Source organism: Neopelma chrysocephalum, unplaced genomic scaffold, assembly GCF_003984885.1.
Source record: "Neopelma chrysocephalum unplaced genomic scaffold, ASM398488v2 Primary Assembly neopelma1_196, whole genome shotgun sequence".
In the NCBI taxonomy this organism is placed as follows: Eukaryota; Metazoa; Chordata; class Aves; order Passeriformes; family Pipridae; genus Neopelma; species Neopelma chrysocephalum.
In genome coordinates this window covers 695,913-821,116 of record NW_020897858.1, presented here as the reverse complement: position 1 = coordinate 821,116, position 125,204 = coordinate 695,913, and the positions used below count along the sequence as shown (strand labels likewise).

Sequence of the window (125,204 nt, the reverse complement as noted above, 5' to 3'; positions counted from 1 at the left end):
TCATATCCAACTAGTTCAATAATACTGTCCCACCAGACAGCAGCAATTTTTCCTTGGAGAAAAGGACCCTGGAATGTAACTGTTCTTAATGGACTGCAATTATTTAACACTGTGCCATGAATGCAGCCCAACTCAGATGGGCTTTTCAAGGCAGCTCCTAATGACTGTAATTGCCAAAGGATGCCTTGCTGGAGCAGGAGCTGCCAGATGCAATGGCACTCTGCTCTAAAAAGGTCACAGTAAAAGGGACATTTAAATTAAGTTATAAATTACAATTGAAGAACAATATTTTGATGAGCAAGCCCAGAGATGTCAGAGCTGCAAGATGTAATTCATGGGTTCATTACAGCCCAGAGGTGCCTGACAGCTGAGCCGTGCCAGAGGAGAATTTATTTGCAGCATCACAGACAGGAATGGCAGCTCTGCTCAGGAGCAGGGACTGCAAACCTTGTGGGAATGTGCAGCCTGGATGGTAATAGGCCTTTCCTGGGATCTGCTGTTGTTTAATGACTGCTGTAATATAAATGAGGGGTTTGAACAACGTTCAGAATTGTTCTTTAATCCTGGGATGCAGGAGTTGCTGTATTTTCTGGTTTAAAACACCTCTGTGTCTGTTCCTGTTGTTGCAGTTTTGGGCTGACACAAAGTCTCAGTGGTGCAAAACAGAGTTAATGCTAAAAGTGGTGATTCTGCACTGACAGGACAATAACCCAGTGTTTAGAGAAATACCTTGAGAAGTTCAAGCAGAAGTTAATGAACCCAGAGGCAGTCATCATTAGCTGTTATTTATGTGTTTGAATCTTGCCAATAAAGTGCTTAGATACATTAAATGACTGCAAGTAATAAGCAGAGAATGAGCCAGATTGAAACACGTAAATTTAACTGCAGCACTTAGAGAAAATATTTTTCCTTTCTGCTGCATTATCCTACTCCTGGCATTTAAAAACCTGGTTTTTTACTTGCTAAAAGTAACATTTTTCAGGAGACTCTAAACCTTTATCAGGTCTGTTTTCACATGGGTGTCTTCTCTGTTAGGTGACTCTTCTTTTGTGCCTGTGCTGATGGGTTTGGTGATTATTATATTATTAATATAATTACTTGGTCAAAAGTCAATGCTTGTATTTTCTGTCGCTGATTTGGGACAGTCTTGGTGGCCTGTAAACTTTGACTTTTCTGTCAGGCCAGGCCATTCTTTCTGGGCTTGTCTGGTTTATTTTGTTTGCAGAGATGGAGCTGCTTGGGCAATGAGGGCTGCCAGGGGAAAAAAAAACACGTGTTGTCCTTGAGGCAAAATAAAGATGCCCTCCAAGTTCCAAAGAGGCTTTGGCATTCCTCGTGCCTGGGGAGGGAGCAGAGAGGGAAGGGAAACAGAAGCACCATTCTCTGCAACACTGTCACATTGCCTAAGTGAAAAATCTTCTGGGTAGTGCAATGCACAGGGGAAAAAAAACCAAAAACCATTTGCAAGGTGAGCTGGCAAAACAAACAGTGCTTTTTTGCTTTAAGATGGATTTGTTCCCAGTGCCCGAGTGCAAACAAGGAGGAAAATTAATGTGCACCCAGTAGAAAAGGCAACATCTTATTTCCATGCCTGTAAGTGGGTATTGCAGATACCACAGGGGGCTTGAAACTTGGTTTTTTACTTGGTTTTTATTTTTTTAAGTCAGTGGTGGAAGCTGAGCACTGCAGGCTCAGCTCTCTGCTCTTACCAGGGCTTAGCTAAGCTGGGCTCAGATCCCTTTTGGAAGTTGAAGCCTTGTTTGCTGTGCTCACTCTGCCTGTAATTCCTGCCCCAAGTCCCTGCAGCTCCCCTGGAGGTGCCACCTAAAAGCTGAACATGAATAGAAATCCACTCTGGATTACTTCTCTTTCTTGTCCCCATTATATTATTCAAGCACTGCAGAAACACCCTGTTTGCTGGTATGATTTTAGTTGTTGGTAAGGGGAAAAAAAAGTGTGTTCAGGCCTCCAGTTAAGGAAGGTGAAAACACACTGTGTGTAAGGGCAGAGGTCTGTGCCCTGGAGTGACCTTTTATTTTTAGAAGTACTTCACTTCCTTCAAAATTCCCTTAAGTGTTCAAAACTAAGGAATGCCCCAGTAACTTGGTGGAGGTGGAAGAGCACCTTCAGCAGCTCGAGATTTGTTCCTGGTGAGGGAAGATCTGGGCCAGTTGGTGTGAATTTAACCCATCCTGTATTCATTTCTTCTGGAACTCAGCTGGCATCATGTTCAGCCACTTCATCTCACTTATACATCAACAGGAAAAACAATTAGGCAGAGAACATCTCATGTGGGCTCCCTATGGTGGTTTTCCTCCCAAATATCAGATCCCAGCTAATTCCATGGAATGATCTCTCACTGTGGCTTTTGAGTGGCTTCATTTTTGAGAGGTCTGTGCAAAGGTTCTGCTTTTAGAGCTCCCCTGGTCCTCTTTGTTTTGGACCCCAGTGTTCAGTAATAATTGTTGATCCAGTTGTGTTCTGAAGGAGGCCCAAAACTGTACTGAACTGAGAGTTCAGCAGCAAATGGAATAAATTAGCTGTTAATTTTATTACCTCGAAGTTCCTGTGCAAGGGTTTGTTTATTGAAGAAAACAATGTGATTTCTAATGTGTTTTGTCCTCCAATTGGCTCTAGAGACTGTCAAAAGCTGGTTTTGCTGAAGAGTTAAGACAAGAGAAGCAATATAAGGGCCCTGGTTGGGTGTTCCCTGCTGTAAAGAAACCTTTGAGGGTCTTCTGTAAAATCCTGTGATGCTCATGAACAGCTCTGAGGGTTTGTTCTGCTCTGTCTGTGTTTAAAAAAACAACCTCCTGTCTGTGCAGGGAAGTTGGGATGCAAATGGTGTAGGAAGATAATTCAGTTTTTGTCATCCCAACAATATTTCTTTTCAGAAGACACAGTGCAAGCTCCTTCCTAGTCCTTCAGTGCTTAAAATTCCACTTGGAAGGCAGGACAGGCCCTAAATCTGCAGTTTCCTATCGAGTGAAGAGACAGAGATTCTCCTGGGCTCCATTAATGCTTTTTTCCATGCAGTTGTTTTCCTACCCCACCCTGATTTTTCATGTCTCCTGTCTGCTTTTGATCCTACAGATACTGAATTTGGGGTAGAAAATCAGGTGCACTGTAGGCTCTGACTCTGAGAGGGTGAGGTGAGCTTGGACATCCCTCCTTGCTCTCTGGAGGTGTTTGTTCCCTTCCACACTTGTTTTCCAACACCATGGTGATCTTTGCAGTGCAGTAAAAATAAAGGGAATTTTCTGGATGGCTAAACTCGACATCCCATGACTTGCAGTCCCTCCTGTGTGTTACTTTTTCCAGTTGATTTTACTAATCTGAGCAAAACTCGCTGCGTAAAACACAACTCCTTTTGAAAAACACTTTGCTGGAGCTCCTTGTAATTTTTCTTGGAATTGCTAATGTAAAAATAATATTTTTTTGTGAAAGTTTTCAGTGCTTTATGGGCTCCAACATTATCTGGGAGAGGTTTAGGAAGGAAGGGGAAAACATACTTGATTTAATGGCGTTTCTTTTATAATAAAATTACCCCAATTACCCTTCAGCTGTTGAAATCTCACTTCAGACACCAACAGGAAAAACAATTAGGCAGAGAACATCTCACATGGGCTCCCTGTGGTGGTTTTTCTCCCAAATATCAGCTCCCTGCTAAATTCCAGGGAATGATCTGTTTGTCTCCCTTCTTTTTTAGCTCCATGAAAGCAACTACGACGCTGGGAAGGCCCTGCAGCGCCTGGTGAAGAAACCTGTGCCAAAGCTGATTGAGAAGTGTTGGACTGAGGATGAAGTGGTAGGAAATGATTTATTCCCTCCAGCCTTTAATGTTTATGTTGCTTCTCTTGCTTTTTTCCTTTTCTTGTTTTTATTTTTTTTTTATTTTTTTTAAAATTTTTGTTGTTGTTGTTGTTTTGGTTTTTTGTTTGTTTTGGTTTTGGTTTTTTTGTGTTTGTTTTTTGTTTGTTTTTTTGTTTTGGTTTTTGTTGTTGTTATTGTTGTTTTGTTTTTGTTTTTTGGGGGGGTTTTGTGTCTGTTTTTTTTTGTTTTTTTCTCCCCTAAAAAGGTTATCTTTATGAGCAGGAAAAGGGCAAAAATATTATGTGCTGCACGGGGTAAGTTTGGCACAGGTCTGAGTTAGTAGTGGGGCCTTGTTCAATGCACAGAACTTTATTAGAAAATACATAAAGATGGGTATATAAATGAAAATATAGACATGGGGATATAAATTAAAATAGACACAGGGATATAAATGAAAATAGATGTGGGGATATAAATGAAAATGGACATGGGGATATACATGAAAAATATATACATGGATATAGAAATGAAAAATATGGGGATATAAGTGAAAATATAGAGACATGGGGATATAAATGAAAATAGAGAGACATGGGGATATAAGTGAAAAAATAGAGACTTGGGGATATAAATGAAAATAGAGAGACATGGGGATATAAGTGAAAAAATATAGAGAATGAATATAAGTGAAATATGTAAGTGAAAAAATAAGGTACAGTGCAAGATAGAATTACTCGTGGAAAAGTGATAGGAGGAAAGTTTGGTTGATTTTTTTTTTTCCTCTCTCTCCTTGAATGGATGAATTTTTAAGGTGGTTAATTCATAAAGTATTTGAAGGCATGAACAAAAATAAAAGGGTTGTTTTCTTGTTCAGCTTCTGCTAAAGCTGACATTGGTGTTCTAAAACAGAGCTGGTTAACAGGGGGAACTTTGGTGGGCTCTTGGTGTTTTTAATAATCCAGGCAGTGGCTGGGGAGAGTTTTTGAAGCTCTTGTTTCTCTGTGAGTCTCTCAGGGAGTTGCTGCAGTGAATTCGGGTGCTTTGCTCTCTCCTTGTGCAAACCTTCCTGCAGGAGCTCTGTCAGGGCTCAGCCAGGCCCCACAAACCCGTGTTTGCAGCTGATTCCACCCTCCAACAAAGAACCTTTGTGGTCAGGAGGCTGCCTGGAGTCAGGGAGGGAAGGAGGATCATGTGCTGACACTGGCAGGGAAAAGCCCGAGTCGCTCTTTCCTGATAAGTTTTATGGTTATCTCATCATAAAAGTGAGTTTTGTTTAGGGAACTGACTGTTGGAACAAATATTGGAGTGCTCTGCCCTGTGTTTAGGAAGTTTGTGTTCATATTCCAACCTGTTTTCTCCGCATACATTCATGGTTAAATTGTACAGGGCCAACACCTCCTTTTTTTTTTTTTACTTTCCTGTGTAGATTTCTTTTTCCCCCTTCTCCTTGTTTTTTTCCATCAGCTGCACTGGGAATGCTGGAGCTGCTGCAGCTCAGGGGTTCTCCATGATCAATCCCTGTTAGAGGAGGGGAGAACAAGAGCCTTAGGAATGGAAAAAACAAAGTTTATTGCAAAGTGAAACATTACTCCAGGAGTGCAGACTGTGAGCGCAGAGCAGCGATCACTGACTCTATAAATCATTGTCAGGCCCAGCTCATTTTATCATATTTGTTCTTGTTCTGTTCCATCCAAGTTTCCAGAAACACTTGGCAGCCCTCCAGCCTCGGCAGAGCCAAAGATCAAACTGTGCTCTTATTTATAGCCAGCTAAGCTCCACCTGCACGGCTCCACAGCCTGTTTGTCCCTGCAGCTTGGAGAAAACTCCAGATTAAAGCAGCAGCTCTGCACTTGGGAGCATTTCTGGGACTTGCAAGGGAAGTTTCCTCATTGTTGGCTCTTTGAAACGGAGGAAAAACTCTTTCTGTGTGATCCACAGGCTGCTAAAGCTGCTTAGGAATTCCATATTGAAGTGTTCTTCAGAAAATACTGATCTATCAAACCCAAAATCTGGCCAAAACAGTTAAATGTGGGTTTATGTGTTAAATTTGAGAACCTTTTACTATGTGTGTCCCCTCCAGCTCCTGATGGCAAGTGATGAGCAGGAGGAGGCCTCTAATCCTGTGGTGGGCTGATAATCCAAGAGACACAATTCTGAGGGAAGTAGAAGATCCAGGTCCAATCCATGTCCCTGTTTGTGCTGGACTTAGAATTAATCTTTTCTTGTAGCCCAACAAATGTCTACTTAAGTTTTACAACTTGGATAAATAAGCAGATCCCACACCTGATACAGAGCTTTGGTCAGATAACCTGAACTGAGAAAGGCTTTGTGGCATGTGACCAACTCAAATCATCATCATCATAATACAGATGTAGGTTATAATAATGAAGATAATAGTGTAGCTCATGGCTTTTGTTGTCTCAGTTTTTCCATTCCTGCCTTTCTAATCCCATCCTATTCTCCCCCTGCCTTGCCTCTGGGCCCCCAAAAAAGGTCACACTTCCCTTTTTGTTATTCTTAGTTTAATTTTTCTGCCAGATTTTTCAGATGGGTGTCAGAGCTGTTGCAGGGAAGCTGTAAAGGTTGTGTGGCTGGGAAAGAAAGGAGTGTTGGGGCAACATCCAGGAATTGGGCAGGTGGTAAAAGCCACTGCAATGGAGTGTAGTCACATTGATTCAGGAAAAGAACTGGCTTAGTACAAAACCAATTCTTAAAACTCCACCCTTCCCAGAGTCAGAAGTGCCCTGTGAGTTGGTTGCTCTGTGACTTGCACAAGGATTTTGACTCAGTCACTTCTGCTGTGCTGGGGATTCCTGCTGTTGATTTTGCTGTGCACATGGTAACACTTTGTCCAGCACAGCCTCTGTGTATTCTGTAGCATTTCTGCTATAACACTATGCATCACTCAAATTTATTGAAAATGTGGTTCTTTGTCAAGTTTTTTTAACTTCTTCTGTGGCCTCTGCTGCCCAAAGACAAAGCCTTTCTCGTTAGTTAGAACAGCTCTGCTGCCCTGGGACCAAGCTGTGATCTAAGAGCTGCTTGGCAATATCAGACCTGATTAAAATAAAGGATGGGGCAGTCCTGTTATTTTTACTGCTGCTGATGTGGTTGCAGAAGTTTAGATCAAATTAAACAGAGGATAAAATTGGCCAGTGATCGAATTACATGGAAGGCTTTGTAAATATGAAGACGGAGGTTTGTTGTCTCCCTGTTTTTTTAAAACCTATGGCTATTTTTAAACCTTTTTTTTTTTAAATCCCAGGATGTAAATTCAGAGGCACAGTGTGAAACCCAGTCTTGCACACTTGCCTGCAAAAGTGGCCAAAGCAACTTCTCTCCTGATGGGTCTAAATGCAGCTCTGAGAGCAGCTGTTTCCTGTTTGTCAGGGCTCCTTCTCCACCTGACAACATCAATTCCCAGCAGTGATTTGATGGGGAGGGGTTGGTTTCTCTTGTCATGCTCATGGATTTACTCCTGTGGACAAGTTGGAGCAATTGTCATGTATAAAACCTTCTTTAGGCACGTTCTGAGCACTCACCAGCACCGAGCAGCATCACCTGGTGGGATCCCCTCAGTATAAGGCTGCAGTGTGAGGCAGGAAGCAGAGCAGCTTGGAGGAGGTGGGTTATTTGGGGAGAAGCCTCGGAGCAAGTTGTGTGGTTTTGATCCAGCTGGCACCTTTTCCAAGTTCCCTACCACTGAATTCCATGTCTGGCACGTGGCACTGCTGGAGCCAGGTCAGGGTACCTGGGAAAAGGGGCACTGGTGTCACTGGGATTTGTTTTATTTTCAACCCACCAAGAGATCAAAATGCTCCACTCAAAGCAAGGGATGGCAGAGTCAGAGCATTGAGCTGGTGGCCACCTCAAAACATGTCTCTTTTAATCTTGTGGCATTTTGGGTGCCAGCAATCAGAAATCTTTTAATTTTTGGTGCAGGCAATCAGAAATCCCTTATAAGAACAGAATGGTGCTGGTCCCTTCTTCTTCTCCAGTTGGAAATACTTCAAAACTGAGCTGGAAATTGTGTTTTGAAACATGCAGACCTGGTGTTTATGGAGAATAAATACAGCAAACCTAACAGTGCCTGTGTTTACTCTGCTGCTTGCCCTGATTGCAGCATTTCTGGACCTTCTACAGCTTCCAGATCTGGGACCATGATCATTAACTTGTTTCAGTTCAGGTTAAACTCAACCTCCATATTTCCTGGCGTGGTTTCAGTGGAAATATCTCCCAAGACAAATTGTCCTTATGAAATTTCCACACATCTTTGGGACAAAAATCTTCTCTGCAAAATTGCTTTTACACTTCCAGGGATGTTCAGTACAATTCTGACCCCTGCTCTTGCTCCAGGTCCAAAAACGAGCTTCCATTTCAGATCAATAACCTATCAAATGGCTATAATTTGTAAAGGATACCATGGTCACCTTAAGTTTTGTTAATTTAAATGGTTTTCTCCTCTGGCATTCCTGATGCACTGGAAATGTGGAAGGAAACCAGCTGGTTCTGACTGTTCCTCACCCACCAGCCCTGATTCCATCTCCCCTCGTCGGCTCTTTGTCCAGAATGTGCTTTTTTTTTTCCCTCTCTCTTTCTATCAAAAGCACTAAAGAAATCAATAGGGCTTCCAGAAAAGAGAGAGAGAGACACGAATCAGAACCAAAAGAAGCTCTAGTTTATTAGGTTTTTAATTAAACATGATGAACACATTTTAAATAACACAAAGGCCTCGGGCTGAGCTGCATCTAATCGAAACAGATTAAGTCACCCGTCCACACTTGGGTAGTTATTAATTCTGTTTATTTATGCATGCTTGCTGCAGGCAGAGCTTGTGCTGCTCTGCTGCAGCTTATTGCACAGGGATGCTTTTCCTGCATGGAATTGTGCTCCTGATTACCAGGCAGATGTTGATGATGAAGAACTGATGGAACAGCCTCTGAAACTCCTCCCAAAGTTCAGGAAATCTGGGTAAAACAGCCCTTCATTTCTTGGGCAGTTCTTCCTTTTCCCTCTGCACTTTGTTCCATCTCTTCAGAGCTGTTAAATTCTCCGAGGGGAAATTGCCAAGTTTTCCTCAGGAGGGTTTTTTTTTAACTTGTGCATCTCGGTGCAGAGCTGTCACTGGCACCCTGTGACATCCCTGAGCACTGGCTTTTATCATGAAATATTCTGCCTTTTAAATATTTTACATTGCTCTTGATGTTGAGTAGTTGAGGTAAACAACCCTGATTCAAACAACCTCTTAAATTTATGTGCAGGGGTAGTTAATCCTTGCTGGTGCTAAACCTTAATTGGCCGTGTACATCAATTTACAAGTTCATAAATTTTAAAATATCCACACCTGGCTTCGGCTTTAAACTCATTTAGCATAAAATACAAATGGAGATCTTTCTTCCAAAAGGGACAAGATAGGGGAAAACTCTTTTCCTGATCTGTTTGCAAGGGTTTGTAATCCAGCATAGCAGGTCAAGAAATTACTTATGCAAAGCCCACGTATTTATTTGCTTGGAATCATCTTCCAATGTCTCTCACCTGCCCTTTTTGGAGCATCTGCTCATGAAAACATTGTTTTCATGGCTTCCTCCTTTGAAGCCAAGCTCTTCAGATGTGCTGGAAGACAGAGCTGCTTACTGGGGCAAAAATGCCATGAATTTTATTGACTGTTCCTGTGGCAGCTCCAGGAAATGGAATTCATGGCCAGGTTGAAACAGAACCTCTGGAATAGTCGAGTGGGGGGATAAAAAAATCATCAAGGGAGATTGGAAAAGCTGAGTGGCATTGCAGGGCTGCATCTGACTCAGGCAGTGGGCTTAGAAGGTTAAGGTATCACTTACTGCTCAGTTTTAATGTTTTATGCACAGAAAATAAAACATTACAGCTTTGCAGTGGAGGGACAGTTCCGCTAAATTAACATTTTCTGGAATTTAGAAATCCAGCCATTTGCAACTGTTAATCAGTAACAGTTGGAATTTACTGAGCACTGAGATAAAAGAAACCACCAAATTTTAACTGCCATGGCCCAATTGGACCTGTACTTTAAGGAGAATAAATAAGATTTTAGTTCAGGCAAGTGTGGGAAGGTCTTGTCTGTAGCTTATTCTAAGAAGTGGAAAAGAACCATCAGCCCTCCCAGTGAAAAGTAACCGATGAGGGATGAAATTATTCTGCTGGGGGGGGAAAAAAAAAAGTTGTTGTTTAAAGGTTGCATAAAATTACAGTTACTTAGCAGTTGGCAGGGTTACAAAATGATAAACTGGAAAACACAAGGTGTATTATAGCCTGAAAAGGTGAACTCGGTTTCAACACAGGTTTCTAGATGAAAGATAACCATCTTTTTGCCTGTGATTAACTTGCATCAGTGTTTGATCCGAGCCCTTGTTTGGAGGGATCAATATTGCACATGCAGCACCGAGTTTATTGTCGAGTCCTCTCGGAAATAAGGCAGTGAATTAAAAATCAATTATACGTGCAGAAAAGTTTGTGTAGGGCAATCAATTCTGTCCTTTTAGTTTGCCAAAAGATTCCATTGTTTAACCAGCTGTGAAAAGGAATGAATTTTAAAAGCCTCCAGCAAATGAGGGAGCCCAAATGGGGGGGAGGGAGAGATTTAAAACAAAATTATTTCAGCATTTCATGTTCAGCAGAGGCTCTTCAGGGATAAACCTATAAATCCTGTCAGTGACCTTGGCTTCAAAATGGGTGATTTCACTGCTTTCCCTAATCTTGATCTTCCCCCAGCTGCCAGAGAAGTTGGTGTTTTCTTAACAATATCTTTTTTTTATCATTATTATTTTATTTGCTTTGTTCAGCTGCCGTATGCTTCTTGATTTGTGGTCTCTCTGCCTTCACGTGGAATATTTTTTATCTATTAAGCAACTTACCACGTTGCTGATCCCTCCCCAAAAAAACAACACAACAAATATTTACCCTGGCCAGTTGCCAGGGCTCAAAGGGCTGTTTCTGTGCGGGGACGGAAGCGAAACTCTCCACTCCAGCACAAACTGAATAATCCAGAGGTGCCTCCAGAAGCTGCTGGTTTGGTTTCTGGAGGAAAAAAAAAGCAGGTCTTGTAATCCAGCAGTTTCCCTGTTGCCAAGGGGAAGGAATCTGCTGCCTGGAAGATTAATCAACGCGGCGGCGCTTGATTGTCCAAAGCGGGTTTTTCATCTCCTTTTCAAGGGCATCTTAAAAACGCAGCTCCCGTCCCCTGCCCGGGCTCTCCATCATCTCTCCTGGAGGGAGAACGAGGCTCTGGGGGACCCCAGCGCTGGTGTTTGTCCTCCCCCAGGGCAGGGGGGTAGTTTTGTAAAGGAGGGGGGCCAAAAAAGCTGTGCCTGGCAGTTCCTTAGCAACGGGGCTGGAGTCGGGTCCAGGGGATGTCTCCTCACTCCTGGTAGAGGAGCAGGAGCTCAAACAAAGCCTGGGCCTTGGGAAGAAAACAGCCCAGCTGGTCCCTCTCCCTGCTCCCATCAGGTGATGTTCTGGTCACTGGCACAGCTCCTGCCTCCACCACTCTGACCTTTTATTCAGATTTTATCTGCCCGGAGATCCGGATTCTGGTTTAAATATAACATCCTGTTATATCCTGTTCCTCTCCGAAAGGAAACTGAGTCATGGCCTTAGAAAGAGCAGCTGGAGAGTGGAGGGATCCTCAAAATTCTGGATTTTCTGGGCTCAGTGCTTTTGCCACAGCAAGAAAACCAAGGGAGGGGTCGTAACTCCTCTCTGGTGGTTGTGGTCAATCTTTCCCACCCCGTGTTTTTATTTTGGGGGTGGGAGGTTGTTACATCTTGATAGAATTGTAAAACTGACCTGGTTACTCTCTGTTTCTTTGGATGTAACTTAATTTCCAGATTCTGAATTGAATATTTTGAGATAATCTATATTTATTCACAGCTTAAGTGACTTTTAAAAGGCTGATAGTGTTAATAAGATAACATTGCACAGTTTGCTTCCCGTTCTGAATGCAAATATAATAAATTACCTGGATAGATTTCTATCTCGTGCTCCTTGGTGTGCATCACCCCAGCCTGTAGGATTGCATGAGCTTCTCTGTGCTTTTGAAAGGGATTTTATAATTTGAATATGAGAAATGTTGGTCAGCTGTCTGTTTTCAGGTATTCTGTTGTTGTTGTTTTGGAAGTGCTATCAATAGAGTGATTTAAATTTAGGTTCACCTTTTCTACTAGTTAAGGAAGGGTGACTGGTTTCTTGGCTTTTACTGATGGCAACATCCAGAGTTCTTGGGTTGATTTAAAGTTATTTCAATCCTCCTGTCACTTCAGCACTTTGGTTGGGTTTATCTGCCTTGCAGGCAGTAAGAAATTCAAATTATCTCCAGGATCCTTACCTCCTCAATACCTAAAAGTGCAATTAGAATATAGTAGCAAAATAATGGTGAAGTGCTTTGATATTTTTTCCTGTTAAGTGTGTGATAGAAATCTCCAGCTTCTTTCCAGGTAATTTTGGCTTAGTCTAAGGTGATATAGGTAAAAGCATTTCCTTTTGTAATACTTCTGTTGGAATTACACTTTATTAAATACACAGAGCCCAGGATTAGATTCCTTGATATGGCAAGTGGTTGTTTTATTTCCAAGGAGTTGTTTGCTGTCTGGATGGCAATTTGCTGTTCCTAACGAGATCGCTTTGAAAACACAAAAAACCCCCTAAAACAAAGCAAGTGCAGACAGATGACAAGCATTGTCTGCAGCTTGACAAGATGATATTTCATATTTAAATTTTTTTTCCCTGATAGTTTGGGTCTCTTGTCTTAGCCTTGGCTTTGATTCTGTTTGCACACAGAGCCTGTCAGCCCAGAGAACCCGAACTTTGTCACGAGATTTCTCTGTGGTTCTGCCCCCACAGCTTATCTGAGAATTACCAACATGGCCCAGTGGCCACTGCAGCAGCAAATGACAAAATGCTCTTCAAATTGGTGTAGTGACATAATTCCTATTGAAGAAGTGTTGATGACTGTCACAGTGTGGCTGCTCTGTGTGCTTTAGTGCTCAGGGCTTATCTCTCTTGCACAACAGGAATGCCAAAACACCCCTCATTTGCAAGCGCTGTTTGCATGATAAATTTTGTTTTTCTAATCTTCCCTATCAACAGCACCGATTTATTATTATTTTTTTTAATCCTTCAGATGACATAAAAATGCATTTTAATGAAGCAAATTATCAGGCTTTGTCTCTTCTGTGTATAAGCGGGGCGGCCACATTCAATTAGGCTGAAAAATGATCATTTGTTCTATACCAGGCTGTAACAGGGTGAGTGGAAAACCATGATCCATCACCAGTTGCTCAGCTTCATGTTACTTAAATCACTTGCCATCCTGTCAGGGGCTCAGAATCCTCGATGGGAGCCATTATTTAATTTAAGTTTGTGGAGGTGTCACTTGTTTGATAATAGGCTGGTTCTGTAGTAGATGTACAGTGACTAAATATTCATCATTTCCTGCATCCATCCAAGAGCCCTAATTAGTTATGAGGGTGGCAGTGCCAGTGGAGATAATGATTATAGTGCCAGGGGAAGGGTTTGACAGCAAATAAGGATTTGATCCAAAGGGAGACTCTGTAACCTGGAGCAGGAGAAGGTTCTTCCCCCAGAGGGTGGTTGGGCACTGAACAGTGGGCACGGCCCCAAGGCTGCCAGAGCTCCAGGAGGGTTTGGACAACACTCCCAGGGACATGGTGGGGTTGCTGGGAGGAGCTGGACTTGATGGTCCTTGTGGGTCCCTTCCATGATTCCAGGAGTTCTGCTGGAGCTGCAAAGGCCTCGTTTCTGAGCCTGGCTCCATGTTGCTCCCAGAGCCAGCGTTAGGGGTTTGGTGTATCTGGAAGGAAACTTAGATTTGAGTGAGGAAATGCCACCTTTTCCCAGTCACTGACCATGGAACAGTCACTGAGTGGCTTCACTTTTAACCCTTTAAGAACAGGGTGTGCTTGGCAGAGCTGAACCCGGCACAGCAGCCCCTGCAAACCCCGTCAGTGCTTCCCTCTGAGCGGGGGAGGTTCTCTCTTCCCCTCCTTGGTTAAGTGAGGAGAACCTCTTCCCCTCCCCTCCTTGGTTAAGTGACGTGTCAGATGTGTTGATCAGCTCATGAGGGTGCACTTAAAAGCTGCTGCTCGGTGCTCCTTGCCCAGTGTTGTTTGTACTTTCATGTGCCTTGTGGTTTTGAATATATTGTGTTAAAGACTCAGTGCAGGAGCTTTCTGGCTTTGTGGTTTTGCTTCAGCTTTTACTGGCTGGCCTCTTGATATCTCACTTGTTCCCCTTGTGCTTGTTCCACACCGTGGGGTTTTTTTTCTATTCTTTTGTTCCTTTCCTCCTCCCCCCATCCCTTTCACAGCATCCCTCAGATTTATATGGCTTTTAGGCTACGTGGGGAGATGGATCATTCAGGCCTTATGCATTTAGAGGAGCTGATAAATAACGTGGCAGTGTCTTCCCCTCCACTGCACTGGAATAACTTCCAATGCTCAAATCAAACATCCCATTTGCTACAAACTGGGGAAGGCAACAAGGGCACCTCTGGTTTATTAAGGTGCATATTTCATTTCTCTCTTAGGGAAGGTATTCTTCTCTTCTGTGTGTCTGGGGAGGCAGTTCCATAGTCTCAGCACCACTTCCCCCTTGCCTCCCTCCCCCCAAATATCCACCTTCCCAGTTTCCCTTCCAGTGTTCACCTTTGTTGCAGCTGCATTTCTGGTCCTTCATTTTCAAATCTTTACTATTTCCTCTCTTATTTGTGGCCATTTTTTCACATTTGGCACCATTCCCCCCTCAGTGGGGATGTGTCCCCCAGCCTGGAGTTGGATTTTGTCATCACCAGTATTATTTCTCTCCAGATTTGCACACTCAGGGGTCTCTTCATTGCCACTGCAGCCAGTGGCAGACACATCCTGAGAGAAATTCAGGGAGGTTCCAGAGGTTGCCTTATGTCATTCTGGTGAGGGTCAAAAAACTGGAATTTGTATCCAAGTGCCTGAATTCCAGCCTGGGCATCACTGCTGTCACAGCCCTGCTGTTCAGGGATTTAGCTGGGAAGTCACCTGCAGAAATACCTGCCTCTCTACATGGATCATTTCCTTGGGGATTCTTGCCACCATTTTGTCTCATTATTCCTGGATTTGTTCATTGCTCTAAAGTCTGGGGGCTCTTGAAGTGCTTTTATTTGTTTCCCGCTGCTGTTTGCATAAAGTCCCTGTTTGAAGGCAGAAAATCATCTCCAGAATAATTGATAATAATGGTTGAAATCCCAAGGGAACAATATTCCTGCAATAGGGAAATTCCATGAGAAATACTCTGCTCGAGCCCTGAAAGGCTCACACAGGATATTTCAGGTAGTTTGAGTGGTGCTTTTCTGTGCTTGGTGCTTCAAATTGACTGAAAGGACCAAAAATGTCACAGCGAGAGAGAACAACTCCAGATTTGCAGAACAGTCCATGTGTATTCCCCTCACTCTGCATGACCTGTGTCACAAAAAGAGAATTTCCTGGTGAAAAAGGTGGAGAAAATGGAAATGTTCTGATGTTTTGTGTTAACTCTCCCATTAGTTATGAGGCTGCTGTGTGTCTGTGCTCACCCACCCGTGGCATTGCCTGCAATGGGCATTTTAGCATTGCTGATTGAATGGAGATCCTCTGGGTGTTACTGGGCAGGGTGGTGTTCCCTCCACTGCTCTACATGGAGGAAAAATGCTGCTTTTAACAACAACAGCACGAGGAGAATGAAGTTCAGAGCGAGGCTGATCAATCTGATATTTTCCTCTGGGCTTTTTTTCTGCCCAGTAAAGGTGAGGAAACATAAGGAACATTCCAGTGTTGGTGTGATTCAAGGAAATATTGATAACTTTAAGAATACACTGGCATTGCAGTTCTTGGTACAGGTATTTGAGATTCAGAGTATGTGAGGAAAAGAAAGGTTAATATTCCCAAGTGATGCCTGAGAGCCATTCCTCGGGAGGAGAGGGGGTCTGGTAGGACATTGTTTATATTCCACAAGTGATGTTTTCTCTTTTGGTTCATGTTACATACCCTGTTGTATGTATTTTTACCTCTGCTTTTAGATTCTACACTTCTACCAGTTCCATCATGTTCAAAAAAACCCAACAACAATTGAAACTACAAATTATTATTTTTTTTAGAAAATGCAGTTGTACCAAGTCTGAGTGAGCATAATCTTGAGAAATGAAAACAAACAGCTATTTTTCTTTTCTATTCAGATTGAAGTTTGCAGGTCAAGTGCTGAATTTCTTCCATTTACCTGTATTAAAGAGAGATATTTGGAGATGCCATATGGGAAAGGAAGCATGTCCTTGAAAAGGAACACGTTGTCCAGCTCTTTCTTTTTACTTGCTCTTTGGTTCTGATGTACTAGAAGGCTTTTTGTATATTAGCATTTTTAACAGCAGTTTAAAATAACAACCAGAAACGAATCTCTTTGTGTAGAGAAAAGGCAATCTGAGGTATAATCAAAAGCTTGCTGTTGTCTCTTGGCAGCAGCACATTGTTTCGCTTCTCTGGGTCGCAAAATGTGCCAGACCTTTGTTCTGTTTAACTCTTAAAAGGCACCTTTAAAAAATCATTGATGTAAAAACACACTCAAATCATTTTAGCTTCGTTTGCAGGACTGAGAAACGGTTGATTCCAGGAGACAACAAGCTAGAGAGAATGTTTTCTAAGCAGCTCTCTTTATTGTCAGTGAGGGCAGTCTCCAGGTTGGTGGGTTTAAGGTCTGTGCCCACAGAAGGGACGAGTCTCAGCCTCGCTGTTTGAAACCTGGTTGATGGCCCCGTGCCACGGGGCTGTTCTCTGCAGATCATGGAAAAGCAGATGTCTGGGGAGGCCGTGGGAGCAGCTGGAGTGTTGCACAGACCTGGATGTGCCTGTCCCACCTGCATAGGTGGATCCTACATCTGTCAGCAGAAGGTCTGTCACGGGCATTTAAATCTCAGCCTGGCTGAGTCGGCCGAGCTGGTTCCCTGCTGTGGAAACGATGACGTTGAGCAGAGTGAGGAACTGCTTTCTGTGCAGCTCCAGAGAGGAGAGGTGTGGAGAGTCCTGAGGGAATGTTTCCAGCCTGCTGGAGGCCCAGCACTTGTTGCTCCCTTTGGAAGATCCTCCTGCCACTTGCCCCTCTGTGCAGTGCCACCGACCTGGCTGGGACAAAGAAAAGCCTCCTCTTCCCACCCTGGTTTTATTAGAGGAAAGGAAATGGCAAACTGAGCACTCTCCAAACCCAAGGGCTCATCTCTCCCTGCCCCTCCATCCCTGCCTTGAAATGTGGGACCATCAGCAGTAGTGTTATCACGGCTGATAATGCCTGTAATAGTCCATGAATTGTTTCTTCCAAGGAGTCACGGTTGTTTATCAAACACCCCTTCTAGAGCTCGGGAAAAGGAAAGTCAGGTTTCCTTTTTTTCCTCCTGCTGCTGCTTTAATATCCAGCCTGGTTTTGATCGTGCATCAGCTGCTGCTGTGCCACTGTGGGCTGTGCTCAGATCAGGTTTCTCGGTGCGCTGTTGACTTTATCTCGTTTACAGGATCACATTTCTGTTGCCATACGCCGTGTGATCGCAGCCTCCCCGCAGCTCCGTAACAATTAGGAATTGAGCAGGAAGTGTGTGTTCCTCACAAAAGCCTTTGGAGTTGGGTTTTACAATCACGCCCGGAGCAGAGGCGGGGGAGGCACTTCTCCCAAACACGCTCCTGACACAGAGGAGTCTGTTGTTGCAGCCACTTGGCCGTTTGTCAGCAGTTCCCAGACATCCATCCATCCATCCCTGCATCCCTCCCGCACAGGTTGCTTGGCAACCCGGGCCGGAGCCGGCTCGGGGCCGGAGCATCAGGTCGGGGCTGATTTATCGGCGGGGCTGGGCGGTGAACCCGGGAGGCAGGACTGGACCTTTCCCGGGGAACGTGAAGGCGAGAGAGCCTGGCTGGGCTGGGAGCATTATCTGGGATGTGCTCTGAAAGCACCCAGAGCTGATAGTCAGGGCACAATTAGAGCAAAAAGAAAGGCTCCTCATTTAGACAGAATTAATTTTTTTTTTAATTTTATTTTTTATTTGCTGTTTTGTTTTCTCTTTCCCATCGAGGCTCCCACACACACAGGTACGGTGCAGAACCCAAATCAAGGCAGTGCCTGGTGCTTGGGGTGAACCTGAAATCTCTGCCTTTATAAAAATAGCTCTGGTAAAATCCTGATGGGAAAATCCAGCTGGGGTCAGCACAGGAGGTTAGCAGCACCCTGACAGCTCCAGGCCTGGGGTGAAGGAATAGCTGAATTCTCCTCCAGCTCTGGAAATGTCTGAGAGCTGTTGTGTCACCTTCAATACCATGTTGCCTTTCATACAGACTTTTGCATTGATCCCTGGCATTAAACAGAGAAAAGGGAAAGCAGAGCTTTGTAAACTGGCATTTAGGTAATGGTTCCTGCTGTGGTCACATGTAGAACTCTCACCCCCTTAAAACATCACCTTGGATAAACTAAATGGAAGGAAACTGGGGCAGCCTTTAGGTATAAACACCTCAGCTCAGCTCCTTCTGCTGGCTCCAGTCCTTTTCCCAGCACAGTCGTGAGGAGGGGTGGGCAATCCATGGAAAGCACGTCAACAAGAGCATTTGTGCACGTCTGAGAAGGCAGAGAGGAGAGAAAGGATGGTGAATCCACTCTGACCTCTCCAACGGCAATATAAATACTTTATTGAAAATTCTAAATAAATGTGCTTGTAACCAGTAATCCCGCTCTGCATGCAATCTCATTTAGCCAACTGGGTATGCAAATGTGCTATTAATGTGTTTGCATCCAGTATAAACACACAAATCTAATCTGTTTATATATGTCATTTACACACAGCTGTGCTCACGCTCACTTAATACCAACATTTTCAGCGGGGCGAGGGGTACCCTGGGAGATCCATTGTTCCAAACAAAAGCAGCACCAGGGAAGGGGGGTCATTATCATCGCGGGATCTTTTGGCATTCCCTCGAGGGAGTCTGCCTAATGGCTGGGTGGATGTGCTGGGGATACTCAGAGCACAGCCTGGGAGATGCCTTGGCTGCTGTTGAACCCCTCGGTTTGAGGGAGGGTCTGATTTTCCAGGATAATTTTTCAGGAAGACAAAGCGATCCGATTGGGAGGCAGAGCAAATTGTTTGGCTCCTCGAAGCCTTTCAGCTGATCTATTCCTTGTCAGTTTGTTTATAGAGGATACTTGATCTTGCAGGCAGATGGCCTAAAGGAGTGGAAGGTTTTTATCACATGGGGGTGACCAGCAATGCACTCTGAAGAGGGGCTTTGAATATCCAACAGGAACATTCACAGTACAGAGTGGTATCTAATGAATACCAGCAAAATATTTTGGGGTTTCCATGTCTTCGACTAAGAGAACTTGGTGAAAATATGATTTTATTTTCAAAAATACCACAAAGGTTAAAGGATAATTTTGTCTTGACGGAATAGAATTATTTCAGTTTAAAAAAAATGATAAGAAAAATAAACAGAGCAGTTTCTATGATCTAACTGATCTCCAGTGAGTGGCATCCCTGCCCATGGCAGGGGGTTGTTATTAGATGACCTGTAAGGACCCTTCCAACCCAAACCATTCTCTGATCCTATTAAAAGAAAGCTGAATTTGGGGTTAGGATGTATTTTGAACTAAGGCCACAATCTGCTGAATGAAGCAGTAAATGGAGTAAGTTATTTAATGGAGTGAGTATATTTTGTGTGTGTGGTTTGGTCAGCAAGGCACAGACACTCCCCTACAACAGAGGTGTCACCACAGAGGGTCACAAAGGGTTTTCCCCCAGGTTTAACCAAGAGCTCAGTGCCTGGCCTGGGCTGTTAGAAATCCTGCCAGCAGCGGGCATGGCAAGGGCACATCAATCCCTGGCACTTCCCAGCCTGGAGTCCTGGAGTCCTGCCCCTCCTGGCCACGGCCAGAGCTGCTGCAGGGCCTTGGGGCAGTTGGAGGTTTTTTTGGGTGAGAGTGTTCAGGCAACAAAGCAGTTTGTAGGAGGGGTTAAATAAGCATTAAATAGACTTGCTCTGTGTCTGCAGTGGTCAGGTGGATGTTGAGAACAGCTTGGATGTGTCTGACAGCTGCTTTTTGTTTCACTTAAAGTATCTCTTTGCCCTTCATGCAGTTACTGAGCAGTCCTGTCTGTTACTGTAGAATATAGAGATTGATACAATAAATATTGGCATCATTTTCTACTCCTGGCGGGTCTATTTTGGCGAAAAAAAAGTTGTGAATAACACAAGTTTTTTTTGTAAGAGAGACCTGACATCTTCAGGTTGAGTCTTCTTAATGAAACTATCAGGAATACTTCTGTTTCTAGAGGACAGTGTCTATCACTGACCTTATCAGCAAATGCCTTTATTTGCTCTGTACACACATGAGCGAAATATAATGTTAACTCAGCCAAGCTTTTAATAAAATGTGCTCTGCACTGAAATTCAGCTGACAGAATTGTTTGGAGCAGTCTCTAAATGTGCTGCACGTTGAGCAGAAGTTTTGCAGCTATAACCAAATCTCATTTGCTTTTTGGAACAACTGCCATAATTTGTCATCTTGTGAAACTTTAAGAAATAAAGATGCTTTCATGCATTTAATGTTTATTTGCTGTTAACTATTAAAACCCCATAAATTTTGCTACTGTACGTACTATAAAACTTAAAAAGGCATATTAAATATGGAAGGTGGTGACAACTTCCATTGGTATCTGCCTAAAAAACTTCAGGCCTTTCCCAAAATTCACTGAACCTATTGCTTTGATTATAGTAAAATATTCCATTTTATTTGCTTATAATTAAGGAAAAGGTTGAGAGAGAAGAACTTGCTGTTCTTGGACATAGCCTAAAGAGGGCTTTTTTTTTTTTTTTTTTTAGAAAGATTGAGAAATAAAGTCTTTATTTCCTGGATTGAGAAAGAACAGAAAAGGCTCTGTGTGTTTGTAAATATATTGCATTGCACAATGTTCTTCACTCATTAACCATGTGGAAATCATAGGAAGGGAATGAAATACCACGTGGAATTTCTTAGTGAAAATACATTTGTTCTAAACCTGATTGAAGCATCACCTCAGAAGAGACAGATTAGCAGCAGTGATGAATTTGCAGGTTTCTCAGAGTTGTGCTGCCTTCCTGAAGCCCGTGAGGTTTCCGTTTGAAATTCTAAAATTGATTTAACCAGGTTGTTTTTTGCAGTAGTTGTTATTCTTGCACGCTTTGGTTCAGATCTTTGCAGTAAAGAAGCGACCTGGGCCCCTCATTTCCCAGTGGGAAGCTGGGGTGCAGGATTTCAGTGAGTAGCAGCAGCAGCAGATTTCTCCTGCCAGGCTGTAATCTCTGGATAATAGAAACCCTGACGCACACCCTGAACTCCAGCTCTGCGCTGGCACTGCCATCCCGTTGATAAACATGCCAGCTGAGCTCTGTTAGGCACAACATAATGGCTTTGTGTATCTTGTCATGATATTTGTTCCCCGGGATAAAATATGGGCCCTGCAAGTAACACACACGCAAACATTAACATGCTTGTTCCTTGTTCTTCCTGGGTTATTTATAGCTCCCTGTTTACAGGCTGGAGCAGGGATACTGCAGGATCTAATGCATTGCATCAAATTATAAAATGGTATTAGGAGGCCTTGTGCTGTGGCTGGTCAATAGCCATGGAAACCACTTCATAAAATATAACTGTGTCTGTCAGCACCGGCTGCAAGCCATGGGATTTCCTAAAGCTGCTTCCCAGCCATCGTTATCCAGAGCGTTTTTTTTTAATTGTGCCACAGTTTGTCATCAGTGAACAGCACAAACAGCAGTGCTGACAGAACCCTGTCATAAGGAATGCTCGAAACTTAAACACAAGTGGCAAAATTGAAACGTTTGTCCTAAAAAAATCCCAATTCTCTACCTGTAAAAATTAAACCATTTGTGCTCTAGAGCCGCTTCCACGTCTCATCCAAACTTATCCATAGGTTTGAGCCTCGTTATTCCACCAGCCCTGTACTGTAAGACTATTTTAATTCAGCAGCTGTCGCTCCCAGATGCCTTCTGTGAGCAGCTCAACATCTCCCGCCCCATTAACAGGCAGACACGGAATTTGGTGCCTGTCATCTGTGCAGGGCAGAGCAAATTTAATCAGTGTTGTGCAGTCTGCTTTGCGAGGCGCTGCAGAGCAACAGGTCACTTCTCATTTGGTGTTGCAACTATTGGGTTCTTTCATATTTAAAACCATTTCGAGGCCTGTGTTGGGCTTGGCTTGGAGAAAAGGAGTAGCTGTTCTTGCAGCAGGCCAAGGGAGAGCAGAGCATGATGTCTGAATTAATGGAAGACTAGAACAGGGAGGAAATCTGAAAAATAAATCATTTTAAGCAACCCTTTATTGTTTTGTTAAGCTTTAGAACCTCTGAGTTTCTCAAATTGATTTTTGTGTGCTTTTTGTGTATTAAGAAGTTCATCTCTTTGCTTTCCAAGGGGCACACAACTATTTTGTAGTTGGGTATCTCCCACTGCCTCAATGGCCCAGGCACCAATAAAGGTGACACCATAATTGGCCAAAATTTCAGAATGTCAGAAGGACTGACTTCGTTCCTACTTGGAAATTTGGAACAGCATTTCAAGGTCCCTCTAATTCTGTTATTCCGATGGGCTCTATGCTGGGCTTGCATTCCCCCAGTAGGGATTTTTGATATCCCGTGGGTTCAAATGAAAACAGTTTGTCAAAGGCTTTTTTAATAGAGTTGAATCCCAACACAAAACAAATATAAAATAGTTCGATTAAAGAATCTTAAAAAAAATAAATGGTCTGTTGAGAATTCAGCTGCACCATAATAAGTCTTTGGCAAAATGAGGAATAGGGAATTTTGGGTGTTTTCATTTTAGATTGCACTCTCCTGTCTCCCTGTGCTGTTTCATCCTTGGATGGAGTGTTCCAGCTCTGGTTTCTTCTTATTCCCTACAGCTTTTCCTGTCACCTTTTCCTGTGTATGCTGTTAACTGATGCTGCAAAAGCACCGTCCCTCTGATACAGCCCAGGAGGCAGTGATGGCAGAGCCAGGAACTGAGCTGCATCCTCCAGTTCCCTGTGGATTGATTGCCTGCTTTTAAATGTTTCTTCATTTAGTTGCTTTTTCATTCTTTGTGATGAGCTGCAGACAGGAATTATATCTCTCTTTGGGATATTGGGAGTGGTGTGAGGGCACCAGCCAGAGGTTTGTGGTGCCAGGGGCGTGATCCACCTTCCCCTCGGCATAATGGGAATTCCTTGGTAAAATTCACATGGTAAAAATGAGGAGTATGTTTGTGCATTAGGGACCAGTTACACACTGTAGGCACTCGATATCTTGCTCTCTAGATATTTGTGTGACTTCTGCCTGTGTCTGGGGGGGCTGGTACTTTGCTCTTAGCAAAATTTTCCGTGTTCAGGAGCCCAGGTGCCCCCAGTGCTCAAATCCCAAGTGCTGTGTTGGCTGGTTTGAAAGGAGCAGGTGGGGATGAGTAAATCATGCACTGGAAGGGACTGTAATCTCCAAGCCTTTACAACTGGTGGTTAATTCTCGTCTCCGTGCCCCCAGGCACGTTCTTGGCGAACTCTGCAGTCCTGCTGGTTTTGAGGGTCAGGGTTGGGTGAGGATAGAACCCTGTGGGAGCAGATCTGCAAAATAATGTGCGTGAGGTTCCAAAGGGCCTGTTCCCTCCTCTCCAGGACTGTGGTGGGAGCTGCTGAGGTGCAGAGTCCTCTGTTTGAGCAGCGAATTACCCTTTCTGGGATTCCTTATGCCCTTCACAACATGGAAGCCTCTAATCGCTGCCCACCTCCTTCACACAGATGTTTGTTAAAAAGGTGTGATCCGAAATACATTGTCAACTTATTTCTTTTTAGGGAATTACTAATTCTCAACTCCCTCCCGTCTCTGGAATATTAGGGCCCACATACTCCACATCCCTTATCTTTTTTGCAGTCAGTATGTGGTATTTGCCTGTTTCTTTTTATTGGGGAATCACTAATTCTCAGCTCCTTCTCTTTTCTGGAATATAGGGCCCACATGCTGAACATCACTTATCTTTCTTGCAGGCAGAATTTGATGTTCGCTTGTTGTTTATACCTGTGTATAATGTGTATAGGAAAGGAAAAGCTTTTTTTTTTCTCGTTTCTTTTTAGGGAATTACTAATTCCCAAGTCCCTCCCTTCTCTGGAATATTAGGGCCCACATACTCAACATCCCTTGTCTTTTTTGCAGGCAGAATTTGGTGTTCGCTCATTGTTCATACCTGTGTATGCTGTTTATGGGAAAGGAGAAAGCCCCTCTTTTTATTTATTATTTTTTTGCTGTTTATAGAAAAGGAAGAAGTCCTCCTAGGGGAGGACTGGTCTTTTCCATAGAAGAGAGACTTTTAGTCTTAAATGTCTTGGTGCTGGTTCTTAAATCTCCTGGTGGTGGCTTTTGAGTGTCCTGGTGGTGGTTTTTGAGGGTCCCGGTGGAGGTTTTTGAGTGTCCTGGTGGAGGTTTTTGAGGGTCCTGGCGGTGGTTGGTGTTGGGGGTGCAGGTGAGAGGGTCGTCACCGGGTCCCAGCGCTGCGGGCAGGGGGTGGGTGACACCCGGCCATGGATTTACCACACGAAGGTGCTGGTAAAAAGGAGGAGGAAGAGGAGCAGGGCAGGGAGCGGTGCCGGAGGCCGAAGGGTTATTCGGGGTTGGGAGTGTTGCTGAGGGGAAACGCGAGGGGCTGAGGGGAGACGTGAGGGGAGGCGGCTGCGAGGCAGCGGCTGCTCGGAGCGAGGGAAGGGGGGGCCGGCGCCGCTACCGAGCCCGGGGCCGGGGCGGGCGGGACCCGGCGGCGGCTCCTCCGCGGCTCTTCCCCGGCTGTGCCCGGGCTCGGGGCCCCGCGGGCGGCGGAGGGGGGGGCCGGCGATCCAGGCCGCCTTTTGCGGCGCGCCCCGCGGGTGCCGCCCGCCCAGCCCCGCCGCCATCACACGCTGGGCGGCCGCCGCCTCGCGCCCGGCCCTCGGCTGCTCCGCTCGGCTCCGCTCCGCGCCCGGGCTCGGCTCTGGGCTCGGCTCCGCGCTCCCGGGCTCGGCCGCCGCTCCGAGCCCCCCGGAGGAGGAACGCGGGGGGCTTTGCGAGGATTTAACCCCTGCGGCACCTGCTCGGCAGCGGCTCCCGCGCCCCCCGAGCCCGGCGCTGCGCATTTCCCTCGGCCGCCGCTTCCCGCGGCCGGGGAGCTGACCCCGGGGAGGACGGGCTGTGCTGCGGTGTCCCCCAGCTCCGAACGCTGGAAGTTTGACGTGGAAGGGGATGCGGTCGGAATTTTTCGGTGTGTTTTCAAAGCCCTTTTTCCCCCCCCACCCCGTTCGCAGCCGCCGTGTAGGTGCGTTCGCTTCCACCGACAGACCTTCGGCTCCCGGCGCTGCTCGGCTCTTGTGCTGATTTAAACCAGCTTTTTTTGGGGTTTTTTACCTTTTTTTTTTAATTTTTTTTTTTTTTGCTTTTGCTGACACGCTGTTTTTTGTTATCTTTTACCACAGAAACGTTTTATTAAGGGGTTGAGGCAGTACGGCAAGAACTTCTTCAGAATCCGAAAGGAGTTGCTTCCCAATAAGGAGACCGTGAGTACATTTGGACTTTATGTAATTTGCTTTTTTCTCTCTCTCGCTGCTTCGCTGTTTGATCTTACGGAACTCTTTCCTTTTCACCCGGAATTCTCTTCGGATAAATGGAAGGCAGACCCACAGCCAGACAAGGTAGCCTTTAAATTTCAGCGCAGTTTTTTTAGGTCTTGGGGCACGAAAGATGTTACATAAAATAGTCGTCATGGCTGGACGGAGTCGCCGAGGTTGGGTTGAAGTGTATTTATGGGAGACCAGATCTAATTTTAAATTCTGACATTATGACGGGGATAATACATTTATGTCACCCGGCCGGGCTCAAATGGCATTGGGTAATTAAAGGAAGCCTAAAACAAAACAAGATCTAATTGAATCGGGAAGCCTGAGGTATGTGCCTGCTCCTGTGACCCGCAGGATTCGCTGGTTGGGTTTTAACCCTTCACCTTCCCGAACCGTGGAAGTTCTGCTGGGGAATCGATCCGTGGTTCATCTCTCTCCCGAACTTCATCAGGTTTACGTAACTGTCATTCCAGGGAAAATCCTGGCAAGGGCCTCCCGGGGAGATGGACCGGGAGGAGTGGTCGCCTCCTTCAAAGGAGAAGAGGCTTTGGGAAACCTTGGGGATCCAGTTACTGCTCCGTTAGTCCTAATCAAGCTTCCCTAAAAGCTTCGGTTTCTGTTCTGCAGGTGTCATTTAACAGCTGGGAGAGGTTTTCATTTCTGTTCTGAATTTAGAAAGGAGGTAACTCCCTGGAAATGGAGTTAGGTTATTTTCTAGCAGTGTGTTAGCGATCTGGAAAATATTTATTTGAAGCATAACTGGTTGTTTGGACTTCTGTAGGTGTGGAGTTTGGACGTGCAGTGGGGAAGAGCATTACTGTAAAAATATTTAACAATCTGTCACTTGCTGTGGGATGTTTCCATTCTCCTCTGAGATGTTCTTGTGAGACAGTGCTGTGATAACACAGTCTTTTGGTGGTAAATAGTAACACTGAATAAGGCAAATAGGAAGGGGAGGATGAAACAATTCCTGGACTTACATGTTCATGGATTCTGTTGAGAAAGAAAACTTAATTACTGACTGAGTGTTGGTAGACTTTGCTTTAGTATTCTGTCGGATTTTGAGGCATGAAGGCCTAGTGCTGGAAAGATGACAGCTTAGAAGGAATGCTGAAAAGCTGTGGATCTTACAACATCTAACAAATCCAGCACATGGCTGAATCAGTTCTTTCCTCTTTTCTTCAATCTCTCCTCGAATGGATTTAGAACAAATTTAGAAATTAATTCTGCTCATGGTAACGTTACTGAGAGGCAAAAGTACTCTTGTAAGTTTGAATTACAGCAATTGTGAAATATATCTTTTTTTAAAAAAAACTTACATTTTATGTTTAAAACATAAATTTATTTTTGTGAAGGAGAAAAACATTTTTTCAGGGGGGAAGGAAAAGAAAAACTGAAGAACAGAGTTGGGGGCAGGTGTCTGCCCGTGTTTGTGCTGCTTGATTTCTCCATTGGAGCTTGGATATCAGGCCTCAGGCTTTTTCTAAAAGTTTTGCAAGTGGTGTTAAACCTCATATAAGCTATCACTTTACAAGTGCTATGTTTTTGTTTAATTAGGTCTAATTTTTGAGTACAGAGAAGACTAAATATTAAGTCTGAGCCATGGGAAGCATCATGTTGATGGGTTTGGGCTCGTTTTTTTAGCCCCTTGTGGTAACTGATCTACAAATAACCTTTGACCTGCAGCGGGTTGTTTATAATCTCTGCTTCCTATTTTTGCCCACAGGCCTCACTTCTGCTTTCTTTTAATTCCCAGTTTTTTTCAGCCCCAATTTACAGCAGCTTTGCTGTAGGAAGACGTTGCAGAATAAAGGCTGCAGTAAATACTGGACTGTCCAGCTTTGCTTTTCTTCCTTTAAGTGGAATAATGAGTAATGTCAGTGACAAGGCCGTGGAATTTATTTGTCCATCTTTTTTCATCACCAGAATAATTTCAGATACCTTGCCTGCCATTTTTTTATTGCAGTGTGAAGCAATCCTGTGGTAATTCCAGAAATAACTAGAAAAAGGTCTTATTCTCCTGTTTGCCCTCCATATTAAGATGAGGTGAAACTCCCCCCAAAAATTATTATATGGATACAAAAGCAGTGAAGCACCTTCCAGATATTTAAAAATGTGTCAGGGGCATTCTTGGAGTGACTTACCCTAATATCTGAATACATCTAATTTATAAAGTTTACTTTCCTGGTCACTGAAGCCTGTGGGGAGGAGAGCCAGGATTTTTGCTTCTGCAAACCCCACTGAAAGTTAAACCTCCTTATTATCATGATTTTTGTACAATATGTGCCTTTTCTAAACTCTTAAATTTCTGCCCCTGTCACTGGGGGAGAGCTCTCCCCAATATCACCTTAAACCCCGTGGTTGGAACATGAAAAGAGGAGAAGATAAGGAATACAATAAAAATACAGAATCCTTGTAGAGACCAGGCCTATTTTATATGAAGTCAAGCTGAGGCTGCTGTGCAGAAAGTCTGAATATAGAGATGAACATGACATTGTATTTCTTTTGTGGTATTGGAAGGTGTAAAGTGGCCGTGGTGAGATGAGAATTAGGCCATCCTGTACTGAATTTCACAAGTGTGTTAAGGAATGTCCTATTTGAGTTGTGCCTTGGCTTTTTTTATTCCTCCACAGTTAACATGCAGTATCTTCTAAGAAAACCTTCTGTTTGTCCATGTGTGTTTTAATTAGTTTAACACGATTTTCAACATTTTTAATGGTTTATTCTAAAGGAATAATCACCAAGCCAAAAGCTTCGTGGAAGAAAACATTTATTCCATATCAAAGGTGTGTTTGTTTAGCACTTCACTCTTCCAGCCTATTTCAAATTTTCACTTTATTCCCATGTTTATGACCAAGAGAGATTCCCAGTGGACATGAGAGTAAAGAGCTGTAGCATTTCCTTCAGGCTTTTTTACATAAGAGGCACAGGAACTGAAATCATCTGTTACCTGGCCATGCCTTGGGCTGAAGTGGGAATGCTGACATGGATCAAGGCAGGCCAGTAGCTTTAAGGAATAAAGGAATATCAGTGAGTGTTAACCTTCTCATTCTCCAGAGAAAAAGTGCCTCCCTGTGAGATTTTAAACTAAAATCTCTGAAACTTCCTTGGGTTTTCATTGAACTGTCTTAAATAGACCTTCTCCTCCATTCCAGTGTTCCTTCCATCCTTTCCCCTTCCTCCTGAACAGTTTTCCCTTTGGTTGTAGCTGTGGTTGACTGACCCAGCTGATGAACTGTGCTGCTCTCCTTTGCTTCATGCTTGGCAGAACTTTGGATTCTTCTGCATGGTGAGCCAAGAAGTGAATTTTGGAGGTTAAATTCCCATGTTGTGAGAATGGAAGGTACACAGCTGGCAGCAGTTTTTCTGAGTATCTGATTTGGCTTTAAATGTGGTTTTCGTTCCCCCCCTCCCCCTCACGTTGGGATAATTTGCTAAAACTTTGTGATAATACAGGATTTTCCAAGTATTTAACATTCTGCTCTGAATTCTTTAGGTGATTACACTGAGCTACTTGAATTGGAGAGTTTTAGGAGCACCAGCAGTTGTGATAGGCCTGAGATAAAGGTACTTAAATGCCTCAGAGGCCGGGAATTGCCTCATTGTGTTCATGGAAATGGCTTAACTCTGTGTTGGCTACGAGCAGGAGGTAAATAGAAACACAGAATGAACTTGAGCTCGTGCAGAGCAGGAGAAGGAGGAGGCCAGGCCGTGGTGGCAGCTGTGTCCTGTTCCTCTCAGCCTGCCCTTGTGCTGGTCACTCACAAACACTTCTGGAAGCCTCATAGGTGCGGTTGCAGTTTGTTTGAACTATTTAAGGCCCCGGTCTCAGAAGAAACAGAATTGTTTCCCTCTGGCTGGAGTTCCTGCAGCCTGTGTTGTGTCAGAGGTGTTGTCTGAGCCGTGGAACTCCAGCCTCGTGCTGGGTAGTTTAGTTGGCCCCTAGAAACAGAGGGGGACGTGTGTGATTGTCCCTTTGGCAGCCTTGCACAGGTTCAGGAGTGATATAAAGTGACACCATTGGATGGTCATAGAATCACAGAATCACAGAATCAGCTGGGTTGGAAGGGACCTCCCAGATCATCAAGTCCAACCCTTGATCCAACCCCACTGTGGTTCCCAGCCCATGGCACTGATGCCACATCCAGTCTCTTCTTAAAAACCTCCAGGGATGGAGAATCCACCCCTTCCCTGGGCAGCCCATTCCAATGGCTGATCACCCTCTCTGCAAAGAAATTCTTCCTAATATCCAACCTAAACCTCCCCTGGCACAGCTGAAGACCCTGAGCCCTCTTGTCCTGCTGAGAGTTGCCTGGGAAAAGAGACCAACCCCCCCCGGCTCCCCCCTCCTGTCAGGGAGTTGCAGAGAGTGAGGAGGTCTCCCCTGAGCCTCCTCTTCTCCAGGCTGAACAGCCCCAGCTCCCTCAGCCTCTCCTCATAGGACTTGTGCTCCAGTCCCTTCCCCAGTGTTGTTGCTCTTCTCTGGACCTGCTCCAGCACCTCAGTGTCCTTCCTGAACTGAGGTCCTGGCATTTGCTGCAGTTGGAGTCGTGGTTTTGGAACCCCCATGTCTTCCATGGTGCTTCTGCATGTCCTGAAGACTGGGGGTGACACCCATCTGAACATTCTGAGGTTCTCCCATGGCTCCTGCCTTCTTCAAGGACAGTTTCTGGCACGGTGATTGTGACATGGTGTCTTTTCCTGGCAGGCTGAGGCTCCTCAGTGAGCCTTGCAGAGCTGCTGGCTTAGCAGGAAGCCTGGGTAGTTTAATTGGCCCCTAGAAACAGAGGGAGACATGTGTGATTGTCCCTTTGGCAGCCTTGCACAGGTTCAGGAATGATATAAAGTGACACCATTGGATGGTCCTGGCATTTGCTGCAGTTGGAGTCGTGGTTTTGGAACCCCCATGTCTTCCATGGTGCTTCTTCATGTCCTGAAAACTGGGGGTGACACCCATCTGAACATTCTGAGGTTCTCCCGTGGCTCCTGCCTTCTCCAAGGACAGTTTCTGGCACGGTGATTGTGACCATGGTGTCTGTTCCTGGCAGGCTGAGCCTTGCAGAGCTGCTGGCTTAGCAGGAAGCCTGAAGAGAGGACAGGGGATCTTTGTGGAGGCACACAGCCCCTGCTCTAATTGGGTTTGAATTTCCCTGTTGAGCACACAGGTATCTTTGGGGTGTGTGATTTTTGGTTTGGCTGCTGAGCAAGAGATGACAGAGTGCAATCCAGAGCTCTTGCCTCTGGGTGGGTGCTCCTTTATTTAGCTTTATAACACAGTGTAAACAGAAGTTATGAACATCAGCTGTTTCCTTCAGATCGAAATACCTGCAACGTGCTGTGTTTATGCACGGAACAACCTAAATATGCATCATTTCTTTAGGAAGAATAGTCTCTCTTCTCATAGTAAAATCTTCCTCTCCAAGTTGTATGCTGCTGGGTTTTACCTCAGAGACTAAATAAGCTGAGCTCTGTTAATGTTAGGAGACAAAATGAGTGCAGCGTGAGCTTTCAGCATAAACTTCTGTTTAATTTTAGATTGGGGTTTAGATAAACAATTTTATTCTTGCCTCATTAATGCTTAATCTTGTGTTACATAATACACAATATTGGCTTCCTGAGTAGCTCTTAAATATAGTGCAAATGTGTAGTAGCTGAAAGGTCAGTGCAGTTACCATATGTGCAGGCTGGCAAGGTGTCTGTCCTCTCTGAGGACAAACTGTGTGCTCCTCATGGCAGCTCACAGCCTCAGGAATATTTGTGCAAAACTCCCCGGAAAGGTAGAGCTGCTCCCTCGAGACAGTTGTTCAAATAGCAGTTTTCCTTTGATCAAAAGAGGGGGATAATTAGATGAATATCTCTTGGTCTGTTGGTATAAAGTGATTACTTAGCCCTACACTGGCTTTTTAATATTTGCATTTAGTGGTGGAGCTTGTTTGTAGCAGTAGCTGTGGTGTGGGCTCTGTCACTGCTCTCCTTTCCCAGAGGAAATCTATTTTATTTGATGCCATATTCCCCTAATGATGGGATATTAATACAGTGCACAGTCAAGGCATATTATTTCCTGACTTGTCTTTGCTGCAGGAGCGTTCAGAAAGGGACAAGCCATGGAAGCCTTTTCTGTTTGAAAGCTGAACCTTTTTCTTTAATAACTTGTTCTAGCCTGGGTGCAGCCAGAGCTGAAATTTTCCATTAGAGTTTGAAGCGACTGCCAACATAAACAGCCACTGCTTCTTTTCATTTCATCCCTGCTCGCTGCTGCTGGTGCTTCCAGAGCGTGGATACTGCAGGCAGAGGGGTTTGTTCTTGTTAAAACAGGGACTGGGGGCTTCACATTTTTCAAATGATAGCCTGAGACTTTTTTTTTTTTCCTTTAGTCATAGCAAATATCCTACTGGGCTTCAGTCCAGTTAGAAAAACGGGGCAGAGGCAGCAGTTGGTTGCTTTTCCTGTGTAAGTGAAACCATTGACTGATTTGCATAACAAACTCTTCTGGAGGGAACATGCTGCCTTTTTTTTTTTGGTTTGTTTTTTTTTTTTGGCTGTTTTTGTCGTGGCTGAGGGAGGAAGAAACACTGCATTAATGTTTGACTTCAAGGTAGAGCAGTGCTGAGGCAGCTCACAGCCATCCAGTTCGTGCTGCTCACCAGGAGCAGGAGCAGTGAAGCCAAGGAATGTAATGAAATGCTGAGCTCACAGGAGCCCAGCTCACATGGAGATATTCCTGAATTTAAGTGGCTCTGAGCTGAAAGCTGTTTACAAAGGGATGTTCAGGGTGTGTGCTCGCTGTGATTTGGTTTGTTCTCAGGAGTTTAACTGTGAAACCTATTGCAAATGTCATAATTTTATTGGATAATGAAGCAGAAGGTCTGGAAAGGTTTTTAAAGAGACACAAAGGTTTAACTCACCATATTGTCTTTCTTAACCTCTAAACCTGCTTTCAGGTGTTCCAGGTGAGCAGAGCTGCCAGCTGTGTCCTGCACTGGACAGACCTGGGCCACAGTTCCAGCCCTGTGGTTTACACACCATTTTTATACCATTTTTTTCCATTCCCTGAGTTTGTTCTTCTGACTGAACATGTCCTGAAGGTGGACACTGGCTCTGAAACCCTTTTCCATGGCCTGTTCCCTCTCAGGGCCCAGTGCCCCCAGTGTGTGGTCACCAATTCACGACTGGGTCCATCTTCCAAAGGCCAAAATACCCTTTCACCTGCCTGCCTGTCTCAATTTCAGCTGAACCAAGTAAAACCAAAGCAAGAAAGTACCTCATGTGCTCTGTTTTTCTTTTAAATCTCTTAAGCTTTTCTCTTAAGAGAATAAGAGGATTAATTTTCAGTTGTATTATTTTACTTCTGTATTCCAAAGGTAATTTATAGTGTCATCAGCTCAAAAACTGGGCTGGTTATTCGAGTTTCTTACTAAGAAACCTTCATAAATGAGGAGCATAAAAGCAGAAGGTGTATTCACTGTGCCAGCTGGACTCTAGAATTGAGTTTAGCACGGGCAATAAATCAGCTCTGCACTCTAGTGGCTTTTTTTTATTATTTTACATTACAAGATTGGAACTCATTGTTTATTTTTCTCTGAAGGTTTAGAGGTAGGTAGGAGTAAAATATTGTTGTGAGTAAAAGAGGGCCATTAGGCAATTGCACTGAGTTCTGTCAGAGAGCCAAAAAGGACAATTTCTGCTTTGTAGGGAAAGGTCTGTAGTCAAAGATACAAGCCAAGATTATTTGGGTAATGGATACAACATTGTCTGAGTCTTCCTCAACAACTGAGGGAACACAATGCTGCTCAGAGCTCTGTTACACTGCATTTTCCTTACCTTCTGTTTATAATTCACCATCCTAAGGAATTTTGGTTTGTTTATTTCCTTACTGTGAATTCTTTTTTTTTGCATCAGTGCTGAAGGGTAAGTGTGACTCTGGTTAAAATGCTCTTGTTCATCAACAGCTGTATATTTATTCTGTTTTTTTTTCCCCTGTAAGAATAAAGAAACCCAGCTTTTCTTCCTCTGTGGCAGTTGTCAGATTGTATCAAATACTCAGATGTCAGCCCTGTGAATCACAGGTACATAAAATAGGTACCTTTAAAGAATTTGTGCAGTTTATTTTCATGGCTGAGTGTCCCAGCCTGGCAGGATTCTTTACCAGGGCTGCCACGCATCAAACCCTTCATGCTGTTTGTTCCCCATCCAGTGAGTGATTGAAGATCTTCTTCAGAACATGAAAATGGCTTTCAGAAAGGCAGGAATAAACAAGGCATCTCAGCAGCAGTGATGTTTGTGGGACATCCTGTCCTAGAACAGTGCTAAAGCCATAACATTTGAGTAACTCCTTGAAGAAATGGATCTGTATAATCCTGCCTGGGGTCTGATTTTTGAAATGGCTTAATAGAGAAATACTCTCCAGGTAATCCTCTCTGTGGTACTCACTGGGTGTATTTACAGTGTGTGTGAGAGGGAGATTACAGTTTCAAAAGGGACTGCAGCAGTTGGCTTTGAATTTTCAAGTTCAAGAAGTAAATAAACACAAATAGCTTGGACTTGTTGAGAGTCAGAGTGATCTGCAGAGCTGCGAAGCTGTTTTTGGTTCCTCAGCACAGACACACATGAAATTCAGTTGTCAGGTTGTGTGGGGTTCAGTCAAGCAGCCATTTGGGGCAAAGGATTGTGCAGTAGGTAAAAAACCTGAGCTGCTGGCAGAGAGTAAACTCTGCTTTGAACGTGCCTTGCCTGCCACGCTGAGCATGAAATGAACTTTCTTCTTGCACAGCAGATCATTGGCCTTAATCGTTGCTCCTGCCCCAGATGGCACCGAAAGAACTGTATCTCCTGCCTTCTTCTGGCACAGAACCAGCCCCCAAATCCATTATTCACTCCTAAACATCCTGTAACGTGCTGCTCTGCTGTGCTGCCAGAGCAAGACAATAACAGCTCCAGCAGACAGATGCACTCATTTGGCCATTTTTGTTCTGAACCAGCTGTAAAAATGAAGCAGTGCTTGATTACTTGATGGGGGGGGGATGTTGTGTATTTTTTTTCATGCCAAGGAAGACTCCCAGGAACTACACAGCTTATGGAATAAACTGAGAATGGGGGGGTAAAAATAAAAGCTGTGCCACGGGGAAAGGCAGTTTGTGGGAAGCACTGACTGTGGGAGCCTAGAAAACGTTTCACATCACGCTCCCAAACCGCCTCCCTTTGCTTTTGTTTGGTTTCCCCTTTCTAGTTTGTTACCTGAAAGAAAGAATGTGTAGGAGTGTGACAGAATTCAAATTGTCAGGGCACAAAGGTGCTGGGGATTACTTCTGGGTATTCTTTTTTGAGTGAACTGCTTTTCTCCCAGAGGCAGGGGAGGACAGAGGCCCGTTCTGGAGGGAGCTCAGGTGGCAGGAGGATGGCTGGAAGTGCCAACCATAGCCCTGTGCACGTGCCCAGCAGTGGATTTATAGTCAGGGGCTTCTTTCCCTGCCAAGAGGTGCATTTTTTGAAGCACCTTAATGTCTCCTGGCATGTGGAAAACAAAACTCAAAGCTGTGAAATGCTCAGGCTTTGGGTTTCCCATTCCTGCTAGTGAGTAATAAGGATCTTGCAAGGATGTGTCCACCTTTCCTGCCTTTTCCTTGGAGTGAAAGGGCTCTTCCCTGTGCTGCCTGTGCCTCTGGCCTTGTCCCAGGTAGAGCCACGTTCTGCTGCAGCAGCATCACGTGTTCTGCAGTAAAGAAATTCAACCCACCTGCCCTTCTCTCTTTTAGGCTGGCTGGGAAGGTACAGGTAGTGCCTCATCAAATGTTGAGTAATCAAAGCAGATTCCACAGGAAACCTTTGGCTTCTTGCATGCCTTATTTTTTAAAAACCCTGGAATGTTGACAGGCATTTCCTTCTGATTTAGATCTTCCGAGATGGAATTTGTCCATCCCTCTTTTCCTTGCAAAGCTGAACTTGGAAGCTTTCTCTGCTGGGGAGATGAACGAGCTGCTTTCCTGAGTAATCCCCTCTTATTTAAGATCTTGGAGTCTTAAGAAACAGAAGTGTTACAAGATTGATGACAAAATCATGGATGCTGAGGGTACTTGATGGTTGGGAAATCCTCCCCAGCTCTGGTCATCTGGGAGAAGGAACATTGGCTGGGAATATTGTTTGTTTTATGCTACCAAACTACAGGAAGAAATCTGGCATTAAAAAGGTGCTGATAAGTGCTTTTATTGCCATGGTGAAATAGTTTGTTCTTGGGTGGAACAGTTGAGTTGATCCTCTCCTCCCCCAGACACACTTTTCTGGGCTGCCTTTCCCTCCCAGTGCCCCTGACACAAACAGAGTTATTTTGTCCGATGCCTCCAGACCCTGAGCTGTAAAGAGAGGGGAGCACATTCCAGGTTATAAACCTGCAATCTGAGAAGTCCTCCCTGTTGTTAAACTCCAAGCCTGCTTTGTGCCTGTTGTGTAAAGCACCAGGACATCCCACAGGAACTCTGGATTTATTTTGCTAACTCTGCCCTTCTCAGTGGTTCAGAAACCTCTAATGATCTGTGAAGCTCCAGGATTTTTTGAGTTGAACAGTAGTAGTTTGAAGAACCTTCTCTACTACATGAAAGACTTAACACTTTCCACATGCTGGGTTTTTGGCTTCATGGAAGGCTGACCTCCTACAAATGCAGTTTGTAAAGCTGAGGCATCCTGGGCCAGGGGTGGTTAATGCTGCTGTGAAATGGGGGAGGGAAGGAAAAAATGTAATGAAAACTCCGGGCTCGGGGCCAGCGAGGAAGATCTGATACATTGAACGTGTTTCTGTTGCCCTTTGTTACTGTGGAGTTTGATTAGCTTTGTTGCTGGTAAGTTTAATTACAGTTCTTTTTTTATTTTTATGGCCATGGAGGGGTTCTTTGCCAAAGCTCGAGTCTTTCATTACCCGAATTGCAGTCAGAGGGAACTGGAGAAATAAATCATGGCATCTCCCCAGCAAACAAACAAACCAAGCAAAGTAAAACCAAAAGAAACCTTATTAAACTATAAACCCAGCCCTTTTCTCTCCCCTTGCCCTGTTCCTGCAGCCTGTTACTTTCCATCCATTCCTTTCCCTTCCCTGAAGTTTCTTTTAGACTTTGAGGGTGAATAGTGAATTTAGTTTGTTCAGTGAGTTGGTTTTTGCCTGGGCAGTGTCTTCACCTTTGGTGGTTGTGCTTGACTAGAGCTTGGCTGGCTCCTCTGCAGTTTTGCTGTCACACAAACACTCTCTGCACAGGTTTCCTTCCTTGTACTGCAGTGGTACAGTTGGGATGTACAATGGCTCAGAAACTGGAAGAACAAAATTTATAGAAAGAGGAAGAGTTTGGGTTTGGACCCTGGTTTTGTTCTGCAAAACCTTGCAGGTTGAGATGTGATTAAAAACATGTGCCATAAACCTTGCACAGTCTGGGTGCTTAAAGAGCACATGAAAAACATGCATTTATCCTAATTCCCACTGTTAAATGAGCTCCAGAATGTAGAATAACACTGTGGGTTGTATAACTGGACCTTCACCTTGTTATGGAGAAGTGACACGGACAAAGGCCTCCCACCTTCAGTGCTGTGTTAAAGTTGTATTGATTTAACAATTCCAGCTCATGTTCTTATTCTGTGCCATTTGATGGGATAGGGTTTTTTTTTCCCTTGTTGTTGTTGCCTGGCTATAGAAGGACATTCTTTTTTTGTGAGCATAAGAGCTTCTATAAAGAATTTGTCTGCTCACTGTGAGCATAAAACTCTCCTCCCTATCTGCCTCTTATTTATTATCTCCTAAGGTTAGTAGTCTTTTTGTTTCCAAGCAATCTGTGTGTCCCAAACTTCAAAACTGATTTCAGATCATTTCAAAGGCTTTCAAAACTGATTCAAATGATTTTCAGCTAAAGAATGAAAAGGAGGAAGCTCAAATCTTGTTAGATTTGAGCAATCAGAGAGTTGTAACCCAAAGCTGGCCAGGAGATACTTGGAAATCATGCATGTACTTTGAGAAGGTTTTATTTAATAGATGTGTGGTTACTGTAGAGAAACATTAATATTGTGAGCTGCTGGTTGTGGTTATGAATGACCCACTTGCCCCACTCCTCTGAATACATTAATAGTGCTGCTGGAGACAAATCCATGGGATTGTTATGTGTGTAAGTGAAAACCACCCTCCCATTTCCCACCTCCATCCAGTCACTCTTTTCTGGTCCTTATCCCATGTTTACCCAATCCTGAGTCAGGAGTGCCATGCTGGCATTTACAGATTACCACTGGGGAAGTTTCATTGCTTCAGCAATTAACTAATATGTAACAAATCCCTCTGAATCACCACTGATTAACTGGTTTTATATTTATGGCAGTGCCAAACCAGCGTTAAGTTTTTTGGATGTCTTTGAGTTGCTGAACTTTTGCTTTGACCTTTTCAAGGGAGCTTACGTAGAAGAGAGAGGGGAAAGTTTTAAAACCGGGTTTCACATTATGTTTGACTGCTTTAGTTGTCATCTCAGGGCTGAAAATGGGGGTGGAATCCTGCAGGCTGTGGATAAACAGCTTTTGGTGCACTGTTCTTGGTTTGTCATTCCATAAAGGTCATGTCAAAACGAGGGGAAAAAAAACAAAACAGCCCAACCAAAAAATCCCAGACTAACAGGGGCTTCATAATTTAAGAACAAGAAATTCTTTGGGCTGCTGATCTTTCAGATTTTCTTGCTTCAGTCTCTCTCCAGGAATGTATCCTCTCTCCTTCAGTGCTGAGCAGAGCCCATTGAGGAACTTACTTCCCAAATACTCTGTTATTCAGCCTCCAGCTTTTGCACCTTCCCTGTGGTTGTGATGCTCTGTGTGGCAGAAGGACGGATCAGGAGGAGAGGTTTCTCTGTTATTGGTTTCTTTATTTGGGTTCATGTCTGTAGTTGAATTCTTTGCAGATTGAGCAGTGCAGGGGGATGGACATGGATGGATCTGCTTTGCTCTGATATTTAATGAGATCTCATATCTGGTTGTCCCCAGGTGGAAGGACAGGGCTGGGGGGACCTGGGCTCTTGGGGCCCTAAGATCATCCATCTGCTTTTATTCCTCTTCTCCCCCACTTCCCAAGGTCACCTTCATCTGCAGGACAGAGTGGGGATTTCCATTTTCTTTCTTCAGCAGAGTTTCTAAAGGGCAGCAGGAAGGTAAGTTCCCTGCTGCCCAGGCTTTGTTGCTCTGGATTATTTTGCCTTGTCTCCATAATAATTAATGTTGACGTGGCTCGCTCGGAGGCTGCTGGATTCCTGGCAGCTCTGCCTCCCTGCTCCCCAGGGATCTGTTAGCCAGGGGAATATCTGCTCTTGGAGAAGCAGACAGTGAAAAAATAAGTTGCAGGTACCTGCATCTGTGAACAGAAGTGATGTGCAGCCAGTGATTAATACCTTTAATAGGTTAAAAGCCCTTTTGTAGGAGGAATTGTGTGAGGCAGTGGAGCTGCAGCTCCACACCTGCTCTGGGCCCTCCTGCCTGTCCAGGGTCACGGTGGTGGAAATTTTTCCAAGCCTGGTGAGTAACCAAACCACAGTAAAAACTGGCCAGTGAACCACAGCAAGGGCTTTGTTGGTCTGTTTGACAATTAGGGTGGTTTCAATTATGGGACCACTTTGCAGTAGCATGTGTGTGATGGATTGGGGAAACATGAGTAACAAAACCTGTCCTGCTGCTTTGTGTCTCAGGGCTTTCCTGAGGGGAGGCAGGAGCCTGTGCTGAGTGAGGGAATGCAGGGGAAGAAGGCCTTCTAAATATGAAACAATACCAAAATATATACACACAGCCACTGTGGGAACTTACTGTTTGAATTCAGTTGTGTGATACTCACTTATACACCTTTCTCCACTTGCAAAAGTTTTTGAAAATCTGAATTTTCACTGGTGCTGGGAGAACTTCTGCCTAGCTGAGCTTTCATTACTGGATGTTCCTCTGCTCAAGGTAACTCTGCTGTGATTGACTAAGGAAACAATTCGTATTTGTTTGGGTTTGTTGGGGTTTTTTTGTTTGTTTTGAATTTGCAAAGGGTGTTTCTTTGCTTCTGCTCCCTCATCTGCTCTTTTTTTCATGTTGCAGTATTTCCTGAGCTTCAGCTTTAGATCAGTTGTACCCATTCCACAGAAGTTTGAGGCTTTGCAGTGTTGCTCTCCTCTGTGTCACTGAAGAGAGGCCAGACCAGGAGCCTGAGGCAGCTCAGCTTCCTGAGGCTTTACACAAACTCCAGATGAGCTGCTGGCTGGTTTTCTCAGCACTGGTGAGGCCACCCCTGGAGTGCTGTGTCCTGTTCTGGGCCCCTCAGTTCAGGAAGGACATGGAGGGGCTGGAGCAGGTCCAGAGAAGAGCAACGAGGCTGAGGAAGGGACTGGAGCACAAGTGCTGTGAGGAGAGGCTGAGGGAGCTGGGGCTGTTCAGCCTGGAGAAGAGGAGGCTCAGGGGAGACCTCCTCACTCTCTGCAACTCCCTGACAGGAGGGGGGAGCCAGGGGGGGGGGTGGTCTCTTTTCCCAGGCAACTCTCAGCAAGACAAGAGGGCTCAGGGTCTTCAGCTGTGCCAGGGGAGGTTTAGGTTGGATATTAGAAAGAATTTCTTTGCAGAGAGGGTGATCAGCCATTGGAATGGGCTGCCCAGGGAAGTGGTAGATTCTCTGTCCCTGGAGGTTTTTAAGAAGAGACTGGATGTGGCATCAGTGCCATGGGCTGGGAACCACGGCGGGGTTGGATCAAGGGTTGGACTTGATGATCTGGGAGGTCCCTTCCAACCCAGCTGATTCTATGATTCTATGATTCTATGTATCCCAAGAAAGCTGTCAGCAGGGCACTGCCCTGTTCCTCTGCCAGCCTGCCACTTCAGGAACATTTGCCCTACAACAGCCTGACAAGCTTGTTTAGAGCTGCCTTTCTGCCTCCCTGAAACACATCCCTCCATGTTCACTTTAGTGCCCAAGAAAAGCTCCATTCCCTTGTGCAAACAAAGTCAAGTTGACTTCCCTGTTCATAGGTCTGGCCTTGTGTTGTCTCTACCTGCCTTCCTGAGCTCCTCTACAGACTGAGACAGTTTTGATAAAGAGGAATAAAATGTCATTTTTACCCTGTCAGTGATCTCCTGAAGACTAAGATGCTTCCTTTACTGCTTTATTAGATATGCAGAACTATATAGTGTATATATATGTATATATAATTATTATAACTATATAAATATAAATGTTATAACCATAGCTATTAATAGTTATAAATCCAATATAAAGTTATATATAATGATAACATATATAAAATAGCAGTATGTAACATATATACATAATGATATACAACAATATCATACCTATAAAACATATATAATGATAGTTATGTATCAAACAATGTCTGACAGCTCCTGCTACACCAGATTCAGCAGGACACTTCCATCCCTAACAGCCACCAAAATTCCCCACTGCATTTGTTTTTCCTTAAACTTTCCTCTTCAGGAACAGATTTCTCCCCCTGGAAACCAACCAACCAACCTGTGGCTCTAGATAAAGCACAACAGCTTCCATCTATTAGAAAGCTGCACTTCACTTTGCATTTGCTTTACTACAGCAAAATATACCATGCCCTAACTGAATTCTTCAGAAAGATGGAGAGCCCCAGTGACAGGACTGGAAAAAACCCTGAGATGGATGTTCAGGGTGCTGATGTCTGAAAACCAGAATGCCACAAGTGTTATTAGGTGGGGGCACATTCTCATTTGTCCTTTTCACTGTGGAAGGTTTCTATTTGTGAACCAAGCCCAGTGTTTGACACGGGGCTCGGGCTCAGGGCCAGGCTCACCAAACAACCACGTGCAGGGCACGAGGAACGTTTCCTGCAGACATGAACACTTTTAATTTTTGTGAAGGGTTTCTCTGTGCACCATCACCTCAAACCTGCAGAACAAGGTCAGCCTAGAAAGGCCACATTGGCATCACATGACAAACCTTTCTGTGAATTCCCCAGCTCCTGTCTTCTTCCTTTCCCTGTCCAAGCCAGTCCTTACAAAGCTTCTCCTACAAGCTTTGGAGCAATGTCTCAATCTCAGCACCATTACAGAACAGGCATTATCCCATTTCACAGAGCAGCCAAGCCAGGAGAGAAGGCCAACAGAAGAACAAGGAGATTAAGCCAGTTCTCTCTATACAAGACTAACTTCACAGAGCTGGAGCCAGCTTTCTGTGGGATCACATCCCATTTCTCATCCACCAGCACCTTCTCCGCGGGGCTGCTCTGAATCCGTTCATCCCTTGGTCTGCACTGATTGTGGGGATCCCCCTGACCCAGGGCAGCACCTCGAGCTTGGCCTTGAGCCTCAGGAGCTTCCTCAGATGCCTCCTGAGAGCAGTGACTTGGTGCAGTCAGAGCCACGGGGCATCCCTTTGGTTTGCTCCAACAGACACGGAAGGGAAGCTCTTTCCAGAGCCAAGTGCTAGAAAAAGGTTCCTCGTGGTTGGTATCCTTGCAGGGTCTGGAAATGCAGAATCCCTGCATTTTCCATATGAAATATTCACCAACCTGAGGATGCTCTCAGCTCTGTGAGCACTTCTCCATCAATTAGGAGCCAGGCAGTGCTGTGACAGCCCCTCAGCTCCTCACAATTCATCACCCCCAGTTACTCAACAGCCACATCAGAGCATCACCACGGCCCTTCTCCTCTGCTTAACTCTTCCCTATCTGTTTGCCCAATTTTTGGGCTGCCAAGCACCCTGTTCTACCCACCCCAAACCCTGGGTGTTGCAGCCTCAGGAGAATCCCAAGGATCAAAAAGCCACAGACTCAAGTTGTGATTAGAAACACATCCCATGGCCCAACCAGCTGACACGGCCAAGGCACAGATCCTGCAGGAACAGGGATTTGAGACATTACACAACTCTGGAAAAGAAACCCTGTGGCACATGGAAGACAGACCACAAACACTATTTTCTCTGTTAAAAAACTCAATTTACTGTGCTAGATCTACCCACATAAAAGCACAGGGGATGCTCTGAGTGTCTCCTGTATCATTCTGTAAGTAATTCCTGCTCTCCATGTTTCCCCCCTCGTTAAACTAATCACAGTAACCCTGCTAAAACATAGCATTTACTTTTGGTCCATCCTTGCAGGTATCGTTTGTGTGAGGTAAATGAGTAATTTCTCTATTTATTTCTATGTCTATTGCTCAGGCCTCATGTGTGAAATCACAGCCTGGAATTCAGTCCATTCCCACAGGTATGTGAGGATAATCAGGATTCCCTGGGTCTATACAGTACTGTCAGTAGCTGCCATAAGCAAACAGGACAAAAAGTGGCATCTTTGGGTGGGAATAAAACAAAAGCAGCAAATTAAGAAAAACTAAAAGGAGAAACACAGAAAATGATGCACAAAAAAACCTGGAATCACTCAGTGGAATTTTTCTATAGTGATGCTTTTCACAGCAGCAGCACCATCTCCTTAAAATGTTCCATGAATCTTTCATGGACAAACACACTCAAAGAGGCTCAACAAACACCTGACAGTCAACTCAGGCATGTAAGAATTTTGACATTGCTTATTTTATACCATGTAAAAGTATCATCAGCAGCTCAGGGCCTGAGAACTGCAGGCTGCACACAGCAGGCAGCCGTGGCTGAGGCAGGAAAGGGGCTTTGCAGAGGTGAGATGTGGAGTTGTTCACTTCCAACTCAGTGGTTCCATTTGGTCTGAAGCAGCAGTGACAGGATTGCTGAGCAGCATCCCCAGGAGCAAAGAGGCATCTTGGGGGAGCAGAGTGTTTCAGGGAGTCTGAATCCACTCCTACTCATCTACATCCAAGACACACAACACCAGGAGAGAATCACAGAATCACAGAATCAGCTGGGTTGGAAGGGACCTCCGAGATCATCCAGTCCAACCCTTGATCCAACCCCGCTGTGGTTCCCAGCCCATGGCACTGATGCCACATCCAGTCTCTTCTTAAAAACCTCCAGGGACGGAGAATCCACCACTTCCCTGGGCAGCTCATTCCAATGGCTGATCACCCTCTCTGCAAAGAAATTCTTCCTAATATCCAACCTAAACCTCCCCTGGCACAGCTGAAGACCCTGAGCCCTCTTGTCTTGCTGAGAGTTGCCTGGGAAAAGAGACCAACCCCCCCCTGGCTCCCCCCTCCTGTCAGGGAGTTGCAGAGAGTGAGGAGGTCTCCCCTGAGCCTCCTCTTCTCCAGGCTGAACAGCCCCAGCTCCCTCAGCCTCTCCTCACAGCACTTGTGCTCCAGTCCCTTCCCCAGCCTTGTTGCTCTCCTCTGGACCTGCTCCAGCCCCTCCATGTCCTTCCTGAGCTGAGGGGCCCAGAACTGGACACAGCACTCCAGGGGTGGCCTCACCAGTGCTGAGTCCAGGGGAAGAATCACATCCTTGGACCTGCTTTCCCCTGGCACGGGAATGCAGGCCCAGAGCACGTGGAGATGTGTTGTCACAGGCAGCCATCGCTCACATCCTGTTCAGGGACGGATCAAACTTCATATTAAAGCTCATCAGGTCTGTAGCCATTTGTTCTTTTGCCAGTGCTGCCCTTCAGCTGTAATGGCTCCTCTGGATAACTGTGCACAGAGCTGCACTTTGGGATAACGGGAATTGTGCAGGGCCAGAGACACAGAGGTGTCTTTTTGGCATCCAGTGGGGCAGAAGCTGAAATGTGCCCAACTTGTGAGCAATAGCTGTGGGAGGGTTCAGTGGCCTGGGGGTGTGAATCACAGCTCTGGGGCGTCTGAGATCTCTGCTCCTGGTGGCAGCTGATTTTTGTGTTGGTGGAAAAATACCGTCGCTTTAATTTCCTGTTTCCTTCACGCTCCCTTTCTGCCCTGCTTACACAGCTCTTCTTCAGGTCATCCCTGGAGTGGACGTGACAGAAAGGTAACACTGAGCCTGCTGTTTACTGCAATTAACAGCATCAGCCGAGACAATGACACATTTGAATTCAGCTCACTCGGTGAGGGAGCTGTGACAGCCGTGTCACCTGTCCTGCTACACCCCTGGAGTGGACATGGCCACGGACAGGGGGACAGGATCCATGGCAGCAGCTCATTTCTGAACTCACCATGGTACAATTTGCAAATCCTCAGGAGTCAGAGCTCTTAAGTCATACCCCAAATTACTGGTGCCTTTTTTTTTGGTACTCCTAATTGTGAGGATCAAATTCACTTTCCAAGGGAGCAGCTTGGATTAATCCTTGCTAGAGACACCAGGGCAGAAGAGAACTGTGAAGAGTTAGTGATTCTTTCACTTTTGAGCTCACTGTGTAGGTATTATAGTGAGCTACAACGAATTGCTCTTTCTAATACTGCTTTACAACTCTTAGCATTGTCTTCTGGTTAAATTTTGCTTGCTAAGGATTTTTTCTTGACAGAAGGAATTTGAGACTGGAGGGAAGCAGCAATAACCCAGGGATAAGCAGCTTACGTGGCAGTTCTTTGTGGGTTGGGGGAGTGGGAGGTTGCTTGATGTCCTGCTTCAATATTCCTCTTTCCATATATTCCTCTGATAAACAGGAAAACACTTAAATACCCCTCAGCCCTCCATGCTTAATCTAGAAAATCTACTGGTTTAGAGAACTGTTCTCAGAGAGCAGTAAAAGGAAAACAGCTGTTCAGGGACCAGATCTGAGAGGAACCAAGTCTGTTTAAAATCAGGGCTTGATGGCAGGGACTGTGCATGAGGGGGTTTGTTTGCAAGTTGGTTGCTTTGTCCATAACTCAGCCTGAACTGTGGGACAGGCCCCCATCCTCCCTAACCCCCTGTCAGTGCAGTGTGTGAGTTTGCAGTGACAAGCTGGGGGTTGGGATGAGCTCAGTTGATACTTTCCAGGTGTAAAACGAGTGGGTTTCTTCCTCCATCTGGCTCGTTCAGATGTTGGACATCCTGTGCTAGTGATTCTTATTAAGAGGTCAAATTCTGTCTGTCTGCAGCGTGGAGTCAGGGGGGTGGATAGTTTTCATCCTGAAATAACCAGGTGTGAGGACTTTCTATATAAAAAAAGAGACTGAAAATGGTCGTTTCCAGGGGATCACAGCTTCCCACTCCTCATTAGCAGTGAGGGTGGTTTTACAAAGTTTATCTCCTGTACAATTGTCAGTATTTTCTGATGGCTGCTGTTTTTAACACAGCTTTGTAATGAACTATTAAAAGCCAGCAGCTCCCCCGTGGGTCAGGAGCTGCAGAGGGAGGAAGCTGTGTCAGGGGAGGGAGTGCCTACGTTTGACAAGCCAGGCTTTGTGTGATCCGGCCCAGATGTGTTTGGAAAACCTGAAACATCTGGCACATGGAAGTGTGGAATGCAGGTCAGTGGTCAGACACATCAGGAGTCCAGAACTGTGCTGCTTGTGGCAAAGTTGCCTTGCTGGTGGTTGTCTCAGGACTGGGTGGACCTGGAATTCTGATTTTGTATTTAAATAGAAGCAATTAGATCCAACATTTGAGAAACAAGTGGCTAATTCTTCCTCCCCTTTCAGCCCTATTTAAAAATGGAAAAATCTGATCAAACTTTGAGAATTTCCATGTATTTCTTTATTGGTTTTGCTTCCTTGGTTTTGTGGTACGTTGTCATCTCAGTGCCCACTGCCTGCCCAGGAAATTGGGACTGCAGAGAGCAGTGCATATCAGCTGTGTTCTTAATCCAGAGGCAAAATCCCACTCTTCAAAGGAATCAGGGGGAATAAAACCTGTCTGACATCATGGAGATGGACTCCTAGTGGGAATGATATCAGATTCCAGTAATGGAGCATGGCAAGAATCAGATTTGGGTTGAAAGGTGGTAATATAATATATAATACAATATATTCTGACTTGGGGAAAGCCATGCGACAGTTTCATACAAGGAAGCAAACAGAAGCACCAGCTCCAATTAACAGGAAAACAATCCTTTTGGCCCCTAAAACATTGTAGGATTTACACATTTGACTGTCACAGAGAGGCTGCAGCAACTTGGGGGTTGGAACTTTTTTCCCAGACGGTCCAAGGTGCCCCAGAGGTGTTGAGGGATGATGTGAGTTCATCCTGAAAGGCTTTGCCCACACATGGACCAGTGGGTTTAAACTGGGGCTTGAAAAGATAACCAGAAACTTCTCTGTTCAATGTTGGGGGCTGCAGTGGCTCTCAGGTGAGTAGGGCCAGGAAAGGTGCATTGCAAAGGGAAAGCACTTCACCATTTCAGCACCTCACCTTTCCAGAGCAGTGAGATGTCATCCCTCTGATCCCTGTGGGAATTTCCAGCTGGACTGGAGGAGAGTTCCCTGAGCTTTGGAATGCTTGTCTGGTTTAGCTGCTGAGGAGTGGGAATGTGGGGGGGTTAATTTATTGCCCCTCCCCAGTATTTTAGTGAGAGAAAACCCAGGAGCCTGAGCTCCAAGTCAGCATTTTCCATCCTCCCTTCAGTTGTGTGTGAGCCCGGGGCAGCCAGTGCAGGGCTGCAGGGATGCAGAGCATTGATTCCAAGTGACAATTCACTGGGAATGGTTTGTTTTTAACACCAGCTTGAGTTATTGCTGTGAACCATTTGACTAACAGAACAAAAAACCCAAACAGTTACAACATTAAGAAATGTTTTCTTAAGTATAGTTCGATTCCATTTGTAAAATAAATCAGGCAATAATAAAAATATTTTTAAAGTATAAAAACTTCCTTAATAATCCCAAGTTTGATTTCAGTTCTCAGAAAAACGAGTGAGCATCTGTACACCTTACTGAGATGCAGGGGGATTGAGTTCCCTGCTGAATAGCAGAATTAAATTTTTAATACTTTGTTTCAATTATGAAAGTAGAAAATTAAGAAAGTAGAAAATTATGGAAGTAAAAAAGGGTTGCTGCCCTCGTGGTTGGAGTGTCCCTTTCTTGTGCACATACACAGATTGGTCTTTCATTAATTAAAGCTGACATGCAAACCACAACAACCAGCAGATGAAATGACCAAAATCTGTCAATGTTTTTTGGATTGGCTTGAATATCTGATTGTACTTGATCTAATTCTCAGCCCCTGTATAGAATCCATGAGGCAGAGGAGCTGCTGTGGCTGAAGGTTTCCATTCTCTGGCAGCCATTACACGCTGCCAGCACAAAAAAACCTGATTTTCCCTTAACAGTCCTTTCCCAAGCTCAAAAATGGATTTTCCTCCCAGCCACTGTCATTCAATTATCACCTCAGGAAATGCACAGATATAACTGATGATCCCTTTAGAACATCCTGCAGTATTTCCACTCCTCCCATCCTTCATCTCAGGCTCTCTCCAGTCATTAGATGTAACGTTGCCGATGTATATTTTATAGGGTGACCCTGACGGCTGTCGCTTTGAGGATGTGCACAGATAATAAGATTGTGCTTGTAATGAAGGGCAGATAAATAGAAAAATGTTTACAGGATGGAGTGTGGTGGCTGGAACTGCTTTATGGCTTCATGGCTCGCTTCTCTCCAACACCCCCCCCCCGCGTGAACCACTGATGCCTCTGCTTTAAATAGTGAAAATGTGATGTATTTTAGGCTTTGAAAAAGGTAGCATTGGGATGTAGCAGTGAAATGGGTTTTTGTTCCACACCTGAACTCTGGCAAATCACAACCAAGAAACTTAATTATTGAGCTGCTGCAAAAAGAAAGTGCAGTTACAGGGATAATGTGTCTGTGTTGGCACCTTCATTGAGAAAATCCTGTTCTATCTATTGTGCTGCTAAATTCTTATTGTGACAGGAAAAGTGTACATGGAGTGGGAAAGACATGATCCAGTGCAGACAGTGCCCTGCCCTGAAAGCTTTCCTGAATAGCCTGCATTTAATTTATCTGGGTATTTATCTCACTCTGTCCTGGTGTGTGAGCTCCAGTACTGAGAACTTCTAGTTAACAAGAGACTGGCAGGGAAAGCTGCTGCAGGGAACAGCTGTGAACCCCAGGACTTTGATGTGGGTTGTAAAATGGAACAGAAGAACTGCTGGCTCAAGAAAACAGCAGCTTCTGCCATCTCTGCAAAGGCATCTCAGCTCCGTCCTTCAGAACCACGTCGTGCTTCGTTCACCTGGTGAATGTGGTCAGGGGTGAAAACATCACACCAGGGCTGCAGAATTGGGCTCTGCAGGAATGGAAGGGCCCCCCTGTGCTGCAGGTTGGGGGGCTGTGCCTGGACAGAGGTTGGAGAGAGGGCTGTGGAAGACAAAAGGTGGAGGGTAAATTTAAATTATTGGAGTTCAAAGCGGTCGAGACAAATCAAGATTTCTAACCTGCGAAATTTAGGTGATGTAAGTTGGAGAGGGGGAGCTGAGCAGAAAAGAAACCCTCCACAAATACGTGTAAGGCTCTGGGGTTCTTAACTCCCACTATTTTGATAACCTCGTGATTGATCAAGCCCCAGAGATCCCCGTGGGAGGTACCTGGTGACCCTGGCAGGGGTTACCCAGTCTTGGAGAACCACCACTGACACTATTAAAGAGTGGCTCTAATAATTAATAATGGATGCAGCCAACAGTCTGTGAGTTCCTGTGGGCATTGGGAACTCTGTTGATTAACAAAGAGGAGTCTCTGGAGGAAGGAGCCGTAATTACAAAAGCTTTCTTTTCATTCTGGCACGAGGTGCAGCTGCAGAGAGGGAGGGTCGGCAGCTTTTAACTCTGGCTGAGGCTTAAAACAATGCCCCAGTGTGTTGTGCATTTGTTTTGCAGAACTGTTAAAGCTGGTGCTTAAATCCCTAAAAATGGGAGGGGGAAAAGAATTGTTTGCATAGAGCAGATAGCGAGGGTAAGTTCCATAAAATGTTAATTATCTTATTTCCTACTGGTCTGTGCAGCCTTAATTACAAACACTGGAGAAGAGGAACAAATGTGCTACATGAAAATGGTAAGAGAGATGTGGCACAGAGACATGTTACTGGGGTTTTTTCCAGGCTTGGCCAATGGCATTTGGGTTTCTCTGTGGTTTGCTAAAACCATACAGTGGTAGGAGTGAAACAGGGATATCCAGCTGTAGGAAAAAGCAGCTTGTATTGAGGGCAAAAGGAAGAGTGAACTGTTGAACACTCAGCCAGTCCTGTGCTTAATAAGGATGGATAAGCCTGTCCAATAGGCCTGTGTTGGAATTCTGAAGGAATTTCAGAGCCTGTCACTGCTGGAGCTGCTCACAGAGGTTAATCAGCACAATTGTGACTTCCCACACAGGATTGATCTTGGCCAGTTTATAAATCTTCTGTCTCGTTGTTTCTCCACGCTGTAAAACTTCAAAAGGATGTGCTGAGACTTCATTTGTAAAACTTGATTGACTTTGTCATCAAATGGAAGATGCTGTGCAGTGCTTGAGTGTTGCTGTGCTACTGCAGATAATGCTTGTTTGGCAGGAGAGATTATTTACATCCAGCTTGTGTAGTTCTTTTCCTTTTTTTCTCCTGGCTTTGCAGTGACTCTTTGCTACTAATGATTGCATTACTGTGTCTCTCACCTCTTCCAGTTCCCATGCATAATTTTTATTGAAGAGTTGGGTTTAATTTGCACTCACCCATTACGTTGAAGAATTTGGAGTAGTAGTTAAGAAGGGCAAATATATTCTCTTGGGGGAATTACAGACGTGATCTCTCTGTTTAGGTAACATGCACAGTAAAATTATTTTAATCTCTTCACTGCTTGAGGAACTTTGGAGTGAAATCTTCAGGCTCCAAGCTTATTTTAGCACTCTCAAAAGTGCCACAGTTCTCTAAGGAGCTGTGGCATCCTAGGCCTGTGTCAGCTCTGCAGGTATCAGCTGTAGGAGATCAAAGCTTGATCTTCCTCTGGTCTGCAGAGGACTAAGCAGGGTACCAGTACTCATTTAGCAGAAACAATTAGAAAGCACAAAGCTGTGTCTGATTGTGGGTTTTTTCCACAACCAAATGAACTCCAGAAGATGCAGATGGAGCCTCGGCTGGGTTCCCAGGAAATTCTGTGCCTGTTCCTGGATTGGGAGTAAATTGAGAGCATAAAAACCCAAGGAAGTGAGCCTGGGTTTCTTACACACCTGTCTCCTCTTCTGATTCCCACTTGGCCAGCCTGTTTGCCAGGAGTTTCAAATAATAATTAAACCAGGGAGCTTAACCTTGCTGAGCCAGGGAACAGAGTATTAGGGCAGCCAGTCTTCTCCTAAAATTATAGATAGAGTTCTTAGCAGAGACCATGGAGAGAGGGCTGCACTGCCATCCAAAAGATAACAAATGCCCAGAGGAACTGTGAGGTAAAATGCCTGTACTTCTAAAACATGCCAGAGAACTGAGGCCTGCAGGGTATTCCTTAGAGAGCATCCCACGATTTTTAATGGGGTTTTTTTGTAGTGTTAAGTTAAATATTGCTTGGTTTTTAAAAGCCTCTCTTAAAATCTCGGTAATGTGTTAGATTATGCAGGATTCCTGTGCACCCAAGGTGGACATTAATCAGTGCTTCTGAACAAGCTGCTGAGACTTTACTGCTTAATTGGAGCATGTGCAAACCTATTTGTCATGGTTGGCAGAGGCACCAAGACAGAGCTTCACATGGTGGAGATGCCCAAGTTCAGCCCTTGGAGCTGCACACAGCTGCTCCTCTCTGCCCTGCTGCATTTTTTTTCAATCCTTTAAACTTGTTCAGACAAGTTCCACATTTTCTCTTGCCTGGGTAGGGGCTCATAGGGAAGAATAACCATGGAATCCTGAAGGTTGGAAAAGCCCTTTGAGATCGAGAGTCCAGCCATTAACCCAGCACAGTCCCCAGGTGCCACATCCATGTGTTCTTGGAACCCTTGAGGGATGATGATGTCACCACTCCCTTGGGCAGCCTCTTCCCTTGGCAGCTCTGGATGGAAGGGTCAGAACCTCCAGTTCTGTCTCCCAGTCCAGCAGTGCCTGGCAGTATTTGGGGTTACTCTGTAAAGTTTTGGGAAGCAGCCTGGAGGTGCCAGATGGATACACTGGTCTGTACTGATTCCATACACTTCCCATTATCCAAAACTCCAGGTTCTTGATCCACCCCGTGGCAAACAGGCACTGGAGCAGATGTTGGAGCAAGACTCTGTCAAAGCCAGGGATCCAGTGAAGGAGGGAAGCGCTGGAGACTGTTTTTACTGCAGGACTTTAAGGAGCATTAGCTAAATTGAGTTGACTTAATAAAATCTTGATGCATTCCAGAAAGATTGTGAATTCATTAAGGGCACAGCTGGACAATCTGTTCCCCTGTGCTCTGCCATGGCTGGTTTATAGCCATTGAGGAGCGCTGTCATTTACCTTTTCTGTTTAATTACTGTAAAGCTATTCCCCACCCCCAGGATTTTTTTTTTTCTCCCCCCTGGCAGAGCTCGGCTCTGGGGAAATTAAACAGCAATTATTATGTTTGCTCACTCTGTTATACCATAACAGATACTTGAAGGTAAGTTGATGTGTGTGATTGGCTTCCACAGGAGCAGCGCTGCTGCAGGGCTGTCAGAACCTCTCCAATCCAGAAATGCACACACAGCCTTAATCCTTTGTTTACCCAAGGCAAGACTAAACACAAACACGGGGCACAGCTCACGTGTTGTATTTTACATTTGAAAACCACCGATAAGAAGTGGGAAGGCAGGACTTGCAGGTTCGCTGGCGCCCATGGGAGTGTAAAGGTTGGTTGGTGAGGCTGCCCTGGTGCTGTGGGATGTGGGTTGGGGAGCTGGGTTGAACTGCACAAACACCGGGGTGAAAACAGTGGGAGAGGTCAGAGAAAGGTGCCACATGCCAAGGAATCCATCCCCTACTCGTGCAGGAGTGCTGGGTTAGGGGGATGAGGGCTGTGGGACACTCAAAGTCTTGTGTCAGCTCCGAATCGCAGAGAAAGTCTCACTGCTGTGTCCTCCTGCAAGAGGGATCTGAACCACGTCTTTCTCTGCAAAAATGATCCCTAGAACAGAGCTAAAAGGAGAATAAAGTGTGACTTTTCTATATGCACCAACAACGTGGGGTGAAATGGCCTTGGCAGGAGATTTTTGTCTTGAGCTCTGGATGTATTTCAGAATTGATGGAAGCTGAACTGTGGTTTTAGTGAAGAACACCCCCCCTCTGTCTTGTGAAACTTCAGTGGTGGGAAAGTAGGTGTTCTTGAGGAAACGTGGCATTAGAAGCCTGGATAATGCCTCTCATTTTATATGTTTCCTAAATTGCTTGGGACAGTTAATCAGACATTAACATGGAAAAATGCAGTTGTGTTTGCAGGAAAAAAGAGGTGGTGGTGCATCAAGTGGAGGTGAGGCTGTTCCTATGGACAGGAAAAGAGATGAATCTTCTGCCCACAAAGATGGAAAAGAAAAAGCTGGGCCATGATGGAGTTGATCTGGGAGGGCACTAATAGCATCTTTCTTGGATGTGGCACAGTACAGGACTTAGAGCTGCTTGTTTGAGGGGTGGTGTTGGAGTAGATGTGTGGGTCATTTTATTGGGATTTTCCTTCTAACATACTAGATTTATAGGTAAGTAAAGGTGCAAGTGGACAATTATAGTGTCAGCAACACAAGTTTCTCTTCCATCATCAGCCAGGTAGTGGTTGCCTCAGTGGTCTCACCCTTCCTTAATTTATCTCATTAGGGGGGGTCACTCCTGAGTTGGACGAATCTAATGCTGCAGTGAGGGATGGCTCAGTCTGCTTTAACCTGTGTGATTTTAGTGTGCATGGTTTAGCAATACCCAGTTCCTGGCACAGAACACTTCAGAGGAGACACACAGCGTGTTTCAGGCTCCTGGGGTTAGGACTGTTCCCCGGGATTTTTCTGCTACCCTGAAAATCCGAGGGAGAGCAGCTGCCCCCAGCCCTCCCCCAGCCCTCCCCCAGCCAACAGAGTGTCTCTGCTGGCAATTACAGCTCCGAGACGTGGGATGTGTTGACTGCGAGACCTTGTGGTGAGGTGAGGTGAGATCACCAGGAACAAAATGATCATTACAGGCCATTCATGTCAGAGCGTCCATGCTTTTCTGTTTGCTTGCAAGCAAAACCAGCAGCTAATTTGCAAGGCAGCCTTTTGTCACGGGGCCTTTGATCAATGCTGGCCTGTGTTAATGTTTCAGGAGGCTATTGATTTCTGCTGCGGCTTTTGTTCCCGAATTTATGTGCCGTGGCTTTCAGCAGCACGCACTCTGCATGTTTGATTAAAGTTCATTTGACTTCTTTGCTGGAAGCTGGTTTTACTCCCTGTTTGGAGAACCAAAGCTGCCCTGACTTACTCCTTTGTGCTCGAGTTTGTGCCACCCATGCAGCCACCAGCGAGCTTGGTCTAATCCTGCCAGGCTCACTCCACTCCAGCCTTTAATCCCTGAGGTAGACAATGCCCCGGTAGGTAGCCAGGTGGTTAATAAGAGCTGGCATGGAATTTGTTGTACCTGTGTGACCCGTGTGTGATGTTGCCATTCTCTGTGTGCTTCCTCTCTCTTACTTCAGAGTCATTTACTGAGTGTTGTAGCTGTGCAGCCCAACACTGAATTTGAAGTACAGAACATTCTTTGGTCGTTTGATCTCTCCAGATTTCATAGTTGGGTTAACTGGTTGTTGAATAAATAGACTTTTACTTCATCTTTATCTGCATGTGATTGTGGCTGCACTTTCGGGAGGGTCTCGGGGGGGGGGAAAAGCCTTGTGATCATGAAGTCAACGTTTTTAATAAATACACAGCATTTCTTTTTTAAAGTTTGGTTTATGATACGAGTTGTTAAACTTCCCTTGGGACCTGATGGCTTTGCAATGTGTAAATTGAGCTCAAATAGGTTCCCATTCCCTATTTTATGATGGGAGGAGAACAGATTGGTTTGCACTCTGCTGTTGCCAGGTGTCAGAGGACACATTAATTCACTGACATAAAGATGTGGGATTTACTGACTTGCTCCTTGGTGCTGACACCTCAGATTTGATATAAATGAATTTATAGGCTAAAAGTGGCTGGTTTCATTTGCAAGAGCATTGCATAAGCTGTTGTGCAGAGCTGTGCCTGCCTCTGGCACGGGGCAGATCCCTGTTGGACAAACAGTGGGGCCAGGTGGACTTTGAGCCCACTGAGTGCACTCAGGGAAATGGTATTTGTAAAGCAAACACGAGGAACAGGCAGTGGCAGAGCAGGGTGCTGGGGTCAGAACTCCTTGTTCTGTCCCAGTCTGACATAGTTGGGTACTCATTGCCAGCCAGTTTTGAATTCTCTTCAGGAAACACTTATTTTTTTAAATATTTTTTTTTAGTAGGGCGTTTGTGCTTCAGAATCAGCAGTTGTAGGTAATGTTTTGCCCACTTGCTCCTTTCTCCTCTTCCTCACCAGTTACCACTCTGAATTCTTGTTACTTTAATATATAATACATTAATATTGTTTAGGTTGCTGGTGAGGATCAGCACCATCATCCCAATCTGCAGCAGCTCAGATTAAAAATTATCTATTTCTGCCTGGTGCCAGAAATCACAGTTGTGGTTGTGTTCTTCTTTCTGGGGTTTCCATTTTTAAAGTAGGCATTGATAAAACTCTTAAGCATGTTAAATATCAGCAGTTAATGTTTAGAACAACATCCTCCTTTTGTCTTTAGGGCGTTTCAGGGGTCCAGGTATTAGTGTGGCTGTAATTGCTTGTTTGGGAAGGTTTGGATTCAGGTCCAAGTTAACTCCCTGCTCTGCCCTGAGCAGGGACTGCAGGATTTCCCCGCGGAGGGAGCAGGCTGAGGTTATTTGATCACATAAAAACATGGTTCAAAGGAGCCCTTTTTGTGGGCAATTCAGGTATGTTTGTTCTGATGTTGATTTTTTTCGAGAGGCTGGTTAGAACTTCTCCGTTCTCCTCTTGCAACTTGAAAGCAACAACACCTTTTACCTCAGAGGCAGACAAGTCGCCAGGAAATGATGGGGATTCAAAGTAAGAGAAAAGAGATTAAAACCACATGCTGTTCTTTGGTTCAGCATTACATCCTCCAGTTTGAATGGCAGCTGCTCCACTTTTTGAATGTAAGCCAGATTCATTATGCTGTGAAATTATCACTCATTTCTCTAGGTGTGCTCTTTTAACTGCTTAATTAATTTAGATGTGGGCATATATATTCAAATTAAAACACGATTTACTGTAGTAGGGTTGTGTTACGGTTACAGACTTGTTGTTGAACACGTTTTCCTTCTGACTTTCAGCTTCTTAAACAGGAATATTGGAAAAATAGCTGTATGTGGAGTGTAGGTTGACAAAATGGCAGTGTCTGTTTGGATTGAGCCCTACTCTTGCTGTGAACGTCAGAGGGTTTGTGTCAGAGGGTTTGTAGCAGTTTCGTGATGTCTGTTCTCAGAACTCAGTGGGAGGTTGTCCCTCTCCTGAGCAGAGCAGAGGTGTCACAGGATGCTGACAGTGAGACAAGGGCACCCTCTTCTGTATCCCAGGACCAGCAGTGCCTGCAGCATCCAGCTGGAGCCTGGATATGTGCTCCCCAACCTCTTTCCTTTTCTAGACAAGGAGTGAAAACCATTCATTCACTTCTTTTCCTCCCTTGCAAAAGCAGACAAAAAATAACGAGGATTTTTTATTTTCTGTCTTACTGAATAATTCTTTCATCTGGCTGAAGTACCTCGTGATTGTTCCTAGAAAAATACATGTGTGCACACAGAGAGGCACGAGGGAGGGAGAAAGCTGACAAGTCAGATTTGCATGTCCCTCTAACATACTCCTTCTGTGTTTGCAGGGAGAACTAATCACCTTCTATTACTATTGGAAGAAAACCCCTGAAGCAGCAAGTTCTCGAGCCCACCGTAGGCATCGGAGGCAGGCTGTGTTTCGGAGAATTAAAACTCGAACTGCTTCCACTCCAGTCAACACTCCCTCCAGGCCCCCCTCCAGTGAATTCTGTAAGTGGGAGCTAAAAGCAATGCATTTATCTTTGTCTAAATGCAGGCAGCAACAGCCACGTAATGGTGCTGTACCTTCAAGGGAACGGAGCAAGGAAATGGAGTTCAGGCAGTTGCCCTCTCCCGTTCCTGCGCCATTATGCTGGAATGTGGAAGGCGGCTTTGATCACCCAGTGCTTTGTGCAGTTCTTCAACATAAAAGCATCCTGGAAGGATGGAAATATTGCCCTGGTGTTGAATTTCCCTGCTCTTTTCTTGGTGTTGTGTCGTATTTTTATCCAGGCTTGTTACAGTATCGGGAATTGGGAATCACAGAAAGAAGGAAGTCCCTTCCATCCTTCCTGGGTGACCCTCACCTTCTGCAGGATCTCAGAGTGGGTGCTGTGTCCAGCACTGTGTCTCAGGGTATCCTGGGAGAACACTGGCCTTGCCTGGAGCAGAAGTGTCCAAACAAAGAGTAGTTCCCCAAATGAGCTGCATGTGCTGCCTTGCACAGGGTTATGATCAGCAACATCCATATGGAGATAGAAACTTTTATCCTTATATAAAAGGCTTTGTACTAATTACCCTGTGAGCTTTAGAGTCGTTCTGTGGACTAACCCAGCACATTTCTATGTGCCTTGTAAAGAAAGGGGACTGTGTGGAAGGCAGAATGTGGGGGAGGTGGAGGATGTGGTGATCAGGCAGGACAGAATTCTGGAGAGGGTGGTAGTGAGGTGGTAGGAAAGGGCTGTTAGTTTTTCCCTGCTGAATCGATAGGATTTATTACTGATTTCTGTGTGCACAAGAAGTGAGGATCTGTACTCTACAACTCAATCCAAGATAGTCAGCACATCACAGAGCTTGTGGTTGGAAGGACCTGTCCATATGGATCCGAGTGCAGGATGAGAATAAAAATCAATTCAGTCAAAGAAAGCAAGTCCTAGCCTGGGGTCAGTTTTGCAGTCAGGGTTTAAACACCTGCAGGAATTACTGTGGGGATTATGGTGGTGCTGCTATTAGATGGGGCCCTGTGTTAATTTGAAGGGTAACGAGTTGCTGACAAATGCTGATGGCAACTACTGCAGAATCCATAAGCCATAATCCATAAGCTGTAACCTGCATGTACAAAACACCCTCTTGGAACCTTTAGAAAACCAGTGTTCTTGCATCAAGGACTTCTCTTCTAATTAAGGATTAGAACAAAAGAAGCCAGAGGGCTTTCTGCTTGTGACAAATTACAGACCTGTTATGTTGTGAATTTATAGTGGTGGTGCTTGAAAAACGCAGCGCTCTCAGAAAGAAAGGATTTACTCCTGACTTGCTTAGAAGATAAGATACAGTTTTTGTGGTGTCTGCAGATTTTCAGTGGTTCAGATGCTGCTTTTCTGCTCACAGCCTTTTAATCTGCTAATTTGCTGTGTACTGCTTGCCACAAAGGAAAGGGGCCCTCTCCATCTCCTCCTCTTCTTTGAAACGTGGTTTTGAAATGTGAGTTTGCCACGGGTTGAAGCTCTCTGAGGCTTGAGTAAGGATTGGAAAGCTGGTGGTGTCCTTTAGTACCTCTCATCCAAAAGAATCACAGCATGTTTTCCAAACAGGTCCATTATATGTAAGCATTGATTCTTCCACCCACAAACACATCTGCTCCTGGTTAAATACAGCCAGTGTCTAACAGAGCGTGACATTGGTCCTCAGCTGGGCTGGAAGGCTGAAGTCTGGAAACAAAATAAAAAACACAAAAGCCACCACAGTGTCTGCTCATTAAATGTAGCAAAGTAGGTTTTAAGTATAGAATACTAGGTTTTAAATTTGAACACGTTCTAGAGAGAAACCTCTTTTCTCTTGAAAATTGTGTTTTTGGAACAGAGCCTCTCCAGCTCCCCACGAATGACAGCTGAATGACAATTTATCTGGAAATGTACCATGCACTGAATCAGGTTCTGTGAGTTGTGTCACTTGGCACGTTCCTGGAATCCTCCTTTAACCTGGAGGCTGATGAGGTCTGGCCTTGCCTAGTTTGAAAAATCAGAACTAATGGCCGTGCAAGGCAGGGTGGTTGTAGGAAGTCACCAGCTATTTTTATTAATGGTTATTTTAGCCAAGTAAGAGGAAATAGAAAATCCTGCTGAGTGTTTTATTTTCCATTTCCCTCTTTTTCCCCTTGTTCTTCACTTGTTCAGTGGACCTGAGCTCGGCCAGTGAAGATGACTTTGACAGCGAGGACAGCGAACAGGAGCTGAAGGGCTACGCCTGCCGCCACTGCTTCACCACCAGTATGTCCCAGTTCACTGCTGGCTTTCCCTTCTGCTGCCTGTTTTGTGTGGGTTCCTTCAAGCAGGAGCAGTTTGTGTGCTCGTACAGCTGTTCAGAAAAAAAATGTGGGGTTGAATCAGCTAAAATATGCAGCATTCCTTGCCGAGTTAATCAGGCTTTGCCATTGCAAATTAATATTGCAGTGACAAAGGAGAACCCTGGGGTAGACAGTTATACAGGAATAAATCTCCATAATCCACAATCTATGTAATCAATTTGTGATGTAATGAATCAATATTGGGCTGTGACTGTCACACACACGACTTCTTTATGCTGCACCAAATCTCTTCTGCATCAGCCCCGTTCCTGTGGGTGTTGTGAAGGTTGGTTGATATTTGGGCATTTGCACAGCATGGAAATGTGAGCCCCAAAATAGGGAAGGAAATGAGAGGTTCACAGCTCACTGCTCTTGCAGAAACCACAGCTTTGGAGAACAACAGCTGCCTGTTAGCTCCCAGGTAGAGCAGATAAGGCTTCTTTCTTTGCTTTCAAAGCTGTAGTTTCTCAAGCAAACAACTAGTTTGTAAACTGAACACTGAAGATGTGCACTGGAACGGGACAAAGTTCTCCAGAAACTTCTCCAACTTGGTTACCCCTTAGAAAAGCAGCTACTTTTCTAACTGCAGCTTTTTAAATAACCCAGTGTGCTTGTTTTGGGGTCCTGGTGCTTTTGTGTTGCTGAGCTGTTGCTCTCCTTGCCCCAAGCCTCCAAGGACTGGCACCACGGCGGGCGGGAGAACATCCTGCTGTGCACGGACTGTCGGATTCACTTCAAGAAGTACGGGGAGCTGCCACCCATCGAGAAGCCAGTTGACCCTCCACCCTTTATGTTCAAGCCTGTCAAAGAGGAAGATGATGGACTCAGTGGAAAGCATAGCATGAGGACACGGCGGAGTCGAGGCTCGGTAGGTTTAGCCCTCATCCTCAACTCCTTAACTGACCCTTTCTCCGTCGTGCTGGTCCCACAGAATCACACAAAATAATCTGAGTTGGAAGAGACCCACAAGGATCATCAGGTCCAACTCTTCAGAAGTGAATGGCCCATACAGGGGTTGAACCCATGGCCTTGGCATTTTTAGCACCAGCTGAGCTAATCTCCCTTGGACTGGGCCTGCTGCTGCATTTCTCTGTGAGCTTTGCTGAGGTTGAGGTTTTCTTTAGAAAAAGGAGCTGAAATGTCTCTGCAAGCTCAAATCAGTTATTCCCATGTTTGTAATGACTGGCAGTGGACTGGCATCGTAAGGGGGCACTTGACAGTGTGTTAGAGATTCTGTTCTAGTACGTGTCCTCCTTCCAGCTGGATCCTGTCAGAGTTAAGCCCTTGGGAAGAGTTTTAAAAAATTAGATGCTGTTCATGTGGTCTCCTCATATTACTGGAGTTCAGATGTCTTCCCTGCAGAGAGCTCTGTTTTGCCTCTGTGATTGGTGTGCCCTGTCCCTGAGTTGTTACTCAGGGTGGAACGCTGGGAGCCTTCCTGTGAGCACATCACTTGGGAGAGCTCTGACAGCAGCTCTGGCTAATTTGATCTTTGATTTGGATTTGACTGATTGAAAGCAGCAGATAGATTTCTTTTCCTTACCCTCCTCTCCCTGTCTTTGTGATCATGGTGATATGACCATTGATTCTGAATCTCTTGTGAGGCTCCACTCTCGGGGTAATGTTGGCTCATTGCTTTTATGGTAGCCAGTCATCCAGAAAAACTGCCAAACTGGGAGGGGAACAGCATTAATTATTGAAATATTCTTGACTGTGACTCCTTTTTGCATGGCAGAAGCACACAAACTGGGGGTTTAAACCAGGGCTTGACTGCTTGAATGCCAACAGATAAACTATTTTTGGTGGAACATGAGGGTCCTCTCCTGTCTCATTCACTCCTGTGTGTAGGCAGACTTGCAAATGTGCATTGAAACATCTTTCTAACCTTATTTCTGACAGACACTACTAAATTAAATAATCAGCACTTACTGGTTTTGAGTAGACAAATGAAGGATTTGCCTCCTTTGAAGTCCAGATGGGCTTTCAGGAGAAGTTGTAACAGCGCTCCTGGTTTTTGGTTCTCGAGTTCTTGGCACGAGCGCTTCCTGCACGCCCCTGCTGCCAGGCAGAGGAAATTCAAGTGGTTGGGCAGATTCTGACTTGGATACACTTGTCTGTGTTGAACCCCAGATGTCTACACTACGCAGTGGTCGGAAGAAGCAGCCAGCCAGCCCCGATGGTAGAGCCTCCCCCATCAACGAGGACATCAGGTCCAGCGGCCGCAACTCGCCCAGCGCCGCCAGCACCTCCAGCAACGACAGCAAGGCAGACTCGGTGAAAAAATCCACCAAGGTAACCTTTTCCCACGCCTTTTGTGTGTTAGGACAGCACACCTGAGGCCTCTCAGTCAGACACACGAGGTGGCAGGAGGCTGGAGAATCTCCCCGTGACCTAGAAATTCCTGCTTGTGTGGATAAGCAGAGAGTGTCCCGGTGCAGCTGAGCTGCTGCTGAGTTCCTGTGCAGAGAGGGTTGGGTGCTGATCAGACCATTCAGATATCCCCACATAACCTTTCTGCTCTCACGAGAAATTAATCCTCCCGTTTCAGATGCAAATGCAGGCATTAAGCTCAGGGAAGCAATACAGCTCAGAAATGCTGTATTTGAGACAAGTAGACAGTTTGGGTTTTTTAAGGATTTTTTTTTTAAGCAGTACTTAGTCTTTGTTTACAAAAGAATTTGAATGTGTGGTAATTGAGGCTACTTCTGTTACTGTTTTTCTGGAGGTGTATTTGTTTGATTTTTCAGAGCAAAGCTGACAGTTGAATCTATTTCAATGAATAAGTGTCTTTTCCAAGGAAGTTCTAAAGAAACAAAGCCACATGAAGCAGCAAGGCTTGCCATTAAGCAAAAAAGTAGCAAGTTTTAAAATAAATATTTAAAAAAAAAAAAAGTCAAAACTGGAGTATGGAGCAAGTTTTCACATTATAAAACTGGAAACCTGGCAGAATTTGAAGTTAGTTAGGTTGGGTAATTATGTGATGCATAAAGCTGTCCCAGGCCACTAAAGAAGGTAGTAGTCTTATAATAGCTATAGCCCTGTATTTGAGGGGATCTAAAAATATTCCTCTCAAAATATCAGGAGTAAAGCAGGACTTTAATGAGGCTTATCTTGTGCCTGTCTCCTGCAGAAATTCTTATTCCATCCTCTGTTAACAGCTGGTGTTGGTCTCTGTTAGAAGAGTAACCTGGGCCAGTTGATCTGCTATGAGTTCCTGGTGGACTTGCTCCTGCACAGCTCTGTTTAAAATACCCCTTGATAAGAGGAATGCTTTATTCACTCGTTTTTTCTGTTAACTTGGTGCCTGTTGGGTTGTTGTTGAATGCTGGCTGTCTCATTTTCTGAGTTCTCCTGCTCCATAGGAACCCTTCTCCTTTATTTGTGTTAAATATGGTATCACAGGCATACACTCAATTTACTTTTGCATTTACACCACTGGTAACTGCTGTGTTCTGCTTCCCTTGTGGCAGAAGATAAAAGAAGAGGTGTCTTCTCCTCTCAAGAACTCCAAGAGGCAGCGGGAAAAGGCAGCGTCAGACACAGAGGAACCTGACAGGTCCAATGCCAAAAAATCCAAAACTCAAGTGAGTCCCACAGAGGAATATTTCCTCTTAGGAGAATGGTTTGGGAGGGGTGGGGGTTGCAAACCTGGTAACAAACCAAAAACATGAAATCAATTTAAGCCACAGCAAATTGTAACTTAATCTGGGGCTGGAAAGGAACCAATGTTGTAATGTGTTCCTTCTGTTGAAAACAGTGGAATGATACGGGGTAAGTCCAGAAGTTGTTTTTTGCTTTAATATCAATATCAACCATACAGGAGTACACTTGGACTATTTTCCACCCTCTCTGCCCCTGTTTTTTTAATTTAAATTTGTTTTTTCCTGTTCTGTGGAAAGTTAGAAGACTACCACTGGAGTTCTCTTAATCCAGTGGTATCAAAGCTCAGTTGAAATACTTTCAGGATGTGTCTGTGTGTCTGCCCAGGTTCACTCTGTACATAGGATTTGGGGCTTTTGAACTTGAGCTTTCCATATTTCCATAGAGAATCCCAGAATGGCTGAGGTTTGAAGGGATCTGGAGGCCATCTGGGCCACCTCCTCTGTTCCAGCAGGGCCACCTAGAGCTGACTGCCCAGGATATATATCCAGCTGGCTTTTGAATGTCTCCAAAGATGGAGAATTCACAGCCTCACAGGACAAATCTTTTCCACTGCTGGTCACCCTCACAGTGAAAAAGTGTTTCACTGTGTTCAGGGAGAACCTGCTGCATTTCAGGGCACTACTAAAAGGAGCCTGGCTCCGTTGTCTTGGCACCCTCCCCTTGGATATTCACACTGCCTGTGCTGGGAGGTTCAAAGGGTTCCTGCACTTGTGTGACAGGTCCCATCCTGTGGCACGCTGGGGATGCCCTCGGTGCAGTGGTGACTGTTCCCCTCTCCCTGCAGGAGATCAGCAGGCCCAACTCCCCCTCGGAGGGTGAGGGCGAGGGCGAGAGCTCCGACAGCCGCAGCGTCAACGACGAGGGGAGCAGCGACCCCAAGGACATCGACCAGGACAACCGGAGCACCTCTCCCAGCATCCCCAGCCCTCAGGACAATGAGAGCGACTCGGATTCCTCCGCCCAGCAGCAAGTGCTGCAGGCACAGCCCCAGGTGCTGCAGGCACAGAGCAGCTCTGGCCAGGCTCCTCCACCCACACCTCCCGTACCGGCCCAGTTACCGGCGTCGCTGCCCGCAGTGTCCAGCGCTGCCTCGGCCCCACCGCAGGTGTCCCCGCCAGCATCTCAGCCCTCCAGCCAGCCCCAGGCCCCTGCCCCACCTCCTCCTCACTCCCACATCCAGCAGGCCCCTGCTCTGCACCCGCAGAGGCTCCCGTCCCCCCACCCTCCGCTGCAGCCCCTGAGCGTGTCGCAGAGCCAGCCCAGCCCTGCCTCCTCACAGCCCCACACGCAGCCCCCCCTCCACAGCCAGGCCCAGCCTGCCCCTCACAGCCTGCAGGCACAGCCCCTCCTGCCCCATCCCGTACCTTCCCAGCCGTTTTCCCTGCCTGCTCAGTCATCTCAGTCTCAGGTTCCCCTCCAGACACAAGCCCCCTCTCATTCCCACTCGGCTCTGCAGGTGGCACAGCCTGTCCTGCCCACGGCCACCTCGCTGCAGCAGGCGCAGCCCCCGCGGGAGCAGCCCCTGCCCCCCGCCCCCATGGCCATGCCTCACATCAAACCTCCCCCTACCACCCCCATCCCTCAGCTCCCCACTGCTCCATCCCACAAGCACCCTCCTCACCTCTCTGGCCCGTCTCCGTTCTCCATGAACTCCAACTTGCCTCCGCCACCCGCTTTAAAACCTCTGAGCTCCCTCTCGACTCACCACCCTCCGTCTGCACACCCTCCCCCTCTGCAGCTGATGCCTCAAAGCCAACCACTGCAGTCCTCGCAAGCCCAGCCTCCCGTTCTGACCCAGAGTCAGAGCCTTCCCCCTCCTGCTAGTCACCCCCCCTCTGGACTCCATCAGGTATCCTCCCAGCCCCCCTTTTCTCAGCATCCCTTTGTCCCAGGGGGCCCACCTTCCATCACCCCTCCTTCGTGCCCCTCCACCTCCACGCCACCCACCATGCCCGGCATCCCGCTCCAGACTTCCATCTCCACGTCAGCAGCCTCTAGTGGGACGGTGCCCGTGGTGACAGCCTGCACGCTGCCACCCATCCAGATCAAAGAGGAGGTCCCAGATGAAGCTGAGGAACCAGAAAGCCCTCCCCCTCCACCCAGGAGTCCATCACCAGAGCCCACTGTGGTGGATATCCCAAGTCACGCCAGTCAGTCAGCCAGGTATGGAAGTTTCACCAGTTAAGCACTGATTGTACTCTGGTTTTACACTCCATTGTCTGTGGAGTAACATGGTTCAATTAATTTTCTCCTGGCTCTCAAGGAAGCTGCTAGTGCTTTTTATAAGTGTAAAGTGACAGTTTTCTTTATTTTTGACGTACAGCTCTCAAATCCCAGACTCCTGCATCTTTCCCAGGGATAAGCTCTTCTCTCGTGCTTCTTTCAGGTTCTATAAGCACCTGGACCGTGGCTACAATTCATGCTCAAGAGCAGACCTGTACTTCATGCCTCTGGCAGGATCAAAACTGGCCAAGAAGAGAGAAGAGGCCATTGAAAAGGCCAAAAGGGAAGCGGAGCAGAAAGCCAGAGAGGAGAGGGAAAGAGAGAAAGAGAAGGAGAAGGAAAGAGAGAGGGAGCGGGAACGGGAAAGAGAGGCGGAAAGAGCTGCGGTAGGTTCAGGGTGGCTCAGAGCGGTGGGAGGGAGTTGGTGGTTGGGTCTGACCTGGGTGGTCACTGCAGAAAGCAGATCCCAGGAGCACTTTAATGCCTGTGCACTTGGGTGTTCCTGAATATGGAGCTGTGTGTATCCAGCCCACTCTGGGACTGTCTTCTCCTTAAAGGAACTGGAGAGCTTCTGCTCCTGCTCTGTGTCTGGTGTGAGGGAAGCCGGAGCAGCTGGGGAGAAGGAAGCCAAGTGTTGACATTTACTTGCAGTAGGAAAACACTGTGCAGATACAATAAATGTCTTTGTGTCCCTTGCACTAGTGTGCAGGCACATGAGAGTTGTCTGCTGGGAAAAAAGGCATCTGAAGGCTTCTTAAAGTTGAAGTGAACTTAATTAACTTTCTTTATGAGGAGATCCGAACTCCAGTGTTGGTATAGAGAGCCAAAGTCTGAACTTGGCTGCTTGAGGCAAAGATGGGAGGTGTGCACCTGCAGTGTTCTGAGCCGAGTGTGTTGGACTAAACTTCTCTCCCCCCGTTCTGTGCAGCAGAAGGTATCCAGCTCCTCCCACGAGGGCCGTCTTGGCGAGTCCCAGCTCAGCGGGCCAGCACACATGAGACCTTCATTTGAACCTCCCCCGACCACCATCGCTGCTGTTCCCCCCTACATCGGGCCGGACACGCCCGCGTTACGGACACTGAGCGAGTACGCGCGGCCTCACGTCATGTCACCCACAAACCGCAACCACCCCTTCTTCGTGCCCCTCAACCCCACGGATCCGCTCCTGGCCTACCACATGCCCGGCCTCTACAACGTGGATCCCACCATTCGGGAGCGGGAGCTGCGGGAGCGGGAGATCCGGGAGCGGGAAATCCGGGAGCGGGAGTTGAGAGAGAGGATGAAGCCCGGCTTCGAGGTGAAGCCCCCGGAGCTGGACGCGCTGCACCCGGCCACCAACCCCATGGAGCATTTCGCCAGGCACGGCGCACTGACTATTCCACCCACGGCAGGACCTCACCCCTTCGCTTCCTTCCACCCGGGTTTGAACCCCCTGGAAAGGGAGAGACTGGCGCTGGCAGGGCCCCAGCTGCGGCCGGAGATGAGCTACCCCGACAGGCTGGCGGCCGAGCGCATCCACGCCGAGCGCATGGCATCGCTCACCAACGACCCCCTGGCACGGCTCCAGATGTTCAACGTCACGCCCCACCACCACCAGCACTCACACATACACTCGCATCTACACCTACACCAGCAGGATCCCTTGCACCAAGGTGAGCCCAGGGAACTGGGCCCTTCCCCAGGGAACCCCTCCCGTGAGCTGTTAGCGTCAGTCTGCCCCAGGCTGGGACCCCGGGGTTCAAGTGGTAAAATCCCTGTTTTCACAGAACCACAGAATCTACGAGGTTGGAAAAGACCTCTGAGTTCATCCAGTCCAACCTCTGACCCAGCACCACCTTGCTCACTAGACCATGGCACTCAGTGCCACATCCAGTCTCTCCTTAAACACCTCCAGGGATGGTGACTCCACCACCTCCCTGGGCAGCCCATTCCAGTGTCTGATCACTCTCTCTGTAAAGAATTTCATCCTAATGTCTAACCTAAACCTCCCCTGGCGCAGCTTTAGACTGTCCATGGTGTGATTCTGTATAGTGTAAGGTGGTAATAACTGAAATGCAGGTAGTTTCTGTGAGAGTGAACCAGTAACAGTGAAACAGGATGGTAACACCACAGTGATGCTCACTTAGACTCCACACTGTCACTGGGAAAGGTTTGCTGGTTTGTGGTTTGGTTTTTTATTAAATACAGGCATCCTAGGGCAGCACCTTACAGTGGTGTCTGGTGTACAGGGGAAGGGAATTCCCTAGGAGAGGTGTCACAGAACTGGTGACAGTGCTGCTGCTCGTGGCTGTTACCTTAGGAGATATAACTGGACACGGTGTTTCCATATAGGAACTGAAAAAACAAATTGGAGAAAAACTTCATCTCTTTAGCCACTGAACATGCTAACCATCTGGCTTTAGTTGAACTGAAATCCTCTGTCACAATTCTCACGAGAATCATGTAAAATTGTGCACTGGCATCTTTTTATTTAGGGTGTATTCTTACATCTGGAAACTTTTTTCCAGAAATGTTTAATAGCCTCAAAAATAAATCGATGCCTTGCTCATTTCTAAAGCAGCTCCTCTAGAGGTCTGGAGTCCTGAAGATGAGGCACTAAGCAGAAGTTTCCAGATTTTTTAGGTGGCAGACTGGAGAGAACATGACAAGCCAGGCACCAGGTGCAGTCACTTCCAAGAAAGGGGAAAAAAAAAATCCAAGTACCTAAAGTGCAGGTTCTGGTGCATCTGGTCACCAGTGCAGTGTTTGTGCAAGCAAATGTAGCAGACTTTGCTTTGCAGCACCATGCATCAGATGTGCTGGGAGAGCTGCTTTGGGGGGTTTGGAGGGAATTTGAGTGCTGCTGCAGAATGCAGATGGTACAGCAAGGAGATCAGCAGGGTGTTGTGAGATTGTTAAGGGCTGGGGGGTTACAGGTAGGAAGTGATAGTGCTGAGTGTCAGCACTTCTGAAGCTGTTGTTTGAGGCCGTGGCCTGAGAGTGATGCAGAAATCACAGGCTGGCTCAGTTGGAGGCAGGTTTGCCTGCCCCAGATAGCAGAAGGAATTTGCCATAGGTCATGTGTGTACCTGTTGTCAGGTCAGTCAGTCACTCAGCACCTCTGTGCAGGTAAGTCTGATAGTCCCCAGCTGGAGAAAAATATGGTTTGTACGTTCTGCCTCTCAGTGCAGTGAGAGACTGGTACAGACAGAGCCAAGTCAGTCCATTGCCAGATCTCTCCTGAGTGTATTTGAAAAGTAATTTGGCTTTAATATTGGATGGCAGGTTCAATACAGTGAGGGGCTCCTAAAATACAGTTGTGTGTCTCTAAGTAGTTCTTTGCTCCAGGGTAGTGGTCAATGCCATTATAATCCACGTGTCTCCTTAGATTGGAGATGAATAGAGGGCAAAATGACCCCAAATTTCTGCTCTGGACCAGGTGCCAGCCGAGGGAGAATTGTGTTAGCTGTGTTATTCCTTTCCCTTGCAGTCCCTCTGCAATCCCAAGGCAGTTGACTGATGCTTTCTTTCCTTCTTTCCAAGGCTCAGCAGGACCTGTTCACCCGCTGGTGGATCCTTTAGCAGCTGGACCCCATTTGGCACGTTTTCCCTACCCACCTGGGACCATCCCCAACCCATTGCTAGGGCAACCACCTCACGAGCATGAAATGCTCCGACATCCAGTCTTTGGTGAGAGCATTTTATGGTCCTTTACAAAACTTGCCTTTGGTGTGAGATGTCGTGTTTTCCTGGCGGGGGGAGTTGAGCTGCAACAGGGTCAGTTGGTCGGTTCTGTTGGTTTTAGGGACAGCTCTGCACACCTTGTAGCAAACAAGTGTCTATAAAAGGGCCCTGTCTCTCTTAGGTACTCCTTACCCACGGGATCTGCCTGGTGCCATTCCACCTCCCATGTCAGCAGCCCACCAGCTGCAGGCCATGCACGCCCAGTCCGCAGAGCTGCAAAGACTGGCAATGGAGCAGCAGTGGTTGCACGGGCATCCTCACATGCATGGTGGGCATCTACCAAGTCAGGAAGATTATTACAGGTGAGAGACGATCCCACGTTGTGGAAACGTGGGAGATCCCTTTGTATTTCTTTACATTTCATCTTCTTTCCTTCTGAATTTCTGCCTTTCTGGCTGAGAGCTGAGTCACTGTCCTGGTGCAGTTACAGGTGAAGCTTTGCTAAGACCTGATTTGGGCAGATTGGAAGCAGGGTCCAAATTACTGGAACAGGATTAGACTAGCTGAGTCTTACATTGCAGGATTCCCTCTGATTGGGGTTTTTAGTGTGATGCTGTGATGGCTGTTTCCACATCTCTTTCTCTTCCTTGAGAGCAGTGGAGGGTGGGCAAAGCCTCGTGAAGAGGGGGGGGATTCAATCAATCCTGAGAAATGACTGAGGGCACTAAGAAGTTGAAGTGTGTGAATGATACAGGTCCTGCATTGCCTGGATCAGTCCTGGGAGTTGTTTCTCCCCTGAATGCTCTGCAATGTTGATGGTGGAGTGGTTCTGGGTGACACCACCTTAGTTCCTGTTTGGCAGTGACCACTGACAGCAGCAGCTGAGGAGAAAAAGCCACCAGCACCTCACAGGGATCATTCCATGTGTGTGTGGGTAGCCAGGATATCCGGGAAGCAGCACAGCATATTCAACTCCTGCCCTGCACTGCTTTACTCAGATGTTTCCCTCCTTGCTGCTGCTGTCCAGAACTGCCTGCTGGCCTGGTGCCACAGGGACAGCCAGTCTGCCACAGCTGGGACTGCAGATAAGGCTGGAGTTGATGAGCTGGCACTGGTGCTGGTGCTCACATGGCAGGGGCACTTTGGGGAGCAGAAGGTCATCACTCCCCCCTGCACACACAGAGTTATCAGTGCTGGGACAGCACACTCAGTTTTGGGCTCCGAGCTCAAAACCTGCAACCTCTGTTCCCTTCAGGTTGACAGGGAGGCAGAGCTGGCCCTCAAGTGTCTGACACCCCCTTCTCTGTGTTAAATCGAGTTTTTCTTTCTCTTGCAGTCGACTGAAGAAAGAAGGCGACAAACAGTTGTAATAAATTATTTATTTGTAACGCTGGCTGTGGAAACCCCAGTCCTTGGGAAGGAGTGGAACATTTTTACATACGAGAAGAGCTACAAAAGGAAAAGAATATCTTATAAAGATTTCTTTATATATTTAAAACAGAAGCAACCACCCAACAAGTAGAGACTTATCAGCATAGTGTTCATTTGTAGAGAAGATTTCTCAAGACTGGTGTGGGTCTCCCTGCATGACAACGTATTCAGAAGCCTATTGGAAATACAGGACTGTGTGGAATATTCAGAGAACTTCCTGCAATCTTGGTTTTTTTTTCTTTTTTTTCCCTTTTTTCTTTTCTTACTAGTTTGTTTTCAGTAGGTGCTAGAATCAGGTTCACAACACAAGTCACTGTGCGTGAAGGGACACTCAATGCATCTATAGCTATTTAAAAAAAAACAAGGATTGCAAGTAGGTGACATAACAAGCTCTGAATTCAAGTGCTATAATAATAAAAATCTACTTTTATTTTAATACATTGTAGGAAATCTTCATAATTTTAAAGAGAGCTCAGTTCTGCAGCATGGCTTTTTAAGTCTGTAAATATTAACTTTTTTTGGGTAGAGGGGAGAAACAAAACAAAACAAAACTCCAGAAACGTTTATCTTGATTTTCAGTAACATCACAAATTGTGAATTCCTACCTGGTATTGACAGAATACAGAGTTGATTTTTTAATAAAATATATATATATAATTATCCCTTTAATTAAAGGGAGTGATGGGTATCAATAATTTCAAATGGGTAAAAGCTTGAAATTTGGTTTGATATCAACAATAAGCATTAAAGGGATTTGCAGGGATAATGTTGCAAATGACTGTTTCTGTTCTTGGTTTTTTTCGGTTGGTTTGGTTGTTTGGGGGTTTTTTTGTTCGTGTTCCATCTCTCTGTTCTGCAGATGATTTCTGTTGAGTTGGGTTTCTCAGCAGCACAGATGTCCCTTGGAACCAGCCTGACCCTTTGGATCCCTCCTTCGGCGCTTTCATTTTCAGTGTGGCCACAAAGCACTTCTTCCCTGTGACCTTTTGAAACTTAAAACCTGAGGACATTGGGTTTAGACTTTAGGCAAAAAGTTCAAAGAAATAATCTGTTCTAAAGGTCTCTTTTTGAAAATGTTCCGTGGCTCAGAGCAGTAGAGCCAGAATTTTTTGTCTGCATGTGCATATTTTGGAGGATGTGCTCTTTCTGGCCTCCTGTTTGAGAAGTTCTCAAGAAAAGTGGACTAAGGCAACTCGGTGTCCTTAAAAGTTGTTTTGCAAACACCAGTCTGGTTTTTTCTCTTTGACTGTTTGAGTTTTGGTTTTATAAGCAAAAGCTCTTTAACTGCCACCAGTGTTCTGCATCTCAGGAACTTTTATTGCTTTGGGATTAACCTGATTATGGACAGTAACATTCACTGGCTCCCAGCTGATCCATGTAGGATAACTCCTGTTGGCTACTGAGGGTGGTGAGAGGAGAGGAACACACAGAAGGCCAGTGAGCATTATTCTGGAGACAGCTCTGCTTACTGGGCAGTTTTTAAACATTTTTTCCCTGTTTTGCCACTTTTTTCTTTGCCAGAGCAGAGGGTGACGTGACCAATGGACATCTGAACGTGCTGGTCATTTTTTTTTCTGCTGGTGCACAACTTCCCCCCATTCTCTCTCTCAGCTCATGAGTGCTCTCTCTCTGCTGTTGTAGCCTGTTCAGTGTGATGGTTGTGTCCTAGGACTGTTCTGAGCCACCTGTGATAAACTTGTAGTTAATCAGTTGTTCTGATGGAAGGTGTGGCAGGCACAGTGCTCACCCACCTCCTGCACCTCAAACCTGCCCGAAGGTTGGTGTTGGACAGTCAGTGACAGCAATTTAAATTAAATTTATGCGCCTCTTCCGGGCTCACTTAAGGCAAGAGTGAGGAGAGAGAGAGGAGGACTATTTCAGCTAATGCTGATCTCCTTTTTCTGCCCTCCATTCCAGATTTCTCAGTGCTAAAGAACTGCAGTAACACTTACCCAGTTGCAGCTGCTCTGTTTGAACTCTGTGTGGAGGTTTGAGGAGGAGCAGCTGGTGTTCCTGAGACTGGCAAACCCTGAGGTCAGTGTGGAATCAAGGAAAGTGAAGTGTTCAGTTGATGTGGGCAGTGATCAGGTGAAATGTTTTCCTTCTGAGCACAGTTTTTTACTTTTGCTCAGAGCTGAGTACCCAGGAAGAGGGGTCTGCTCAGCAGAGGGTGCCTCAGTTTGCTTTACAGGGCTGATGAGGCACATTTCAGTTCAATCTCTGCCCTCATTTTTTTTATACCATGTGGAATTTGGGGGAGTTCAGCCACTTCAGCCATTTCTTCTGACCCTTCTCTTTGCTGATTTTTAGCCATAGTTCTAAGAAAAACCTAATTGCCTCCAGTGGTCCTCTCTCTGTATTCCTTACTTTTTCAGCTGAAGTTGGCAGTCTGTTCAAATTTATTGGGTTTTTTTCCACAGAAAAGCATTCTAATAATTTAAGGGAGTTCTTTTATTCACATCATTCAGCAAATAAGCACTGAAATTCTTCCATTTCAGCCCAGTGATTAACTACAACTTCACATGCAGTGGCTTTTGAAGCCATCTCGGTGTTCGATGCCCTGTTAAAAAACAACCCAGACCTTTTTGGTTTTCTTTTAAGAAATCTCTCTCTTTCCTTTTTTTTTTTTAATTTTCCTCTGTTCTGAAAGTTTTATTTTTCAGACTTTGCTTTAGTGTTTTTGAAACGTCTCTCTCTTGTTCTATGTCGTCATGGTTGAGCTTGTTTCACTGCACCGTTAAAGCAGAGTGTACATTCTGACTGCTACATTTATATATATCTTGAAGCTTAATGTATATATGAGTAGTTTGCCATGGGATAACACAGTGTAAACAGAGTAGAAACCCAGAAATCGTGACTTCTGTGTTCTCTCCATTTGAGTATTTTGTAATTTTTTTGAAATATTTGTGGACATAAATAAAACCAAGCTACACTACAGCAGCCAGGTTTTGCCTGCAAGCGAAATGTGTCTGTTGATTGTTGTTAGTTGGGGGGGGAAAGAGTTGCTTTCATCTGGGATAATGTGGGATGCTGGCATGTGTGGTTCAAACCTGTCTCTTTTTTTTGGCTTTATTTTTTCCTTCTTTGAGATCATTTTGGTTTAAATGTACAGCACACAAACCCCACCATCGTGTCCAGTTCCAGCTCTGCATCCCCGAGGCACGTTGCTGCTCTAGGGTCACACTGCTCAATTTTGGCATGTTTTTTCCAGAAGTTAAGCAGTCAGATGGATAAGAATGGATGTGTAAGGATGTGATTTCATGGATTTTCAGTGTACAGTGGCTGAGCACAAACCAGTAGCTAAAATGAAGTATAAAGTGTGCAGAAGCTCTCACTGCGTCAGCCAGAGAACAGTGGGAAGATGAGAACTTCTAATCCAGAGAGGACAATTCCCTAATTTCAGTGGAGTAGGAAAGAGTGTCATCTCTTAAATCTGCCTGTGAAGTTAAGGTGTTCAGAAAACCTGCAAGGGAGAATGAGGCCTGATGACTTATGAAGTGTAAGCTTGAAATTCAATATAATACACTAAATACACCCCAGTAGAGGAGGGTTTGTGCACATTTTTTCCAAAGAGATGTTATTTTGTGCCATGCACACAACTGATGTAGAGCTGGCAAGAACCACATTCCATAGAGGTAATTGTAGGGAGGGAGATGCACAAGAACTCTCTTCGTTGTCTTCTGAAAAGCTAAAATTTGCCTTCCAATGGCTTCAAGTGACATGTTTCTGTCCGTTGTAGTGGCTCCCTGTCCTGCACCCAGCAGGGATTACACAGTGTGTGTGTGTGAGCTGGCTGGTGAGGGTTCCTTATTTAGTTTGTGATAACTGGCATCCCCAAAACTCAGGGAAGTGTTGGGATGCCATGGAGAGCCGTGGTGAGTATCTTTGCAGAATAATGGCTTGTTCAGAAGGGAATGGGAAAGCTGCATTCTTGACCCGGTTCTGCTTTGGTTTTGATCTGTGATTTTTTTTTTTTCAGAAGCAGTATTATAGACTAGAAGAGGTATTTTGACTCCAGGCTAATTAGTGCTGGGAGCATTGTGAGCACAGTGTCCTGTTTTCCAGGACTCGGAGCAGACAGAGGAGTCTCCGTGACAAATGGCATGAGAGGCTGCTCTATTTATACCCTGTGGCATTTTATGAGGGGAAGGTCAGTTCTTGTCTGCTGGAAATAGCTTCTGAAAGTGCCATTTTTTTTTTTTCCCCTGAGCCTGGCTTGAACATGTGCTATTTATTTTGACATTTCTTTTTTAATTCCTTGTACTTAACGTAGAACTCGAATGGGCTCAGGCTGCCCCTTTCTTGCCACAAGGTTCTGAGTTTCCGGCTTTAAAATGATGAATTCTGCAGGGGGAGAGGGGCTGGAGAGGATTTTTATTGCTGGGTAAATTGAAAATGATGTTAGTTCTTATATTGTGGTCTTGTGTTAATGGGATCTTGGGTAAAGGCTGGAAGCCCATCAGTTTTGTTACATGCACAGTGCCAGAGTTCACCTAGTGCTGTGTCAGCTGGAACACAGGGCACGGGCAGGTGGGTTGGGATCCTTCCTGGGCCGTGGGATCACTTCCAGAATGCCATGGAATCACTTCCAGAATGCCATGGAATGGTTTGGGTTGGAAGGGACCTTAAACACCGTCTGACTCAGCCCCCACCACGGGCGGGAACTTGCCTTTCACAGCTGGCATCGATTTGGAGGTTTAACGAGGAGAAAAGGTGAAGCAGGTGCTTTGAGGAGTTTAATTAATTGCCTGTTAACGAGGGAAGGTCGCTCAGGTGTTGCTGCTTGTGAGATTTCTGCACTTTGCAGGAGCTCCTGGTGCTGGGTTTGGGGCTGAAACCTTAAAACCTGTGTGTGAGGGGCTGGGCTGAGGCACCTGAGGGAAGGGCGGGGCCTCTCAACACCTGAGGGGAGGGTGTGGCCGAGGCACCTGAGGGGAGGGTGTGGCCCCTCAGCCCCTGAGGGAGCCCCTGGCCCAGAAGGTTCTGGAAGGAGCTGGTTGAAGCCCCTCAGGTAAGAGCCTTTCCCCTGCTGTGGTGGGAGGGAGTCCTGGGGCACAGCCTGTTCTCTGAGAGCAGCCACAGTGTTTTACCTGGGGAGGGAATCCCGCACCTTGGGGTTCATTGTCCCCCAGCCCCCGGCACTGCTCCTCAATCTTAGCTTCCCTTCTGCCCCTCCTGGTGCTGTCCCTTGGGCCCCAAAGCATCTGGGTCCCTCTGTTGCCCCTGGGGCAGCCCAGACCCCACAACCCAGGGGCTTGTTCTCCTTGCTCAGGTCTGTCCATGTTGCTGCTCATCCCTGTATCCCAGGCAGCTGCTCCTGCGTGGCAATCCCAGGTGTTTTCCCTCCTCTGGTTCCCGGGTGTGACAGGTAAGCCTGAGAAAGCCTTGCTGGGGGTTGTGTTGGGTCCTTTTTTAGGGTGGTTTTCACCCTTAGAGATCAGAAAGACTCGATGTCTGATGGAGGGAAGAGCCTTCAGAGCCTTCGGGGTCCCCTGCGTGTACAAATCACCCTTTGCAAACTGCTGTGCTGCTCGTTTCCTTCTTTAATTAAACCTGATTTTCCTCGTGGTGTTGACTTTGCAAAAAAAACCAAACTGGAGCAAAAGATAAAACCAACATATTGCAAACCACGAATCCCAAGTGGACAATTCAGCCAGGTTATTGGTTTTTTGTTCTTTATAAATGCTGATCTCTGTACAAGTGGTAGCTTTCCCCCCTTGCAAATTAAGCTGCTCTTTCCCACTTTCTGCCTAAAGAAAAATCCAGTGAAGGAATGTGGCAAAAAAACCCCATTTATCTGTGTAAACTCCCAGATGTTTTGACAAAACTGAATTCTAAAAGTCACCAGTGGCACCTGAATCTTGATGCAGCACGGGTTTGTGACACAACATAAGCTTGTCTTCCTTGGGGCTCACAATTATGAGAAATGAGTCTTCACAATAAATATTGATCACATCCATTTTCTGGTCAGATGAGTAATGGGAAAGGTTGGGGAAAAGACACCACAAAAAACAGCATTTAGTGAGTGGAGGACACTTGGCAGGTGAGAATCACATCCAGGACAGGGTTTGATTGTTGTTTTACAAAACCTCAGGTTTTGGAAGTCAGAGTATGTAAATTTTAGGGCATTAAATCAAGCCCAGCTTCAACATAAGCATTAATAACTTTATTGATATTAATGCAGCAGTGTTCTTTCCCGTGCCCCAAAGCACACAGGTAACTGAGCACAGTTGTCCAAGGCATAGAAAAGGTCGAAGTGACTGGTTTTGTTGCCCATTCTGTCCCTCTGCATGACTTTGTTGCGTCTTTCCAGTTCCTGAGTCCTGATGCAAACCCCGTTTCATTACTCGTTAGCTCTTTAAATATTTGCCCAGTGTCCTTACCTGTGGCAATGTCACCAGGAGGAGGAATTCCCTGCACAGGTGCTGCTCATGAACACTCCTGTCTCCTGTTGCTGCAAGGCTGAGTTTCCTGCACCAGGGAATGTGTGTATGGGAGAGAAATGACGGAATAAATTGATGGACTGGCCTTGGAGAACAGCTGTGGGTGCTGTCAGTGGAGCTGTATTTTGCTTTGCCTGGGGTCTTGGTTTTGCTGGACAGACGATTAGTCAAACCTGTAAGGTGGAAGTGTCTCTGGCATTGTTGGAATGAACCCTAATTACAAAGTTACAAGGAATCTCATTCTCGCCCTGGTGGTGGCTGGATTTGTGCTCTCAAAACACCCACCCACAGCTTCGGGGGTGGTGTGTGTTCCTCCCTCGAAGCTGAATTGTTTTATTGTCATCCAACTGTCCCTTTTATCCTCCTCTCCAGTCCGTTCCTTCACGGCTTAATGCCTTTTATAGAGTGGCAAATAAAATGGGCATCAGCAGCAGGGTTTTAAGAAGTGCAGGGGGACACTCAGCAGCAAAGGGAGGAAAGGAACACTCCACCCAGTTCCCCTGAGGAGCTGCAGTGAGGGTCAGCACTGGGTAACACTGAGGGGGTGTCTGTGACAATTATTGCAAGTTGGGTTTGAGGATTAATGTATTCAATGAACACTGCAAAAGGACTCTGCTTCTGGTGAAACTGTTGTTTAACTCATGTTCATTGCTAAGAAGAATATTAATTGATGGTAATTCTAGAGAAAAAAGACATTAGTGTACTCATTGTTAAGAAGAAAATTATTGACCCAGCATTCTGAGAACTGCTGTAATAATTTATACAGTAAAGTTTCTTGGTTTGGAGAGAATTTAACAGTCAGAATGTCCATTTTGAAATACGTGAGGTGGAACTAGGGGGTTTGTAGTTTGTCCTTCATCCATCAAGCTGCTGTATTAACACCTGGGCTGTGCTGAGTTTTGATACCTGGTATTGATTAGGGAGGTCATTTTTGAAAAGAATTGCTTTTCTTCCCCAGCTGACTGATTTCAAGATATTATTCCTTTAGAGTAGATAAGACAGTAAAACATAATTTTTATTAGTTCTACTTGCATCTGCTGTTTTTACTCTTGTAACTGTTGTGTAGTGGTGAAATAGGACAAATCCTTAGCACAGGTTTCAATGACAGCAGCAAAACCCACAGGTCTGGTTTTGTTCACTGCCATTTCTGTGCTGGGTGGGGACACGGATGCCAAGGGCAGTGAAAACCCTTGCTACATCTGTGCTCACCCTGGAAACAGAGCCACTAAAAGGGGTCCCTTTGCAGCACTGGAGCAATGGACTGAGCATCCCACCCCTCGGATGTCTCCCAAGACTTGGGATTGTGATGAACTGAGCGAGGGCTGGGGGGGGGAAACCTGCACGGTGTAAATTCGGGCTGGTCTCACAGCGTCCCACAGCAGCACCGAGTCTCTCCCGGGGTCAGTGTGTGAGGGAATGTTCACAGCCCGGTGACAGAAACCTCTGCAAGTGCCCGGGGTACACAAAGCAGGGAATTTTGTACTGGAAAAACGGCTTTCCAGACAAGCTCTCTGCAGTTTCTCCCCGATGTGATGTCGCTGCTCTCACCTGTTGCTTTGCTTGGTGCAGATCGTGTGATTCCAGACCACAGCGTTCCAGGACTGTGGAAATATTTCCTCCCTTTCCCCTTCCACGTTATTTAAAGCAAATCTCCTTGAATTTCTTCTGCAAGCCAGTACCCGGGGCCAGCAACTGTTGGGAGGTGCTGTGACAGGAATGCCTTCATCTAAATGTAAATGTTGCTGCCCTGCCTCGGGCTGCTTTTAAGAGGCTTTTTCTGTGGGAAGCAGCCACCAAGTAATGGTCCCAATCAATTTATTCATGTCAATAAAAGGTCTTTTATATGCTTATTTGAAATGTATTGTTCTGGGGTGATAGGTCCACTTTTGTTTTTTAAGCAGGTGTGGCAGAGGGAATGAGAAATAGGGAGAATAAAGGAGAAGGAAAGGGAATTGTGTAAGGCCGGGCAGGGGGAGTTACAACCTGGGGTCTTGAGTGCAAAGGGTGGGAAGAACTAAAGCTCCTTAATAGTGGGACATAGGGTGGAAGAAGGACAGAACTCCCTGAGCACTGGGACAGTCTCCTCTGACCTGGGTTGGGGTTGAGTGAAGGAGTTCAGCACAAACTCCCTGACAGAGACGGAGGGGAATATTTTCCCAGTCACTTCAGCGCAGTGACATCTGCCTGTCCATTGCCGTCTGGGACAAAGTCAGCTTGAAACTCTCTTATCCCACCCCCTCCTGCCTGGTTAAAAGGGAAAGCAGGTGACGATGGGCTGCTCCAGAGTGCAGAACGTGACTCTTTTTTTATTTTACCTATTTCTTATTCCACATCAAAGTGTGAATCCTCTGTGTGTGTCTCCTGCCAGCACCACCCCCGAGCGGTGCCCGGTGTTTCCTTTCCGTTTGACTTGTGCCTGTTTGAGGTAACCTCGCTGCGTGTTCTGACAGCGAGGGGCTAATGGGCACAGGCAGGTGTTGATGGCAATTTAAGCTGCTCTGCCAATGCATCTCATTGTCGTGTAATCCTCCCTGCAACTCCCGGCTTTTATTTCTCTCAAACAGCATTTTGGCATTCGTGACAAATTACTTAATGGCCCATTGAAAGGCAAATCTGTCCCACAGGGCTGCGACGGTGGTTTTGCCAACCTGTCCGGGTGCAGTTTTGGTTCTGTCACCAATCCCAGCGCTGGCGTTGCTGTGCCTTGGCTTCCCTGGGTGAAAAAACAGAGGTAAAAAGATTCTTAATTGCTCTAAATTACAGTTTCGTGCTTTCAAAAGAGCTCTGAAAAGATGGATTTCTGCTGTTTGTGTTGGTGAAATACAAATGGAAGAGAACTTAGTAATGGGGTTTGAGACTCTCGAATCCTAATGGCTACAAAATTAATAATTGCACATGATTTCAGCTGTGATTTGAACCTCGGCTGCTGGGGTTACTGACACGTGTTCTAATGATGTCCTGTAGTTCCATGCTGTGGATCTGCCCCTAATGCTCTGGAGCTGAGGAGGCACTGAGATAATGCCTCAGTCCCCAGTGCTCTCCACTGCCCCTGACCTGTTCCAGCCTCTGCTCTGCAGTGATCCATCATGAGCAGCTGGTTCACGGAGCAGGAGAAGGGCTGTGGAGTCCAGCTGCATTTATCTGCAGTAATGGAGAGCAGTGCTTACAATGTGTTACCTAAATGTGGGATGTCTGTGGGACACAGAGCTTGTTTGCTCAGTGTGTGCCCTGTTGCACAGCCCCGTGTTTGCTCTGGGACACCACAGGACACGAGCTGGGCCTTTGCTGTGACATTTGGAAAGGGAAGATCCGGGTTCCTACTTCTTATTCCTTGTTATGTGTGAGCCTTTGCAATGGATAAAGTCTCTCTCTTAATGAATTGTCTGGCTTTTACTGGCCGAGGAATGCTAACAGGTGTCTCTGCCCTGTCCCCACAGCTCAGGGGACGTGGCTGCCCCTTTTTTTAGCAGCAGTTTAATGTGCTGTCGGTGCAGTGTCCCTGCAAACTGCCCTGCCCTGGGTATTTTCTCCTGTGCCAGACGGCTCTGAGCCGTGTGGAACAGACACTCTGGGCTGTGGGGACCGGGGCTGTCTCTGCCTGGGCCCCCGGGGCTCTTGTCTGACTGATTTTTATTTACAAGCCTGTGAATAAGTCAACACGAGCAGTTGGCTGGTGGCCCTGGCAGCGCGTCCCCGTGCCCAGCTGGACGGCAGGGACTTGGCAAAGCCACCTTCCCGGCTGGAATGCTGGCCCTGGGGCAGGGAACTCCCTCTGCCTCCCTGGGGGGCGGGATGGCAAGGACGGTGCCCTGAGAGGAGACACCATCCCGAGGAGGACCAAGGGATGTGAGGCGAGTTTGGAGCCAAACAATTGTCCCGACTTCTTCCCCGAGTGTGGTTTGAGAGCTTCCTGCAGCGCTTGATTTCTGCCCGTGACTCACCCAGGTCTTTCCCTGTCCAGCTCCCTCCCTCTTTTCCAGAAGCTCCATCCCCTGGACACAGCCTGTGGACACTGAGGGGCTCCAGGTTGTCTCCGGGGCTGTCCCTGTGCCCTGGTACCCCGGGATGCTCCTGCTGCCATTGCAGCGTTTGCCACGGGATGGCAGCAGATGCTCGGGAAAAAAAGGGGAATCCAACCCTCGCCCTCCAGCATCTGTTTCCCGGAAAACTTGGGGAACTCCGAAAAAGCAAGACTTCCACAAACAGGGAAGGATGGGCTTCCTCGTAGCAGGGGAGAAGAGTTCTCTGAGACCTGGGGCCACACAATGCTGCGAGTCTGTGGCTTTCCTTGGGTTTCTTTCTTTCTGCAAAAATAAGATTTATGTGCCAAAACTTTCCAGCTGCTTCCTCCTCTTTCCCCCTTCCTGGCTGGGCACCTTTTGGCACTGCAGAGTGGCCACAATTCTGTTTTATTTTGCTCGTTCCACATTAGGGGCTGGGAGACACCGACCTTTTGAGTGAACTGCTCATTGTGTGTGTGTGTGTGTGCACATTTATATCCCAGGGGAATGCAGTCAGGGAATTCTTGTCTGGGCTCCTGTATGAGCTGCCCTGCCTCCTGCAACCTTGCCTTCCCTCCCTCCACGGAGGGCTTTTCATGCCCTCCTGTACACACAGGGATATAAACACAAGGAAGCTGCGCTGGGATTATTTATTTCTTTTAGATGGACTCCTCCTTGAACTTGAAAAATAAACAAGCCACACAATAACATTTAATATAACCAGCCAAGCTATCAACAGCCCTCTTCTCCCACACCATCCAGCAGCTGGGGGATGGCACAAGAGGTTTCTTCTATTTTTTAGTTTTGGTTTGGTTTTTGTCTTTCTTGGTTTGGCTGTGCCAGCCCCTCGAGAGGGAGGTACCTGTCAGTGATGTCACTTGTCAAGCAGATGTGCTGTGGTGATCAATGGCCAATGACAGCCCTGACAGCCAGGAAAGAAAGCCCTGACCCTCCATCTCTCGTGTGCAGTTGGTTGGCCAGTCTTGGCACTCCATGGACAGCAAGAGCTTTCTGTCCTGGCACCTTTTGTCTGGGAGGAATCTTGATCTGTACTGAATTTTGGGAAGCGGGCTGCCAAATTCAGCTCAGGGCTGCAGTATTGGGGTAGCAAAGTCTGTGTTGTATTGGCAGATCAGAGGTTTGATAGAATCAAACCCTTCAGAGACAGTTGTGGAGTGTTTCTGCAGCTCTGGGCCTGCTCTAACATGACCCTTTCTGCCCCAAGCGTGTCATGGTCAGGAATACTCTGGGCTGTGACTTGGTCACTGACACCATGAAACTCATGCCGAGATGTTTCATCCCAAATCCCAAACTGCATCACAGCAGTGAGGGCAGGTTTGGGTGACAGCTCAGCCAGCAGGAGCCAAATTTCCTGGCTGTGGATGATACCTGTGTGTCTATACCTGAAATATGGATAATACTACTTTTTTGTTTCATGTAAAGGGATTCTGGCGAGCTGACAATATCTAAAAATTATTTAAAGTGAGTTAATTAGGTAATAATTAGTGATGTTAGGCAATATCTAATTACTGGTGCCAGGCAAGCTCTTTGGGGGTAGCAGTGGGGCCTTGCCTGTGCTAAGAACACCAGCAGTGCTTTGTCAGTGCTGCAGAAAACAAGTGGTGAGGGAACAGGAGCTCAGAGCTCAGAGTGTGCTGCTGGAAGCCCTGAGAGAGACAGAGGGAACTGGCAGCAGGTGCCTGGCTCCTGCATCCTTTGGTGGTCTGTGTTTATATATAAATGTGTAGCTTGTGTGTATATATATATATCTGCATGCTGAATTTGGGTGTATATATATATACTGAATTTGTGTGTGTGTATGCTGAATTTGTATATATATATATGCTGAATTTGTGTGTGTGTAGCACTGTTTTGTGTGTGCAGATCTGCCTGCAGAATGCCCACGGGGGCTGGTCTGGGTATTGATTCCAAGCATTGGTGATTCCAAGATTTTCTCTTCGTCCCAGGTTCTTGTAGTGTTGCCTCTCAGCTTATTTAGGACAGAAGTCTGTGTCCATCAGGTTGCCTGGTCCTGGGTTTTCCAAGGAAAGCAGGCTGTGCCCCCCAGGGCTGGGAGTGCTCTTACAACCTTCTTGGCACCTTTTCTGCAGACCAGTGTTCAAACTCTATAAAAGGGAGAGGAAATTCTTTGAGTTTGATCCCTTTTTAATTTTTCCTAACCCATCCATGCAGAGTTTGTTCACTGTGGTGTGTCTCTACCCCTGGAATTTTTCATGGAAGTGTTTCATGACCTTTCCCCATCCATCCCTTCTGCTGGGGAGCTGCAGGACAGGAGAGGGCTCAGCTGCTGCAACGTGCTCTCCCAAGAGCTGTTTGCTGGTGACAGGCCCCGTGAAGGCTGAGGAAAAGCTCTGACTTAGTTTTTCATTACATTCCTTGCTGGAGCTCCCATGGGACGAAGGGCGTGGGGAAATCACATCACAAACTTGGCTTTTAAAGGAAGAAACACACAACCTGTTTCTGCCTGGGTGAAATACCTGCCGGCACCCCTGAAAGGCAGGGAAAAAACATGTTACAAGTTCAAGGACGAGGCTGAATGTTGTGCAGCAGCACTGCAGTCAAAGGAGTCGAGCCCAGTGGAGCCTCCAGGCTTGTTTGGAATGCTGCATTCCTGCTTTATGGCTGCAAAGGCCAATTTTACAACCTGATCAGCAACTAATCTGTTCTCCTGCACGGTGCACGAGTGCAGGGGGGCCTGGGTGTCGTGGATGCTGAGAGATGGAAAGCAATCTGGCCATCCAGTGCCAGGAGTGTCTCTTCAGCCCTAGTTGCTCAGTCAGAAGTGTTCAGCTTTGTGCTCTCCGTGAGGTTTTGTCCCCAGCCAGCAGTGAGGAGTGTGCCTTGTCACTCCCATGAGAGCAGACAGGAACAAATGACCCAGGGACAGAAGCCTGCAGCAGGATCCAGACTCAGTCAGCACCTCTGGCTGCTTCTACACTGCTTTGGTTCAAAATCAAGGAGGTGATGGTCTCTCTGCCCTGTTTTTAAGTCTGCTTATGGGAAAAACTGCCCCTCTGGATCACGTTGAGATATTTTGGAAGGGGTGGAAGTCTGTATCTCTTCTGCTTGAAGCTGTAAGTGGTTTGAGGGCAGAGATTACTGACAGCCCTGCAGGTACCTCTGGCAATATTCACCCAGAAGGGGGAGGGACAGGAAAAATGGGCATGGAGAAGCCGAGATGATGTTCCTCACATCCTCTCTTTCTATCACTGGCCCAGACAATTCCACACATGCACATGCTTTGAACCTGCTCTTTTTTCTAGACTTGTGCCCTCTTGTGACTTGAATTGCCTGAGCACAGAACAACAGTAAGGGGCATGAAGATGCGTGTGCTGGGACACTGAGAAGAAAAACAGTGTGCCTGCTTTGCAGACCTTTAGCTGGAGCAGGGCAGAGCCATCCACGTGCCAGGTATTTCTCCAAAGATGTCCCCAGACCCTGGGCAAGCAGCAGCGAGTCAAGAGCTGGGGTAGGTGTTGGTTTAGTCTGTCCTGACTGACTGAATCCCAGCCAGGGGGAATCCAGAGGAGCCAAAACCAAACCACCTGATTACTCCACAGATGGACTTTGTTGCTAAGAGGGCCTTTTTTGGTTCTCACATTGTCCTCAGAGCCAGGTGTGAACCCTCTCCCTGCCCACCCTGCCAAGGATGTGGGGCAGCTTCAGCGATGCCCTTTGATATTTAACATCTCCCGTGCAAGAGGCCTGTGCTTGTAAAGTGAGAAGCAGCAAGACCCTTGGCCTTCTGCCCAGCATGTGTGTGGCACCCAGCTTTTATTTCTGGTCCAGTCTTTGGTGAGGAGATAAAGGACAGCCCCCTGTTCTGCCATCACAGCTCCCCCACCCCCTGCAGAAATGCTGGAGCTTGGAGACTCCATCTCTGAGTTTGCCATGACTCTCTTGGCAGAAGGTGGTTTGGCTGCAGCTGCACTCACAGGTCACTCCTTTGTTGTCTCCTGTGCAGAACTGCTCTGTGGGGTCTGCTCAGGAGTCCATCCTGCACCTCATCTTCTGGTGGGGAACAACTCACTCGTGTTGCTCTGGATGCTTGTGGAGGAAGGAAGGGATTTGTGACCTTCTCCCCTACTCCCCATCCACCTCTAGTGTTTTCCTTCCCCCCTCACCTTTGCCTCCCCAGAGCTGGAAGGTCAGGAGTTCAAATCCTGCTTTGGGCAGCTCCTCAGTTGCTCCCAGCTCCCATGTGTAGCTTCTGCTGGTTGCATTTAAATTATTGCCCTGGAAATGAGCCCACTTGAATGACTTCCTCATGTATCCATATAAAAAAAACACCCATAGATTGGCCCCCTTTGAGTTGCCTTTGTCTGTATTAACACGTAGGGCTGGCCAAGCTATTCTTATCTTTTTTAATGGATGAGAAATGGCTGCTGTTAATCCTGTGTGATGGCTGAACTCACTGGGTCAAGTACAGCTCTCTGTTCGCTTGTCTGAGATCTGCTGTACTGTAAATACCTTTTCCAGTGTGATAGTCCTTTTTTTTGCCATTTCTGATGTCCCTGGTCCAACAGCAATATTGATTTCTTATATGCAGTGAACATGATTTACTGCCCATTTTCTGGAGACATTTCCTTGGGCTGCAGTACCATCCTCTTACCTTCCAGAAATGCCTTTTCATTTGGCTTTTCCTTCAAGGCCCTCAACCACTATCCAGCTCCTGGCAAGTCCCCCCCCCCCCCAATTCTATATTCATGGCTTCACCTCACCTCTACTTTTGTCCCAAACTTGGAAAAAGAGCCCCAACCAAGGATTCACCTTGAAAAGGACATCCAAAGAATGCTTTTTCTGCTGGGTAAAAACTTCTTGACAGTTCTAAAAGGCGGGGAGATGATTGTGAGATCAACAAGGTTCAACCTTGAAGGAGTAATCAGTGTTTTGAAAGGGACCAGAGAGAGGGGAAGAGAAATAGTTCCCCTTAGGTGCCTTCCTTTGTATTGCTTTTTTCCACACCAATGTATAGGCTTGGCCAGTCTGTTGTTATCTTCTGCTTTCAGTGAAATGCAATATTAATTCTTCTTGCTGATACCTGGACTTGTGGGTAAAATACAACCTTATTCAAGTGCTGTGGTCTTTGGACAATCAGTGTGGACACTGAACACTCCCTGGGAATTGCAATGCTCTGTCTGGGTCTGTGTGCACACGAGCCCTGGAGAGACACCCAGTCTAATTAGCAGTGACTGGGGGGAAGCAGCTCGCTCGTTAGGATGAGGATGCAATAAATAAAATATCAGCCAGGGAAGGGTGGGTGAGGCAGGAGACACAAACAGGGCCGTGCAAAAGGGTTTTTTTTTTTTAAAAAAGAAACGCTGTGGGGAGCCCACAGTAAAGGAAAGACTGTCAAAAATGCACACAATATTCCGTTTGCTGCCTGCCCCCGTGGAATGCCTGGTATTATGCAGTCTGGGACTTCTGGGAAATCAATCCCATGCACATGACTGTGCTTCTCTTTTCCCAATAGCAAGGAAGGATTTCAGCACATGCCAGGGAGAAGACGTGAGAGGCTTCTCTAACTGGCTTGTGTTTCAGCATTTGTTCCATTCATTAAATTAGCCCTTTAAAGACACCGGTGGAGGTTGGTGGTGGTTCAGTGCACAGCATGTTTTTGTGAAAAGGTTCATCTGCCATTGCTGCCTCAGCCTTTCTCAGTGCTTCAGCTTCCTCTTCTGTAGACTTGGGAGTGGTGTGAAGTTTGCTTTAAGGATTATTAAATGCTATCTGGATCTTCAGCGAAAAAGATTCCGAAGGGGCTCAACATAAAGTCGGGAAACCACGTTGAAAAAGTTTGTCCACGTGTCCTAAATGAAAAATATGTTGGATTTTAGTCTGGTTTAGCAGCTTGGGCAAAAGACTGCATCAGTGTTGAGAGGGTTTAACCTAAAAAAACCCCAAACCCTCAGCACTTAAAATGGGGCTTTTGGCCCAGTGTTTCTGTCTCCATATGTGTAAAACATTAAGGGATGTTTCTGCCTGCTCTGACAGCACCATTAGCACTGGTGCAGCAGGTACCCACCCCCAGCTCCTTCCTTAGAGCTGTTTATTCTGTGCTGAGGGGGTTTGTTCTGGCTGGGATCAGGCTGGCCCTCTGCTTCGAGACTGTCAGAAAAGGCAAAGGTCAGACATTTGTGTAAAAGGAGAGAAAAGGGAGAAGTTTTGTCCTGATTTGCAGTCTGCAGGTTCTGAAAAATGTACAGCTCAAAAGTAAAAATGCTCAGTGAAAACTGGAGACATCGAGGTGCCCCATAATCACATTTGGAGGTGAGGGGATCTCAGCACTGGCTGGTTTCATGGGGCACCCAGGAGGAGAACCACTGGTGGGGTAGAACAAGGTCAGACAAGTCCTTCTAGGGCAAAAGAGCTGTTAAAAAATCATTTTGGTGCTTAACAGGAAGGCAGTGAAGCGACTAAAAAGCGGGTGTGATATGTTGAGATAATCTAATATAAGAAAGTACCCTGGAGGCAGAAGAAGCCGTGTTTAAAACCATCAGCAGCCACTGGAAAGCCTTATCAGGAGCAGCAGGAAGTTGGCATAATCAATCCTAGAAGGAACACGGTTCTTTGCTGCAGCAGGTAGAGCTATGACATATTTCACATCTGGGTAATGTGAATTGGATTATCCTGAGTCCAGCAGCTGGATAAAACTTAGAAAAAAAAAAGCCAAAAAAAAAAAACAAAACACCAAAAACCAAGAAAACCCAAACCAAAACTAAAAAAAACCAAACAACACCAAAACAAGCAAAAAAAAAAGAAATGTTGACTCTCTACTGTCCTTAAAGGATCATGTGCCACTCTTCACAAGAGATCTCTGAATTCAAATGCTGGGAAGTACAAATACATCCTGGCAGAGAGCTTTGCTAGTTAACTGAACAGTTTTCATGCATCCTGTTAAACTGGCACACAGTGTCGAGGTTCTCTGTTAAAAACTGCTGTTCTTGCTGTTGTAGCTGTGAAATGATCCTTATCCCATAGGATGCTTCCAGATGTGTGAGGATAGACCCCTTCCAGTTGGAGTGTTCAGGCTTCTGACACAACTTCACGAAGATTTCCCAGCCTCCCATCAGTGGGCAGAGTCTGCTCAGGGGCTGCTGCAAAGCAGGAGCAGCTCATTTTTCTGCTTCTGTCCTTCCCGTTCACCTCGAGGGTGGAAATGATGGAAAACAGCCCTGGTACCGTGTAAAATCCAACAGCTGGTGAGCCCCCAGCTTGGAACCCAAAGTTAGAGCAGATCAAAACAGGCCTGTGTGATTTGCAATTGGAACATACTTAGGACTCCTGAAGATTAAAATCACAAAGCAAAGGTTTGGATTAACCTTGTCTTCCCTCCAGCATGGTTTTGGTGCAAGGATTCCTCTCCGGATGCTGAGGGTGCCTGGGTTGGTTTGTAAGACAGGCAGACAGACAGACAGACAGGCTGATGTTCTGGGTTGCACTGGAAATGTTTTCACCAAGTGTCTCCCTCAGGCAGGTGAGCACAACCCTTGTTTCTTTGCACAAGCCTTGTATGTGTGTGTGAATATAAGTATGCACGTAGGCACAGAGAAATAGCTGAATATTTGTGTGTGTCTGTGTTCACAAATATAAATACACACAAGAGAGAACAAAAAAAACCCCTCCTGAGTGAAAGAGGAGACAGACAAGGGAAGGAGGATCTGGGTGTGTAGTGCAGAGTGAGAGATGCTTTTCCAGGCCTGCCAGAGGAAACAGGTGAGACAAACCATCACCTTCAGGGCACTGGGAGACAGGGAGCTCTGGCACATGGGAGCTCCCAGCCAGGGCTCTGATCCTGGCATGACGGAAATGGGACAGAAGTTCAGTATTGCCACTGGCTGAGCACGGGATAATGAGGGCACAGACAGCCACGGCCGGGCTCATTAGCCATTCTGCTGCCCAATTAGGCTGGGAGCTAATTGCTCACTAATGAGACCGTACCTGCTGAGGCAGCTGGGCTTCCCTGGAACCCGCGGCTGGAGCCGCAGCAGACGCCGGGGAGAACAGAGGCAAGATCTGAAACCAAGGAAATGGAAAAACTCGTCTGCCGCTGAGGAGGGTTTTTGCTGCCTCTGCCGCCGCTCCCCGGGGACAGCAGTTTGATTCCTGGCACCGCTGCTGCCTGAAAGGCACCTCAATTAGCCCCGAGCTGCCCGCTGGAGGCTTCCTGTTCCTGGCATCCCACGGCCCTGGCACTAATGACGTGGGAAAGGAGTGGCCGAGGCGAGGATGCTGCGGGGTTTGAGGTGGAGGGTTCCTGTGACCTGTATTTCTCTCCTGAACATCCTCTGGAGAGCAGCCAAGGCTCCGGCTCAGGGGAGGAAGCGAAGTGGTTTGAAATGCAGTAACCACAGACAAGGGTCAGCAATAGGATGTCGGAGAAAGCAAATTGCAACGCTCCAGTCAAGGCCGTCCCTGCAGGATGTGGGGCCACATCAGCAGCCCTGGGAACATCTCCTGGAAAACGAAAGCTGGAAGATGTGATGTGCTTTAACACCACACCTCAGCTGTCTCTTGACACAGACTTATTTTATCTAGCAGTGAAATTCTCATCGAGAATTAACTTTTGTGTGTGTCCAAAGGTTATCCACGACCCTGACATGTCAGGCCATCGTGTGCACTTCTGCCCACTCAGCAGAATGTGGTGGTTCCCACTTGCCCCAAGTTTTGCTTGGGGGGGGCTTGGAGGCCTCCCCAGAGCAGCAGTGGGAGTAATGCACAAAAAAAATTCCTATTTCAGTTTGGAGACTCCCTGTCTCAAAAGGAAGCAGAGAACCACTGGCTCGGGCTTCACACTCCTGTGTCTTTTGGAACGGGCCCACACGGTTTTTGTGTGCAGAGGTGGCTGCAGGAGGAGGGAATGAGGAGGGAAGGAATGCATTTCTCATTATGTGCTGCAGCCTCTCTGCTCTGGCAGCCTGAGAAGAGAAATTCTCTCTCCCTCCCCTGGCCCTCTACCCCCTGCAGCTTGCTGATTATTTTTGGCTGAGGTGGAAAGCACAGCCCTAGCATTTTTCCCAACAGGGAGTGACCCAAGCAGGAGGGGAGGGAAGCCTGGGGCTGTTCCCTTTGTGCTGTTTCAATCAATAGCCACACTTTTGCATGTCCAGAGCTCCTTTCCTCTGAGCTCAACAAAGAGCTTTAGGAGCTATTCCATCTCTCCAGGTCACCCTCAGCTCTGTTTAGCGGAGGGGGAAACTGAGGCACAGTTACCCTCAGTCACACAGGGAGGCTGTGACTTCCCATCTGGTTTGTGTAGGCTTTTTTTCCTCAGGCTCATCTCATGCTGTTGAGGGCCCTTGTTCCCTGCTCTGTCTCTGTTGTCCTGTGGTTCCCTCCTGGCTGCATTACTGCTGTTGGTACAGTTTGTGAATGGGAAGGTTCCTCTGGGTTGTGCCTTCGGTGGTCCCTTAAAATCCATCCTTGAAAAGCTGGCTCTGCCAGGCACAGGGGCTTGGCTTTTGAGGAACAGTGCCATGAGTGTGGGAGTCAAGCTGACTGCAGAAATTGCATTTGGAAAGCTGAGTGGAGAAGAAAATTGTGGGGTCAGTGGCGCCCCAGCGAGCTCGTCAGTGGTGTGTCCTCCCACTCCCAGACACCAGCAGGGTGTGTGCAGGGTGAAAGCTCGGTTGGGTTTCCCAGGTTCTCCCCTCTGCTCTCCCCCACTGCCCCCAGGCAAACTTGGGAGCAGCCTGCCTTGTTTCCTCAGCTAATAGGAAGCACATGAGGAGCACAGTCAGGCACGGGGACAGCAGTTGGGAATGATTCATCTGGGACACAAACAGGAATCCGGCGCTGGCTGATCCCTGGGCAGGGCCTGTCCACTGCTCCAGGCCTTTCCAGGGGGTGACTAAAACTCCAGAGTCCCCCTCCAGCCCCAGCAGTGACTCACTTCCTCCAGCCTTGGCAGCAGGGCTGTGCAGGAGAGCCAACTTCGATGCTTTGGGGCATTAAACCTCCCAGACCTCTTCTTCCCCCTCCCCTGCCCCTTCTGAATCTGCCTTGTTCTGCTCCGAGGGCAGAGTCCACCCTGGTTTGATGTGGGGGGCGGGAGGGGAAGCTGCACAAAGGTCCTGGAGTCTCCAGCCAGAAATAAATAGTGTGTTTTAACACATTCAAGCCAGCAACAATGCTTTGGGAAAAGCAGAATATATGTACTGGCTGGGAAGCCACTGACTGTGTGCAGCTAGAGGGTGGGGGGATGGCTACTCTCGTTTTTTGGGGGTTATTTACTGTTTGCTCACATCTCTTGCTGGCCCCTGTTGATTTCCTGTAGCCTTCCAGGATGAACACACAGTCTATGGATGATAAAGGCTGTCTGTGATGGCCTGGGTTGGGTTTTACTTTTTCTTCCTGCTTGTCCAACAGATTTAGTGCGTGTTCCAAAGTCTGACGTGCTTTGAGGCAGCAAAGTCTAGAAGGGCAAGGCTGGACCATCTCAGGGCGTTGAGAGTCCTGGCTTTGTACGAAGGGCAACCTGATTGTTCTGACCGTGACACACCAGATCCCAAATTCCCAGGGTTTGGCTGGCATTTGGTACAGCCTGCCTGGACCCTGGGCTTGCTGGTCTGTGACCCAGCCGTCCGTCTGCTGCTCCTGCCGCTCTCCCTGTCCGTGTGCCAGCAGGCTGGGGATTACTGGAGCAGAAGAGACAGGCTGAGGTGCCACAGCTCTGCCAACAGCAGCAGAGTGAGGGAGAGAGGAGCTTAGGAGTGAGAGAGCATGTTCCTCCTCGACCTTTCCAAAGGCTTGGTAATAACACATATTTAGAAAGACCCCCAGAGCAGGAGGGCTCTGTTTTAGGAAGACTGGCTGCGTATGTGGAAAGCTGAGGGAGGGTGGGGAAGGATTGTGACACCTGCTCCCCTTTTGGGCTGCTCCTGTCTCCCATGGCCGCGCTCCAGAGCCATGTGTCTCCCGGAGGAATCCCAACTGTGGGATGGGAAGCCTGGACGGCGCCGCTGCGACCCCAGTGTGGGGACAAGTTCTGAAATTGGACCCTCTGCCCCTCTGCTCCAGCAGCCTGTCCTGGCTGCCTCAGCAGCCAGAGCTGGCTGTGTCCCGGGGGGAATTGCTGGGCTGGTCACCGAGGTCTATTCCCCACACTGCCCCCCTTGTATCTGCCATCCATCCTCCTCCCCTCCTTCCCTCTCCCTTGCCCTTTGGCACCGGCGCTGCCCCTGGAGCCGGGCCTGGCAGGTGGGCTGTTGTCACCGGGGCTGGCGCAATATGGCACGGCTGGAAAGCACCCGCGTCTCCCCTCCTTCCTCAAAACCCTCACATTCCTTCCGCGGCCTCCGGGGCTGCCTGGATACCGCCCTCAGCTGTCACGGGATAATAGCGTGGAGCCCTAATTACAAACCTCCCAGGCTCGACCAGAGGGGGCCGGGCAGCTCCATCTGGATCGTCTCTCTGGGACGGCAGTGGGGACGACTGGAAGGGGAGGGAGGGCAGGGGAAATGCTGCACAAATGTCGGGATACTCGGAAGCATCCAGAGACAGAAATAATCATCCAGCTCCAGGGGGCACAGGGCTGGAGGGAGGTTTATGGAGTGGGGGCTCTGCAGAGGGACATAATGGGATGTGCACAGCTCAGCCAGCCTGGCACAGGGGAGGGCAGATGGACTTGATCCCAGAGCATCTCCAGGGGTCTATCCATCAATCCCTCTTGAGCTCCCACTGGACTTCCTGCAGCGAGGGGGGAAGCTAAAGAGTTTTTTTTAGCTGTAGCATCTCCAGTGGAGACTTTGCAAGACCTGCAGCATCTCCATGACAAAGCACCGAGTGTGTACAAAGGCACCTGCAGTGAGGCATCCCCTGCTGCCTCTCCAGCCAGCTGCATCCTCAGGGAATGGGCACCTCCCAGCACTGCTGCTCTCTGCTTTCCCCGGGGTCTGGAGTTGTCTGGACTATAGTGGTGCTGCCTTACTCTCAAATGATGAAGCTCATTTTAGAATTCTCTGTCTCTTGAAAGAAAAGACCTCTTGTCCTGGAGGATTTTTAAGTGAGAAAGGATCAGACTTCCCAGTATTTCACCCAGATCAGGAGATAAGTGTGGACAAGGGATAAAAGGCAGCTGAGAACAGAGTGGGGAGAGACACCCTGAGGGCTGGGAACTGTTGAGCAAGAGGCAAAGAGAAGAGGTGTAGTTTTTTGTGCTAGTCCATGCTGTGTGGGTGCAGTGGACCTTCACACCCCACAAGCTCATATTTAATTGCTCTGTATGCCAAGGACAGCAGTGGGACAGGTACTTCAGCACTTCTCCAGGTGATGCCCTTTTCCTGAGGTGAGAGACACGGTTCATTTAAAACCTGTGCAAGGACAACCCAGGCGACTCTCACACGGCACCAAAGGGTCTGGAGCGAAAAATCCGAGTACATGGCACAGGCTGATCAGTCCTCTTGGGGCTAATGCAGAGTGGCAGCTCTCCTGCTTGGCTTCCCGCTTGTGTACAGCCCTCTTTTCCCCCCCAGCCTCCCCTTTCCCTGGCTCCCCGTGGGGCTGTTCTTCCCGGGAGTTATCCGAGGGCAGCAATGTGGCACCGGCCGCCGCCGCCGCCGCTCCCGCTCCTCTTCCTGCCGGGTTTAACCCAAGGTCAGGCAGCATCATGGCATTTTGCAGCCTCGTGAGTTCTTGGGAGATTTAATTTTCAAAGCTGTTCTTCCCGACAGTCCCCCCGGGATAGACCTTGGCTGGGGTCCAAGGGCCCTGCGACTGCCAAAAGGAACTGCACCAGAGGCCAGGCCGACCAATAATAGCTCTGTTCCAGCAAAGAAAGAAAGAAAGAAAAGCAAAGCAGTGGAGAGAGAAAGGGAGGGGACCCACGGCCCTTTTGGCCCCAAGCAGGCTCAGTGATGCCATCAGCAAAGCACAACCTACAGCTGACACGGGAATAAAGCACACGAGGATGGGATGCGTGTGTACAGCCCCGTTCCCTCAAAAACAGCTGCTGAGGATCTGCTGCCCAGCACAGAGGGGGGTGTTCGTGGTTATTAGGAGGAGAGAGAGTTTTCAGGGTTTTTTTTCCTCTTGGAAAACAGAGACAGGGCTGCTCTTGGTGCCTGAGGAAGCAGTGGGCTCACCGGCGTGGCTATGGCCGGATAGCACATGGAGAAACGCTGGATAAACTTTTGTCCCCAGTCAGCCAGTGGGCTTTGCCAGGGACCTTAGTCCTGACCTGTAACATCATCTGCTGCTCCAGGCTCTGCCAAACACCAGGTTCTTCCAACCTGATTTGCTACCCTGGCTCTCTCAGCCCAGAGAGACAGCTCAGCCCTGATCCTGCTGCCTGCTGTTCCCACACTGGATTCCTCCCTTCCGTCCTGACAGACCCCCTGTTTTCATCACTGGGAATCCACTTTCAGTTTATTTCATTGCTGGGAATCCCCTTTGGTTCCTGTGGCTCCAACCTCCTCTCTTTCCCGCCAGTTCCTGCAGTTTCTCTTTTCCCGTGGTTCTCAGTTTAGCAAAACAGTTCAAACAACAGCAAAGGGGAATCAGCTCCAGGGGTGTCTCTGCAACAGCCCTGTCCTGCTTTGGACCCTCAGAGAGGTGGTAACAGGCTGATGGAAGGGACCAGCAAGTACCAAAAATGGGTGTGTTTGATGGTGAGGGGAGGCCTGCCAAAGGATTGTAGATGCAGGATGTTGGATGTGGTTTTGGGAATTGTAGGGTTAGTAAGGAGGCCATACAAGGTGAGAGAGATCATGATCCTTTCTAGAGCCAACCCCCACTGAAATCTCCTGGTATTTACATTGTGATCCAGGTGCTGTTATTCACTGCCTGACCACTTCCATTCTGGCACACTCTGGAGTGCAGTGTTGTGTTCTCTGGCTGTTGTCTCACCTGAGCATTCACTCCCTGTTGCCCCAGTCCGTGTGGGTTTGCCTTTCCCAGTGCCATCTCCTTTGGCTGGACTGTGCCAGGCCAGTCAGGGACTGCCCCCAGCAGCTGCTGGGCTGCACTGAGATGGCCTTGGTCTGTCTGTTTGTACTTTATTCTATTTGCAGTCCTAGAAGCAAGGCAGGAATTAGGGAAGGAGAAGGTGGTTATTTTAGATGTTGCTGGTCACAGGCCAGCAAGCTGGGAAGGCAGGGGATGTGGAGGGGGGGGGTGTATGGGGAGCCAGGGGTTTGCTAAGTCTAAAATCCTCTCGTGTTTCTGTAGGCACGAATGCAAAACCCAAACCAGAGGTGGTTTTGGTTTTGACCTTGTAAAATGAAAACATGACGACTGAGCTGTTGCCAAACCCAGTCCCAGCTGCCTGTGCTCCAGTCTAGCTCTGGTCCACGGTCCTGCCATCCCTCCTGGCTATCCTGGCAGGCAGAGGCAGCAGGAAGCAGGAGGCCTTTTCTTCCCAGATGGGCTTTAACGCTTGCCTGCAGCAGCCAGGGGGTGTGGGGGGGGGGTGTCTCAGATGCTCCCAAACCTCCTCTCTGTAATCACAGCTTCCTCTGGAACTTTATTGTGCAAACCTACCCTGGAACAGCCTCTGGAACCACGTTTTGGGCTCTCCAGCAGAGTTAAAAGCAGGAGCTTCCCCAAGCAGGGAGCAGAGCTGCTGGATTTGTTGGAAGGCAGAGCAGCCAGATGGTGACAGGGAAGGGGAGGGGAGGAGAAGGGGAGTTTGTGAGGGAGCAGCTCCATATTCCAGTTTCCATTTGAGGCTCTGCTGCCATGAGTGTGCCCTGACAGAGGCTGTCTGTGGCAAGATGCAAGGGCTGAGAGCTGGGGAAAGAAGGGGGTAGGGATGGGGGAGATGAGGGAAGGCAGATGAACATGGCCATGGCACCGTGTACTAGAATGAAAATTGATATATGCACTTGCATCTTCCCAATAACACTTGGGGCTAATAGTTCTGGGTTGGAGCATGACTCCAACCACAAAAATGCTTTGCAGGAGAGGGGTGTCTTTGAAGCTGTTTGGGTTTTTTTGACAAGTAGCAAACATAACACCTCTGTCCCCCTGCAAAGAATGGCAGAGCTGGACCCCTCCAGGGGTCGGGGAATCTGTTCCGACTGTCCTTGTCTTTCCTACCCCAGTGCCTGCTCCAACCTGTTCCCTGAGCTGAGCAAGGGGAGGGGATGGGAGGGGAACTTTATTCCCTCCTGTTGATTTTTTGCTTTTATTAGTTGGAAGCTGTAAGTTGGCTGCTTGTGTTCTGACTATCAAATCATTTCACAGGTACTGCTGGTCAGGCTTTGTACTGGAGTGACTGACTTGGCACCAGTGACCACAGTACCAGAACTGAAGAAATGTTATTTGTCACAGTGCTACAGGAAGGATGTGTGGGTTTGAGGAGGGGTTTTCTGATGCTGTTGGGTGGACAGATCAGAATTTAAGGCATGAATTTGACTGCTCCCAAATCTTAGGCCTTGTGGCGAGAATTGGCACAAACTGTGGCTTTATCAGTACTACAGCAGGAAAATGTCAACTGTTTACTGGCTGTGCATCCACCCATCCTTAAACCAAGTTCAAGGAGCACATTCTTATGGAGGGGAGACGTGAACATGACCCTATGTCTACTTCAGAAAGGTATTTTGGTATTTTCCTCAAGCAGTTGTACGTTATGGTCTGTGCATGGGGTGTGTGAGATCAGGACCTGTTTTTTTCCAACTCTGGCTTTAGCCCTTGGTGTTTGTCTTCGAGGAGGATGGAATTTCCTACTGAGCACGTCAACAACACATTTGAGCAAGTCAAGCCCTGCATGTGATGCTGGAAGTGAATCCGTTTGGGGATTTTTGTTGTCTACATATAATTCCCCCTTTTAAAAAAAGGGTTGCATGTCTGGGGAGATATTAGCTCTGAGCAATGAGGAAGATCAGCTATAAATAAATTTATGACACAGCTACTGTATATAGCAAGAATGCCTCTAATTTTTCCTGAAGACTGCAGCAAGTGGTAGTTTAAATAAAAAAAAAAATCAGGGGAAAGGGGACTAGTCTTCCAAAATATGGAACACCTCATAAAGCTGGGGAGGTAGGAAACAAGTCGAGCAGCCCCAGCCACGGTCCAAACTCTGGGGAGGCAATACTGTACAGTACATAAAGCCCAGGGAGTCAGCTCAGGATGCCAACTAATGAGCTTTTTAATTAGCTGCAATCGCAGGCGAGGTTTAAAGCCCAAATAAGTAAGTAAATTAAAGATTTAAAAGGCTGAACAGAATCAATGAGGGGTCGGCACTTAAAATATTAAAATGGCAGAGCAGTTCCCTTTCCAGTGAGTCTGCAGGGCTGCAGCAGAGCTGTCCCTTTAAGGAGGCAGAAGGCTCCGGGTTTTCTGGTCCGAAGCCCTCTGGCTGGAACATGCCATCTGCAGAGATCCATAAATCATCCTGAGCTCACAGGCTGCAGTCCAGCGGGGTGTCCGTGTGTCCCGGGACCTGCAGGGCTGTTCCTGCAGCCGGAGGGTCCCGGCCAGGCGCTTCTTTGGGCTGCACTCCAGGTGTTTCCCCCCCCAGCTGCATCCCGGGAGGCCGCGGGGACCACGGCCAGGAAACTTGCAGGCGGCTTGGAAGCCTTCCCTCCTCTCTGCTCTGCAGCAGGGGATGGGCTGTGCAGATTGCACCAGCACGCCCTGGCTCGGAGCCCTGGGCAAAGCCTGCTCGCTCTGTGGGGAATGGTGGCAGTGGGGGGACTGTCCCCACCTCCCAGGCCGTGGTGCCTCTCAGGACCCTTCCAGCAGAGTGCGTGGCCCTGCCAAACTTGTCTTTCATAGAATCAGCTGGGTTGGAAGGGACCTCCGAGATCATCAAGTCCAACCCTTGATCCAACCCCGCTGTGGTTCCCAGCCCATGGCACTGATGCCACATCCAGTCTCATCTTAAAAACCTCCAGGGACGGAGAATCCACCACTTCCCTGGGCAGCCCATTCCAATGGCTGATCACCCTCTCTGCAAAGAAATTCTTTCTAATATCCAACCTAAACCTCCCCTGGCACAGCTGAAGACCCTGAGCCCTCTTGTCTTGCTGAGAGTTGCCTGGGAAAAGAGACCAACCCCCACCTGGCTCCCCCCTCCTGTCAGGGAGTTGCAGAGAGTGAGGAGGTCTCCCCTGAGCCTCCTCTTCTCCAGGCTGAACAGCCCCAGCTCCCTCAGCCTCTTCTCATAGGACTTGTGCTCTCTGTTTTGCTGTGGGGTGCTCTGTCACCATTACCCCGTTGTCATGACCCTTTATCTGTGTCTACCCACTGGTGTTCAGAGGCCCTGAAAGTCAGGTTGCCAACTCCATCCTTCCCACCTGCAAATGCAGGAGAGAAGCAACTGTGGAGACAGTCTGATCCCAGTTCATCAGAATGAGTTCCTTTTCCCTAATTATACCCAGGGACCAAGACAGGGGTCAAGCTCAGGGACCATGAGGTGTTCAAGATCTATTTATCTACAATATCAAGAGCTGTGGTCCTATTCCAAGGTAGCTCCTTTGGGGGGACGAGCACACTTCTCTTGTACTGTGTTGGCTGTGCTGCTGGACACACAGAGGAGATAATGAGGAATTCTATCGGGAGGGATTAAATCTGGGGACAAGCCTAGGTCATCCTCCTGTCAAATCTCAGCCTGGCAGCTCTATCTTGGAGAACCACCGTGTATCCAAGTTGTCAGTTTAAATCTGCAGTGACTCCACTAAGGCCAGAAGTGCTGCAGTGGATTTGTGTCGGTGCAAAAGAATGAGAATGTGTCCCCCATCATCAGAGAACGTTAAGAAATTAAAGGACACGGCTCCTCTGTGGCATTAGGATTATGCACTAGTTTTTGCAGCTGTCCAGCCTTGCAGGACATTGTGTTTCTGCTGCCTTTAGGAATTTTTGTGGCTCACAGTTCAGAGGGGAGCAAAATTAATTTAAAAATAAAAAAAAAAGTCACTGAGGAAATAAAAACGCTTTTAGGATAATTTTATTTTAAACTACTGACCTTTTGGGCTGCTGGAGCAGCCTGTGCTGTGCTCCATGGCGTGTCTGGGTGCTCAGGTGTTTGTCACCAGAGCCCTTGGCGTGGTGGCTGTGCAGGGACACACGGGGGTATTGTTGGTGTTCCGGGGGGAAATGGGGCATTGCTGGCAACAAACTGCCACCCTTCCCACTCGCCGTGTGTGACACACATGTCAGAAGCAATTCCAAATCACCAGGATGTCCTCTTGTGCCTCTGCAAGCAGGCAGAGCGAAAGTAGGAGCTGCTCTTCATTATGCTGATGCTCGTGGCTGCCCTCAGGGAGGGAGAATGCTAAACAACCTCAGTCCCCCAACACGAGGTGCTTTGGAGAGCCAGGTAAGCCCTGTAAGCCAGACTCCTGCTCTAAGTACCACTGTCACAAAGGCAATAAACTCCTTACAGTGCTTGGGATAGAGGGAAATGATGCTTTGTTAAGGTCTTTTGTCTGAAGATCTCCAACAGCTTTGTATCAGTTGATAAAGCCTTACTTTGCACTTCCAGGAGGATAAATCTTACTGACCCAGGGAAAGCCTGAGGCATAAAGAGGTCAGAGGGAGGCAGTGACAGAGTCCAGAAGTTCTGGCATCCTCTGCCCAGATGTCCACCTCTGGTAGCTGGTGGAGTGCTCCTGCCTCTCCCTGAGTCTGATATTTCAGAGGCTGCTGTGTAGAATGGAGGAACATTTTGCTCCATTTCTATCAGCTGTAGTTTCATTTGCCAGCCAGTCCCTGCCTTGTCCAGTCCCCTGCACTTCCATTCTTGGGACTGCCTTGATTAGAAGCTGCCACTGGACCAGTGTTCCCCTCTGGGCCCAACAGTGCTATCAGACTTGATAAACCCATGGGGGCACAAGCAGAATTGGAATCCAGGCTTGGGAAAACTTCTTTTCCCTTTGTTTTTTTTTTTTTGGTCCTTTTAGGCAAGACAGCAACACTCTAATTCAAAGCTGTTCGAATTTGGATATGCAACGGGGGCCAAATGGGTTTGTTCAAGGGAAGATTTACTAAGACTTGTGTAAAAGAGGGGAGGAGAGGGACCAGAGAGGTGGGAGGCACAGAAGAATCCAGCCCCCAGTGGCCTTGAAAGCAATCTGCAAGTGAGTGCTGTCTCCACGCTGATGGATTTGCTGTCACCTCTCCCTGGCATGAGGTGACAGATTTCTCGGTGGGATGAAGCCAGAACCAATAGCCATCCATCACTGGGAGGACAGGCAGGAGCAGCAGGGAGGCACAGGGGAAGAAAGCAAGCCCTGGCAAAACGTTTCTGTGCCCTCCTTCCCTGTCAGTGCTGGGTCAGGGGGAAATAAGTCTTCCAGAGGATGGAATATTGGGGTCCACTGCTGGAAGGACAGAGGGATTTGAGCCTGGGGACAGCACGTGCACTTGTAGGGAAAGCTGCTTCCAGAAGGGAGAGTGCTCTGCTTGGGAGACTTCTCTTGGGAATTTTATGGCCATATTACATCATCTTGCATTATGTTACCCAGACATGGGGGAAAGGCTCCTGGAATGGCTGGTATTTTTGGCCTGGCTGTTGGAATCACAGTTCCCAGTGGGAAGGGAAGGGCACTGCTGTGTGGCAGCTGGGTCAGAGCCTTGCCAAGGTTTTGCCAGCTCTGCCTCCTTCTGTGCACGAACTGAGGGACCCTCTTGAACACCCCATGTCCAGGAGACTTCTCTGTACAAGTGAGGTTGAACACCAGCAAAGGTGGCACAGACTGGATGGGAACAATTTAGCTGGAATTCAGGAGATGCTTCTCTGCTTTAGGGCAACAGAGTTCTAGAGAGACCTCCAAGTGATGGTGCAGTGTAAGATTAGTTTTATGATGAGTCTTGGTCAGTTGGACACAGGGATGCAGCAATGACAGACACTGGAGGTCTTCTTCTGCCTTTTATGACTATTCTCCCTGATGAAATAACCACAATTTCCAGGTTTTGATAGTCCTGTCCATGGTTTTACCACTCCTTTGTCACGTGTAATAAACACCAAGGAAGTTCGGAGTGTGGGTTTTGCATTTGGAGAAAATCCAGATATTCTCTATATAGTTGTTAAATGAGAGAATAGATCAGATATGTGGAAATATTTCTATATGCCTGACCATCCCATAAAGCCAAAAGGATAAAGCCACTTCATCCATTTGGATGTTCTTCTAAATCCTGCAAAGTGTGTTTCTCAGCCCTTTATAATCTAAATAACTTGGTAAACCTGACCCAAAAAAATCTCTGTATAGAGCATTTATTTCTAAACTATTCTTACAAAGAGCTAAAAGGGAAACCTCCCCCCCAGCTTTCTGCTGAAAAGCAAAGAGCACAGGAGTGTCCCTTTAAACTGAATTAGCATGCACAGACCCTGGGCTGCTGTTGAAGCTTTGCTGCTCCCAGGCCTCAGACTTTGCATCTGGTTTTTCATTTCCAATAGGCTAATGTGCTTTGACACTGCACCCCTCTGGGAAGTTGCTGACAGGCAGTGTCAATATTTCCTTCAGAAAAAAAAAAAAACAAACCAAACAAAAAACAACCCGACAACCAAACCAAAATACAAACCCTCTACAGTGTTGCTTTTCAGAATCAAATTATGGAGTGTCCAGGCTGGAAGCCTCCACCTGGAGAGAAGGTTCCCAGTGCATTTCCTGCATCCCTGGAGTACGTTTTTTTTCTGTTGTCTTTTCCTTCTCCTCTTCAGGAAAGAAAAGGCATGTGAATATTCACTGTCATTTCTGGCAGCTGCTGGACTGGGTTGTACCGCTGTCTATGCCAGGCTGTTGTGCTGTCAACTGGAAGTGCTCCAATATTCAGGAGTCAGGCACCCAAAACCTGGAGGTTGGCATGAAAAGTCAGGAAAATTAAAGGCAGACATTTGGAGGACTGCTTCTCTTTGCTTTGCTTACGTTGTTGTTGTTGTTGTTTTACTTCTTCACTTTGACATTCCAACAGTTACGTGTTCAAATTTTTCTATAAACTCGAAGGCTGGGAATTCTCCTGGAAAGCGAGGAAGATACAGGTCTCAGACATAAGCACTTGGCTCCAGGAGGGGAAGGCTTTGTGAAAACCACTAAATATCCAAAGGCTTTGGTGATAAATCACAAGTGTTGACAGCAGCTGAGCTGTATTTTCCCCGGGGCTCTGGTGGTGCTGTTGGGGAAGGAGAAATCCTCACCCTTCTTTTCCTTTCCATCTGGACAACCCACAACCCTGTTCATTGAAGGAGAAAGAAGGGACACAAAGGACACACCCTGACTCCCACCTGGGACACACTGTTAGCATCACTGCTGGGACTGCTCAGGGTCCAATACCTGTTTTATTTCTTTTCCCTGAGTTCCCATAACCCTCATGCAGGTGAGCCAGACAAAAAGGCAGCTCTTAGCAGCCTCACTTTTATTTTGGTTATCTGTGCAACAGTCCTTTGAAGAGGGCCAAGGTGAATTTCTCGAGCTCATATGGTTTCTGTAGAATTTTAAATAGCTCCTTGTTTAGCAGGGAGCTGTTTACCTAGAGCTGAATTAGCAGCACTGGATTATCCAACTATGGTGCTGTTTTGCCCTTAAGCAGACTCGGAGTAAGCTGCCCAAAGTCAGCCTTATGAGGCTTTAATGGCTGGTGTTTGGGGACTGGAGGGGGGGATTGTAAAGCCCAGCAGCACCTCCCTGACTTTATTCCCCTCAGCAGCAGCTCCTGGGGGGCTGTGCTGGCTGGTCCCACAGTGGGGACTGTAATCCCTGCTGAACTTGCAGCTGAATCACCATCTGGCCCCGGTGATTTACTGTCTCTGAGTTCCTCTGCTTGCTTCATAACTTCCTCCTTGGAGAGTTTGGTGTCTGCTAAGGCCACGTTCTGATATCCCATGCAAAGGGCTTCCAGAATAGAAATCTCTCCATTGTCCTCAAAGGAAGAGACAAGACACACAATTAACTTTCCTGCTACTTCCTTTTAAAGGGGCTGAGGGTTTATAACCATGCACACATCCTTCTTGCTGCTTATTTATGTGTCCTTCTGGCTTCAGAGAGTCTTTATTGCTAAATGTATTTCTTCTCGTGTTTTCTTATTAGCTGCTCTAATTTCCTCTTTGAAACTCTAATGACGTGGGTTATATTCTAAATGGCCACATATTAAGGGGACAATTGTCTTTCTCAAGGATGCTGAGAAAATTCTACCTCCCCTTAATCCCATCCACAGAAGCTCCTGTTGCAGTGTCCAAAGTGGCTCAACAATTAATGGGATGGTTTGAATTCCACCACACCCCCCCTTTCTTCATTCTGTTTTCTCCTAGATCCTTATGACTGAGGATCTAAAAGGACTATATTCTAAAAGGACTTTATTCTAAAAGAAAAAAAAAGCAATCCTGTGGTCACTGCGACAACTTTCAGTTGTTCAATTTGAAACAATTCTGCAACACAACACCTACAATTTTTATTTCTATTCCCTAAGTGAACACCCAGTGCCTGCACCCAAACATAATAACAACGAGGAACAAAAAAACCCAAAACCCAGAGGTTTCTCTTTGTGAAGAGCAACCAAGAACATTCTTGGTCCTGTGTGGCTCAGCACTCCCATGAGAACTCCAGTGGGAATATTTTATGTGGATGGACCCTGGAATGGCTCTGGGTATGTCTGCTCTGCACTGGGCATTGCCCAGCAGAGATCTCCTCCCTCTGAATAATCCTGACCTGGAAAAGAGAGAGTGCCTGTTAGATACTCCACCCTAGGTAATTACCTAATTACCTGAGGCCGGGTTAATTACCCTGGGTGGATGGCCACACACCACCGTGCTGGTTCTGGGCGCTGGGTGAGCTCGGTGAGGTGTGGATGGACCAGCTCCTGTGGGACTGGCTGGGATATTTCTATTCAAATGTGCTCTGCGATCCCCTTAATGTAGCAGGACCTCATGAATGCTGAATTAATTAACTTTCACTGTGATTTCATGGCTATTTAATGATCTTTTTGTTATGGGTGGAGAACTGAGGCACAGAGCAATTAGGGACTGTCTCAAGGTCACCCAGGAATTCTCTGGGAGAGCTGGAGATTGAAGCCTATCAGTGATTTCTCTTTTGAACAGTTGTGGGCAGGTGCATCAGCTTGGAAGCTGCATCCCAAGGATGACTTGCTCCATTGTAGTTTTGGGGGGTGTGTGGGATTATCAACCCTCAGGAACTGTGGGTTCAGTCAAAGGCTTTCAGATAAACCCTGGCTTTGGCACCGCAGCTCTGTTCAAGTGCAGGAATGAGATTAAAGGTGAAGTTTCAGCCCAGAGCTCAACCCCAGGCAGGACAGAAAATAGAACCAAGTGAGGTCTCAGGGTTTTTCCCCAGCCTGGAGATGCTCTGTTGGCCAGAATGTCACTTCTGATTTTATTTGTGCCTTTCTCTCGTCCTTTCTCATTAACCCCTTCTCCTCAGCCTGCACAGAGCTCTGCCCTGCAGCCCCCGTGGCTGCTGGGGGAATCATTCTGCCTCTCTGAACAGGGATCCCCAATATGTGAATTCCCTGCTCTTCTCTCCAGGCTTTCCCCTGGTCTTCCCTGCTTCTGCTTGTTTACATTTTAACTATTTTTGTGGTTCTCCTTTCTCACAATGCCCAAGTCTGCGCCACCTCTCCCCTTGCTAACGTGAAATATTCCTCCTTCCCACTCCACCTCCTTCCCACTCCACCTCCTTGCCACCCTGCTTTGAGGATGATGGTGGGACTGGAGCCAGGGGCTGGCAGACCTGTGTTGCTGTGTGTTTGGACAAGCTGAGTTTTATCTCCCTCCCTGCCTCTTGCAAAGTGTGCCAAGGGGGAAACTTTGGAAGACTTTGGAAGTTGCTTGTTGAGGTTTCAAGATTTGGTGCCTCCCCACTGCCCATCAACTCTTCCTTCCCTGCTGCTGTGCTGGGTGGTCTTGTCAGAGTTTTGGTGGTGCCTTTCAGCAGGTTTTGGGTGCATCTTCAAAGCACTTCATCTCCAAAGCACTTTGCAGATGTGAACCCATGTGCCTGCCCTTGTTACACAGGGCACTGTAGCTGTGTAAAAAAAAGGACCACGAGTCATAGAACAACCTTGGGTAATTTACCCCTAATGTTGCACCCTAAAAACTGGTCTGAAAAAGATACAAAGTGGACACGAATTTGCCCAGAATTTGTACATCTCTATCATTCAGTCTGGTAGCAAATTCTTTAGGAAAGAGTGCTGTTAGCATCTGTGCCACACAAATGACATGTCTCGTTTTTGTATGCATTGCATTATCAACACTATCTCATTTTATAAAGCCTCCTTCTGCACTGTGTTCATTTAGGGCTGGATCCTAAGGGTTTTCCACAGGCTCAATTCCCCATATACCTTTCAGGAAACGCTGTTAATTCTCTTTGCACCTTCTTTCCTCACCTGTGAAACCTCTAATCTGTGTCCTTTAACCCCAAAAGTTCTCATGTTTTACTTGTTTGATAAAGGTTATTTGATTCTGGCACTGGGAACCCAAGGAGGCTCATCCCCACAGTGTACTGGAGTATCCTTTTTATGGAATACAGGGCTTTGGAAGAACTAATGTTGTGTCATTCAAGTGAAGTGTCTTAAGAGTTGAGAGCCTGCCCTTCCCTGCAACTTCCACTTCAAGAGGGAGTGTGTGAGATGGGCTTGGATGCTGAAGGTTCTGCTGTGAGGCATCACCCAGGGCTGGCTGCAAAAAGGGTGGATGTAAACCACAGGAAATTAAGGCAGATATTAGTGTAGTGTCTGACTCAGCAGCAAAAATGGAAAAAGAAAATCCAGGAAAAATGTGTTAATGAAAAGAATCATCCCCTGGGCTATTTTACTAAAGCTCCTGAAGGCCATACCCCATCTGTCTGCTCTTTTCAGAGCCATTGGGTGAATCAGGCTTTTCACATCGTGTCAGAGACACGAGACACTCTTTCTGTGAAAATTGGGGTTAACTGTTTCCCCCACTTCTGGTATGGAGCAGGTGCTGTGGAAAAAGGCTGCTGTGCACTGTGTGACTGGGATCTGGATGGGAAAGGGCTGGAATTTGCTGCTGTCCATACAGCAATTCCTAGGTTCAGGCCTGATGTAAGTTATTAGTGAATAAGCTCTGGAACACTCCCAAGCAATGGTGTAGGCCAGTCTCATGTTCACTGAAGCTGAAGGAATTGCATCACCTGGGAAGAGGGAGAACCTGCTTTGGTTTAACTGTAAAGGGAGGGAGATTCTTCTCCACCAAATGGACCTGGTAGGTGTTACTGGTGGTGAAAGGAATAGTTTGGGAGGCGTTCCCAACACACCAAGTGGCCCAGGACGCTTGTGCAGCTCTGCCTCGTCACCACTCCTTCCCGAGGTGTCCATAAGGGGCACTGCAGGGTAAGGAACGGGGACACCACACCGGTCCCAGAGGGAGGGTTTGGCACCAGAGGACCCCCCTGGGTACAAACAGCCATCCCAAATAACCACGAAGGGCTGTCTGCACTTAGGGTTTCCCCAGTGTTGGTAGGAACAGGGATGGAACTCGCCTGGCTGTGAATGAATTAGATGATAAATGTCTGTCGGGTGCCTTGTCACTTGTTCCCTGCTATTCTTGTCTCTCTTAACAGAACTTTGAGAGTCAAGTGACCGTAGGGCAGGAATGTACCAACAACTCTGTGATGTAAAAGCTGAGAAGCACAAAGCAAATGAAAGGATGTGCATGTCTGGATGGATGAGATGGTGTATTTGTGTGTCTGTGTTACTTTACCTCTGTTTCTGGCACAATTGGATATAAGCAGATGTACTCAGCCCTACAGGTATGAATGGGTGCTTAAGCACCCAGAAGAGAGCCTGTGAAGGTGTTTAAAGACCTGTATTTGTGTGCTGAAGTGTCTGTGCCTGGCACAGATGATATCTCTGTGTGCAGTCAAACACAACCTTTTGAATGCAGGGCAGAGCGACAACTGACTTTGGGAGCCATGGCTGAAAGGCACAGGGCAAGGCATGTCTAAAAAAACTTTAAAAATCATCATCAGCGTTTTGATTCCAGAATTGACACAGAGCAGTTTTCAGTGGATGGCTGATCCCATGTTACAGTCTCAGCCTCATTTTTCATCTTGTTTCAAGCAGATTGGTTCACACACACACACACTGGAAATGGGAAGTTCTGTCTCTCTCCCGAGATTGGCCTCCAAAGAGTTAATCCATGCAAAAGAGGGGAGGAAGGGGCTGCTCTGAATTTCTGCTCCCTGGATTCCAGCCATTCCACTTGGGCTTTGGCTCAGCAAGTCTTCCAATCCTCCCTCCTTGCCCCTTCCTCCTTTCAGGCCTTCCATGACAGTTGAAATCTCCGTTCCTTGGCTCTTCCCAGTGGAAGCCCCGCTCCGGAGCAGCAGTAAATCTCTTTGTGCAGCCTGGCCAACTCCACTTTCTCGGGAGGAGGGAGTCAAGCCTGGGTTATCACCTGCTTGTGGTCTCATCTATCACCTTGAATTGCATTGCAGGATGAAATTACTCATCCAAAACTAATGTTAAATTTAATCAAGTCTGGAGCAGAGAGGATTAATGGGCTGTGCACGCACAGGCACACGTCTGGCAAAGGGGCTGCGACCCAGGCAAAGTTTGAAAAGCTTGCTGGAAACTAGGGAGCCAATCACCAGGCAGGGTGAGGGAAGGCTGCAGGAATCCTGCATCCCTCTGCAGGAAAAAACTGGGCTGTGGGAGCAGCTTCCTCCTGGTGAAAGTGGAGATAACTCCTCGTGGAGTCATCCATGAGTTTATCCAAAGGGGAGCAGTGTCTCTCCTGTGCTCCTCATGTAGATGGAGCAAACCATGGAAGAGGAAGGCTTTTAGTAAATGACTGTATAAGCCATAAATATATTTGGTGGAGACCAACAGCATCTGTGTTGTGCCTGGAGAAACAGTCCCTGTGTAAGAGCAGAGCCTTGGGGGGTGAACTGTGTGGGAACATTTAGCAATTGCAGAAGGCAAATGTCAAAACCCAGGACAAAGCAGCTCTCAGAGCTTCTCTGAGTGCCTGCTGGAGGATGCAGGACACTCTGCAGGACTGGCCTGGGGCTGGGAGCTGGGAGGTCTGGGTTCTCTTCCCTGCTGTGCTCACTGCAGTGGTCTGGGACAGGCTCTGGGAGCTCCGTGGGAAGGTGGGATGTCACAGGATGCCCTTCAGCCTGAAAATCCATGAGCATTCCTGGCCTGCAGCAGTGAGGAGTTGGCAGCCTCTGTCTCTGTTCTGTGCCTGTTGAGCAGTTCAGGGGTGTAAGCACTACAGATATTTAGCATCCCTAGAGTGCTTTGTGTATGAAGCACTTGACAGAAGCCAGGCCCTCACCCGTGCCCTGGTGACAGGCCTGAATGAGTCCTGTTGCGGTGATGGGGACACTGAGGCACAGAGTGACTGTGGGTGCCAGGTGCTCTGGTTGTGCCCTCCCTCCCACTCAAACCCTTGGATCACACTGCCTTATCACCTGACAGTGTTTTTCAAAATCAACAGCCTCCTAAAGCTTTTCATCATTTGCTGCAGATGCTCTGAGGAGCCCATTTATTACCTTCATGGGGGGGAAAAACAAAACCAAAATGAAAACCCAACCTTCCCCTAACCCACCACACAAACCCTCTCTAATAAGTAAAGTAAATGTGTTTGAGGGGGTGAGTAGTTCACCCCCAAAGCAAACAGGGTATTTCTCTCCCTCTCTCTCTCTCGAGTTTGGCTAAAAAAAGCAAATAAACCACAGAGGAAGCACGTCATGGTGCAAACCATAACCAGATGGTGTGGGTGAGAGCGTGGGAGGGGAGAGGGGGTTTCTCCGAACGGAATATGCATGTGAAAGAGGAGAGCCACAGAGAAAGGCAGTTACCAGAGAGACCTCTTGTTTGTGTGAGGGTTTGGGTTGCCCCCAGCCTGGCTGAGAGTCCTCCCCGGGGGAGTACTGGGGGAAAGGGGGAAAGCCTGTGATTGAAACCGAGATTTCTGGGGGCTGCGGGTGGAAAATAAAACAGGGCAGGACTCCCCGGAATCAGCAGCAGCCTGAAAAACACCTCACTAAGCTCCTTTCTTTTTCTGTCTTGCTGCCCCACGCTGTCAGGTGCCTCTCTGGCTTGCCACCTCTTTCCTGAGGTTCCCAGGATTCCATTCCTGTCCCTTTTCTCTCTGCACCTTTCCCTCACCTCTCCTTTGCCTCGGGTGAGGTGGAGAAAGAATGTTTTTTCCCCTTGGTGCTGGTGGTTCTGTCAGGTGGTTTGTAGCTGTGAAACAAGCAGGGCATTCATGCTGGACACTGCTTTTGCTTCTGTAAAATGTAAATCCCCTCTTGCAAGGCAGCCAGAGCTGCTGTTAGACCCCCCTGCCTTCAGTGCTGGAAGGAATGGGGAGACTCCACCATGCAGGGCCATAAACCAGCCCCAGTGTGGTGGAGCCTGGGGGCAGCTTGGGTAAAAGGTCTCCTCTTGCTGCCCCTTTGGTTTGGCTCAGTCTTGTCAACGTCTTGCAGGTCATTTTTTGGCACAGGGGACCAAGCAAAAACATGAGCATGAAACAATTAGAAACCTGGTTCAGCTCTGGTGTTTTGTGCATCCATGTGCTCACATGCTCAGTGTCAGCAAACAGCCTACAAGTCCAGAGTGCATCTCTGTACATGTTATTTGAAGCATCATCAGAATGTGGACAAGCTAAGCAGCAAGGGAACAGGCCTTGGTACTGCTTGAGAATGTTCAGCTTTCATGTCTCACTTGGCCACAGTTTTCCCAAAAGGCACCAGGGACAGAAATAATAATAATAATATTTTGGGAACTGTCTTAAGAGTACTCTTCAAATATTAACCCTCATTGTGCCTTAGGCAGGAGGGATGAGCGTGGCTCATCTGCAGGAGAGAAAACAAATAGAAAGGGGCACAAAGAAGTGAATTGCCCAACTATTTGTATCACCAGGGTCAGGAACAGACAGCTGGGCAACCTGTGTAAGAAGCTGGATGGGTTTGTGTGAGGTACATGCATGGGAAGGTGAGGGAAAAATAAGGAAGAATGTGTGAGAGAATAATCAGGACAACTGAGTGAGCATAAGCAGGAAGGCTCATGAATGAGACACGGTTGACAGGGGCCTGAAGAGGAAGGTGGTGCACAGGGAAAGCACCCTGTGACAGTGGGTAAAAAGGTATAAAAAAGAGGTTTATGGGGTGCAGTATGTGGAAATACAAGAGGGACTGGGGTAGGATCTGTCTGCCAGGAGCAAGAAGAGCGAGTGGAGCTGGGTTTGGAAAGAAGCAGAGCCACAGACTTGAGGATGAAGATGAGGATGAAGGTGGAGGAAGGTTTAACAGAGGGAAGGGGGCGTGTGCAGGATTTGGACGGGTCGGTGCTGGGAGGGTTTGGCTCGTGCAGGGCATTCCCAGGGAGAGCCCCGAGTGCCGTCCTGTCGCTGTGAGTGATGTGGCTCCAGACGGCGCTGGGAGGGGGGGAGGGAGGTTTGCCCCGTGGGTACAGCAGAGTTATGCATCTTCCACCCACGGAGCGTTCCAGGAAAGAGCTGCTGAGGCTCCGCTGGCAAGAGGGAGGTTTGGGCAGATCAGCTTCACCAACCAGAACGACAAGGGAAGGGTAGAGGGGGAAAAAAACCCCAACACACAAAAAAATCCGCCTGTTTGTTCCCCCAAAGCAGAGAAGTGGGTGTTTAGCAGCCCCACACATGCAGATAGTGACTCCCAGATCATTACCATGTCTGCAGAGCAGAGCTGCAGGCTTCAGGCATGCCAGGGATATTTTTCAACAAGATAAAATGCAGATTTTTTTTTCCCCCCAAATAAGCACTCGTGTTAGCTTCTGCTTCCTTCCCCAGTTCCCCCCCCCAGCAGCACACGGGCAGCTCCCATCCCCTGAGTGTTCAATCACTGCTGCTGCACACTAGTTATGCACCGTGGAGTAGCTGGAGGGGATGGCAGGAGCTCTGGAGAGAGTGGGACACAGGAGGAAACAAACACCAGCAGCACTGCCAGGATCTAAAAACAGCGTTACTGGAGCAGAGAGAGGGAGTTCTCTCCCTGCTTTCATCCTCTTCCCCCTCCATGGACACACTGGTAATCACAGCTGTGTTCCCCTTCGCCATCCACCAAGGTGTGAGGTGACACTCTCCCATCAAGGTAGGTCCACAGACTTCCTGGGGTGAGATGTGGCTCTGCAGCAGGTAATGGAGCTGATCTTGTGTTCTGGCTCCAAATAATTGTATGGGCTGTGTCAAGGGATGCAGGATTTCAGGAGCCCCTCTTTGGAAGGAGAACAGGGGTGTGGCTTGTCTTTGCCATCTGAAAATGGGTAGAGACACATGGCATATAAGGTTTGTTCTTCGGGGTGAAGACAGGGGTCTAAAAGGAGCCCTTGGAATTAAGTCCTCAAAATTGAAGGAAATTATGTCTTCCAGGGAAACTGAGGCATGGGGAAATAGGAATGACATGGGCTCGTGAGGGGAAATAGTAACAGAGGACAAAACTGAGCAACTCCTGCAGATTAGGGTATCAAGCTGCCATTGCTTGTACCCTAAATACATCCTTCCTTTTGCAGGTGAGACCAGAACTGACCAGGACAGAACTATGACTAAATATGCACAGTCAGCAGCAGCTCTGGTGGTGACAAAGTGCTGCCTCACAGGTGACTGCAGTGTTCTGAGTGTTGTGAGCAGGTAACTCTGCAGTGACAGACACAACTGGTGGCTTTAATGACTGGGTTTATGGGGACAGCTGCTCTTGCACAGCAGGCAAGCAGGCGGGGGGGTCTTAGGGTCACAGTGCAACACTTCATGCAGTAGGTTCCTGATCTCTGCAGATTTGCTCTTAGACAGAAACCTGCCCCTCTCAGTGGCAATTGCTATGGAATTAACGTCACAGCTTTAGGACCTTGGACCCCATTTCTGTTCCAAACTTCTCTTGCTTCTCTTAACTGTGCATGTGTTACTTAACTCTGATTTGGGGCCAACCACCATGAGCTACTTGTGGAGTTGACACTGAGGCAGAATGTGCCTCCTAGCCTGTAATCCCTCAGAAATACTTATCCTTAGGGGGAATTCTTCTCCAAATCCAGACTGTATGGCTCAGGCTAATTACTGGCCAATATCAGCAAAAAGCATTGACATGACGTGGTGTTCACTGCAACTTGTTCCACAGTCATCACCTCGAGTGAACTCTCATTTATTTAATGGCTAAGCTGGATTTTCCTTCATTGGAGCGTTTGGTATTGTTAGGAAGTGTTTTTTTGATGTCCTGGTGAAATATTCCTCATGCTAAACTTCCCCACCTTTCCACTGTCCCTGAAAGGTGTGGTGGGGGTTGGCTGCCGAGTTCAGCCCCCTGTCCTGTTCGTGGGAAGGGTGTTTATGTCCCAGTGCAGTGGGATATGGGATACAGCTGCTGGCTGGCACCAGAGTGCCCTGAAACCAGCCCAGAGTTAGGAACCACATTCACCCTCCCATCGCTCCCCCTTGGCAAGGGGTGGGGCAGGAGAGAGGACAGGGATTGTAGAAGGCAGTTCTGCTGAAATCCCTCTCCCTTTCCTGGCCCTCCTCGTGGAAGCAATCCCATCAAAACAGAGATGCAGATGGTCTCACCCCTGGAGCCAATGCCTATGTCAAGAGCCTTAGAAATGTGAGACTGTACCACCAATGAAGTTCAAACAGCCCTGAATATCTGCTGTCAACACCCAGGAGATTCCCCCACCCTCCTCTTCCTTTTTTTTCTTGTAGTTGCTGATGCCTTTCTTGTTTTGTTTCTTTTTATTTTGGTTCTGTATGTTTTGTTTTCTGTCTTTAGGCTTTCTTAGGGGCCTAGAGAAAGACTGATGCAAAAACAATCAGTCCTGCTTGGATGGCCTTGATAAAGGATAGAGATCCTGTTTGGAGATCACATCTGGAGGGGCGTTTCCTGGGGATATCTCTGTATCTCTCTGCCCTTCCCTCCTGTGTTCTTGGCAGTCTTGGATGGGCAGTGAACACAGACAGCTGAGTAACCCTCTCGCTCCTCTTAGCTTTTTCTTTCTGGTTTCTGAAGTAATAAATGGCAGGGATCAAAATAAATCAGTGCATGTAGGGAAGAATCCGGAGCATTTGGACATGCAACAATTCACTGAATATTCACAGAAAGCAAGATAGGGAATTAATCAGATCAGCAAGCAACTATGAATCTAAAGGAAATATAACCATGATAAAATTCCTGATGCTGGAGCAGCGTGGGGTTTAATCACTGGAGATTTTGCAAAGCTTGTGTATGTTTTTGAGACATTTTTATTCTTTCAGTCATGTCTTTTGAGATAAAAAGTAATAAGCTAATTAAAATGTACCCAAGCGTGGCTGTGAGTAATAAGATGAGAGTATGGACATTAAAAAATCCAAACAAACATACATTAAATTCTTTCGTCTAGTTCAGGGTGTGCAGTCATGTTCCAACTTTCTGAACGTCGGTGATGTCAGCAGGAACACAGGATTCATTAAATGCTTGAAGATTCCATTCATTCATCGGTCAGACAGGATTTAGTCACACTGGAAAGGCCTATTTTGCACTCGTGGTGGTCAAAAGCTTGTGTGGCAAGAAGAGGAGAACCAGTGCTGTAAGTGAGGAGGAAACTAAGCCTCAATTAAGTCTGGCCAGAGCTCCAGAGTCCACGGATCAGGGATAGGTTTAAAGACAAGTGGCAAGTTCAACAGAGTCATGTCAGGGAGCATAAATTATGATTATTTACCTCTTTGCAGGAAGGGGCTGCAGGACACTTATTTAGTAGTGTTTCCTGACTCTGAATGAAGAAGGGAGGTTGAAGTTATTATTTAAATGGCTGCTTTTGGGGATACATGGATGGAACAGTGTCACTGACCTTCAGGTGGAGCTTTCATGCACTGGGGCCAAAGAGATGAAACCGAGGGCAGAACTGGACCTTGGTTAGAACGACTGTGGTCTCTCACTACAGCTACAGATTTTGGAAAAGGATGGGAACGCACAGGAGCCAAAGGCTAATGAGCAGCGCTTGCAGCAGCAGCATTAAGAGAATTAGTGGACTCATTTGCAGTCAGGCCAAACGCCCAAGCCAGAAAAGAGAACTTGCTGCACAAGTGCTCAGAGAGGTGCTGCCTCTCGGCCCCGGTGGGTGCACCCGGAGCTCCATCACTCTCGCTCTTCCTGCCGCCGAAGCGTTGTTTCCATTTCCTGCCACAGGGGTGAGAAAAGCCTTCACGCTGCCGCCTCCTCCTCCCTTGCCCTTTTCAAACGCCCTCTCCCCACCTAAGGCTGCTTTTTTGACACAGGATGTGCCCCCGAGGAGGATCTGAAAGACAACTCGTGCTGAAGGGGTGCCCCCCTTCCCACACACGCTGGCATCTCCTGCCTGCTCTTGAAAAGAAGAGCCTGGTGGTTAAAGTGGTTCCAGTAAATACCCAGTGAGTAGGTAGGTAATTTCCATAATACAGACAAGCCTCAAGAAAAGACATCCCCGGGGTTTGGTCTGCAGCAGAGAAATCACCTCTCGCTGACACAGGCTTGGAGAGCTGTGCTCAGTCCTGGGTCAGTGTAGTTTTGACCCTTGCCTGCTGTAAGGCTGCTGAATTTGTGCTTTAAACCACAAATGTCTGAACTCATACTGAACCTGTGAGGAAAAAGGTGTTTTTCCAGCATGGAATGGGGACGGGGACAAGTGGGCATGCAGAGAGCTGATGTCATCCTCGTGCTCTTCAGCACAGGAACTGCACCCTACCACTGCTGGTAATTTCTGTCCCTTGGAAAACTCTGCTCCAGCTCAACATCTGGTTTTCCAAACGTCTCTGCAATGCTAAGGTTTTTTCCAAGTGCTTTTCCAGCTCAGTTGGCTGACTTGCTCCTGGAGGTCAAGTGACTTGCCCCCAGAGGTCATGCAGCAGGCGAGCACTTTGATCCCTGTCCCAGCAGATGAGATCAGCTCCAGGCACTTCTGCTGCCAGTGGTGAGATCTGAACTTCAGCCTTTGCAGTCAGGGCGTTTCCAGGATCCCAGATCTCCGTGTGCCAGACACTGAAAGGACTGTGGGGAAAGGTTGAGCTATTTGTCTCAAATCTGACCTGATCTCAGGTCTGAAAGGAGAAAGGCTTATTCTGTAAATGTATTGAAGGTGTGATCTGCTGCCTGTTCTATCATTCCATTCTTTTCCCTCAAAGTTTAGGCTCTGCCTCACTCCAGCACTGCATTTCAGCTGCAGGGTGTTTGGTTCTATGGGCCACGTGCCCTGATGGGCCTTCTGGCTTTGACAGGAGCTGCTGAACGTTCGACTCCTCCTGGGATTCTCAACCCTTGCTAATAAATGTGTTTCAGCTCAAGCAGCATTTTGAGCAGAATGGCAGGTCAATCCTTTTGAATAGCAAGGACTGGTTCTGCCAGCTGGTTTCTCCTGCAGGATAAACACAGCAACATGCAGGCTCACAGGGCTGAGTGGGTATTTCTGTTGTGGGAGTGGGTTGGAAGGGTTGGCTGTCTCCACCGAAACTCATGCCCTGCAGCTGCCCTTCTGTGGAGGCCACTGGTGTTACCTCAGAGCCAGGCAGTGCAGGTGTCCTCTGTATCCTCCTTTCCCATCCTCCTTGGAAGCCTTGTCACCATTAGGAAGGCTGAGTGAAAAGGAAAAAGCACCGCCTGGCTACTTGCCAAGAATATCTTAATGCATAAAACCTCCTTCTGCAGGCAGGCAGGCTTGGATGCAGCCTAAGGTATTCCAACTATTGCTGTTCTTCCTCTTGCAGCCCTTTCCAGCATCCAGCAAGGGGAGCTGAGAACCTGCTGCCTTCCCTTTCTCCGTCACAGCTGCATCAGGGCTGTCCCCAAGTCAAGAGGCAGCATCTCTGCTCAGTTCACAGCTTGCAAGGGGCTGACTCCATCCTGCTGCACTTGCTGGACTGGGATTCCGATGGGAGAGCTCTTGGATGGGAGCCCACACACCAAGGGGGCCATATTTCACATCCACAGCTCACTCCCAGGCCACTTGCTGTGTCCCCTGTGCCTCAGGAAGGCCACACTTCCCTCTTCCTGCTTCCCACTTCTTCCAGCCTCACAGCATTCCCTTACAGGTTTCCCCTTTCACCCCACCAGTTTTCAAAACTCTTATCATTCCTTCCTTTTTTCCTCCCCTTGGGGGGGTTCCTATGGAACTGGGGGAGTTCAGGGTCTCTTGTTCAAGCCTAGATTACCCTTAGGGAAGTTCTGCTACCAATTTCCATGGGTTTTTGGTTCATGTGAGTTTGGGAGCCTGAGGAGGAGGGTTCTGTGGGGAGAATTCTCCTCACACTGTGTTTTCCCATCCTTGTTCTAGGCTCAAGCCTTGTGCTCCTCTCTCAAGGTTTGTATCAAGGACAGGATCTCTGTCGGGGAAGGGAAGTGGTGGCACACCGTGTTTCTGGCCCTCTGCAAGGTCTCAAAGCCATCTAAGTTGCCTCTGTGGTGCCAAGAAGGGAGGCAGATGCTGATAAATTCTTATCTGAAAGTTTTATTTGTAGTGGCTTCACTGGAGAAATACAGTTTTGTCCTTTTCTGCTTCCTCAGCTACTGTCAGGGGAAGGAGAGAGATGTTGTAGGTGTGAGGTCTGCAGAGCAGGTGATTCCTGAATTAAGGGCTGTCTCGAGCACATAAGTAGTAAAGTAACTTCTAAAGTCATGTTAGAAAATAACACAGGAAATTGAAGCTGGAAAGAAAACCCTTATGAGCAGCACCAGAGCTTCCATCTCCCCTTTGGACTGGGAAGTTAAAGCAGCACTTTTAAAGTTCCCGTGTTTAGTGTTCCTGGCGTTCAGCTTGCCAGGGCTGCTTGCCTCTGGTCTTGGCTTTTACATTAATTTTAGTAACTGCTCACTCTGATTACCCTTTGATATCGATATATGCATGCACATGAGAATTCACATCACCCTTCCACGCAGGCAACGAGGCCAATCTTTGAGATGTCTCCAGAAATTAGACTTTAAATTACTTGAACTCCGTCGCACGCGTCGGGTCCTTCCTGGCAGCGCAAGGATGGCAGATTTCCCTGTTTCCTTTGCTGGGTGAAGAGTCATCAGGAGGCTGAGGAGCAGAGAAGTGAAACGGCTCAAGGTTCACACAAAAATCCAGTGGCAGGTGGAGAACAACCCCCAGGATGCCCAACTCCCTGGCAGGGAGGAGATGTCAGGAAGGAGCCTGGATTCCCCCGGGGCTGGTGGGTGCTGCCCATGGTTTTCCTGCAGCACAGCCACAGCCACCTTCCCACCACACACAGGGAGGCTCCAGGGCAGCTTGCAAAGAATGCCACTCATTCATTCATGCAACCCCCCCCTTGAGGGCAATGCCCCCAAACCGGGGAGAAAAAAAAAACACCACAAACTTGGGGGATTTGCACATTTTTTTTTGCTCCTCCCCTTCCTTTCCCTTGATTTAAAAATTAAAAAAAAGGCTTTTCTGCCTCCCAAAACGCAGAGGCACAGCGTAGGTTGGCCCTTGTGAGCCTTTGCTGGCCAAATGATGTGGCAGTGGTGCTGGGAGAAGTGGGTAAAGAGGGGACAGAGCTGCTGCCACAAGGCTTTTTTTCGCACTTCTTGCCAACATAACCAAAATAACTCACTTACACCTAATAAAATAAAATGCAGAATCCAAAAGCCTTCCTTCCCTCCAGCCGTTTGTCTGGATCCCATTCCTTGAAGCTGAGCTGAGAATGCAAGAGGGGGGAGGGTTTATTTTGGTTTTGTTGTTAATTTTTCTAGAATGAAAAATACCAACAGCAGGGCAGAAGGTGCAGCTCATTTCTGACACAGACAGAAGTCAAGTGTTCCTAAAGCTGCTGCTTGATGGGGACCAAAGTTAATCTTTGGGGTTTTTCTTTTTCTTTCTTTCTTCCTTTCTCTCACTTTTTCTTTCTATTCAATTTAGTCTTTGCTTACCACAGACAGGTGGGGTTTATCCCCCTCCTTCTCTGCCTTAAATATATATATGTGTGTGCTTTTCCAATCAGTCCTGATATGCCCTTCCTTTTGCTCTGTTTCCATTTTTCCAGCTGTAAATCTCCAAAGTGCTGGACAGTGAATGTGGGAAGCATCAGCACTCCTTTCAAGTGTGCCAGGAATGACCAGAGATGATGGATCCAAAAGTGCTAAAAAATAAAAGAAAGCATAAAGACAAGAAATTCCCCATGATGTGGGGAACCTATGTGTTCATTAGCTCTTTTGCACCTCCTGCATATTGTAAATTTTAACAGTGAAAAGGTCAATTAAAATGCAAAATTAATGACTTTTGTGGTGGTGATACAAAGCTGGGCTGGCCTGGTGGAGGCTCCAAGTAACATTGATTGTGAAATGAGCAACTGGAAGCGTTAGTTTGTCTGACAGAGTTCACAGAAACATCTTGATTTCTGACATAACTTTAAGAAAGGCAGCGAAACAAACAGCCTGAGGCTCCTCCACTTTGGGTTTCTCTTTTGACCAGGATGAACCAGGGTGTGGATGATGGGAATGTGAGCACAGCTGTGACCACACCAGGAGCCCCCTGCCCAGCTTTGCAGGCCGTGCAATGGGACACATGAACCCCTCCAGACCATCTCCAGGGGTGGGGTGGGATGGGAGGGAAGAGCTGCCATGGGGAGACACGTGTGGTCCTGCAAATCACCCCAATAACCTGCCCCCAGAGCTCCCAAGGCCCACTGCCAGAGCCTGCACTGAGCACAGGCAGGTTGCAGAGGGCAGTGGAAATTTGGGATGAAGGACGGATTGAAGCTCCTTCCAACTCCTCCAGTAAATCTTCACTGTCATTCCCAGAGAAGGAATATTAATGTGACTCAGCAAGTCACTGATAGACTCAGTAATGGAGCCTGTGGACACTGGTCTTGGTATTTGTTTCTTTAGGTACAGAATTATCTACTACATGATTTATATTCATGTTTAATGTTGGGTTCTTTACTGTCATGCATATTTAACAGGCATCTAACAAATGACTAAATCCCACAGCCTCTGCCACCGCAGCTATGAAAATATGCAATAACCCAATGCCTCTCCTCTTTGTTTCAGGTTTGGCTAATGACAGAGAGAGAAGAATCCTGCCCTTCAAACACAGGTAAATGTCTGAAGTCTTTGGGGTCTGTGCCTATGCTCTTTAAGGCACAGGTTGTCCATCTTTATTACTGGCTAAATTATGTCTTAGAAACTGTTATTTCCAATCCCATTAGGATTTACAGATTAAAAAAAATGCATACATTTAAAAAAAACCCTAAAATTGATAGACCAAAGGGAACAAATAAAAGACAAAGGTGCTGTATGACATGAAGGTAAAGGAATAAGCTCCTTATGCCTGCCTTGCAACCCCCAATTATTTAAAGAGGCAGATGCAAAGTAAGTGGGAAAATTGAGAGTGCTGATCACTCACAAAAACCAGCTCTATTTAGATCATTATAGTGTGGAACATCCTTGAGTGGAACAGAGTTCTTATCCAAACCTGTAATTTTGAAGCAATCACTGAGTTTTGAGTGTTGTCATGTTACTACCAGCAGCAGCCTGCACTTGGGAAGGAGGCAGCAGAGGAGTTCTATTAACAGGCAGCCAAAAATATTTTCATCAATGGCATGTTCAAAAAGCTGAAGGCTCAGCCATCCCTCATGAATCCCTGTGTGTAGCACTGGCAGGAGAGTGAACATGTAGCAAAGAAGGGAAAAAGTCTGATCATCAACAATTGGAGACACCGTGCGAGAGGTGGAACATGGCAATTTGCAGTTTGGGGTGGAAAAACATCAATGCTCAATTCTGTGTATTGAGCTATTATGTGTAAGTTATTATTAACAATATAATTGCTCAGCTCAGGTGCTGGTGGCAACAGATTTCATATGACAAATATGCCTCCAGCATAACTCAATTCTCTCCACTGGTGTTTGACCAAGGACAAATTAACTTGTTTATGTCTGGGAAAGGTTTTGGTGAAAGCAGCCTATACCAAAGGGCCTGGAATGCTGAAAAAGCAGGGCAGGATGAACATAATTGTTTTACAGAATATTCTTGACCCCTCATAATAAACCTTTTGGCACAGGATTCAAATATGCCACAGTCAGATACACAGGCAGTAGCACTGATTCTCTTTGCATTCACCATCTCCACGTAACACTGACTTACCAGCTCAATTTTCAGTATTGAAAATACAGATTAATTGTTGCTTTAACCTGTTGCAGCAGAGACACAAATCCATTGAGATGCACAGTTCTTCAACCATTACCAACACAGTCCAAAAGCTGTCCTCTTCCTCATTATTTCAAAGCCAGATTGTTAAACCATTTTGGAGAAATAATAACAATAGTAAGATAGCAACAAATCAATCTTATCTTCTTAAATATCAGGGAGGAATGAATTTCCTTAATGCCTTCCACAACAGGCTGTTACCGTGAAGGAGGGACGATGCTAAGGAAAAAAAGGAAGGGAGGGGGGGATGCAGCCACTGGGGAAGCTCTTGCTCCCTAAATCTATTTCCAATCGACTTCTTCGCAGTCTCGATCAGCCCAGGTGCCCTTTGGAGAAGTTTTGCTCAGATACATCAGAGTTTTGCTGCTGTTACTAAGGAGAACCAGACTGCTCTGGGCTGGGCTGGGCTGGTGGAGCCCGGGATGCCGCGGGCAGAGCAGTGCCGGGGGCTCCCTCCCTGCCCAAACCGCAGAATCATTCGGGTTGGAAGGGACCTCTGGAGCTCATCCCAGACAGGGTCACCTGGAACAGGTGACACAGGGACGGGTTTGGAACGTGTCCAAAGAGGGGAACTCCACGCCCTTCCCCGGGGGGCTGTCCCAGGGCTCCGGCACCCCCTGTCCCAGCGCCACCCGCCCTCGAGGTGCAGAAGTTCTTCCACGCGTTGGGGGTGAAACTTCTCCTTTTAGAACCGAGTTGGAAGGGACCCATCAGGGCCGTGAACGAATCAGCGTCAGTTTATGGCCATCCCTCCTCGTGCCGTCGCTGGGCACCGGTGGAAAGGCTTTGGCACCGTCCTCCCTCCGCCGCCCCCTCGCCCCCGCCGCTTCCAGGAATCCTTTTTTTCCCCCTCGCCGCCCCCGCCGCGCCGTCTGGGGCCGGGGAGCGGCTCTGGCACCGCTGCCCGGGAGATGCTCCTGCCCGGGGGGAGAGCCGGGATGCTGTCCCGGGATAAATAACCCCCGGGATGGGCGTGCAGGGGAAAGAGGGAGGGAAAGGCTCGTTCTGCAACATTGCTGTGATGTAATTACGCGAGGTTTAAATGAGTGTTTTCCTGCTGGAAAGCAGTCGCTGTTGTTACACTCCCTCCCCCCCCCGAGCTCCGCTGTTCTGGATCGCCCGATCTATAGGTTTGAAATGTCAAGCCCAGTGTAGGCGCAAAGATTCCAAGAATCTAATTCCCAGTCTAAAAGAAAATGCTTTTAGAGAAAGAGAGAGAGAGAGAGAGAGAGAGAGAGAGAGGCTGGCTGGGTTTCTGCTGTGCTGAGAACCTACAGCTCCCATATGAAAATCAGCTCATCCTTTCTCTCTCCCTTTATAGGATCTGTCCATCGTTCTTGCCTGGATCCATCCCTAACTCAGTCCAAGTCCACAGCAAAGCTGGGACCGTGTCTCCCCAAGAGCCATCCAAGGTGTCAGGGCTGTTATCCCTGACTGATTCAGGGGAACTGAAACATGCCCGAGGTCACCCAAGGAAATCTCCGCTAGTTTGGCACCTGAATCATTCATTCTGGACACAAAAATACTGATTTCATCACCCAACATCTGAGCAGAGCCTTGAACGGTCTGGCTGTAGGAAGATGTGGGTATTCCTGGTGTTGGTCCTACTCCTTTAAGCTCGGTGGTGAATTCCACTGGCAGTGGAATGAGATCTAGCCAAGTATTTTCTTTGGGTTTGTTTTTTTTTTCTTTCTGTTGTTTTATGTAAAACTGATGCAAGCAAGAAAGGAATTGGGCTTTTTATTTAATTATTTTATAAAATAGTTTGTGAATTATTATGGAATTATGCAGCAAACATGCTGTTTCTCATAATAGGCTGGGATATCTCAAATGAATGTCTTACACTTTTTTTTTAATGCAATCTTTTATTTCTGCATTCTTTACAGCAGGAGCAGGAGATAATGGGGCTGGAATGTCCTTCTTGATTCTTCATGTTAGTTCTCCATGTCAAGCAGGATAAAACTCCAACTAATCCTGCCATAAATTTAGATATTCCTAATCCTTCAGTATTCCCACTTTTCTTCAGGCATTAGGCATGTAATCAGTCCTGTGCCAAAAAAAAGAAAATTAAAGAAGAAGTTGGGACTGTAAGCAGCTATTTAAAAAATGAAAAATAAGTACAAGCTGCCCAGCATTGCTCAAGTTCAGATGGTTTCAATAGCTCTGCCCCTAACCTGGCTCTGCAGCCCCTCAGCACAGGGAAATGTGTGTTTGGGAGTGCAGGGATCTCTCCTGGGGCTGTTTGTGTACTCAGTGCTCTCCATGCAGTGATGCTCAGTGATGCTCTGCCCCCTCCCCTTGCAGTGCCCATTAAAGGTTTATATCTGCTCTCTGGAACTGGGCTGGAACTGGACACCTCCCCCACTAATGGGAGCTGAGTGGCATTTGGAGTGTGGCTGAGCAGATCCCCTTGGGATCTAAACACAGCAGTGGTTTCAGGGCAGGAGGGGACCTGTTGGGAGCTGCTGCCTCAGCAGCAGGGGCCCAGTTTTCTGGGCTGCACCTTGTACAGGTGTGTTATCCCCCTGATATCCCTTCCTTCCCGTGGAGCTGCTCTGGAGGCCTCCAGCCAAGAGCTGCCACAGGGACAGGAGCTGCTCTGCTGTGAACTTGGGGCTCAGAATTCCTAAATGGCCTTTCCATTTATTGGCAGGCTCAGAATTATCAAGTGAACGGTGGAAATCAGACTAAATATTGATGTAACAAGCTGGTGGTTATTTTCAAGGCATTTACCTTCTCTCAGGTAGCAGGGAACTGGAAATGGGAAGCCAGTGCAGGTTCTCAACAGCACATGGATATTAAGTTAAGTACAGCATATGGATATTCCTAAATTCCCATGGATGTGTTAGCAGGGGACAGAAGACTCCCAGGCAGAGCTTGGCTCACCATCCTTCTACAGGGTGGGAGGATCCAAAGGAAAGGATCTGTAGGGTTTGGAATGGGAGCTGTGAAGGAGGTTACAGGCAGTGAAGTGCAGCCACTGTTCCCAGATATGGGCTGGAATGATGGTCAGTGCCTCTCCCTGCAATTCCTACACAATCAGGTCTGCCTGTGTGGGGGTTCTTCCAGCACAGCCATCCCTCTTTTTACCTCTTTGGAGCCACCTTAGGGAACCACCTCTGTGCACCACAGGCCTGGCCTTACCACCAAAGGGTATTTTCTCCCACTGGGAATGTTGTCTGAACCATGTATCTGACGTGTCCTTCTGGCTTTACAAGCAGCCAGCTGCTGTGAGGGGAACACAGCCACACAAGCTCCCATCTTGGGGTTTATAAACACCAAAACAGACAATGGAGACAAAAAAAAAAAAATTAAAAAATTAGAAATAAACAAACTGGCTGCTTTTGATTAGGAGCAGCCCTTCAGTCTGCACCAAAAGCACTCGTGTTTGCTTAACAGTACAAATAATTAATCATGTGAAAGTGGATAAGATGGCTGGACCTTTTTACTTGCTCCCACAGGTCCATTTCTGGTGGGTTCCAGCAGCACCCTGCTGGTGTTCTGTGGGGGGTGAAGCCTGCAGAAACGTGCAGGGATTGGTGAAATGGTTCCTTTGCCATCAGGCAGTTCTGGATCAGGCCCCTGCTGCCTCCAGTCAGTGGGAGGTTGCTCCCTTTCGTGCCTGGGTGCTGCTAAAATGAGATTAGGGGATAATCAAAATGCCTTGGAGGAATGAGTGGTGTGATGTGTGATTAAGAAGTGCCTGTGCTGTGGGTGCTCAGGTGAGGGAGGTGGCTGTGGACAGTTGTCACTGCTCTCAGACCCTGCCAGAAGGGAGGGACAGTTCCGTGCTGTTTAAGTAGGGCAGAGTGTGAGGCACGAGACACAAATCCAGACTGTTCAGGTTGTTTCTCTTTTCCTTTCCCCTGCAGAGAACCTGGCCCTGGTGCTGCTGGTGTGGAAGAGCAATTCCACTGGTGCCAGAGGGTCTCCACTGACATAAATCTGCTGCAAGCAGGAGTATCGTGGGGCTTCACACTGGACATTTTACCAGGGTGAGCATGTGGACTTCTCTCAAGCAGACAAGCTTCTTTGTCCTTGCTCTTAATTTTTCTTTAATTTGCCCATTATCCAACTGTAAAAGTCAGAATTCTATCCCATAATGTCTCCCATAAACGCAAATGGAGGTGGGCATTAAAATAAGCCATAGTTAAGCATTTTAGAGAGACTCTTCCACTTGCCACTGATAATCCCTTCCAAATTGGCAATAATATTTGGATTTTGCTATCCATAGGCAGGCAGCTTTGCTGGTATCTATCGTGATTGATAATGGTAATTTCATTAATTATTTTCATAGCATTTTGAAGTGTTGCTGACTTCATGCAGAAGAAGTGAGCTCCTCCCCAGAGGAACTTTGCAGCAGAGGTATGTCTGATAAAGAATATTGAATTAGACTGAGATGTGAGTCCATAAGCTCAAGCTTCCTGTTCTGCTTTCATACAACTCTCAGAAACTCCCACAATAACCAATAATAATGATTACCTAATTAACTGCAAGGCACAGTTGCAATTTTCATCCAAGATCATAAAAACCCCTCGGAAGGTGGATTTTGCAGATGTTGAGCTGCACCAGGGGGACGGGCAGCTTGATTTCTATCAGATAATGTGGAAACTGCAAAGGGAATCACAGGGCAGCGTGTGGCAAACAGGGACTGAATTCATGCTGTTTGCAGCACTGTCCAGGGCCTCATTTTTGTGGGTGCTTCAGTTCACCCAGTGGCCAGACATCCTTCCCACAGTGTGCCCTTTGTCTGCCTTGCTTTTTCTCTGTGACCCAGAGCCCTGGGTCGTGTCTTTCAGGCATATCTTTGAGACAGGTACTGCCAGAAACTTAGACCTGGCTGCAGGGGCTGCTTTTTTTTTGTTTGTTTTCTGCTGAGCAAGAGGGTTGTGCCCTCAGCAGCCTCACAGGATGACCTTACACCCGAAAATCTGCAAGATCAGAAAGGTTCTGAGCATGATGTGCAGTGATGGCAAATGCACAGCTCCCAGACACAATCATTCATGCAGCCAAAGTGTAGATTATCTCAAAACATGCATTTAGGAGGGAGCATTTACTGCTGGTCCCCTTCTAGACCATTCTGTTTGTTTTTAAAAAGAGACGTACAGGAGCAGCTTCTCTAATACAAACGTATTTACTGTAGGTTTTCCCTCCCTCTCGTCGTTCCTGGCAGGGGGACTGGAGAGCTGTGGTCAGTGGCACTGCTGAAGGACGTGTGGGCTGACACACAGTAAGTCTGCTACAGCAAATATTGCAGGATTTCCACCAGAGGCAAAGCAAATCACATATTTGTCAGTGGTGCTGCAGGTCAAGCACAAAGTTCTGCCAGGTTCCCCAGTCTGAGCAGGAACAGAAATCCAGGCAGCACAGGGATGCAGCAAAGGGGACTGACTGTGTGATTTAGCTGCCTGCCCAGTTTAATTTTGTTACCTACTTATGTCTGTTTTTCTATACTTCCTGGGTTGCCTTTGCATTCAGGTCCTATCAGGTTGGCTCTTTCCCAAATGCATTACACTCACATAAAAAAATAAAAGCATTTTGCTGTGCTAGAGCTGCTCGTTCCCTGGAAGGTCCTAGAACGTCGTGAGTAAGAGCCAGAGACTCTCCAGGAGACATTAGGAAAGCCATTTGTCTCTAAAATAATCTGGGGCAAGAAAGCAGTAAATATAATCAGGCTCATCTACAAGAGCAAGAGTTTGAGAATACTCTGGGGAAATAAGAGAGGTTGGGGCTCTGCTCAGTGAGATGTCAGTGACCAACTAAAAACGTCCTGTAAATGTGTGTGTCTGGCAACAATAGGACAAGAAAAAGGCAAATATTTCTAGACTGGCTTTATCAAGTAGAATTCCTTGGGTCATCCACGGAGCAGAGTGGAAAGAGCTGTGGAATTAAATAACACGTTCATGGAACCCAGCACTTCACCTTGCAAGGAAGCAGCCCCTTCTAGAGGGGCTGTGCAAATGCTTCCCATTTCCTGGAGAGCCTTAATGTGAGAGCTTTCTTAGGCTGTGTTTGTAGCACCTGTTGGAGCCTGTATGTGTGAGATGTAAAAAGTTTTTAATGTGCAGCAAACCCAGAAATGCTCCCCCCATGTGTGCCTGAGATACTG

The 125,204-nt window shown here is 47.1% G+C and overlaps 1 protein-coding gene and 1 long non-coding RNA gene across 6 annotated transcripts; both read left to right on the top strand.

The window, feature by feature from the left end:
• The first annotated feature begins 3,715 nt into the window (after positions 1–3,715).
• On the top strand, positions 3,716–72,565 carry LOC113977024 (arginine-glutamic acid dipeptide repeats protein-like). 5 transcript variants are annotated; one of them, XM_027702795.1, is made up of 13 exons: positions 3,716–3,808; positions 25,351–25,431; positions 56,127–56,289; positions 58,452–58,544; positions 59,290–59,489; positions 60,752–60,913; positions 62,092–62,205; positions 63,069–64,447; positions 64,671–64,893; positions 65,439–66,159; positions 68,030–68,176; positions 68,352–68,532; positions 69,507–72,565. In XM_027702795.1, the coding sequence occupies exons 5-13, from the start codon at positions 59,412–59,414 to the stop codon at positions 69,538–69,540; spliced, it is 3,039 nt and encodes a 1,012-aa protein (XP_027558596.1). In that variant the 5' UTR covers positions 3,716–3,808; positions 25,351–25,431; positions 56,127–56,289; positions 58,452–58,544; positions 59,290–59,411; the 3' UTR covers positions 69,541–72,565. The 5 variants fall into 5 exon arrangements, with proteins under 5 accessions (XP_027558596.1, XP_027558595.1, XP_027558594.1 ...); XM_027702794.1 differs by having other exon boundaries at positions 65,436–66,159; XM_027702793.1 differs by lacking the exon at positions 3,716–3,808 and adding an exon at positions 24,884–25,139 and having other exon boundaries at positions 62,095–62,205; positions 65,436–66,159.
• Positions 72,566–122,977: 50,412 nt separating this feature from the next.
• LOC113977011 lies at positions 122,978–124,327 on the top strand. Its single transcript, XR_003537249.1, has 3 exons — positions 122,978–123,090; positions 123,393–123,460; positions 124,239–124,327. It is a non-coding gene; the product is annotated as an uncharacterized LOC113977011 (long non-coding RNA).
• Positions 124,328–125,204: the final 877 nt, after the last annotated feature.

Bases quoted from the DNA above. Each gene is read 5' to 3' on its own strand.
- LOC113977024 (XM_027702794.1), top strand. From the start codon at position 59,412: ATGTTCAAGCCTGTCAAAGAGGAAGATGATGGACTCAGTGGAAAGCAT. The intron at 59,490-60,751 runs GTAGGTTTAGCC...GTTGAACCCCAG, and splicing joins CACGGCGGAGTCGAGGCTCG to ATGTCTACACTACGCAGTGG. The intron at 62,206-63,068 runs GTGAGTCCCACA...CTCTCCCTGCAG, and splicing joins CCAAAAAATCCAAAACTCAA to GAGATCAGCAGGCCCAACTC.